The following is a 113,951-nucleotide window of genomic DNA, read 5'->3' on the forward strand; positions in this document are numbered from 1 at the left end:
AAGGGTGTGGGACTTTCAGGCATAACAAGAAAGGTATGTGAAAAGAGCAAAGTCTCCCAATTACAACTGAGGAAGTAGAAGAAATACCTGGTTACAGGCTGCCCCAGGATCCCTCGGATGGTAACAGTCATCCAGGACAGAAGATTAACACTGAGAAGGCTGTGCCAGTGTCTAGGAGGAAGTCAATTTCCTGGCCCTCAGTGGTTAAACTTACCTGGGGCTCAGTGAGAGTGATGACATGAGCTGGCACTTGCCTTGGGCACCCTCAGCCCCTGGTTGGGGGCTTCTGACCCGGAAAACCTTCATACTCTGGGGCAGTGCACCTTCCAGTGATTGCCTCAGCATAGTGGACATTGACGAGGGGGCAGCTTGTTTCTCATTGGACAATCTTTTTTAAAGTGTCCTAATAAACCACACTGATAACAAGCCCTACCGGGTGAATGGCCTGCTCCATTTTCTGTTCTCTCTGAACCACCAAGGTTTGTTTGTCTGAAGGCCACGTCTAAGGCTGTGACCTTTCTCTGATCTCGCTTTTTCTTTTGGGCCTATTCATCTTGGTCCCTATTATAGAACACCGAGGTTGCCAGGTTTAATAATGCCTCCAAATTTTGTTCAGGGCCCAGGGCTTGCTTTTGGAGCTTTCTCCTGATATCTGCGGCTGATTGGGTAATAAACTTATCTTTTAGAATCAATTGACCCTCGAGTGATTTGGGTGACAGGGGATTATATTTTCTTAAGGCCTCCCATAGCCACTCAAGGAAGGCAGAAGGATTTTCTTCCTTTCCTTGAGTTATGGTGGACATCATTGAATAATTCATGGGGTTTTTCCTAATTCTCCTTAGTCCTTCTAGAACACAGGTCAACAGATGTTTACAACTCCAGTCCCCATGATCTGAATCAAGGTCCCAGTGGGGATTGCTGCTAATATTGCTCCATATTAGGCTTGCTGACCAGTGGGGAATTTGTCCCTTCCTTCAGCTGTCATTCTATCATTTACTTGACCAAGATACCAGGCATCTCCAAACTCTCGGGCTGCAGCTAAAGCCGCATTCTTTTCATTAAAGGCCAGGGTTTGATCTAACAATAGCAAGACATCTCTCCAAGTGAGATTGAAGGTTTGCCCTAGACCCTGTAGGATATCTAGATACCTATCAGGAGCTTCTGAAAACTTCCCCAGGTCTGCCTTGATCTGCTTTAAATCACGGACAAGAGCACATATACGTGGGTTGGCCCAAATTCCCCTCCCCCTACAGCTTGAAGGGGACATAACCGATAGCCTAGGGGGTTTTGTGGTCCTTTGGAGATTTCTTTGCTTATTTCCTTGTGGGCAGGGGAGATTAGAGGAGGATTATCATTAATAGGAAGGAGAGCTATAGGGAGGCTAGGATATAGGAGTAAGGTGAGAGGTCCTCCTGTGGGATGTAAATTGCAAGCTTTGCATAGCTGTGTATTCTCCTTCAATGAAAAGAAGCTTGGACAAAAGATATTTCACTCCATTTGCCTTCCCTCTTACAGAAAACATCAAGCTGCTGGATAGTATTGTAATTTGTACTTCCCTCAGGTGGCCATTTTTCCTCCTCAGAGAGAGAATATTGGGGCCAGGCCATAGTGCAGAAAAAAATGAGCCACCTCTTTTTCAGGGTTTGCGGGTCAAATAGGACCCAATGGCTTAGGATGCGTTTCAAGGGTGAGCCTGTTGATGCCTGAGTGTTTCCCATCTGAAAGACAAAACCACCGGCGGTTTTGATTTGTTTGTTTCTACCCCTGCCCAAGAACCCACAATGGTCCCTGGACCATGCTGATCGGAATAGTTGTGCTCACCGACGCAGCAGCAGAAAGACTAGTTTTCCTCCCAGACCACAAGGAGGACTGGGAAGGTTGGATTTAGTGGCCCTTACTGACACATTCTCAAAAATCTGCACCCTTGCCTGTCCTCCCAGACCACAAAGAGGACTGAGAAAAATCGGATTTAGTGGCCCTTACCGATGCATTCTCGAAAACCTGTTAGAGTCCTAAGCATTCTCCTGTTAGTATTGGGACCTTATCCATCTCCTATAAAGATGTTATGCCCCAAAAATGAAGGGGAGGGCCATACCCTGAGGGCGGGAAGGGACCTCCAGGATTGGAAGAGTGACAACTTTTGTCCTCACTTGAATAGGAAGGACAGAATTTCTGAGGCTCCCCATATCCTAGCTTAAGTTAAACCTGCTTGTCTGAGGAGGGATCCTAAAATTCCAGATAGTCCCCTCTATGACAGGGCTTTGGGCAAAAATTATGTCTTTCTGATTGGTGAGCCCAGGTGCCTTAAGAAGGTAACAGAGTCCTGGAGTTTGTACTAGAAATCATTCTTATAGGATAAACTAGAAAAGCACCAGAGACAGGGAGTGGTTTTTAGAAGCAGGACTAGCCTTGGAGAAAAGAGGTGAGAGGAAGTTTGTCTGATAGTCATTAGGATCTAGGAGACAAGGGTCAGGATAGGTAGGATAGATGGGTGAGTCTCCCTTGGGCAACATGCCTTTGAGAGTTCCGCTCATGGCCGCAGGATCAACCAACTTGTTTTCAGGACCCCAGAGCTGAATGACTTTCCTCTCTGTCGATGCTTGGCTCAGCCCAGAAGTACAGGAAAAGTGGAAACTGGTTCCAGGAAAACCAACGCTCCAAACTCCAAAGAGTCGGGGGTTGTTAGAGAGCCCTTTCCCAGAAAGCCTGACACCGTGTCTTTAGTCTGGCAGCCGCACTAGTCGCTTTTAACTGGCCAGCAGGTGCCTAGTATTTAGCCTCCAAATTCTAAGGAAAAATAGGACAGAATAGCAAGTGAAAGGGTTCCAATGGTACTCACCACTTGGCGATAGGTGAAAGTCTCGCTGCTTGGCAATAGGTGAAAGGCTCACCACTTGGCAATAGGTGAAAGTCTCATTGCGTGGCGATAGGTGAAAGTCCCTTCATGGTCACCAAAATGTGTCTGGAATTGGTGGGTTCTTGGTCTCGCTGACTTCAAGAATGAAGCCGTGGAAACTCGCGGTGAGAGTAACAGTTCTTAAAGATGGTGTGTCTGGAGATTTTCCCTTCAGATGTTCAGATGTGTCCAGAGTTTCTTCCTTCTGGTAGGTTCATGGTCTCGCTGATGTCAGGAGTGAAGTTGCAGACCTTCGCGGTGAGTGTTACAGCTCTCAAAGGTGGCGCATCTGGAGTTGTTTGTTCCTTCTGGTGGGTTAGTGGTCTTGTTGGCCTCAGGAGTGAAGCTGCAGACCTTCGTGGTGAGTGTCACAGCTCATAAAGGCGGCATGGACCCAAAGAGTGAGCAGCAGCAAGATTTATCACAAAGAGCGAAACCACAAAGCTTCCACAGCATGGAAGGTGACCCAAGGGGGTTGCCACTCCTGGCTCCAGTAGCCTGCTTTTATTCCCTTATCTGACCTCACCCACATCCTGCTGATTGGTCCATTTTACAGAGAGCTGATTGGTCCGTTTTGACAGGGTGCTGATTGGTGTGTTTACAAACCTTTAGCTAGCCACAGAGTGCTGATTGGTGCATTTACAATCCTTTAGCTAGACACAGAAGTTCTCCAAGTCCCCACTAGATTAGCTAGACACAGAGTGCTGATTGGTGCATTTACAAACCCTGAGCTAGACACAGAGTGCTGATTGGTGCATATACAATTCTCCAGCGAGACATAAAAGTTCTCCAAGTCCCCACCGGACTCAGAAGTCCAGATGGCTTCGCCTAGTGGATCATGCACAGGGGACATGGGCAGAGCTGCCTGCCACTTCCCCGTGGGGCACCTGCACTCCCCAGCCCTTGGGTGGTCAGTGGGACTGGGCACCACATAGCAGGTGGCGGCACCGGTTGGGGAGGCTTGTGCCAGGCCAGAGTCCACGGGGTGGGGGTGGGGCTTGGGCATGGTGGGCTGCAGGTCCCGAGCCCTGCCCCAGGGGGAGGTGACTGAGGCCCTGTGAGAATTCGAGCCTGGTGCACGTGGGCCAGCAGTGCTGGGGGACCCAGTGTACCCTCCACAGCTGCTGGCCCAGGTGCTAAGCCCCTTGCTGCCTGGGGCTGGCAGTGCCAGCCTGCCACTCTGAGTGTAGGGCATGGTGAGCCTGCGCCCACCCAGAACTTGCGCTGGCCCGTGATTGCTGTGCAGCCCCGGTTCCCGCCTGCACCTCTCCCTCCACACCTCCCCACAAGCAGAGGGAGCCAGCTCCTCCCTCGGCCAGCCCAGAGGGGGGCTCCCACAGTGCAGCAGCAGGCTGAAGGGCTCCTCAAGCATGGCCAAAGTGGGCACCAAGGCCAAGAAGGCTCCGAGAGTGAGCAAGGGCTGCTAGCACATTGTCACCTCTCACTCCTGACCAGAATGTGACTTCCCTGCAGTGGGGGAGGAGCTGAGGAAGAACAAGGACAGGGCTGGGTCCAGCTCACGGGCATAGGGCTGGCCAGTGTCTTGGCCTTGAATCTGCAGTGTCCTGGGTCTCTTTGGCCCAGCCAATCGTGAGGACTGTGGCCTGGGATGCTGCCAAACAATGAGGGTGCCCATTGTGGACTGGAATCCAGCTAGCTATTCCTTATTTGAGACCCCATAGAAACCCCACAAACATGACTGGGGTTGACATGGATTTTGAACATTAAAGTTACATGAGATTTCTGAACTTGAGTGTCATGGAGCAAATTTCAAACGTGGTGTGTGTGTGTGTGTGTGTGTGTGTGTGTGTGTTTGCATCACACTTAAGAGATGAATTACAGGCTAGGCACGGTGGCTTACGTCTGTAATCCCAGCACTTTGGGAGGCCAAGGCAGGCGAATCACAAGGTCAGGAGATCAAGACCATCCTGGCTAACATGGTGAAACCCCATGTCTACTAAAAATATAAAAAATTAGCTGGGCATGGTGGTGGGCGCCTGTAGTCCCAGCTACTCAGGAGGCTGAGGCAGGAGAATGGCATGAACCTGGGAGGCAGAGCTGGCTGTGAGCCAAGATCACGCCACTGCACTCCAGTCTGGGTGACAGAGTGAGATTCCATCTCAAAAAAAAAAAGCCGAATTACAAGACAGGACACCAAGTCCTTCACCCACCTGCAGCCCAGCCTTGCAAGCTGTGGGGGCATGGCCTCCTGGCATGGGCGTGGCAGGGCAGAACAGCCTGGATGAGGAAAGTGCAAATCCTGCTCTGCAACTGCTGGCTCCTTGGCCTTGGGAAGTCAGCACCTACTCCCCAGGGTTTTTGAGAAGGTGGTGTGACTTAGTGACTGCAAATGCAAGATGTGCCTTGCCCTCCACTGAACATGTGCAGTGTTGGCACTGTTATACTGTTTTCTTCATTGCTTGCACTTTTGACTTTCACTTTCTGCTGTATCCATTCCTAGACCCAGGACTGGGTTCCTCCCCACCTCTTTTTTTTTTTTTTTTTTTGAGACGGAGTCTCGCTCTGTCTCCCAGGCTGGAGTGCAGTGGCCGGATCTCAGCTCACTGCAAGCTCCGCCTCCCAGGTCCACGCCATTCTCCTGCCTCAGCCTCCCGAGTGGCTGGGACTACAGGCGCCCGCCACCTCGCCCGGCTATTTTTTTGTATTTTTTAGTAGAGACGAGGTTTCACCGTGTTAGCCAGGATGGTCTCGATCTCCCGACCTCATGATCCACCCGTCTCGGCCTCCCAAAGTGCTGGGATTACAGGCTTGAGCCACCGCGCCCTCTCCACCTCTTTTGTTACTCCCTGAGGAACCAGCTCTGAACTGTGAATCCCTGGGGTCCCACATGGAGCCCTTCCTCAAGTGTGCCATGATGACCCCACCTCAGGACAGGCACACCCAGGTGGCTGAGAAACAGGGCAACATGCAGAGGGAAAACCAGGCACCAGGTTCTGGGATTCAAAGGCAAATTTGACCTAAGCAGTTCTTCATCCAGCAAGGCATTAGGTTGAAACCGCTGTCTGCTCCTCTGCAGCTAATCTCTGCAGGCTTCCCTGCTGATTTTGGGATCCAAACCTTCTCTCTTAAGGGCTCTCACCACTCCCCCAGTGACAGTGCCCTCTGTCACACCAGGTCCCCTCTCCTGGCCTTCCTTCCTGACATGGCCTTTCCCCTCTCCCAGGCAGCCCCTCATGCTCACCTGATGTGATTCACTGAATCACCCCAGGGCCTCACACACTGCCCACTCCATAAACATGTGACCTGAAGTGGGTTTATTACTTACAGACTGGCTGTGAGGGACAATAGAAGCCTAGGTTTCAGGACAAGCCAGTCCTCCAAGCCTCAGGAAAGCTGTCCAGAGTGAATGGACTTTCATCTGTTTGCTCCACTTGTACCACAACTAAGAGACCCTGCAGAGCAGCGGGTGCTGGGTGTTATGCTCCAAGGTAGTGGGAATTGCTGGGCTAAAACATTGAAGAACACTCTGATTCTAGGGGAAACAAGAACAGAGCCTGGGCTGTTTTGGTCAGTTCCTTCTTATCTCAGGATGTTGCATTTTCAGCACATCCTATAGTTATTCTAGAGAACTATAAGTAAAAAAGTGGGAGCCGAGCATAGTGGCTCACGCCTGTAATCCCAGCATTTTGGGAGGCCGAGGTGGGTGGATCACCTGAGGTCAGGAGTTTGAGACCAACCTGGCCAACATGGCTAAACCCCATCTTTACTACAAATACAAAAATAAATTAGCTGGGCGTGGTGGCAGGTGCCTGTAATCCCAGCTACTCCAGAGACTGAGGTAGGAGAATTGAGAGAACCCTGGGGGTGGAGGTTGCAGTGAACTGAGATCATACCACTGCACTCCAGTCTGGACAACAGAGTGAGATTCTGTTCAAAATGAAAAAAAAGGTGGGGAGAACTGCATTTGTCCAAGCCACCCAGAGAACTGTCCTGCAAGCAGCATTAAGCTGGTTTCTGTTACATACAAGGAGTGGCTCTTACTGGCTCTTGGTCATGATCTGTGTCATACAGAAGGATTTGGCAAGCCACAGTTATAGGCAAAAGCCATGTCTCCAGGATGAACCACATGGGTACTATGTTCATAGCAGCCAGGACCCTGGAAACCAGGATCCTGTATACCTCTTATTGATGGCAGTGGTGGCCCGTCTGAAGTGGCTGCTGCCATTACACTGGCTGTGGCAAGGAGGTGCAGCCAGGGCTGCACACTCTGTGGAGCCAGCAGGAGCTGGGGACAAGTGACCCTGCTCATTCAGAGTTGGTGATGCAGGAGTTCCCTGGATGCAGCTGCAGCCACCCAACTCTTGGCTATAGAGCCAAGCCTCCTGCTCCGTGGAGCGAGCAGAAGCCCCACCCACTCTGGGCACAGCTGTAGCTGCCCAAGCTGTGACTGCAGACCCAGGCATCCTTGCACCCTTGGGGGCCAGGGAAGGCCTCCCCTTGCAGGATTGAAAATGCCTGCTCCCACTACCTGGCTTCTCCTTGCTGTTGGCACCCCCTCCAATCTCAGAGCAAAGACCAGCTAAGCCTGGGTGCTGTCACAACCCAGCCGGGTGTGCACCTGCTTGAGGCAGTGCTGACACACCAGCCCCCTTCCACCTCAGCACCCTCCAGACTTTGGGCCCTGATGAGCATAGGAGGGAAGCTGATGGGGGCCTCAGGACAGCTTAGCACTGGCCTGCAGGCACCCCTTGGCATCTACAGCCTTGGCACCATGAGAGACAGCAGGAGGCAGACAGGTTATGGGGTAGAAGCGGGTGGGTCCCTGGTGAGGCCCCACCTTCAGGCCAGGGATGTCCTGAAGGCTGGTGGCCAGGATGGCAGTCCCGTGGACCATGGTGGGAACTTGTGATTCCTTTTCCAGCCCACCTGTGGCCGTCCATGGACCAATCAGGGTGGAACTTCCTCCCCTCTGAGGCCCATAAAAGCCCCAGGCTCAGCCAGAGCTGAGTAGACATCAGGATAACCAGCTACAGAGAAGAGCCACCCATTTCAGAGACTCCTCTCTGCTGAACACTCAACATGATGACCTGCTGCAGGGAGGAGCTACCCATTCTGGGGCTTCCCCTGAGCTATCCTGTCACTCAATAAAGCTCCTCTTCACCTTGCTCATTCTTCACTTGTCTGTGTACCTCATTCTTCCTGGATGTGGGACAAGAACTCAGTACTTGCTGAATGGCAGGGCTGAAAGAGTTGTAACACAAACAGGGCTGATACATGTCCCTTGCTCCCCATGTTGCAGATGAAGAGAAGGAGAGAAGAGCTTCAGCCGTTCAGGGATCCGAGACCTGGGAGCTCCCCAGGCCAGGGCTTTGACTCTCTCATTGGGGCCTTGTGGTTGCTGGAGTCTTCAAGCTTCTGGGCACCACTGTGTTCCCTGGTGGCAGCTGTGGAAGCTCCTTGTAGTGTCCCTAGTTCAGCCACAGCTTCACAGAGAGCTGGTGCCCATGCCTGCACTTAGAACTGCCCATCCTATTGCAGCATCTTGCATGCCTGACTGTGCAGTGGCCAGACCCCATGCTCACTTGCTCACACACCCCTCACTACTCCATGCCTGGCTCACCCTTGGCAGGCATGGAATCCAGGCTGGTGGCATGAGCTGAGTGCAGCCTGCCAGACCAAATGAGTGGAATGATTCGCTCAGTGAGTGGAACAAGCCCAGTGGTCCCAAACAAATCTTGGGCAATGGCTCCACCCTCCACAGAGGTATCTGGCCAGAAAAGTGACACCCCAAGGATCCTGCAACATTATTGGTTCTCAGTGAGGGATCCCAGCACCAGGAGCAACAGCCTCACTGGGGAACTTGTTGAAATATAAATTCCCAGCACCAAGTCAAGCACTCTGAATCAGAAACCTGAGTGGAGCTGGCAATCTATGCTTTTTTTTTTTTTTTTTGAGATGTAGTCTCGCTCGTTGCCCAGGCAGGAGTGCAGTGGTGCGATCTCAGCTCACTGCATGCTCCACCTCCCGGGTTCACACCATTCTCCTGCCTCAGCCTCCTGAGTAGCTGGGACTACAGGCGCCTGCCACCATGCCCAGCTAATTTTTTGTATTTTTGTAGAGATGGAGTTTCACCATGTTAGCCAGGATGGTCTCGATCTCCTGACCTCGTGATCCACCCACCTCGGCCTCCCAAAGTGCTGGGATTATAGGCGTGAGCCATCGTGCCTGGCCGGCAATCTGTGTTTTAATGAGACTTCCAGGAGAATTGATTCATACCAGCGTTTGAGACCTAAGGGGTGCCTAGACACCCTGGGCAGCTATCCTGAGCCTTGGGAGTACCATCCACTGATTGACTGGGGCCATCAGCCTCTCTACTCCAACCTCCTCATATCCACCTCCAGCCTGTTTCTGAAACTGTTTCCAAGAGGCTTGTCCTGAGTTTACAGCAAGGCTTGTCCTACCATCTTCTCCCATCCCTGGAACTGCTCCTCATCAGTTCTTTTCCTGCCATGGAAGCCCTGGGATATGGAGACACTCCTGCCCTTCATGCAGAGCATCTAGATGCCACTGCAGGGAGTGAGACCAAGCAGACTGCTGCACTCTGTTCTGGGTGCCCCTGACCGACTGCAGCTTCATCATCATAAGCTCAGGACAAGGTGGTCACACTGACCAGACCTGGTCCAGTATTCATCCTATTGAGCCATTTCCCACCCTGGTGGCTTCTCTGGTAGGTGAATGGCCTGCAGGTGACCTGACTGCATCCTGTTTCCCAGTGGCTGCCCCCCTGAGTCTGGAAAACAGGGAATGTGGAGGAAGCTGCCCATCCCACCCACAGGTCTGCTGGGTTGGACACCAGCTCCTTTCTCCACAGGAGCCTCCTGAAGACTTCAGAAGCAGACTCCGGAAAAGCATATGTAATCTTGGCCTTAGTGGGGTTTCCTGGGTCCAAAAATATGTGAAATTGAATCTGATATAGTTTGGCTGTGTCCCCACCCAAATCTCATCTTGAATTGTAGCTCCCAGAATTCCCATGTGTTGTGGGAGGGACCTGGTGGGAGATAATTGAATCATGGGGGTGGTTTCTCCCCATACAGTTCTCATGGTAGTGAATAAGTTTCACAAGATCTGATGGTTTTATAAGGGGAAACCTCTTTTCCTTGGCTCTCATTCTCTCTTCCCTGCCATCATGTAAGATGTGACTTGCTCCTCCTTGCCTTCTGCCATGATTATGAGGCTTCCCCAGCCATGTGGAACTGTTAGTCAATTAAGCCTCTTTCCTTTATAATTACCCAGTCTCAGGTATGTCTTTATTAACAGTGTGAGAACAGACTAATATTAATGTGTGTGAAAGCAAAAAAAATTCATTTTTCTGCACATGCATCAAATTATCCAAGAAATCTACAAGTTCAGATAGGCTACAAACCCTTTCTTGAAGGCAACCCTCAGTAACCTCTTGAAGTTTCCTGGATGTAAATGGGAGATCAAAATCCATAATTATTAAAGGGAAGGAGATGTGGGCAAAGAATGTAAAATGACAGCTCACTGACTACAAAATGCATACCTTAAAAACATGAAAACAATTTAACTTCATGAGGAAAGAAGTGCAAACTAAGGAAGGGCTGGGCCATCCTGGGTCAGAGCCAGCAGGTGGTAAATTGCAGAATCTTTTCACTTAAAATACAGTCTGTAAGTGACTTCATTTTGACCGAAAAAAATATATACATTTAGATACACATCCAGAGGCCAGATAAATAGCTTCTCAGCTCTCAGAGATGTTTAGACTCTGAGCCCTCTTTCATCCACGAAGTTCACTTCCACCCACTCAGCCTTCAGAGAAAAGCTGCCTCTCCCTCCTCTGAATAATTTCACTCTGTCTCCCACCTGTCACTCTTAGTCCTCTTTCTCCTAGGTCTGTCCCCATCGGAACCTAAGTTTCCAGCGTCAGTGCCACTTCCTCCTCAAAGCTGCCTCGCTCCTCAGTGCCTGGTCTGGCTCTGAGAACCGCTCGTCAAGTTTAATGAAATCCTTGTGTGCACACCTGAAATTTAGCCAGTGGCTGCACTGATGGCAGGTGTTTTGACTTTGACAACGTTACAACACACTGTTCCTCTCGGACCTCATTGTCAAACGGGCTACACAAAACTGACCTCACAGGTGGTTGTGAGAAATGGAAGAATGCATGTAGTAGTGGTCACTTGTATCATTATAGTCATTGCAAGGGTGGTTTCAAAGCTTCTATTTCCTGCCGCAGAGATATGCGCTGGCCCCTTTACCAATGGATTGCTATATGGCCTTGGGCCATTCTCTCTGCTCTCTTGGCATCAGGCTTTCTATCTATAATATGGGTGTTTCACTAACATGCGATATCCTTTGAAACAGACTCTGATTTCCCTTCATATTCCCTGCTTCACTCTCCAAGAGGAAGAGGGAAGGGGCCCTCCCACCCTGACTCTGGCCTTCAGGATGTCACAAGGTACTCTGGACTGTTTGTAAACCACCCCCAACCTATTCATATGCTAAAGCTTAATGAGATGGTATTAGGAGGTGGGACCTGTGGGAGGTGATTAGGTCATAAGGGTAGAGCCTTCATGAATGGGATTGGTACTCTCATAATGGGCTGAAGAGAAAAGGGCTTCCCTATCTACCACTAGAAGAAAAAGCTAGAAGCTGCCATCTATAAGGAAGCAGGCCTTAGGAGATGTGGAATCTGCCAGTGCCTTGATCTTGGACTTCCAGCCTCCAGAAATGTGAAAAATAAATTTCTGTTGTTTATAAGCCATAGAAATTTATGGTATTTTGTTAAAGCAGCCCCAGTGGAATAAGAGAAAAGGTGGGTGGAGTTTGGGTTCACCTACCTCCAGACACTGCCTTTGGATGAGGGCTCCTGCCCCTCCCACTTGAATCAATCCCTCCTTAAGGAGGACATTTTACCTGACATCTCCAATCAGCCCCCAAGTGAGGCTCCCATCCTGCAGAAATCCCTGACCTGGCTCTGATGAACCCTTTCCTTTCAAAACCAAACCGCAGGAGAGCAGGGCTTTTGACGAGTCTCGACAGAGCCCACTGACCAGTCTGCCAGTGTCACCCGTGCTATGCAGAGCTCCCACCTATTGTCAAAGGGCCCCACATTCACTCTCTAATCAAAGTTCCCTTTTGTAAGATCCCTTGGTCCTTTCTAACTCCCAGAGACTATGGGAACCCCTACACTTTGCCCAGCAGTCTCCCCTATTGATCTCTCACAAACCCCACCTGCTACCAAACTCCCCTTCTGGGACCGTTGTTCAGCCCTGGTTTCCATGGGCTACTTCTCCCTGATGCTCTGCCCCCTGCAACTTGCTGTCAGAAAAACCTCCCATCCTCTGCCTCCATTTCTGCCACCTCTGATTAATACCCTTGCCCCATCATTCTTTTTCTCAACACGAATGTCCACCCAATGCATGCTTCTCCTAAACATTCTGCCAATTTCTTGTTTCTGCCAGGCTGATTCCCATTCCAAGGATTTCCCTGGTTAGTTACATGATGCCCTAAGCTCCCACCAGCCCTCTCACCCAGACCCTGCCTCCCACCAGCTCACCCTGCTCCAGCTCAGCCACTGGGAGCTCATTAAGTTGGCTTCTGACCTTTTTGACACACCAACATCCTTCAGTTTGTAGCAATTTCCTTACTTTCTGGCACTACAAGATGCTTCAGGCTCCTCTTATGTATTTGCTACCCTAGCCCTAGACTCAGCCATTTCTCCAAGGAGCTCTGGTTCCTTTTATTGGAGAATGGTTTTAGAAACCAAGATCTGGGAGCTCAGTGTGCACACTAATGCTGGGATGTCATTGCTTTGGGGCATACTAGGCAGAGCTAAGACACACACATGCGTGCGCACACACACACATTTTGACTCTAATCCAGCACCACAGTGTTCATTCTAGCTTCCCCACCTTGCTCACTGTGACTTCTCTCTCCAACAGTGAGAAATCTGACTCTCACTATCCATGACTCATTTATTCAATCTTAATATGCAAGTAAAGCCATCTCTGACTTGTTAGTGCATACCCCTTGGAAAAACAAATTCACCAACTAGAGTACAATGTTTGTGAACAATTCCTTTCATCCTTAGTCTTTTCGTTTCTAGTCATAATATTACTTTCCAAAGTTACTTAGGCCAGTTTCTTTTTTCTTCACCTGCTCCAGTGATGTTATATCATACATTTATAGTTAAGTTAGGTCATTTGTTACAAGCTGCATTCCATCCTGGGATTCTCCAGACATCTTGGCTAATTTTTAAATTTTGCATACATTAAAGTTCCCACTTCATCACGTATGGTTCCATGGGTTTGATCAGGATATAGTCATGTAAGCACCTCCTCAGTATGATACAGAACAGTTCCATCCCCTTAAAATTCTCCTATGCATCCTCTATGTAGTTAATCTTTCCTTTTCCTCAGCCCCTGGAAACTGCCAATCTGTTTTCCATCCCTACAGTTTTTCATTTTCTGGAATGTAATATAAACAGAATCTTTTGGGGATGACTTTTCCCTTAGCAAAATGCATTTAAAATCCATCCATGTTATAGTGTGAATCAATAGCTCACTTCTTTTTATTGTCAAATGATTTTCATTGTATGGATACCACAGTGTGTTCATCCATTCATCTGTTGAAAGACACCTTGGTGACTTCACTTTGGGGTAGTTATGCATAAAGCTGCTATACATATTTTTGTGTGAACGTAAGTTTCAAATCAGTTGGCTAAATAGCTAGGAGCACAGTTTGCCATATTAAAGCTCAGTAAATAGTTACAAAGTAAACACACTCATCAGCTAGCACCAGCAACAGAACAGCCCTCACCCAGTTATACATTCCCTCCTCCACAAAAGTCACAATTATCTTCACTTCTGTTGCCACACATTAATTTTGCCTGGGTTCAAGCTTTGAATGGATCAACTGATATGTTCTTCTTTGTGTCTGGCTTCTTTAGCTAAGTATCCTCTATGTTGGTGCATGTGTTGGTTATTTTCATTGTTCTATATAGTTCCATTGCAAATATATATTACAGTTTTGTCTTTAGGTTTTTGCTGGTGGATGTCTGGGTTTTTCCCAGTTTGGATAATGCTATGAACATTTCTTTCTTTCTTTTTTTTTTTTTTTTTTTTTTTTTTTTTAGAAGGAGTCTCATTCTGTTGCCAGGCTGGAGTGCAGTGGCGCAATCTTGGCTCACTGCAACCTCCACCTCCCAGGTTCAAGTGATCCTCCTGCCTTGGCCTCCCAAGTAGCTGGGACTACAGGTGCGTGCCACCAAGCCCAGCTAATTTTTTGTATGTTTAGTAGGGATGGGGTTTCATCATGTTGGCCAGGATGATCTCCATCTCTTGACCTCGTGATCCATCCTCCTTGATCACCCAAAGTGCTGTGATTACAGGCATGAGCCACCACACCTGGCCAAACATTCTTATATGCCTTTCTGTATCTACTTCTGTTGCTGGCTCACTGGGTAAGTGCATGCTCAGTAATAATAGACATGCTGAATCATTTCCAAAGCATTTATACCAATTTAAATTACCAATAGTGCCTTATGTTTTAACAGGAGCCCTCTGGCTGCTTCATTGAGAACTGACTGTTCAAGGGCAAAGGTGGGAGCAGGGAGGCCAAGAGAAAGGTTTCACAGTCATCCATGTGTGATTGCATGGGGCACAGCCCAAAGGGGTAGCAGCGGAAGTAGTGACAAGTGGTTGGATTCTGGTTGTACTTCAAAGGTAGAGTCAACAGGAATTTTCTGATGGATTGGAAATGGAGGATAGAAAAAGTGAACAGACAAAGGTGTGTGGGAGGCATTTTGACTAATCATCTTTATGGATGGAATTGCCATCAACTGAGATCGTAAGACTGCTGAGCAGTTGGTTTGAGAGGGAAGATCCTGAGTTCTGTTTGGCATATCACTTTGGAAATGTCTATTAAATATCCAAATGGATATGTCATGGAGGCAGCTGGAGTTCAGGTTAGAGGTCTGAGTCATTGATAAAACTTTGGGAGTTGTTGGCAAATGATAGTGTATTGGTCAGAGTCTGATTAGGAAAGAGAAGCCCCACAGTCATTTGAACAGGAAACGTGTATATAAAGAAGTGTTCATTGCAACAGGGAAGTGGAGTAACCAGGCACAGACTAGTAGGAAGTATAGAAGGAGCAACCGCTAGTCTAGGGCTGAGGTAGAGAGCCCAGGAGAGTCCTCTCCTCTTAGTGCACCTCCCTTGCACCTCATCAGAGGAACCCAGTCATGGTCCTCTGCATGTCAGGAGAGTCACTGGTGCTATGTCACTGGAACTTACTAGAAATACTTCTTTAGGTGCTGGGGAAAGGAGCGGTGTCTCAGAAGAGTTACTCTATAACAAAACTGCCTGGAGCTGGTGGGAGGAGTGGGACCTGCTGGGCACTGGCCACTGGGTTTCTGGAGAAGACCCCCACCTGCAGGAGCCAGGCCAAGCAGCACAGGAGAACCAGGAACAAAGACTGCTTTCACCTGCAAGGTCTCTCCATTGCTCTCTACTGACAAAACCTAACATCATGTCTGAGGGAAATATTTAAACAGCCCAGTTCAGTTTTTGCAGAGCAGGCAATGAAGAATGAGTTTATAGCAGAGATGCAATAAATTGATAACTGTATTAGTCCATTCTCTCACTGCTATGAAGAAGTACCTGAGACTAGGCAATTTATAAGAAAAGAGGTTTAATTGGCTCACTATTCTGCAGGCTGCACAGGAAACATGACAGCTTCTACGGAGGCCTCAGGAAACTTTCAATCGTGGTGGAAGCTGAAGGAGAAGCAGGCATATCTCACGTGGCTGGAGCAGGAGGAAGTGGGGGGCGGGGAGGTGCTACACACTTTTGAACAACCAGATCTTGTGCGAACTCTATCACGAGAACAGCACTAGAGGAATGGTGCTAAACCATTCATGAAGACTCTGCTCCCATGATCCAATCGCCTCCCACCAGGCCCCACCTCTAACATTGGGGATTACAATTCCACATGAAATTTGGGCAGGGACAGACCCAATACATAACAATTACTGACACAGATGGAATATAAAACTGAGACAGAATGAGATCATCCAGGGAATAAGTATAGACACAGAAGAAAAGAAAACTGAAGCCCGAAACCTATGGCCTTGCTCTAATTTAAACAGGTGAGAGCAGGGGAACCAGCAAAGGCAGCTGAGAAAGAGCATCCAGGGCTGCAGGTGGAGTCCTGTGAGACAAGTGAATCAAAGAGAATAGGAGAGGGGCCAGAGTATGTATTGACCGTTCTTTTATGAAGTTTTGCTGCAAAAGGGAACGTAGAAAAGGTGCAGGTCCTGGTATAGGAAATAGGTCGAGTAATTTCTGTGTTTTGAAGATGACAGAAATAGCTGCATGTTGTGTGATGATGAGAAGAGTCCAGTAGAAAGGAAAATACTGCTGATGTTAGAGAAAGGATAGGCTGGCTGGAGTGACACCCTGGAGCAGTAAGAGATGATGGGATTTAGCAGTCCAGTGCAGGATTCTTTGGCTGGACATAGCGGTTGTTCATCCACAGTCACAGGCAGGCAATAGGAGGCAGATGGGTGGAGGTGGAGGTGGGAGTCTGTGGAAGACTTTGACCACTTCTATTCTCTTAGTAAAGCAGGAGGCAAGGAAGGGAGAGGCAGTGGGAAGGATTGAACAGAGAGAAGGAAGTGTGAAATATTCACTTGGAACAATGGGAGATTGAATAGACCAGGCAAAGAATGATTAAAGTGAGGACTGCTGGCATAGTCCTGTTTTCCTCCAGCCATGTTTAGTTGCATTGTTGTGGCATGGAATAGATGGAGAGCTGAGTTTATCCAGCGCCCCCATCTTACCAAGCAGATAGAAGGTGACAGGGAGGTGCATGAGTTAAGGAGGTGTGCAAGGGATTAATGAGAATGGTTGGCCATGGAGTTTAAGCTGGCTCACTAGAGAGGGCCATAAAGGAAGGAAGAAACAGTGAACAGGTAGTAAGATCTGGATTGGAGGTGCTGGTAAGGTTGCAGGAGTTTTGTTTCAGGGCGGTGTAGGGAGTGACCTGGATAGACAGGAGGTGGTGATCAGAGTGGGATACTCTGGGGGTTGCAGTCCTTGGACCTGACAAGGTCTAAGGTCTGATCATGGAGGGAGGGGGAAGCTAAGGTAGGGCAGAGGACTGGAGTGGGCTTCATGAGACCAAAATGACGTTGGAAGGATTATCTACCTGGATACTGAAATCTTCAAGAAGTAAGCGGTGTAGTGTGAAGAAGTTACAATATTCTAAGCTCTTCACGGATAAGGGAAGCATGTGCCACGTAGGTAGCCTCTCTAGTCCAGCACCCAGTATATAGCATATGCGGAGTGAATACCTGGGGGCTGCTGAAGGCCAGAACAAGGTGCCTGTGAGAGGACCTGATGCCTGGGGTTCTCGTGACAGGAGTGGGCCTAGTTTCTGGTGTAGAATTGAGCCTTGAATGCACCAGCGGGATCATATTGAAAAGAAACCTTCTAAGACTACAGGAAGATGCATCCTCTGACAATGTACGCTCTGTAGGCATCCCAAGTAGCTGGGCTGGGGATTAGATGGACTCCAAGGCATTTCCTCAGGTGGCAATGGGCGGATCCCTGGGAAGGCAAAGCTGTGCAGGAAAAAAATGGCAAGATGCTCTGTTCCCTCAGGGAAAGCCCTTTCCTGGGAGCAGGGAAGGCGAGGCAGTTTGGGCTTGGTCAGTTTGTCCCTGCCCTCAGGGTTTGTTGGTCCTGGCAAAAGAGGGCCTTATTTTATTTATTTTTCTTAGAGACAGTGTCTTGCTCTGTCACCCAGGCTGGAGTGCAGTGGCTCATCTCAGCTCACTGTAAACTCCACCTCCTGGGACCAAGCGATCCTCCCACCTCAGCCTCCAGAGTAACTGGGACCACAAGCACCACAGGCGCCCGGCACAACGCGGCTAATTTTTTTTTCTTTTTTTAGAAAGAGAGAGGTAGTCTCCCTATGTTGCCCAGCCTTGTCTTGAACTCCCGGGCTCAAGCGATCCTCCCGCCTCGGCCTCCCAAAGTGTAGGGATTACAGGCGTGAGACCCCGCGCCCTGCCAAAAGAGGGCTTTAGGGCACCCCAGAACGCGAGATCCCCCTCATCTCGCATCTTTAAAGAGGAGGAGGTGGACCCCAAATCGAGCGATAGTCCATTCGTCCCTGGTACGGTGACTGCCGGGAGGCCAAGACCAAATGTGTCTCCTTCCGGCTTTTGCACCACACTAACTAACCCGCGCCAGGCCGCAGAGCCGCCCTGGCCTTCGGCGAGGACTTAGGCGAGTGTGGTGCAGGCTGCTCCAGAGTCCCACCGCGGAAGTTGAGGCCACGGATTCCGAGGGCGGGGTGGAGCGGGTTCGGTAAGTACCCGGGCCGGATGAAACGCACTGCGTGGACTGCGCCTGCGTCCGCACTCAGCTTTTCAGCAGTCTTTCTTCAGGCCCTGAAAGCCGTCCCCACGCCGGTCTCTTTTTTCTGCCTTCTTGTTTCCCTCCGGCGAGTCGGCGCGACGGTCAATTTCCGTTTCCGGCGGTGTCCATGCTGAACTGAGGAGTCGCAGTTGCCAGGTTCAGTACAGCGGGCTGGGGTAGGCGGCGGGGGGGTCCCTGATTCTGGGGCACTGGGAGGATCGCGAGTCGTGCGCGTGGGAAGGTCCTTCCCCGGTCCTCCGTGTCATCTTTGCTCCCGAGGAGCGGCATATTTCTCATCTGCCGGAGGTGTCCTGTGGTAGTTGGGAGAGTGACCGGATGAATCCCTGCAGAGAGCCCGGACAGGGAGGGAAGGTGGCTGGGAGACGTAGTTTCCTGGCGACGTGGTCTCGGCAGGCGACTTAGACCTGAGCCGGATCTGTTGACCCGAAATTGTGCTTTTCCCACCAAAGAAGGACAGGGAGAGAAACATTAGTACAAGTTCCGAACTAAAATATAGCAGAGAAGAAACATAATCATTGAAATCACACAGCTCTTCAGTTTCAAAGCGTTCCTAGCGCCTAGCTCTTCTAACTCTCGGCCAGTGTTCTTGACATTATGGTGATATATAAAGACTTTCTGTTTCCGCTGGTGTGTGGGTCTGTGGGAAGCCTCTGACTCACCTCCGTGCTCCAGTAGCACCCTGTGCAGCCTTCCAATGTCGCCCTTATTGCATGGCGCGGAAGATACTAGTTTGGATTTCCTCTGCAAGTCAGACCATAGCTGTATCCATTTACTGGCACAGTGCCTAGCACATCATAGACAGACAAAATATTTATTAAACTGAATGAATACAGTACCTTAATTGAATGAAATAGTATCCTGCTCCCCCCCTTTTTTTTAAATCAAGCTGTCAGATTTTATGAAGCCCCATTTCCTAAAAAAAAACTCACTAATTTAGTGATTACCAATTTATTAGCCACAGATTCCCAGGTAACTCAGAAATCACTGGAAGGGTCTCTGTAAGTTCATGGGGTCTCCAGGTATCATCTAGAACCAGTCCTATCTCACAAGTTAATACTTGACAAGTTAATTATATATTGTCTGTTGTACTCTTTATAAAATGTGCTAAGATATATTGCTATTTCTCAAATGTATATAAGTAAGTTGTAATTTAGGAGTTTTACAGAGTCAACAGGTACTAAAAGTAATACTGCGATCATATTGGAAGTTCATAAAAACGTTTTACATTTTTTATTAAAATGTAAGTTTTAGTTTAAGTTGAGAAACCACTTCTTTACTCCAGTTGATACTTAGGTCTGAGCTGTCCGGTGTGGTAGCCACATGTGACTTTAGAGTTAGAATGAAATTAATTAAAAATTCATTTTTTCAGTTTCCCTAAGTATATTGTTAAGTAACCACATGTGGCTGATGGCTAAATGGCTGAAAAGTACAGATATAGAATATTTCTATCCTTGCAGAAATAGATACTGCTGATGTTGACACTTAAGATGAATAAAAAGTAACAGCAATAAAATGTAACTTTAGGAGAGGTAACTCATCTAATTTATAGCATAACAGAGAGAAATGAAATTGGCAATGGTTAAGCAATTTCTACCCTTGTTCAGTAAATAAATACATCATCTCTTCATAAAGAAATAAATGAAATGTACTGTTTTTCCCTGGGTATTGCCTGGATTGTAAAATGCTTCTCCCACCTCCTTACCCCAACCTTCTTCCTTGTAGGTTAGAGTTACTTGTTATTGGTAAATAGCTACAATGGAGACTAAAGACCAGAAGAAACACAGAAAGAAAAACAGTGGGCCCAAAGCTGAAAAGAAAAAGAAGCGGCATCTGCAGGATCTCCAGCTAGGAGACGAAGAAGATGCCCGGAAGAGAAATCCCAAAGCTTTTGCAGTTCAGTCTGCTGTGCGGATGGCTCGATCCTTTCACAGGTATGTTAGGGTACAGTCTGGTCGTTCTTCCATTGATTCTTTTTAAATAGTAGGAGCCTCTCACAGGTGACATTTGGATTCATGAGTCTAGTCCAGCTCCAAAGGACATGGAGATGCGTGGTGTGTGGCTTTCACTAAAACGTGAGAAGCTTTCCCATAGAAGCTGCCTTGCCTCCAGCATCTGCACACTGGTTGGTGTTTATTGCCCAAGATGCAAGAATTTATAGAATTTGTTTGTTCCTAAATTTTAAACTGTTTCTATGGTGATAAGTGTGCTTTTTTCCCCCTAGGTATGTTTTACATAGTTGTAATATAAAATAAAAAATTACAATATTTAATACTAACATAGCTTTATTTAGTGTGTCCTTGTGATATGCCTAGCGGTATACTTTAAACATTATTCAACTAAATGCTTCCAGCAGCCTTACCAGAGTAGGAATCATTCTTGCCCTCATTTTATGGGTAAGAAAACTGAGGTCAAGAGAACAAGTTACCTCCAATCATGTAACCAGTAAGTAGGAGAGCCAAATTTAACTCCAGAGCCTCTGCTCTGTTATGATGCACTGCCTCGGTATTTACCTTTTGGTTTTTTTAAAAACTATTAAAATCACTCTTAAAACAGTCAGATTTAAGGAGTGTTTAATTTTCAGCTCTCTATGCTATTGAAGTCGTCTTGTTACATCTTTATTGAACAGCAGTTATTTGGATGGGGCCAGAAGTTAACAAGTTAATAACTGACAAGTTAATTATATATTGTCTGTTGTCCTCTCAATAAAATGTGCTAAAGTACTCATATATATAAATGTACTAAAAAAGTTTACTTATAAAGTTGATACCTTTTACTCTATTTTGAAAGTGAGTTTACTATTTATTTATTTATTTATTTATTTTTAATGAATAGGACTCAGGATTTGAAGACAAAAAAGCATCATATTCCAGTGGTTGATCGAACTCCACTGGAGCCCCCACCAATAGTGGTAGTGGTGATGGGGCCTCCAAAAGTTGGAAAGAGCACTTTGATACAATGCCTCATTCGGAACTTCACCCGGCAGAAGCTGACCGAGATCAGAGGCCCTGTGACAATTGTGTCAGGTAGGAGATGCTGCAACAGACACAGAGTTGGCGTGGCTGTTGTCATCTGAGGGACATGCATGCATTTGTTGTTTTCTTGAGCGGAACATGTTAAATATTGTCATATCATGTTACCTGTCTTATACTTTTACTAAGTTGGCTATAGCTTCAGAAAAGGATAAGTTCCCGGAGATAACTTACCCGGAGATAAGTTCCCGGAGATAACATATGTGATAATGTTCACATTGAAAATGTGCACGTTTGCCTTATGAAGCCACATTCTGGTGGAAGTGCGAGTTTTCTCTTTTTCCTATAAGAATTGTCTGCTTTGGGAGATGGTGACCTTTCCAAGTTTGAGGGAAAATGAAACAAACTTCCAGTGGTAGAATGGGAATGTGCAGTCTGAAATCTCTTGTTATTGCAATAGTATAGTTGGATTGAGGCTTTTCTTTATCTTTGGAGCATCCATATTTTCTTTTCCCTTTTTTGAGACAGAGTCTTACTCTGTGGCACAGGCTGGAATGCAGTGGTGTGGTTACAGCTCACTGCAGCCTCAACCTCCCAAGTTTAAACAATCCTCCTACCTTAGCCTCCTGAGTAGTGTATGCCACCACACCTGGCTAAGTTTTCTTTTTTTCCCCTTTTTTTTTTTTTTTTTTTTGTAGAGATGGGGTTTCCCCATGTGGCTCAGGCTGGTCTCAAAACTCCTGGGCTCAAGGGATCTGCCTGCCTTGGCCTCCCACTGCACCCAGCCCATATTTTCTTGACCATTTTCTTTTTACCTTAATTTAGAAATAATTATTGTTATGAATATTCTGTTGCATTATGTTTGAGGATGTTTGTAGCTATAGTGGGAATACGGGAAGTTTTGATAGAGGTAAAGACTTTGGCCTGCAGCTGAACAGCAGGATCATGGTTATCATGGAGCCTGTGCAGTCCGAATTTTCCCTGTTTGAGCACTTTTATTCATCTGGGTAGACTTTTGATATTATTTAAATTTAGAACACAGCAAGAAAAACAGAATGGAATTTATTTTATTTTACCAGTTTTTGCCTATAAAAACGAACTTCTGGTACACTCCTGTAAACTTACATGATGTTTTACTGGATGCAGTTAAAAAATGAAAATTAGAGTTGATGGTTAGAATTTTTTCAGGATCTTTTTAAAGTAAAATTTTCATCTTTTCACGTATAGGTAAAAAGCGCAGACTCACCATTATTGAATGCGGGTGTGATATTAACATGATGATTGATCTGGCTAAAGTAGCAGATCTGGTAAGTCAGCAGGGGCAGCCTGGGGTGCTGATGGAGACTTAGAGCATCGTGATAGGTTATTTATCCCTTGATGAAAGGAAGAGAGTCCTATGATTATTAAAGGAATCATAGTCATCATCAGTGATACAGTAGATATGATTGAATTGATGATAATAATTATGGTAATAAATATTGTTATATTAATAATAAAAATGGAATGTGCACAATGAAATGTATTCCAAAATGTAAAAGCAAATCACGGGATGGAGAAAACCTTTAATGAACACAACTAATAAGAGCTCATTAATATGTATACATATATACATACAAATATATCATAGTAAGTACCATTTTTTCTTGGACTCTTCCTGGCACTGTGCTAACTGCTTTCTACAAATTTAGCTTACATAAATCCTTGATGCACCCTTGAGGTGAGTAGTTATTATCTGTAGTTTACATAAGATGAAATAGAGCCTCCCAGCAGTTAAATAACTTGTGTGAAGATGGGACCCTTGTTCCTGATGGTTCCAGAACCTTCATCCTTAATGATAATGCTAAAGTAAGTACATGAATTGCCCTGAAGAAGTGGTCAGAGTTTAGCAATAAAAAATCTAGACAGTACTCAGTATATGGAAAATGTACATACTCTTGCATTTATGGAAATGATAATGTTCACTGTTCTGGTATTCTATTAACTTACGTTTTAAATTAGAAAAAATAAAAACAAATTAGCAAAAAAGTAAGCCATATTGATGAGGAAGTGTGGGGTGAGAGATACCTTGGTTTTTTTTAGACAGCTGTTTGGTAACAAAGAGCTACAGATTTTATACTTTGGCCCAGGAATACTCCTAAAATATAAAATAAAAAGTAATACACATTTTAAAGTTGTGCCATTGTAATGTCAGAAAACTAAATAACATTCAAATTTTGAACATGTAATGCTACTATTAGTAAAAATAAGTGTTATTAATGTAGTGTAAGCTTACTAAATCTTATGTACTTGAAATGATCAAAATAGTTCATAGAAGTCATTTGTTTCTCTTTTATGTAAAATGTAGCAAGTTTCTAATATTAAAGACATACATATTAAGAGATGCCTTTAATTTTATTTTTAATGATTATGGATACATAATAGTTATACATATTTATGAGGTACATGTGGTATTTGATAGAAGCATACAATGTGTGATGATCAAATCAGGGTAATTAGGATATCCATCACCTCAAACATTTGTCATTTATTTGTGTTAGGAACATTTCAATTTCATTCTTGTAGTTATTCTGAGTTATATAATAAATTATAGTCCACCCTATTGTGCTGTTGGACACCAGAATTTATTCTGTCTAACTGTATTTTTGTACCTGTTAACCTTTCCCTCTTTGTCCCTCCCTCCCTGCTCCCCTTCCCAGCCTCTTAACCATCATTGAGAGAGATGCCTATTATGTAAATCTTTTAAAGATTTTTCAAAAGGAACACACACATTTGGTAAAGTACTCTAACTGTAATGCAGGATACGCACAATGTGCATTTTTCTTTTTCCTTGGTGTAACCGCTGGTCATTCAGATCCCTGCAGAGCAGTATCCTTCTAGATGCATATAAACACGCATACCACCCTTTAAAAACACAAATGGTAGCTTATTTTACACACTGTTCTATGCTTTGCTTCTTTCATATAATGTATCTTGGAGGTATATAATAAGTACTGTAACTCTGCCTCCTTTTTAATATAATATTCCATTTTATGGAGGCACCATGATTTATTTAGCGTAGCTTATGTTGATTGCTCTGCTGTGGGTTGTCAAAGCCTCCTGTGTACAGCAAAGGCACACACAATACATGAATTTGGGTGTGTACGTGCGTGTGTGGATTAGGGGAGTAACACTGGCTTAGATGACAAAGACTGGCAGCTGAGGGACTGTTTGTTCCCCGTTCTTCCTGACCTTACAACCAGCTGCTTGCCCCCTGGCACTCTGTGACATTAAATGTAGTGTGAGGATATTCTGCCTGTCCTTTGAGCTGGTCCAGTGTTGCTGGAACGCTGTGCTTGCTGCCTCAGTCTGCAGTGGCAGCTGTGCTTTCTCACAAGCCCACCTTCATATATTCTGTGGTTTCGGATTTTGAGTGTTGCCTAGTTTAATCAAAGATGGGCATTTCTGTTTCCATTTTTCTTTGTTGTTAATTTTAGTTATCTATGCAAAGATAAGAACAGAAATGTTTTTAATACTTAAACTAGAAGTTTCCAGGAATCAATTCTGAAATTATTTTGCATCTTTGAAGCATCTTAAAAGTTAAAAATTGGTCTCATCTGCTTATATTTTCTTACAGACTACCAATCATCATAATCTTACTGTTTTTTTTGACCTAATTCTAAAATGGCAGCTATTTAAAAAAAATTTCTTAACAATTGAGTTATCCAAATTAATATATAAGATAGAGGTTTCCACTGCATACTTCTCAGCAAAAAACAGATTTTTTTTTCTATGAGGAGATTGAAAGAAGAGATTGGTTTTCTGTACATATTTAATATATTTCATTGATTATCACTTTCTTCCCATTCTTTGGATGTCAGAGACCTGTTATTTGGCTTAACAATACCTTACAGAAAACTTGATTTCTTTAAATTAGAATTTCTTAGGTAAGGGCCAGGTGAGACCCAGCCTTTTCTGAGTTACTTCTCATACATTAAAATTCTTATAATGGAAGTTTGCATCCTAGTGGACATCGTCTTATGATTGGCTTTTAGAGCAAGTCAGAGGGTGATGGTTTCTCTGTCTGGGTGATACCTATGTAGTTATTTGATTTAGTCTGGAGTGCGACTTTTCTGTTGAGGGCCAGATAGTAAATATTTTTGGCTTTGTGGATCATATCTTTTACAGCTACTTAGCTCTGCAGTTGTAGTGCACAGGCAGCCATAGACAAAATGTAAATGAATTAATGTGGCTATGTTCCAATAAAACTTTAGTTACAAACACAGGTGATGGGCGGGATTTTGCCCGTGGCCAGTTGCCAACCCCTAGTGTAAGTGGTCTGTTTTGGTAGTTTCTTTGAAAAATGATGTGTTCTGTTTGTAGGTACTGATGCTTATAGATGCCAGCTTTGGGTTCGAAATGGAAACATTTGAATTTCTAAACATCTGTCAAGTACATGGCTTTCCTAAAATTATGGGAGTTCTCACCCACCTCGACTCCTTCAAGCATAATAAGCAACTGAAGAAAACAAAGAAGCGATTAAAACACAGGTTCTGGACAGAAGTTTACCCGGTAAGAGGAGAAATGATTGTTGGATACTAGCAGTATAATCCTTTTAAAATAGACTGAAGAGGCCGGGCGCAGTGGCTAACACTTGTAATCCCAGCACTTTGCAAGGCAGAGGCGGTCGGATCACTTGAGCCTGGAGTTTTGAGCTCAGGGCAACATGACCAAGCCCCATCTGTACTAAAAATGCAAAAATTAGCCGGGTGTGGTGGTGTGTGCCTGTAATCCCGGCTACTCAGGAGGCTGAGAAGTGAGAATTGCTTGAACCTAGGAGGCAGAGGGTGCAGTGAGCTGAGATCACGCCATTGCACTCCAGCCTGGGTGACAGAGTGAGACTCTTGTCTCAAAAAAATAAGTAAGTAAAAATACTGAAGAGACATTACTAAACGTCTCTCTAGGATTCGCCTCCTGAATTCCGTTTGTGTATGTTCACAGTCCCTGGCCTCCTGAATTCCTTTGTGTGTGTGTGTGTTCACACTCTATGGCCTGCTGAATTCCTTTGTGTGTGTGTTCAGCCTCTGGCCTGCTGAATTCTTTTGTGTGTGTGTGTTCACAGTCTATGGCCTGCTGAATTCCTTTGTGTATGTGTTCAGTCTCTGGCCTGCTGAATTCCTTTGTGTGTGTGTTCAGTCTTCTGGAAGGTTTCCCTCAAGAGTGTGCTTGTTCTGGGCCTCTTGGTGTATCTCATTTGTCTCTGTACCTGCTGCGCCAGGCAGTGTCTGGCTGTTTTGGGGTCGGGACTTTATATAATAGAGTACATCAGAAATTTCTCCTAGTTACAGGACCAGGCACTGCCCCTTCCTTTCTATACTGTTCTGGTCCATCGGCCACAGAACCGTTTCTGTGCTCAGACGCCTCACCTCCCTCTCCTCACCATACTTAGATGGATGCCCCGGCTCAACTGCAGAGCAGTCTGCCTCTGTGGGGTTCTAATAAGTCCTGAAAGAAGCCAGCAAGGCCCTAGAAGCCTCAGGACAGTGGCTTTGCTGGAAGTCTCCCTTCTTAGGATTGCTTCTTGTTTAGAACTTTTATTTTGTTGCAGTATTGATGAGAATTTAATTGAAATTTAATTTTTAATTTTGCTCTAATGTTTAGGGTGCCAAGCTGTTCTACCTTTCTGGAATGGTGCATGGAGAATATCAAAACCAAGAAATCCACAATCTGGGCCGTTTTATTACAGTTATGAAGTTTAGGCCTCTCACATGGCAAACTTCTCACCCTTATGTCCTGGCAGACAGGTAAAAAGTGATTGTACATTTTTCCTTCTTGGGCCATATATTTCAAAGCTAAAAAGGCTAGAAAAAGAACAGTGATAGGATTTATTTTGTGCCTGTTTGAATAGTGGGGATAGTAGTGTAGTTGATGGGAAATGTCTACTTATATCATTGCTCAAAGATGCTGTGCCTTTGGGAGTAAATTAATTATGAGATGTTTAGGAAAATGGGAGGACTTGGAAGCATTTAAGGCTACATCCTATGTTCAGCCTCAGTTTTGAGTGATGCTGCCTTCGTGCCCGGGTGCTTGAGTCCTTCGTGTGTGCCTTCACGGCCTTCAGTTTCCTTCCTTTGTCCTCTTCCTCATGTGGTTTTCTCAGCCTGGAATACCCTTTTTCCACCTGCCAGAATCCAAGCCACAGTAAAAATCCCAGAGCACAGGCTCACTCTCTTCCAGCAAGGGATTTTCTGAATATGTTCTTCACTCTTCCCCGACCCCAGGTGGATGTCATCTCCCTGTCTGGTGTCTTCTGGAATGAATGTCACTTTCAGCCTAGAGACACAGTTGTGTGCCTGCCCGTTTTCCTCTGGTGGATGGGGAATGGTGCTTCTTTATTTCTGCATTTTCTAGTTTTCTAAATGATGTGCTTAGTGGACAATAGTGTGATGAGTCATTGACACCTGAAAGGAGGTATAGGAACTTTGGCATTCATTTCTGCTGCATGATTGAGTTTATTTTTCTAGGATGGAAGATTTGACAAACCCAGAGGATATCCGAACAAACATCAAATGTGACCGGAAGGTGTCACTTTATGGTTATTTAAGAGGAGCACACTTGAAAAATAAAAGCCAAATTCACATGCCAGGTATTCTCTTGTAGTACATACTAGAATTACACATAGGATTCTTGGGATGACTTCATTTCTCAGGAAAACCGAAAAATGACCAAACAAGGGAAGATGGCCTCGCTGGAGGTTTTTAAAGTAACCCAGATATGTGTAGGCCTGCAAAGGTGTTATCAAATCCCCTCTTCTCTGACCTCTTGTCTTGTAGCTAGAGGGCCACTGTTCCAGTGTGGCACAATGCCCTTCTTTAGTGTCATGGGTTAAGCCCTTGGACTATGGCTCGTTTTTAACCCCCCAGTCAACAGTAGATACTTCTGACTTCTTGTCAGCTGAAGCTTGCTTTTGGATCCTGTCTTCCAGGGGTAGGAGATTTTGCTGTGAGTGACATCAGTTTCCTCCCAGACCCTTGTGCTCTTCCTGAACAACAAAAGAAGCGCTGTTTAAATGAGAAGGAGAAGCTGGTTTATGCGCCTCTTTCTGGAGTTGGGGGTGTGCTGTATGACAAAGACGCTGTCTATGTTGACCTTGGTGGCAGCCACGGTTTTCAGGTATCGGTGAGATGGGCGTCATTTCTCTGAACTCTCATTATTCTTTCTGAGTCTATTTTTTAATCACAAAAAATAATGTAGTCAGCTTTTATTTATTGAAGATTTTTCTCTTGTACTTATAATAAAGGCCCAAATGCATATTGTAAATATATAGGATAAAAAAAATACTTTTTTTTCATTGTACCAAGCAGAAGAGTCCTGTCCTCCATTCCTCCTTGATCCATGGCCCCAGCGCGGGCCCTGCTGCCATGTGGTGCCTGCATGGCCCATCCCCGTTTCTACAAAATCAGTGTGCTTGCCAGCTCTCATTGGTCTTTTTCTCATTCACAATGGTCTCCTCATTCTGTATTTTAAAGTGGATTTCAAGTATTAATTTCTTAGTTCTGAAGTGGAATTTTATTGGGTTAAAATTAGGGTTATTTTAAAATGTTAGAAGAGCTAGCATTGTTGTAGCATTGGAGCTGAGGTTTTTCTACCTAGGTGTATAGGTTATCAGGTTACATACTCCCTGAACTTTGGAAAAGTTTAATGGAGATGGGGATCCATTTTAAGCTTTGTTGTAAGGATTTTCTTCTCTGCTTTTTGAGGCATTAAGAAAGGTTCTTAGGAAATGTGTCTAAGATAATTTTGAGAAACTGAATGAAACCAGTGTCTCTCCAGGATCTTTGTGCTTTTCTCACATGCCCTTTCTTGGTGGTCTTGACAGGATGAGGTGGGGCCCACCCATGAGCTGGTCCAGAGTCTCATCTCCACCATCTCCACCATTGATGCCAAGATGGCTTCAAGTCGAGTGACACTGTTTTCTGATTCCAAGCCACTTGGGTCAGAGGATATAGATAATCAAGGGTAAGTCTGCTTTTTTTCTATTTTTAATAAAAAGATGTATTACAGAAGATCATATCACTCATAATTCAGCCATCATAACACATTTTGGTGGGATTCATTCTATGTTGTTTTGTTTTTCTTTGTGTGTGCATGTCTCTGAGGGCTCTTCACTTACCTGCCATTACAAGGGAGTCTTTTCTTGAAATAAAATACAGGATGCATTTTTCAACAGACCCCAAATATTCCTCAAATACCACGCCATCTTCCATAGGTTGCCTTTGGTTTTTTAAGAGACGTGAGGCCACTTGGCTTTCTTTTGGTGGCCAAAACACTAGAGCAGAGTCAAGGAGTTTGTGGCTGTCCAGAAGCCACATGCCTTGTCTCTGAAAGTTTTATTTAGATTATGCTGTATTATCTCCCATGGGTAGGTTTCCATGGACGTATGGCTTATGTGAATTATTTTTCAGTCTGGGTTGGGAATTTGTATACCTTTATACATAGTCGATGTTTGCAAAACATTGGTTTTGTTGTATTGATTTATGACTCCCAGTAAAATTTATCTGAAAATTTTGAGATTATCTAGTTTGTAATTTGTTACAATGTGCATAAACTACCTAGCAGAATGCCTGACAGATACGAAGTGTTCGCCGAAAGATCACTCCTTTATAATGAAGTTACTAGCGATTTTCATTTTTGTATATCCTTCTAGTCATCTTTATCTATAAGAATACTCTATTCTACTATAGTTACAGTTAAAATACATAATTTTATTTCTATATTCTGAGCATTTCCTTTTTCTGTACAGTCTTTATGTAGTCACCATTTTGTTATTATTGGTATATTCTTTTTTGTGTGTGTGACAAGATCTTGCTTTGTCTCCCAGGCTAGAGTGCAGTGGTATGATCTGGGCTCACTTCAGCCTTGAACTCCCAGGCTCAAGTGGTCCTCCCGCTTCAGCCCCCCAAGTAGCTGGGACTACAGGAGTGCGCCACCACTCCCAGCTAATTTTTTTTTTTTCTAGAGATTAGGTCTCACTGTGTTTCCCAGGCTGGTCTTGAACTCCTGGGCTCAAGCAATCCTCCTGCCTTAGCCTCCCAAAGTCTTGGGATTACAGATGTGAGGCACTATGCCTGGCCTATTATTGCTATATTCTAACTTATCCATCTCTTTTGGTGTGATTTTCAGTTTTTTCAAATTTATGTTTTCATAATTTTATATATCTTGCTACATTAAATAGCTTCATACAGTTTTCTTTTATACTGTGATTTTAGCCTCCTGATGATTCTTCTCTATCAGATATGACACTGGTGACTTAAAATGGATGTTCTTCCTCTGTCATTCCTCCTACATTTGTTAGCTGGCATTTTTAACAAAGAGCTTTCACTTCTCCCCTTTATTTCCGTATCACTGCTGACTAATGCACTTGCGTTTTGTTCCATGGGTTATTTTCCATCACTATCATTATTCTTCCTGATGCCTATGCTGTCCCAGATTTGGCCGCAGGAGCCTTCAGCCTGTCTCCTGTGTCCTTTCAACTGTCTCTGTTAGTCTTTGAGCATTTCTTACTTTCTGACAGAACAAGAGGATCCAGGCTCATTTTGCCCTCTTTCTGCCTTGGGCCTGGACTCAGCCATTTCTCTTAAGGATCATGTATTTTTAGCTTAGAAATTAATCAGCTTTCAAAAAAATCTGCAAAACACTAACTTCCCTTTTGAGCAATTTTTTTCTAAAATTAGATTTTTGTTTTTTAAGGGTTATTCCTTTATTCTCTCTCTAAGTTTTTTTGAAGTGTGGTGTTAGGGAACCATGTCCGAGTTTGCTTATTAATTCTTCCAATGTTTATCAGATCATTTTTTCCCTATGCTATGTCATCTTAAACAATTCCTTGACATTTTCTGTTTCTTTGTATTTTTCATTGACTGTATTGCCATTTGTAGATTAGCTGATTAATGTACAAATTGAATTATTTTGTATTTCCTTGGTAATACAGGCTATTGATGCCAAAGGAGGAAAAACAAATGGACTTAAAAACTGGGCGAATGCGTCGGAAAGCCATTTTTGGAGATGAAGATGAATCTGGAGATAGTGATGATGAAGAAAATGATGAAATATCCGAAGATGACGAGTTGGAAAACGGCTCTAGTGATGAGGAAGCAGAAGAGGAGGAAAATGCTGAGATGACTGATCAGTATATGGCTGGTAAGGGCGTCAAACGATGGAAACTTGAAGAGTTGGAAGAAGACAGTGAAATGGATTTGCCAGCATTTGCTGACAGTGATGATGACCTTGAGAGGAGCTCAGCGGAAGAAGGGGAAGCAGAGGAAGCTGATGAAAGCAGTGAAGAAGAGGACTGCACTGCAGGAGAGGGGGGCATTTCAGGATCAAAGGCTGTTGGAGAAGGTAGTAAAGCAGGGCTGTCGCCAGCTAATCGCCAGAGTGACCGTGTGAATCTGGAGAAGTCTTTGCTGATGAAGAAAGCAGCTCTCCCCACTTCCGATTCTGGGCATTGCACAGCTGAAGAGGCGTTTGCATCTGAAGATGAATCTGAAGAAAGCTCCTCACTCGGTGCAGAGGAAGAGGACTCAGAAAATGAAGAGGCTGTTAGAAAAAAGCTTTCAAAGCCTTCTCAAGTGAGCAGTGGTCAGAAACTGGGGCCAAGGAACTTAATTGATGAGACCAGTGATATAGAAGATTTACTCAAAGAGGAAGAAGATTACAAGGAAGAAAATAATGATTCCAAAGAAACCTCAGGTGAGCTTAAATTTAGTTGGTTGCTGCTATCAACTTGGCTCTCGAAATGGTACCCAATGGAATGTCTCCATTTGGGGGTCTGTTGATTCTGTGATTTTGTTAACTGTTGAAATGCTGCATTGTGGATGGATCTTGAGGGAGGGGAGACATGTAAACAAGCCTAACTGGAGGTTGGCTTTGGTCGTTTCAGGTGCCCTCAAGTGGAAGGAAGACTTTTCCAGAAAGGCAGCTGAGGCCTTTCTGAGGCAGCAGCAAGCAGCTCCAAACCTCCAAAAGCTTATTTATGGGACAGGTAAAGAATTCTGGCTCAGAGCTGGAAATGTTTTAGTTTCTCTGATTATTTAGATGAGGGAATTGGTTGGAGGATTGGGCTGGTATTGTTGACATCCATAATTGCTGTCCATCACATTTCATGTTTGACGGATGTCTCTAATCATCAGCTTATGAGGACTACAGATTGGTCTTATAACGTAGACTTAATGGGTTTGCTGTAAAACTTGATGCAAATGCTGTCCATTGCATTATGTTATGTTCCCTATTTAAAAGTCCTTCATGAGAATTTTTTTGTAGATTAGTGCCAAAAAAATATTTCTGCACATAAAAATATTTACTTTTTTGCTTTCTGAGAATTAGAACACTGTATAACACATTTTGTTCTCCCTTTTGCCCTTGTCCTCTGATTTTATGCTTTACTAAACTTACCTATATATTCTTTCTGGTAGAATTAATGCAAAAATAAATATATAGTGATGAACTTTACATTGTACTCCCTGGTTACTGCATGGGGAGATCAAGGCCACATGGTGAGACTTTTGGGCTCAGCCCAGTGAATTGGGAAGATTGTTGTATACTGTTTTTCATTCAGGTTTTGTCTAGGTACTCTTAGTGATGAGAAGCTCAATATTCTTTAGCGCTCTTCTTTAGTAATCTAAAGCTCAGCCTTTAAATGTCCCTTCCCTCCCTCCACCGCCAATATTCTCACTCCTTCTCAGCCTCTTAGCTGCTGCTGTGCAGGAGCGCAGGAGCCCCACACACGTACAGCAATAGCTTCCTGGCTCTCTTAATCTGTGACTGCCCTGCCCTCTCAGTGCCTAACTCATATGTGGCTATTGCCATACCCATCACAGACAGAGGCCCTCAGTTCCTGAGTTCGAAGACTCATGGCCTAACTGGTTAAAAATGATGGGCCTTCTAGGGCTGTAGTTTTTGTTCTCACTTTTCTACCATGGTGTCCTCTTTAGTGGCAGAAGATAATGAAGAAGAAGATGGTGATACCCAAGAAGAGCTTGGAGGGTTGTTTCGTGTCAACCAGCCTGACAGAGACTGTAAGCATAAGGCTGACTCTTTGGACTGTTCTAGATTTCTTGTGGAGGCCTCCCATGACTGGGATTTAGAGGAGGTAAGGCTGGGTAGTACATTTGATTTATTAGAGAATTAGAGAATTGTTCTAGAATAAGATTATCTGATGTCAATATTGCTTACCTGTTGTTGGCTTCTCATTTTTACAGGATTACAGGTCATTCTTCCAGATATTGCAGTGGGCACTTCATGCATCCTAAACAGTAACATGTTCTGAGTTTAGTTAGACCATGTACGTGGCCCACGGAGGACAGGTTCAGCTTCCAGTGTGGACAGTAGTGTGCATCTTTATTTTGAAGCATCACACATAGGTTTTTATACATCAGATGTATTTTGTGTCTTATCACTAGGATATACGTAGCACCCTTGAGTTAACATTTATAGTTCCTGCTGTTTGTAAGCATAGAGAAATCTGTGATACCTGTAAATGTTCTTCCTGCAGCTCACCACTTTGTAATCACACTGGAATTCATTCAGTACTCAAACTCACCACAGCTCACCCTCCTCTGAGACCTCTTCTCTTTCTCTCTCTCTCTTTTTGAGATATGGTCTTGTTCGGCAGCCCAGGCTGGAGTGTAGTGGCACAAGTGTATGACTCAATGCAGCCGCAGCCTCCTGGGCTCAAGAGATCTTCCCATCTCAGCCTCCAGAGTAGCTGGGACTATAGGCATGAGCCACCAGGCCTGATTAATTTTTGCATTTTTTGTAGAGATAATGTTTCACCATGTTGAGCTACTTTCGAACTCTGGGTTCGCGTGATCTTCCTGCCTTGGAACCTCCCAGAGTGCTGGGATTACAGGAGTGAACCATCGCGCCAGCCCCTTTCTCTGTATTCCCTTCTGGAATATTCTGATCTTCCAAAGGCTGCCTTCTCTTTTGTCAATTCAGTTTGGCTTAGATGTCACTTCTCACAGAGGCCCAATTGCTATCATACTGCCTATTGTAATTCACCAGATAACACTTAGTGCACTTTATGAGATTTTATTTAACCATTTTTTATGGTGAAATTTAATACAGATATAGAAAACCACGTAAAAACAATTGTTTAGCTTAATGGGTTGCCAGAAGGTGAATACCCCTGTACTCAACACTCAGGCTGGGAAATCAAGCTTTGCTGCTCAATTGTGACACCAGCCACAGTCCCCTTCCTCCCTGTAGAAGGAGGTGTGGTCCAGCCTTTTAAGGTGATGTGTTCCTTTTCTTCCTGGTTTCTTCCTCCATGCTTCTATAAGCATCACAGTTTACTTTTACCTGATTTTCCTTACTGTTTTTCAGTCTTATCTTTTAACATTTTTAGTGAACAGTCTTTCCTTCCCATTTCTTTTTTTGGTTACATTTTATTTAATAAACCAAGTCTTTGGTCTGTAGAGTTTCTTGTATTCTGGACTTTGTGGATTGCTTTGCATCCCTCTGCAGTTTCACAGGCCCTCCTGTATTTCCTGTGAGTGGGTACTGAGCAATACTTCTGTGATGAGCGGAATGTATATCTGAGCTGTGGGTTGTGGCTACTTGTGGCTACTAAGCTCTTTAAATGTGGCTAATGAGACTGGAGAACTAAATTTTAAATTTTATTTAATCTTTGTTAAGATTAATTTAAATAGCCACGTATTTGTAGTTACCCTGTAGACAAAACATCTAGTGGTTGGACAGGATTTAAATTTGATTTTTATTTTTCAGCAAAACTGCTTCCTAAGTGGTGGTGTTTTCTCATTAGGAGGCGCATAAAGACTGGTTGTGTCCTTTTAATGATGTTAGATGTTATCAGTTGTTGGTGCTCAATGCCTAGAACCATCAATTTTTTAAGAACGTAGAGTGGTGATGTTCTATTCAATCATTTCTCTTTATGTATTAGCTGTAATACTTTAAAGAGAAACTTTTCCTCTTCTACTATTTGGTTATTCACTTCCATGTATGTAGGGTAAATGCTTGATTTTTTTTTTTTTTGAGACGGAGTTTCGCTCTGTCACCCAGGCTGGAGTGCAGTGACACGATCTTGGCTCACTGCAAGCTCTGCCTCCCAGGTTCATGCCATTCTTCTGCCTCAGCCTCCCAAGTAGCTGGCCCTACAGGCTCCCGCCACCATGCCTGGCTAATTTTTTTTTGTATATTTAGTAGAGATGGCGTTTCACCATGTTGGTCAGGCTGGCCTCAAACTCCTGACTTTGTGATCCACCTGCCTTGGTCTCCCAAAGTGCTGGGATTACAGGAGTGAGCCACTGCTCCCAGCCCATGCTTGATTTTTTAATCAGTTTTTGGAGTGATTCTCCAAAGGATACTTGTTTGTGAGTATCACTGTGATGTCATGGATATAAATGTAGTTGATGTGCCTTGTGCTCCTGCACCTGTTATCCGTTATTGAAGCTCCTCTTTATCCCACCTGTGGCCTGTGAGCGTCTGTGCACACCAGCTCCTGAGTCCTTGTGTTACAATCGTAGTCGTTCTGGATCAATTCTTGCTCTGTGATATGAGAGAGCACTTGGAATCACCCATAAGAAGTCCTGATTTCTTTTAGTACAAAATGGTATTTCAACATGACAGCCTAGGCATAGGAATGCTTACTGCCATGAGTTGGTCATTACTTCTAGGCCTTCTCAGCTACCCGAACCAGGAGAGTTCTTATAGATATTTCCAGTTCACATTCAGGACTACATCCTATTCATTCTTCCACTGGAGAATTATTCCCTGGTTGAATCAGAACATGATGAAATTAGAGAATCGCATAATTATTCATTTGCTTTATACTCTCTCATTTCTCTTTTCAAAAGTGACTGTGCCATTTTACTTACTCACTGGCACTGTATGTGGGTTCCAGTTTCACCACTTCTTCACCAGCACTTGTTATTATCTGTCTTTTTGATTATAGCCATCCTAGAGAGGGTGAAATTGTGTCTCATTATAGTATTGACTTGCATTTCCCTGATAATGATGTTGAACATCTTTTCATGTGCTTATTGGCTATTTGTATATATTCTTCATATTGTTTGCCCATTTCAAAAATTAAATTACTTAGTTGTATGCGTTGTTTATATATTCTGGATATAAGTCCCTTATCAGATACATAATTTACAAATATCTTCTCCCATTTTATAGGAATTAAGTTTTCAAACAGACAGGTTTAGATTAACAAATAGCAAGACCAACTTTGTAAACTACTGTCTCATTGCATCGCCTTAGAAACCTTAATACAATTGAAAATTAGTTGAATTAGTAATTATCTGTTTGTTTACTTACGAGGTTAGTAGACTAGTAGTATTTAATACTTTCCCTATCTGCTGCTTAATGTGTTTTATCTCTGTGGTTATACTGTCTCCATCAAAGGTAAAGTTATTTCCTGGGCTCATTTGGAATGAGAATATTCATGAAGGTGGGAAATATTTAAAGGCAAGTCGTTGCCTACTGCCATTTCTTAGAGTTGTTTTGCTGAGTGATTGGAACATCTCACCTAAGTGCTGACTTTTCTGCGTAAGGTTATGAACAGTATCAGAGATTGCTTCGTGACTGGAAAGTGGGAAGATGATAAAGATGCAGCCAAGGTCTTAGCAGAAGATGGTAAGTGAAGAGCTGAGTTCTTCAGGAAGACTGGCTTCTCTAAACTTTATTTTCTTCTGTATCTTAGACAATAGTCAAATTGAAAATCATAGTCACTTGTGAAATGCTTTGGGGAATTCAGACAGGAGTAATGAGCCAGGTAATATTCCGGATTTTCCTTTTATAATGATCTTATTTTCTCAGTTGGCTAACTGATTTACTACATATGGACCTTAAAAGTGAGAAACTTTCCATAAATTTTAGTCATGTGTTTGTTAAAAATAGATTTTGTGTGATGTGAAAAATACATACAAATGGCATTTATGTTTTTCTTTTCATAATAAAGGTAGTATGCATTGTAGAAAATTTAGAATGAAAAGTACATAACATACCAGAATTCTACTAACCCTTAAAAAACGTTCGTTAACCTCTTCAGTAGTTTCCTTCTAGTCATTTAAAAATCATGTGTATAAACCTTTTTAGTTGTACTTTATATAATTTTTGGTAGGAGGATTGCTTAAGTGATGTACTTTATATAAATTTTGTCATTAAATTTTTTCAAAGATTTCATATTTATTATTTAAATATCATACCATTATTGAAGTCGTAGTTTTTTCAATATCTAAGTAGTTTTGTACTTTGCTCATTTTATAAAGAACTCCACACTGAACAACTTTGAAATAATTCTTGGCTCACGCTTTTTATTTTCATAAGATAGATTCATAAGTGTTATAATTGAGTCATTTTTATGGATTACAACTGCCACATGGTTTCTTGGAAGGTCATTCTTTTCGTTTTGTCTTGAGACAGGATCTCGCTCTGTTACCCAGGCTGGAGTGCTTTGGTGTGGTCATGGCCCACTGCAACCTCAGCGTCACGGACCCAAGCCTCCTGAGTAGCTAGGACTACAGGCTTGCATCACTACACCCAGCTAATTTTAAATTTTTTTGTATAGACAGTCTTTTTATGTTGCCCAGGCTGGTCTCAAACTCCTAGGCTTAAGAGATCCTCCTGCCTCAGCCTCCTAAGTAGCTTGAACCACAAATGTATACCACCATGCCTGGCTAATTTTTAAATAGTTCGTACAGATGGGGGTCTTGCCATGTTGCCTAGGCTGGCCTTGAATTCCTGGGCTTAAGCAATCCTCGCACCTTACCTCGCACCTTAGCCTTCCAAAGTGCTGGGATTATAGGCATGAGCCACTGTGACTAGTCTGTAGTATGTGAATGTATTCTTTTTATATATATATATATATATATATATATATATATTTTGTCTGGGCTTTCAGGTTAATATCATTGATCTCTGTTGGTTCATTTATTATTACTATAATTTAGTACTCTATGTAGCTTTATCATGTTATTAAGACCCCAGTTATTAAAACTGTGTCTCAACAGTTTCTTTCTCTTTTTATTCTGCTAGGGGCTTTTTTAAGCATTCTCCTGACTATTCTCACTTGCTTATTGTTTTTTCCACAGGAACTTGAGAATCGTCTTTTGTTTTCAAAAGAAAGTGTGGTGGGTTTCTTTTTTAATCACTTTAGTGAGGTATAATTGATGGTAAACTACAGTGTTTAAAGTGTACAATTTGATAAACTTTAATATGTGAGTATACCGGCCGGGCGCGGTGGCTCAAGCCTGTAATCCCAGCACTTTGGGAGGCCGAGTCGGGCGGATCACAAGGTCAGGAGATCGAGACCATCCTGGCTAACCCGGTGAAACCCCGTCTCCACTAAAAAATACAAAAAACTAGCCGGGCGAGGTGGCGGGCGCCTGTAGTCCCAGCTACTCCGGAGGCTGAGGCAGGAGAATGGCGTGAACCCGCGAGGCGGAGCTTGCAGTGAGCTGAAATCCGGCCACTGCACTCCAGCCTGGGTGACAGAGCGAGACTCCGTCTCAAAAAAAAAAAAAATAAATAAATAAATATGTGAGTATACCGTCGCCACAATCAAAATAATGAACACATTTATCACCCTCACAGTTTACACCACTGTGTAACCCTCCATCCTGTCCTCTTCCATCGCCAGGTACATTCAGCTGCCTTGTGTCACTATTCAGTAGGTTGTGCCCTTTAGAATTTAATCGAAATGGGATCCTACAATATGTGCTCTTTTCTGTCTGACTTCTTTTACTCAGCATGATTATTTCAAGATTCATCCATGCTGTTGCATCTTTATTTCTTTTTGTTGGCTAATGGGTAGTCCATTGTATGATGTATAGCAATTTATTTATCTGTTAACCTGTTAATAAACAATTATTTCCAGGTTTTGGCTATTATGAGTAAGGCTGCTGTGAACATTTTTGTAGAAGTCTTTATATGAACCACTTTTATTTCTTTTGGGTAAATAAGTAGTTCAGAATGGACTAAATGGGTCATATGATAGGTACACATTTAATTTTTTAAGAAATTACCCAACTGTTTTCTAAAGTGTTTACACCATTTTCCATTGCCACCATAACTTTATGTGACTTCTGGTTGCTTCACTCTACATCTTTGCCAGTACCTGGTAGTATCAGTCTTTTTAAATTGTAGGCTTTCTTTTAGGCATAGAGTGGTATCTTGAAGTTTTAGTGACTAATGGTTTCGGTCATTTTTCCATGTGCTTATTTGCCATCTGTGTCTTCTTTGATGAAATATCTGTCCAAATCTTTTGCACATTATTTTAATTGGGTTGAATTCTAAGAAATTTTGTGTATTTTTGATACAAATTCTGTATGACATGTGATATGCAATTATTTTTGCCTAGTGTGTGCCTTGTCTTTTCAATTTTTAATAGTGTTTTTCACAGAGCAAAGTATTTAATTTTGGTGTAGGTCAATTTATCAAAACAATTTTTTTCGGGGGGAATGGAGTCTTGCTCTGTCTCCCAGAGTGCGATGCGATCTCAGCTAACTGCAACCTCTGCCCACTGGGTTCAAGCTATCCTCCTGCCTCAGCCTCCCAAGTAGCTGGGATTACAGGCGCCCGCCATCATGCCTGCCTAATTTTTGTATTTTTAGTAGAGATGGGGTTTCGCCATATTGGTCAGGTTGGTCTTGAACTCCTGACCTCAGGTGATCCACCCGCCTCAGCCTCCCAAAGTGCTGGGATTACAGGCATGAGCCACTATGCCCTGCCCAAAATTTTCTCTTATGGACTGTGCTTTTGATAGTGTATGAAAGAAATCGTTGCCTCACCCAACGTCACAAATTGTCTCATATATCTATAAGTCTTATAGTTTCAGGTTTTACATTTAGGTCTATAATTCTTTTTGAGTTAATTTTTTATAGGGTGTTAGGTATGGATTTAGGTTCCTTTTGACATATTGATATCCACTTTTCCCAGCACCTTCTGCTGATAAACTATTTTTTTCCCTATTGAATTGCCCTGTATTAGTTGGCCATATTATGGGTGCATATTTCTGGGCTCTCTGTTCTGTTCCATTGATATATTTGTTTATTTTTATACCAATACCAACACTGTCTCTGTTACTTACAGCTTTATAATTAGTCTTGGAATTGGGTAGTTTTTAACTTTAGGTAGTTTTTCAAACTTTAGTCTCCTTTTCAAAATTGTTTTGGTTAATCTAGGTTCTTTGCATTTTCATATAAATTTTAAGATGAACATGTCAATTGCTATAAAAAGGCCCACTGCAATTTTGATTGGGATTTCATGGAACTTGTAAACAATTTGGGAAAATTGACATCTTAACCACATTGAGTTTTCTGATCTATGAACATAGTAACTCTCCATTTATCTTGTTCTTTACTTTCTCTCAGCAAGGTTTTCAGGATTCAGGTCTTATATCACTGTCAGCAATTTATTTTCATATCTACTTGTATTTATGTATGGCTAATATATAAGAAATGCAGTTGATTTTTTTATATTGGTCTTGTATCCTGCAATCTTGCTAAATTACTTGTTAGTTCTTTTTTTTTTTTTTTTTGAGACAGAGTCTCGTTCTGTCACCCAGGCTGGAGTGTAGTGGCATGATCTCAGCTCACCGCAGCCTCTGCCTTCCAGGTTCAAGCAATTCTCGTGCCCCAGCCTCGCGAGTAGCTGAGATTACAGGCAGCCACTACCACGCCTGGCTAGTTTTTTTATTTTTAGTAGAGACGGGGTTTTACCACGTTGGCCAGGCTAGTCTGAAACTCCTAACCTCAAGTGTGTGTTTGGAGGGGAGGGGTAAACTTTGACTAAACAGTATTCATGGTTTTCTAAGTAAATACTTCTTACTACCCCAAGGATTCTTTTCTTTTATGCTGCTTTTTCTCCTGTTCTGCCTGGGCTTCCAAGTTCTGCTTTGACCTTTCACCCTGGTCCAATCTCATATGGTTCCCCCAGTTTCTGTGCGGGATGGTTCTGGGAGCCAAGCAGGATTCTCTTTATCTACAGAAAGGCTGAGATAGATCCCAGTGGTTTTACTTTCTTTCTTTCCTATCTGGATGACTTAATTTTTCTTGCCTTACTGCCCTGGCCTAAACTTCCAGGACAGTGTGGGTTAGAAGTCAAAGTAAACATCCTTGCTTTGTCCTGATTTTGCTTATTTTCCACGTGAACTTAAGAATCGCCTTTTCTGGCTGGGCGCAGTGGCTCACGCCTATAATCCAATACTTTGGGAGGCCGAGGCAGGCAGATCACGAGGTCAGGAGTTTGAGATCAGCCTGGCCTGGTGAAAGCCTGTCTCTACTAAAAATACAAAAATTAGCTGAGCATGGTGGCACATGCCTATAATCCTAGCTACTCAGGAGGCTGAGGCAGGAGAATTCCTTGAACCCAGGAGGCGGAGGTTGCAGTGAGCTGAGATCGCACCACTGCAGTCCAGCCTGGGCAACAGTGCGAGACTCCGTCTCAGAAAAAAAAAAAAAAGAATCACCTTTTCTATTTCCAAAAGAAAAGTTTGTGGTACGTTTTTTCCTAATTAAACTTTTAAGTTTGAGGTAATTGTAGATTGACATGCACTTGTAAGAACGAATACAGAGAGATCTCCTGTATCTTATACTATAGCACTATCTATATATATGTACTGTGTATACTGTGTGTACTGTAATACAAGGTCACAGCCTGGATGCCAACATTGATACAATCTGCTGATCCTCTGTAGATTTTTCCAGTTTTGCCTGTGTGTGTGTGTGTTTTACGTTTGTGCGTATATACTTCTGTGCTCTTTTATCACATGTGTAGGTTTGTGTGTCTACCAACAGTTAAGATACAGAGCAGTTCCATCACAAGAATCGCTTGTATTGCTGTTTTATAAACACATCCACGCCCCTGCTGTTCCCCAGCCCCCAGTTCCTTCCCTTGTGAACCATAATGTGTTTTCTGTTTCTACAATTTTGTCATCTTCAAGAATGTTAAATAAACAGAATAATACACCCTATAACCTTTTGTGAGGGGCTTTTTTTCACTCAGCATAATTTCCTGGAGATCCATTCAAGTTGGTACATATACCACAGTTCATTCCTTTTTATTGCTGAGTAGTGCTGCATTATGTGGATGTACCGGTTTGTTTAACCATTCATCTAAGATCAAGCTGGATTGTTTTCAGTTTGTTTTGTTTTGTTTTCAGACAGGGTCTTGCTCTGATGCCCAGTCTGGGTGCAGTGGTGTGGTATTGGCTCACTGTAGCCTCAACCTCCTAGGCTCAAGTAATCTTCCCACATCAGCACCCCCAAGGAGCTGGGACTACAGGCATGCACCACCGTGCCTGGCTAATATTTTTTTATTTGTTTGTTTGTTTTATAGAGACAGGATCTTGCTGTGTTGCTCAGGCTGGTCTTGAACTCCTGGCCTATTTTCAATTTTTGCCTGTTAGAATTGAGCTACTATGAACATTTGTATACAGGTTTTTGTGTAAATATGCACTTCCCATTTTTCTGGGAAATAAATGCCCAATAATGCAATTGCTGGGTCATATGGTAATTGCACAGTTTCATAGGAGACTGCCAGAGTAGTTGGGCCATTTGATGTTTCTACCAGCAATTATGTGAGTGATCCAATTTCTTTACATCCTTGCCAATGTGTGGTGTTCTCGTTGTTTATTCTAGCTAGTCTAATAGGTATGTGATATTTCATTGTGGTTTTAAGTTACACTTCCCCAGTGGCTAATAATGGTGAGCATTTTTTCATGCGTTTATTTGCATTTTTATATCTTCTATACAGATAAAAAATGTCTGGGGATGTCTTTTTTTTTTGCACTTTTAAAAATTGGGTTGCATTGGGTACTGTGAGTTCATTATATATTTAACTCCATTGTCAGATGTGTGATTTGCAGATACTTTCTCCTAGTCTGTAGTTTTCATTTTCTTAACGGGGCCTTTCACAGAGCAAAAGTTTTTATTTTTGATGAAATCCAATTTGCCAGTTTTTTTGTTTTTTGTTTTAGGGAATATGAAACTTGTATCAAGTCTGGGAATTATTTCCTATTCTTTGATCCTGAAGTTTTTCTCCTATGTTGTTTTCTAAAAGTTTTACAGTATTTTTTGTTTTCTCTTTACACCCATGATCTATTTTGATTTTTTCATTTTATAAGATATGAGGCTTAGGTCAAGGTTTGTATTTTCGCCTGCGATTGAATAATTTTTCTAGCACCATTTATTTTATTGAATTGCTTTTGACTTTTGTAAAAAGTTAGTTGAGCATCTTTGTGTGAATCTGTTTCTGGGTTCTCTTGTATTCCACTGACTTCATGTATCAATCCTTTGGCCAGTACGACCCTTGCTGTCTAGGTTCCTGTAGCTTTATAGTGAGTGTTAATGTTGAGTAGAGTGACTCCTCTTACTTTATTCTTCTTTTTCAAGATTGGTTAAGCTATCCCAAGGCTTGTGACTTTCCATATAAATTTTAGAATAAACTTGTTTATGTCTACAACAACTTAGCTGGGATTTTGATAGGGATTGCATTAAACCATAGATCAGTTTGAGGGGAGAATCTTTTTCTATTTTGAGTATTAAAATATATGAACACAGTATATTTATTCATTTTAGTTTTTTATTTCTTTCATCAGTATTACAATTTTCAGCATACTGGTTGAGAATATGTTTTGATAAGTTTAGACTAAGTATTTCATTTTGATTGATTTTCATTTGTTTATCTTTTATCCTGCTAAACTCATTTATTAGTTGTAGAAGGATTTTGTTTTGTTTCGTCTTTGTAGATTGCCTGGTATTGTCTACACAGACAGTTGTGTAGAAAACATAGAGACAGTGTTATTTCTTTATTTTCAACCTGTATGGCTTTATGGCTTTTCCTTCTTTTTTTTTTTTTAATTAAATTTTTTGGGGGTAGTGATGGGGTCTCACTATGTTGCTCAGACTGCTCTCAAACTCCTGAACTCCAGTGATCTGCCTGCCTCAGCCTCCCAGAGTGCTGGGATTATAGGCGTGAGCAACCACACCCGGCCTTCTTTCTGTTTTAAATTTTTCTGCCTTAATTCAGTGACTGGACTTTTAGTACAATGTGGAGTAAGAGTGCTGGGAGTGGACTTCCTATGTTGTTCCCAATCTTTTCACTGTTATTTATTTATTGTCATGATTGGATGTTGAATTTTGTCTAATGCCTTTTGGTGTCAGTTGATATGATCATCTGGATATGGGTTTCATTCTTTACTCTTTTGATATAGATTACACTGATCCTTTTATTTTTTGAGACACAGTCTTCCTCTGTCACCCAGGCTGGAGTACAGTGGTGCGATCATGGCTCACTGCAGCCTTGACCTCCTGTGCTCCAGTGATCCTCCTTCCTCCACCACCCAAGTAGCTGGGACTACACTTGTGTGCTATCATGCCTGGCTAATTTTTTTTTTTTTTTTTTTGTAGAGCCGGGTCTTACTGTGTTGCCTAGGCTGGTCTTGGCTTCAAGGGAACTCTTGGCTTCAAGGGGTCCTGCCACTTCAGCCTCCCAAGCATTAGGTTTACAGGCAGGAGCCATCGCATCTGGCTTGATTAATTTTTTGAATGTCAAAGCAGTCTTGTATTCCTGGAATAACTCTCACTTGATCATGAATGAAAATGAAGATACAACATATGGAAATATGTGTGTTCTTTGTTTTTTCTTTTCATGTCAGATGGTTAATGTGCTAATGTTGTAACAAGGGTCAAGGGTGGCATATCCCACATATATGCATGAATACCCAGTCATCACACTTATGAACTATGAAAAGATCGCCATGTGAAAATTTTTAAACAAATCTTTTTATGTGTTGTTGGATTCCATTTGATAGTATTTTGTTGAGGACTTTTTCATTCATGAGCGATATTGGTCTGTGGGTTTTTTGTTTTGTTTTGTTTTTTCTTTTTGTGGGGGTACTGTCTTCATCTGATTTTGGCATTGGGATAATACTAGCCTCATAAAAAGAGTTGCAAAGTGTTCCCTATTCTGTTTTCTGGGGGAGTTTGCATAGAATTGGGATGAATTCTTTAAATATTTGGTGTAATTCTGCAGTGAAACCATCTGTGCCTGGAGATTTCTTGTTCCAGAAGCTCTTAATTACAAATTTTATGTCTTTAATGGTTATAAGACGATTCAGATTATCTATTTCATCTTGCCTGAATTTTGGTAGTTTATGATTTTCAAGGTATTTCAAGTCCTGTTAGGGAAGTGGAAGTTGCACTGAGTGCCTTGAAGAGACCAGCTTGAGTAGTCTGAGGGTGATGTTTAGAGTATTTGCTTAACACTCTTTAATGGCTGCGGGAGCCTTTTTGATAACCCCTGTTTTATTCGTGATGTTGTTGGTTTGTGTCTTCTCTGTTTTTATCTTTGTCGTAAAATTTATTAGTTTTGTTGATTCTATTCAAATAACCAGCTTTTTGTTTCATTGCTTTTCTCTGTTTTTCTGTTTTCAATTTTATTGATTTCTGCCCTTTATTTTTTATTTATTTAGTTTTTTTTTTTTTTTGAGACTGAGTTTCACTCTTGTTGCCCAGGCTGGAGTGCAATGGCACGATCTTGGCTCCCTGCAACCTCCGCCTCTGGGTTCAAGTGATTCTCCTGCCTCAGCTTCCCGAGTAGCTGGGATTACAAACATGCACCACCACGCACAGCTAATTTTTTGTTATTTTTTGTAGAGACGGGTTTCTCCATGTTGGTCAGGCTGGTCTCAAACTCCCTACCTCAGGTGATCCACCTGCCTTGGCCTCCCAAAGTGCTGGGATTACAGGCATGAGCCACCGCGCCCGGCCAATTTCTGCCCTTATTATTTCTATTCTTCTGTTTGGGGTTTGTTAATCTTGAAGTTTCTTAGGTTATTGGTTTATCTTTTCTCATTTCTAATGTGAGCATTTAGTGCTTAAGTTTCCTTCTCTGTACTGCTGTGCTGTACCCCACAAATGTTCATGTGTTGTATTTTCATTCATATTTCCTTTGGGACTTCTTTTTGGCCCATGCATTATTTATATATATGTTGTTTTAATTATCAAGTATTTAGAGAGTTTCCTGTCTTTCTGTTATAGATTTCTAGCTTGATTACATTATGTTCTGAGAACATATTCTTATGATTTGAATTCTTTTAGATTTGCTGTGATTTCTTTTATTGCCCCAAATGTATTTCATCTTGGTAGATTTCTGTTGGCTTTAAAAATGTGTGTATTTTACTGTTGGGGAGTGGGGTGTTGTACAGATGTCAGATTTTGCTGGTTGACTATTCAGATCTTTTGTAAATCCTTGCTCCTTTGCTGCCTAGTTTCACTCTGTCACTTATGCTAGAGTGCAGTGGCACGAACATGACTCACTGCAGCCTTGACCTCCTAGGCTCAAGCAGTTCCCCTGGCTTAACCTCCTGAGTAGCTGGTACTATAGGTGTGTGCCGCCATACCTGGCTAAATTTAAAATTTTTTGGAGAGACAGGGCCTTGCTATGTTTCCCACGCTCAAACTCCTGGCCACAAGCAATCCTTTGTCTTGGCCTCCCAGAGTGCTGGGATTACAGGCATGAGCCACTGCGCCCAACCTCTGCCTAGTTTTAACAGTTGCTGAGAGGAGGATGTTGAAGTAGATGTCTTCTTGGTGGGTTAATCCTTTTGTCATTAAGCAGTTGTTATGGTCACTTCCTTTTCACGCCATTGGTGAAGGAGGGGTCCCTGCCCTAAAGTGTAGGAGATGGCTGAACACAACACCTGGTGTGGATGGATGAGATTGACAGCAGTGTTTTAGTCACATATACCCACAGCTCAGAGGAGGACACTGAATGCCACACAGGGTCAGATGGGCACCGTACTCTGTAGCGGAGTGAGGGCTGGGGTCTGAGGAGGCAGGCAGGCTTGGTAGTAACAAGAGCGCACAATGACTAATGGTTCCTGAGGGGGAATGCAGTTGGCTTGTTTGAATAAATTCATGGGCTGGCAGACAGGTGAAGTGAAACTTCTTAGGCTGAGGTGCAGCTGCTCTGGCTGATAAAAGAACTAGCCAGGTGGGGAGCCTTTCCTGCTGGGTGGCAGGGTAGGAGCTGTCTGTCAGAAACAGGAAAACCCATGGCTAGGCCTTTGGGGCCCTGTAAGGCTCAAAGATGTCAAGGCAGCATAGGAAATTTTATTATCTTAAAATTCAGCAAAGACCCTCTCTCCAGCTCTGGTAAATTATTTTGCTTGAAGTCTACTTCATGAGATATTAATATATTCATTCCTGCTTCCTTAAAAAATTAATGATTATATAAGATATCTTTCTCCACTCTTTTACTTTCAGCCTACTTAGGTCCTTATGTGAGTTTGAAGTTTCTTATGAACAGTATCTAGTTGGGCCATGTGTTTATTATAGGCTCTTCATCACTCTGTCTTTTGGTTTATTTAGACCATTTACATTTAAGGTGCTTATTGTTACATAATTGCTTATATCTGATGTTTTTATTATTTGCTTTTTTGTTTCCTTTTTCTTTAGCTCCATCTTGATCTATTTCTGTATAATGTTGTTGCGTGTACCTCTTTGTATAGTCTTAAAGTGTTTGCTCTGGATGTTACAATATGCGTTGTAATATAGTAGTCCACTGGTACCAGTATTTACCACTTCAAAGTGTGGAAACCTGCCTTGCATTTATGTCTCTTTACCTTTTCCACTCTTATAAATCACTGGCTTGAGTATTAGGTGGTGGTATAGTTTTTGTTTGAGTCGTCAAATGTGATTTTAAGAACTATGGATTGTCTAGTGTGAGGTTTCCACATTTCTGGTCTTTCCTTTGTCCCTCCTCCCATAGTCCCATATTCATCCCTTCTGCATAAGAACTTTCTGTAGTCATTTTTTTATTTTGATTTTTTTTGTTTTAATTTTTTGTGTAGTGGAAATGACAGAATATATTTCTGTAGCCACTTTTTAGCATTTCTAAATTTACCAGTGACAAATTCCTATATTCTCTTCCTCTGAGAATATCTTTATTTCTCTCTTCATTTCTGAAGGGTAGTTTCATGGGATATATAATTTGTAGCCAACAGGTTTTTTTGTTTTTTTTGTTTGTTTGTTTTTAAGCACTTAAAAATGTTGTGCCACTTCCTTCTGGCCTCCATGATTTTAGAGGAGAAATACACTGGCATTTGAGTTGGCGTGTCCCTGCTGGCATTCTCCCTTTTTTGATCTTTGTTTTTAGTTTTGAAAGTTTAATCAGTGTTGCTTTCTTTTGGTATACTTCCAGGTTTGCTCAGCTTCTTGAATCTGTAAGTTTATATCTTTCACCAAATGTGGGAAGCATCAGGAATTAGTTATTTGCATGCTTTCGCAGCTCTGGTCTCCTATGGGACTCAGATAACATAAATGCGGGGTCTTTTGTTATTGTCCCACAGGTCCGTGCAGCTCTGTTCATTTGTTTTCAGGTTATTTTCTCTCTGTTTTTCAGACTGGGTGAATTCTGTTGATCAGGTTTCAGCTTCTCTGATTCTGTCCTCTGTCATCTCCACTTTTACTCAATAGAGCCCATCCAGATAGATTTTTTTTTTAAATTCTGTTACTGTATTTTATATTTCTGTAATTTCCATTTGATTCTTCTTCAGTTTCTTTGCTGACATTTTCAGTTCTTTGTTTGTTGCCATAGGATTTGTAGTTGCTTGTTGAAGCATTTTTATACTGACTGCTATAAGCGATGATGGTTCCAACATCTGCCTATGTAATTTTTTTATTTTTGCAGGCAGTCCTGTTTCGGTTTAGTCTATAGGTCCTGGTCTACTTTGTGGGCTGTAATTCCATTGACAATTTAATTTCAGAGCCTTCATGGTGTTATTTTGGTCTGTTTGGCGTATCTGGTATCACTGGGGTTCTCCCACCAGTCCCTGCTGATGCCCACCTGAGGGAACAGGGGAGCTGCCCCAGGCTGGGCCACCTGCTGCAGCTAGGTGGGTGGGGAATGGTGGTTGTCTTGGTGTGTGGAGCTGGTTTTCTTGTTGTGGGGAAGATCTCCTTTGATCTGGGAGGACTGAGTCTGCCTGGGTTGCCTTCTATTGCTACCTTGGGAGTTGGGAGACTCTGGGCCTCGGTCACCTTCCTGTTGGATGAGGTCCAAGGAGACACCTGGCCATTATACATTCCCTAGTCCTAGAGTGTGTCAGCAGCCTTTTTCTTTCCACCTTTCAGAATTCTCCACTGATCGTCTCCTGTCTAGGTAACCTAGAGTTTAGGTTACACTTTTTAGGAGGGAATAATGTGTTATCTTCTCTAGATCAGAAATCCTTAGTGGTGGTTTTGGGTTGTAACTGTGCTAAAAGGAGAATTGGCGTATTTGTGAAGTCGAGTCTTTCTTTTGAAATGAGAACATATCATTATTCCGTAGATAATATTTACAACACCTACTTCCTTGGGTTGAAGAATGTGGTTAAGCTTAGGAAAGTACTTAATGCAGTGCCTGGTGTGCAGAGCACATACGAGTGTTGGTGGTGATACTATTCCTTTCATCCTTTGGTAGCATATTAAAGCTTTTCTTCTTTTTTTTTTTTTTTTTTTTTTAAATAAAGTTCCGGTGCATTTCTTGTTAGGTTTATTCCTATTTTATCCTTTTTTGCTTTTATTACAATTAGGCACTTCCTATCTATTATAACTTCTACCTGGTTCTTTGGCCCTTAGTGAAAATGTTTTAATAGCCTTCTAAACATTGCTCTCCCAAATGAGTTTTAACTTGCCTGTTTCTTTTGTTTTCCTTTTTTTGAGACAGGGTCTCACTCTGTCACCCAGGCCAGAGTTCAGTGACGCAATTATGGCTCACTGCAACCTCTGCCTCCCAGGCCCCCAAAGTGCTGGGTTTACAGTCATGAGCCACTGCACGCAGCCTTACTTGTCTATTTCTTTTAAGAATGGGAACTGTAATTGAGCCCAGAGCTCCAAAAACAAATGAAGGAATGAATGAGTGAATAAGCTCTTCCCATGGGTTTGGTGTGGTTTGGGGCTCTACTCTTTTTTTTTTTTTTGGGGGGGGGGGTAGGCAGGGATTCTTTTTTTTTTTTTTTATTTTTATTATACTTTAAGTTCTAGGGTACATGTGGATAACGTGCAGGTTTGTTACATATGTATACTTGTGCCATGTTGGCGTGTTGCACCCATCAACTCGTCAGCACCCATCAACTTGTCATTTACATCAGGTATAACTCCCAATGCAATCCCTTCCCCCTCCCCACTCCCCGTGATAGGCCCTGGTGTGTGATGTTCCCCTTCCCGAGTCCAAGTGATCTCATTGTTCAGTTCCCACCTATGAGTGAGAACATGCGGTGTTTGGTTTTCTGTTCTTGCGATAGTTTGCTGAGAATGATGGTTTCCAGCTGCATCCATGTCCCTACAAAGGACACGAACTCATCCTTTTTTATGGCTGCATAGTATTCCATGGTGTATATGTGCCACATTTTCTTAATCCAGTCTGTCACTGATGGACATTTGGGTTGATTCCAAGTCTTTGCTATTGTGAATAGTGCCACAATAAACATACGTGTACATGTGTCTTTATAGCAGCATGATTTATAATCCTTTGGGTATATACCCAGTAATGGGATGGCTGGGTCATATGGTACTTCTAGTTCTAGATCCTTGAGGAATAGCCACACTGTTTTCCATAATGGTTGAACTAGTTTACAATCCCACCAACAGTGTAAAAGTGTTCCTATTTCTCCACATCCTCTCCAGCACCTGTTGTTTCCTGACTTTTTAATGATTGCCATTCTAACTGGTGTGAGATGGTATCTCATTGTGGTTTTGATTTGCATTTCTCTGATGGCCAGTGATGATGAGCATTTTTTCATGTGTCTATTGGCTGTATGAATGTCTTCTTTTGAGAACTGTCTGTTCATATCCTTTGCCCACTTTTTGATGGGGTTGTTTGTTTTTTTCTTGTAAATTTGTTTGAGTTCTTTGTAGGTTCTGGATATTAGCCCTTTGTCAGATGAGTAGATTGCAAAAAGTTTCTCCCATTCTGTAGGTTGCCTGTTCACTCTGATGGTAGTTTCTTTTGCTGTGCAGAAGCTCTTTAGTTTAATTAGATCCCATTTGTCAATTTTGGCTTTTGTTGCTGTTGCTTTTGGTGTTTTAGACATGAATTCCTTGCCCATGCCTATGTCCTGAATGGTATTACCTAGGTTTTCTTCTAGGGTTTTTATGGTATTAGGTCTAACATTTAAGTCTCTAATCCATCTTGATTAATTTTTGTATAAGGAGTAAGGAAAGGATCCAGTTTCAGCTTTGTACTTATGGCTAGCCAATTTTCCCAACACCATTTATTAAATAGGGAATCCTTTCCCCATTTCTTGTTTTTCTGAGGTTTGTCAAAGATCAGATGGCTGTAGATGTGTGGTATTATTTCTGAGGACTCTGTTCTGTTCCATTGGTCTATATCTCTATTTTGGTACCAGTACTATGCTGTTTTGGTTACTGTAGCCTCGTAGTATAGTTTGAAGTCAGGTAGCGTGATACCTCCAGCTTTGTTCTTTTGACTTAGGATTGTCTTGGCAATGCGGGGTCTTTTTTGGTTCCATATGAACTTTAAAGCAGTTTTTTCCAATTCTGTGAAGAAACTCATTGGGAGCTTGATGGGGATGGCATTGAATCTATAAATTACCTTGGGCAGTATGGCCATTTTCACGATATTGATTCTTCCTATCCATGAGCATGGTATGTTCTTCCATTTGTTTGTGTCCTCTTTTATTTCACTGATCAGTGGCTTGTAGTTCTCCTTGAAGAGGTCCTTTACATCCCTAGTAAGTTGGATTCCTAGGTATTTCATTCTCTTTGAAGCAATTGTGAATGGAAGTTCATTCATGATTTGGCTCTCTGTTTGTCTGTTAATGGTGTATAAGAATACTTGTGATTTTTGCACATTAATTTTGTATCCTGAGACTTTGCTGAAGTTTCTTATCAGCTTAAGGAGATTTTGGGCTGAGACAATGGGGTTTTCTAAATATACAATCATGTCATCTGCAAACAGGGACAATTTGACTTCTTCTTTTCCTAACTGAATACCCTTGATTTCTTTCTCTTGCCTGATTGCCCTAACCAGAACTTCCAACACTATGTTGAATACGAGTGGTGAGAGAGGGCATCCCTGTCTTGTGCCAGTTTTCAAAGGGAATTTTTCCAGTTTTTGCCTATTCAGTATGATATTGGCTGTGGGTTTGTCATAAATAGGTCTTATGATTTTGAGATACGTTCCATCAATACCCAATTTATTGAGCGTTTTTAGCATGAAGGGCTGTTGAATTTTGTCAAAGGCCTTTTCTGCATCTATTGAGATAATCATGTGGTTTTTGTCTTTGGTTCTGTTTATATGCTGGATTACGTTTATTGACTTGCCTATGTTGAACCAGCCTTGCATCCCAGGGATGAAGCCCACTTGATCATGGTGGATAAGCTTTTTGATGTGCTGCTGAATCCGGTTTGCCGGTATTTAATTGAGGATTTTTGCATCGATGTTCATCAGGGATGTTGGTCTAAAATTCTCTTTTTTTGTTGTGTCTCTGCCAGGCTTTGGTATCAGGATGATGTTGGCCTCATAAAATGAGTTAGGGAGGATTCCCTCTTTTTCTATTGATTGGAATAGTTTCAGAAGGAATGGTACCAGCTCCTCCTTGTACCTCTGGTAGAATTCAGCTGTGAATCCATCTGGTCCTGGTCTTTTTTCCGTTGGTAGGCTATTAATTATTGCCTCAGTTTCAGAGCCTGCTGTTGGTCTATTCAGGAATTCAGCTTCTTCCTGGTTTAGTCTTGGGAGAGTGTAAGTGTCCAGGAAATTATCCATTTCTTCTAGATTTTCTAGTTTATTTGCGTAGAAGTGTTTATAATATTCTCTGATGGTAGTTTGTATTTCTGTGGGGTCGGTGGTGATAACCCCTTTATCATTTTTTATTGTGTCTATTTGATTGTTCTCTCTTTTCTTCTTTATTAGTCTTGCTAGCGGTCTATCAATTTTGTTGATCTTTTCCAAAAACCAACTTCTGGATTCATTGATTTTTTTGGAGGGTTTTTTGTGTCTCTATCTCCTTCAGTTCTGCTCTGATCTTAGTTATTTCTTGCCTTCTGCTAGCTTTTGAATGTGTTTGCTCTTGCTTCTCTAGTTCTTTTAATTGTGATGTTAGGGTGTCAATTTTAGATCTTTCCAACTGTCTCTTGTGTGCATTTGGTGCTATAAATTTCCCTCTACACACTGCTTTAAATGTGTCCCAGAGATTCTGGTATGTTGTATCTTTGTTCTCATTGGTTTCAAAGAACATCTTTATTTCTGCCTTCATTTCGTTATGTACCCAGTAGTCATTCAGGAGCAGGTTATTCAGTTTCCATGTAGTTGAGTGGTTTTGATTGAGTTTCTTAGTCCTGAGTTCTAGTTAGATTACAGTGTGGTCTGAGAGACAGTTTGTTATAATTTCTGTTCTTGTACATTTGCTGAGGAGTGCTTTACTTCCAATTATGTGGTCAATTTTGGAATAAGTGTGATGTGGTGCTGAGAAGAATGTATATTCTGTTGATTTGGGGTGGAGAGTTCTGTAGATATCTATTAGGTCTGCTTGCTGCAGAGATGAGTTCAATTCCTGGATATCCTTGTTAACTTTCTGTCTCGTTGACCTGTCTAATGTTGACAGTGGGATGTTGAAGTCTCCCATTATTATTGTATGGGAGTCTAAGTCTCTTTGTAAGTCTCTAGGACTTGCCTTATGAATCTGGGTGCTCCTGTATTGGGTGCATATATATTTAGGATAGTTAGCTCTTCCTGTTGAATTGATCCCTTTACCATTATGTAATGGCCTTCTTTGTCTCTTTTGATCTTTGATGGTTTAAAGTCTGTTTTATCAGAGACTAGTATTGCAACCCCTGCTTTTTTTTGTTCTCCATTTGCTTAGTAGACCTTCCTCCATCCCTTTATTTTGAGTCTATGTATGTCTCTGCATGTGAGATGGGTCTCCTGAATACAGCAAACTGATGGGTCTTGACTCTTTATCCAGTTTGCCAGTCTGTGTCTTTTAATTGGAGCATTTAGTCCATTTACATTTAAGGTTAATATTGTTATGTGTGAACTTGATCCTGCCATTATGATATTAACTGGTTATTTTGCTCGTTAGTTGATGCAGTTTATTCCTAGCCTCGATGGTCTTTACATTTTGGCATGTTTTTGCAATGGCTGGTACCGGTTGTTCCTTTCCATGTTTAGTGCTTCCTTCAGGGTCTCTTGTAAGGCAGGCCTGGTGGTGACAAAATCTCTAAGCATTTGCTTATCTGTAAAGGATTTTATTTCTCCTTCACTTATGAAACTTAGTTTGGCTGGATATGAAATTCTGGGTTGAAAATTCTTTTCTTTAAGAATGTTGAATATTGGCCCCCACTCTCTTCTGGCTTGTAGAGTTTCTGCCGAGAGATCTGCTGTTAGTCTGATGGGCTTCCCTTTGTGGGTAACCCGACCTTTCTCTCTGGCTGCCCTTAAGATTTTTTCCTTCATTTCAACTTTGGTGAATCTGGCAATTATGTGTCTTGGAGTTGCTCTTCTCGAGGAGTATCTTTGTGGCGTTCTCTGTATTTCCTGAATTTGAATGTTGGCCTGCCCTAGTAGGTTGGGGAAGTTCTCCTGGATGATATCCTGAAGAGTGTTTTCCAACTTGGTTCCATTTTCCCCCTCACTTTCAGGCACCCCAGTCAGACATAGATTTGGTCTTTTTACATAATCCCATACTTCTTGCAGGCTTTGTTCATTTCTTTTTCTTCTTTTTTCTTTAGGTTTCTCTTCTCGCTTCATTTCATTCATTTGATCCTCAATCGCTGATACTCTTTTCTTCCAGTTGATCGAGTCAGTTACTAAAGCTTGTGCATTTGTCACGTATTTCTCGTGTCATGGTTTTCATCTCTGTCCATTCGTTTATGGCCTTCTCTGCATTCATTATTCTAGTTATCAATTCTTCCACATTTTTTTCAAGATTTTTAGTTTCTTTGCACTGGGTACATAATTCCTCCTTTAGCTCTGAGAAGTTTGATGGACTGGAGCCTTCTTCTCTCATCTCGTCAAAGTCATTCTCCGTCCAGCTTTGATCCGTTGCTGGCGATGAGCTGCGTTCCTTTGCAGGGGGCGATGCGCTCTTATTTTTTGAATTTCCAGCTTTTCTGCCCTGCTTTTTCCCCATGTTTGTGGTTTTACCTGCCTCTGGTCTTTGATGATGGTGACGCACTGATGGGGTTTTGGTGTGGGTGTCCTTCCTGTTTGTTACTTTTCCTTCTAACAGTCAGGACCCTCAGCTGTAGGTCTGTTGGAGATTGCTTGAGGTCCACTCCAGACCCTGTTTGCCTGGTTATCAGCAGCAGAGGCTGCAGAAGATAGAATATTGCTGAACAGCGAGTGTACCTGTCTGATTCTTGCTATGGAAGCTTCCTCTCAGGGGTGTACTCCACCGTGTGAGATGTGGGGTGTCGGTCTGCCCCTAGTGGTGGATGTCTCCCAGTTAGGCTACTCAGGGGTCAGGGACCCACTTGAGCAGGTAGTCTGTCCGTTCTCAGATCTCAACCTCCGTGTTGGGAGATCCACTGCTCACTTCAAAGCTGTCAGACAGAGTCGTTTGTGTCTGCAGAGGTTTCAGCTGCTTTTTGTTGTTGTTGTTGTTGTTGTTGTTGTTTAGCTGTGCCCTGTCCCCAGAGGTGGAGTCTACAGAGACAGGCAGGACCTCTTGAGCTGCTGTGAGCTCCACCCAGTTGGAGCTTCCCAGCAGCTTTGTTTATCTACTTAAGCCTCAGCAATGGTGGGCGCCCCTCCCCCAGCCTCGCTGCTGCCTTGAGGGGGGACTGCTGTGCTAGCAATGAGGGAGGCTCCGTGGGCGTGGGACCCTCCCGGCCAGGTGTGGGATTTAGTCTCCTAGTGTGCTCGTTTGCTAAGATCCTTGGTAGAGTGCAGTATTGGGGTGGGAGTTACCCGATTTTCCAGGTGTTGTATGTCTCAGTTCCCCTGGCTAGGAAAAGGGATCTGGGCCTCTACTCTTAATCTAAATGCTATGTTTTATATAATCTAAGGTTTCCCCTAGGTGTGTTACACGATTGTGTTGTGTTGAACTTACATTGAGACTCCTTTTCACATGTGCTGGTATCAGCGTGGGGCTTTTCTATTCACTCTTTGAACTATTCGTTTGGGGGACACAGATAGACCTCTGTGTCTTTTGAGTGTCCATTGGTTGGGTGCAGTGGCTCAGGCCTGTAATCCCAGCACTTTGGAAGGCTGAGGAGGGCAGATCATGAGGTCAGGAGTTTGAGACCAGCCTGGCCAATATGGTGAAATCCTATCTCTACTAAAAATACAAAAATTAGCCAGGCCTGGTGGCGGGTGCCTATAATCCCAGCTACTCGGGAGACTGAGGCAGTAGAATTGCTTGAACCCGGGAAGCGGAGGTTAAAGTGAGCCAAGATCATGTCACTACACTCCAGCTTGGGTGACAGAGCAAGACTCCATCTCCAGGAAAAAAAAAAAAGAAAAACAGTATCCATTATCTATACTGGAAAAATTGAAATTGGGATTTTGACTAAGTGTGGAAATGTGGATTGGGTCCATTTAGTTTACCTAAACAGATGATGAAATACTAATTGTTTTACGAAACATTCCCTAGTGCAGTTTTGCCTGTGTGTGTAGTGACGGGAACAGTGAAAATGAGGCTTGGAGCGTGGAGTGCGCTGTGGGCCTGTGGTGGGTGGGGCCAGCAGCACCTGCATGCCTGGCTCACGGAGTAGCCTTTGGGTGTTCTTTTCCCAGAGGAGCTCTACGGTGACTTTGAAGACTTGGAAACAGGGGATGTGCACAAGGGAAAATCAGGTCCCGATACTCAGGTATGACTTTGCTGTGGCTGGCTGTTCTTGGTCATTGTGTTCTGAGAGAGGCCCACATTGAGAAATGCAAATCTTACTTGTGATGTGTGAAGATTGCAGACTGGATGGATAGATTCCTTCCTAAAGGGTGGGGATGTGGGGACCAAAGAGAAGCTTTCTTGTTTACTTGTTAAGTTTTGGATAACAATTACTACCGCTTCTTGCCATAGTCATTTGCCAAGTCCACTGTGATTTTTCACTCACAGAAGTCTTAGTTTCTTGGACTTACATTCGACCATTGCCATCATTCTCCTTTTCTTAAATTTAAGTGTCATTTAAAAGAACGAAGCCCCTGTTCTCCCTAATATTTCTTTGGAACAGGGTCTGGGAGCATCTCCGTGAGGGACACATCTGTTATTTTTATTCTAGTTTGTGTTCCCAGCCAGCTTAAGGAATGGCAGCTAATTGTAATGCAGATGTAACCATTTCCTGTAGCAGTACCATGTTATTCAGAGACAAAGGTTGTGTTGTGTTTTGTTTTGTTTTATTGATAGTGATAAGAGATTTTGCTAAGATTTTTGTTTAAATCGAACTTTAAAAAATCTAATGTTTAAAGAAAAGACCTTCGTAAACATACACAAAATTTTTTCTTCTGGAAATTTAAGAATGAAGAGGTAGAGAAAGAAGTTAAGGAAGAAATTGACTCCAACGAAGAAGAAAGTGCCAAGAAAAAGCATTTGGATAAGAAGAGAAAATTGAAGGAGATGTTTGATGCAGAATATGATGAAGGAGAAAGCACATATTTTGATGATCTTAAAGGAGAAATGCAGAAACAAGCACAGGTGAGAAGCCTCAGTTCCTCTCAGCCCCTTGTCAAGACTATCATAGCACAGGAATCCCTGATTTTGTTTGGGTCCCTGCTTCCTATCCTGCTTCTGTGCCTTTCATTTGGACTCCTGGGTAGAGATGCATATGAGTGTGTTTATTCATGCAGTGAGCTCATTGTGTCTGCAGTCAGAAGGTCACCAGAAAAAGATCCATACCTATTTTGTAACAAGAATTAGGAAACAGAAATGACTGAGGCATGGTCTCTACTTTTGAGACTTTTACAACTTTTACAGTGATCTGAGACAGTGTATTCATTTCAGTGCAAGCATTGGCTGCCTATTCTGATTGCTGCTTCCTGATTTGAATGGCAGGTGATCAGTGGCCCATGTGGCTTATGGACACACCAGAGCTCATAGGAGGAGTGCTCTGAAAACTCATCCTGGTCAGAGTTCAGAAGGACATGTGGAATGTAAGGTCTGATGCAGAGATAAAGGGATATGGTGTGGCCCTCCTGCCTGGGGGTGCTGAGCAGGTTGCTGGAGGCGGTGATCTCACTCTGAAGGAGACAGACACAGAAACATGTGTACAGTTGATGGGAGCATCTGAGTTGCGCCTTGTTAGTGAGGCCAGGAGTGCCTGTGTAAGCTGGGACAGATCTAGGTCTTCATTTAGTCAAAGAACTATCTCCTGATTAGGCATTAGCTTTGTGGTTGCAAGTCTGTGTTGACCTTTGATTGGCATGACTAGGCTAACTCTGAAGTTTTTGCTTCACACCATTTACAATTTAAAATTACCTAGAGCCTTGTGGGCCGTTGGAAAAGACTGAATGTTTCACTCTGAAATGGGAGTCCTTGGAGGGTTTTGAGCAGAGGAGAGACATTAAGGTAATCGGATCACTCTGCCAAAAGATCAGGCAGGTGGCACAAACCAGAGAGCTGGCAGTGGAAATGAGACAAAGAGTCAAACCCGGATAGACTTTATTTAGAAGCTGGGTCAGTAGGATTTCCTGGTGGACTGAATGTGGGGTGTGTAAGAGGAAATGAGGATGGTGACTGGAAGTTCCTGGAAGGATGGGTTGTTGTAAGTTAGACAGGAAACCCTCTGCAGATGCAGCTTTGGGAAGATGGTGTTTGTTTCGGTTGGGTGTCATGCAGACAAGTGGAGTGTCAGGTCTGGAGAGAGGTCTCGCCAGGGACTTAGATGTACAGCCCTCAGCATGTAGATGCCACTTAACGTTGTCAGGTGGCCAGGGAGTGAGTGCAGAGTGAGTGGGAGGAGCAAGACTGGCATGGGCAAGATGGGGCGACTGTGGCCGTGAGGCCTGAGCAGTGCCCAGGCAGGAGAAGCAGTGTGAGCATGCAGGCACACGGGAAGCCAGTTGTACACGGAGGCGAAGCGTTGTTCAGACCCTGCTGCCATGTTAACTATGGTGAAGGCACAGTTGACCACTGGAAGAGTCCTTCAGTGTGGGGGCCTTCATCAGTCTTGGCAAGCACCAATTTTCATGGAGGTAGGAGAATGGGAGCAGAGGAACTGGAAGCTGTGACTGCAGAAAACTTTTGTGGGGTTTTGCTGCAGAGAGAAGCAGAGAAATGGAGCAGTTGTTGGTGGAAAAAGTGGAATCAAAAGGTTTTGAGATAAGAGAGAGAACAGAGGGAACAGCTGTTGGAGTAAAGTCCAGGAAGAGTGGATGGTGTCTAGTGAGCAAGTGATGTGTGGCCCTGAGTAGAAGCCTGGACAAATCATCTGTTCCTGAGCTGCCCGTAGAACTTTCTGTGATCATGGAGATGCACGTCTTTGCTTCCCAGTATTGTAACCCTGGCCGCAGGTTGATATGGACCACTTCCAGTGTGGCTAGTATGATTGAGGAACTGCATTTTAAATATTACCTAATTGTAATTAATTTTAATTTAAATAGCCACACATAGCTCCCCTATGGGCCAGGTCAGAACTCTGATAAGGCTGGATATGGGAGGAAACCCTGGTAGAGGGTTGACCAGGGAGGTTCTTTTGGTTTTGGAGTGAATCAGGAAACAGCCATCAGCTGAGTGGGTTGGTGTTGGGTGTTTGAAGACGGGAAAAGTGTGAAAGAATTGTTTGGAGAGGAAGGAAAGAAGTTGTGGACTGGAGACATTTCCAGTGCTCAGGCACGCAGGGCTCCACAGAGTTATCTACATTTGCTGTCCCTTGGAGCAGCAGAGAAGAAAACGGTTGGGACATATTCTGAACAGACTGTAGAGGTAAAATGTGTAGGTTTTTTTTGTTTGTTTGTTTCTTGCTTTTTGTTTTTTGAGACGGAATCTCACTCTATTGCCCAGGCTGGAGTGCAGTGGCACGATCGCAACTCACTGCAACCTCCGTCTCCCGGGTTCAAGCAGTTCTCTCACCTCTGCCTCCTGAGTAGCTGGGACTACAGGCACACACCACCACACCCAGCTAATTTTGGTATTTTTAGTAGAGACGGGGTTTCACCATATTGAAGACTGGTTTCAAACTCCTGATCTCATGTGATCCACCTGCCTCGGCCTCCCAAAGTGCTGGGACTACAGGCGTGAGCCTCTGTGCCTGGCCAAATGTGTAGTATTTTTAATAGGATAAAGCCTACATAATTCTGTCCATAGTTCCTTTATTTAGAAATTGCGCCTTTGTTCATGTTACTCTTATGTTTATTACAGATAACGGCATATGGGTTTGTTTTTTTTTTTTCCTGTCATGTGTAGCTGAATCGCGCAGAATTTGAAGATCAAGATGATGAAGCCAGAGTTCAGTATGAGGGTTTTCGACCTGGGATGTACGTCCGCGTTGAGATTGAAAATGTTCCCTGTGAATTTGTGCAGAACTTTGACCCCCATTACCCCATTATCCTGGGTGGCTTGGGCAACAGTGAGGGAAATGTTGGATACGTGCAGGTGGGTCCCTTTGCTGAGTATTTGGTGCCTGAGGCTCTGTGGATTTTCCCTCCATCAATCATCTTACCCTCTCGTCCCCTCAGATGCGTCTGAAGAAACATTGCTGGTATAAGAAAATCCTCAAGTCCCGAGATCCAATCATATTTTCTGTAGGGTGGAGGAGGTTTCAGACCATCCCACTCTATTATATCGGAGACCACAATGGAAGACAAAGGCTTCTAAAGTATACGCCACAGCACATGCATTGCGGAGCAGCCTTTTGGGGTAAAATATGATTACAATAACTTGCCTATTGCAGAGATTAAACCTTACAGGCTGCATTATTATAGCTTTTTGCTTTTCCTTTCATAAAATTTCACTCCTAAGATTTTTCTCTTTTCTGGGAGCGGGGAGGTGGTTTGGAGTATATATGTAAATCTATATCCAAATCCAAATGTCCATATCCAGTATGTTAAACTAGAATCTAAAATTTGTGGTTTGCTATATTTCTTTTTTTGCTTTTCCTTTAAGGCCCTATCACTCCACAGGGAACTGGTTTCTTGGCAATACAGTCTGTCAGTGGCATAATGGTAACTATCTTGGATGATTTCTTTTACAGATTGGTTTGAGAAATATATCCTGAATGTGGGTTATATACATGAGACTTTTAAGTTGAAAATTACTCATTTTTATTAATATAAAGTAAATTTCCCTTTGCTTTTACTCTTCCTACATCCTTTTCAGTAGGGTGTGGGATTAAAGGAGGGGAAGTGGAAGAATTATAATGGTACATTTCCTATTTTTGTGCATCTTTTGGATTTATTTATCTAAGCAAGTACTTAAGAAGTGCTCACCATGTGCCAAGCACTATATGAGGTTGTGAGGAGCCATCAGAGACCAGCCAGACACGAGACTCCCTGCAGCCGTGCTGGGGTAGCAGTCTGTTCACACCATTTTCATTTGACCAGTCAGGCAGGGCGGGGTTTATCGGTCCCATTTAACAGAGAAGAAAGCAGAATAATGAGCAGATGGAATCTGCCCTGGAGGTCCAAATTTTAATTTCCTAAACATTGCAACTGTATTTTCTTTTCCATTTCATTCCAAATAAATCATTAGAGTGAAATAACATTCCTCTGAAATCACTCTCAGGAAAGTACTCAAGTAGCCCTTGTTTTTTGTTTGTTTGTTTTGTTTTGTTTTGTTTTTTGAGACAGAGTCTCAGTCTGTCATCCAGACTGGAGTGCAGTGGAGATCTTTGCTCACTGCAACCTCTGCCTCCTGGGTTTAAGCGGTTCTCCTGCCTCTGCCTCCCAAGTAGCTGGGATTACAGGTGTGCATGGTGGCATGCCAAGCTAATTTTTGTGTTTTTAGTAGAGACGGGATTTTGCCATATTGGCCAGACTGGTCTTGAACTTCTGACCTCAGGTGATCTGCCCACCTCAGCATCCCAAAGTGCTGGGATTACAGGTATGAGCCACGGTGCTCAGCCTCATGTCACCCTTGTTATTTTGGCTTACTAACTTTAGTTTTGGATTGCTTTTGTCAGACCACTGGGTTGCAAGTTCAGATAGTCTCTCGTTTTTCTTAGCTAATTGTAAGTAAAATTCACTTTGGTAATGTATTGTGTCACATAGAATTGAAGTTTTTCTCTTGCTGATATTATTCCTATTTTCAAATTTTGGGGTTCCTGTTAGCCTGATTTTCGGATAGCTGCCACAGGAGTTGTCCTTGATCTGGATAAATCCATAAAAATTGTGAAGAAATTAAAGCTAACTGGTTTTCCATATAAAATTTTCAAGAATACTTCATTTATTAAGGTCTGTATATCTATATATTCTCATATTTATAAATGTCCATATTGTTTGAGAAAAGGAATGAAATACCTCTAAAATATGGGCCTCATGTTTTTAGAAAAATATTTGAAATCTTTTATAAACTTCATATTTTGTTTGTTCCTTTATATTCTGTTACTTAACTGTGCCGAAGAAAGCAGTAGTAAAACAGCTATTTTTGAGGCTGTTACTCATGACTTCCATGTGAGACTGCCACAGAAGTCATATTGAAAATATGTCATTTTATCCACTAGGTTTTGTTTCCTACTTTTTAAATTTGTGTTAACAAAGGAAAAAAAAATCACAAGTTTGTCTAACCATTCAGCAGAAAAATCGACAAAGCATTTGCAGACAACTTGGCAAGGGTACAGAGAAACAGATGTACTGTTTTTCAGTATTTGGGGAGGGTGGTTTGAGCAGCATTTATTGACAATTTCATTAGTGGGGATGTTTCCATTAGAAACACAGAGTTAGGAAGATCATAAAATTGTTCTTGCAATATAAGGTAATAATACCACCGGCGTTTATCTTACTGTTTTCATGTTCTAAGTGTATGCACCTGAGTAAAAGGATCTGAGCGGCAGTCCAGTCTGAGAGACGCCAGCAAAGGCTGCCTAGGCCAGTTCAGTCCAGTAAATCCCTCTTCGATCTTCTCTTCCACACAGACAGCGGTGATGAGCATGCCCATGAACCCACATGATTATTTTGGGGGAAATGAAAGGGTTGTATTTTTGAGGTAGTAATTCTACTTTCAGGGGCAAATACATTTTGATTATTGTATCACCCTTCAGTGAGTTGTTTTTTTTCTTTAACCAAGGATATATGTTTGAGGGAAGAAGTAAAGCATAAAGTATATGATTTTGTGTGTGTTTTTATCTTGCTATACCTGTAGGGAATGTTTAATTCTGCCTTGGAAGTAGCCAAATTTGAAGGTGCTGTGATTCGAACTGTCAGTGGGATAAGGGGGCAGATCAAGAAAGCGCTCTGAGCTCCAGAAGGAGCTTTCCGGGCCAGCTTTCAGGATAAGCTGCTGATGAGTGGTGAGTGTCCTGAGTAGTGTTCAGGGCAGGGTGTTACCATTCATGCTTGACTTCTAGCCAGTGTGACGAGAGGCTGGAGTCAGGTCTCTAGAGAGTTGATCAGCTTCAGCCTTAGATCTCCCAGTCTTATGCGGTGTGCCCATTCGCCTTGTGTCTGCAGTCTCCTGGCCACACCCAGTAACAGTTCTGTGATCTATGAGAATATTTTCTTAGCGAGCTTTCCCTTCAAATACTTTGCAACCAGGTAGAGAAGTTTGGAGTGAAGGTTTTGTTCTTTGTTTCTTCACAATATGGATATGAATCTCCTTTTGAAAACGTTAAAGTAAATTACCTCTCTTTTCAGATATTGTCTTCATGCAAACTTGGTATCCTGTTTCCATCCCAGCCTTCTATAACCCAGTAGCATCTTTGTTGAAACCCAGTGGGTGAGAAAGACACCTGGTCAGGAATGTGGACCACCAGCCAACTCGGGCTTACCCATGACGTCAGACTAAAGGCGAACAAGGACTCTCTGTGTAAGGTACCGGTCGCGTGTGTGTTAGTGGAGATGCAGTCTGTGCCCTGCAGACAGGGAGTCACACAGACACTTTTCTATAATTTCTTACATGCTTTGAATGTTCAAGTATAAAGTCTAATGTTAAATTTGATTGAACAGTTGTATATTCACGGAATATTTTGTAACGGAACACCAAAAAATGGTAATAGTGGTTCTTTCTGGATTGAAGACAAACTTTTCTTTTTTAAAATAAAATTTATTTTATATATTTGAGGTTGACCACATGATCTTAAAGGATACATATAGTAAACTGGTTACTACAGTGAAGCAAATTAATGTATCTACCATCTCACATAGTTTCATTTTTTTGTGTTTGACAGGAACAGCTAAAATCTTATTTAACAAAAATCCCAAAGACAACACATTTTTATTAACTATAGCCCTCATGTTGTACATTAGATCTTTAAGTTTTTCATCCTGCATGTCTGCTAGTTTGTATTATTTTAATGTATGTCTCCCCATTTACTATTGGTCATTTCCTATTTGGCCCATTTTTCAACTGGGTTGTTTTTCTGCTCGTAAGTTGTAAGAGTTCTTTACTGATTTTTGGATATTAACACTTTATCAGATATGTGATTTGCAAATATTTCTTCCAGTCTGTAGGTTCCCTTTTCATTTTATTGGTTGTTTCTTTCGCTGTGCAGAAGCTTTTTAGCTTGATGCAGTCCTCCTTGTTTATGTTTGCGTTAGCCTGGCTTCTGGTGCAATATCCAAAAAATTATTGCTAAGGCCAATATCAAGAGGCTTTCCCCCTATGTTTTCTTCTAGGAGTTTTATGGTTTCAGGTCTTCTTTAGGTCTTGCATCTGTTTTGAGTTAAGTTTTGTGTGTGGTGTATGATCAGGGTCCAATTTTATTCTTTTGCATGTGAAAATCCAGTTTTCCCAGCACTATTATTGAAGAGAATATCTTTTTTTCCATTGTGTTGTCTTATTTGCCCTTGTCAAAAATTAGTTGGCAGTATATGACCTTTATTTCAAAAGTCTCTGTTCTGTTCTATTGGTCTATTTTTTGTTTGTTTGTTTTTATGCCAGTACCATACTGTTTTGATTACTATAGTTTTGTAATACAATTTTAAATCAGGAGATGTGATGTCTCCAACTTTTTCTCTAACAGTAATCTGTTGGCTGTTTGGGATTTGTTATGGTTCCATATGAGTTTCAGGATTGTTTTTTCTGTTTTTTTGAGATGAAGTCTCACTCTGTCACCCAAGCTGGAGTGCAGTGGCACGATCTTGGCTCACTGCAACCTCCACCTCCTGGATTCAAGCAATTCTCCTGCCTCAGTCCCCCAGGTAGCTGAGACTACAGGCACGTGCCACCATGTCTGGCTAATTTTTGTGGTTTTAGTAGAGACAGGGTTTCACTGTGTTGGCCAGGCTGGTCTCCAACTCCTGACCTCATGATTCACTGCCTCGGCCTCCCACAGTGCTGGGATTACAGGTGTGAACCACCACTTCCGGCCAGAATTGTGTTTTTCTGTTCTGTGAAGAATGCCATCAGAACTTTGATGAGAATTGTTTTAAATCTGTATATTTGCTTTGGGCAGTGTGAACATTTTAACAATATTAATTCTTCTGACCATGAACATAGGATATCTTTCCATTTGTTCATGTCTAAATTTCTTTCATCAATGTTTTATGGTTTTCAAGTGTACACATCTTTCACCTTCTTGGTTAAATTTATTCCTAAGTTTTTGTTTTTCTTTGATGCTGTTGTAAATGAGATTATTTTCTTGATTTCTTTGTCAACTAGGTTATTTGTATATGGAAATGCGACTGATTTTTATATGTTGAGTTTATACCTTGCAGCTTAACTGAATCAATTTAGTAGTTCTTACAGTTTTTTTGTGGAATCCTTGGGGTTTTTTAGATAAAGGATCTTGTCATCTGCAAATAGAGATAATTTTACTTCTTTAATTTAGTTGCCTTTTTTTTTTTTTTCTCATCTGATTGCTCTTGCTAGTACTATGTTGAATACAAGTGACAAGACTGGGCATCTCTATCTTGTACTCAATCTTAGTGGAAAAGCTTTCAGTTGTTCCCCACTAACTATGATGTAGACTGTGGGTTTTTTATAAATGGTCTTTATTATGTTGAGAAACTTTCCTTCTATACATAAACTATTAAGAGGTTTTATGAAGAAATGTTGCTAAACTTTGTTAAATGCTTTTTTTTGCATCAATTGAGGTGACCATGTGGTTTTACATTTTATTTTGTTAATGTGATATATCACATTGATTTGCATATGTTAAACCAGGCTTGCACACCAGGGAATAATCCCACTTAATCATTATGTATAATCTTTTTGATGTGTTGTTGAATTCTATTTGCTAAAATTTTTTTAGGATTTTTGCATCAGTGTTTAATTTATTGGAGAAGTTGACTTGTAGTTTTTCTTGTGTGTGTATGTGTGTGTTTTGGTTTGGCTTAGGTATTAAGGTGGCACTGGTCTGGTGAAATGTGTTTGGAATTATTTCCTCTCACTCTATTTTTGGGAGAAGTTTAAGAAGTAAACCCCCAGGGGATGGGAGTGACTCTGGACATGGGAGTTACGTGGTAGTGACTCTGGACCCTGGAGTGGTGGAACACAGCAGCATCCCAGTCTCCATGAGGCCAAGTACAGCACCAGCAAGGACCCCAGAATGGTGGAGCACTGCTGTGGCTTGGGCCCTTGGGGGCAGGGACCAGCGCAACAACTACTTCTCTCCCTGGAGAGGCAGGTGCCTGGGCAACTCAGATTCTCCAGGGATAGTCCAGTTTCAAGAAAGCAGGGTTCCACAGTTGTTTGTCCTGAAGGCAAGATATCCCAGTTCAGCCAATGCTATTTTCCTGGGATGTGGGGGTGCCATGTTGTCTCATCCCTGTCAGGTGTGGCTGCTCAGCTCAGCCAAGACTGATTCCCTGTGAAGCGGGGCAGTGCTGCAGCTCTCATGCAATGAGAGGTTGTCTGCTCTGGGTAGCCAAGGCACTGATTCCCTGGAAAGCAGGGCACCAAGTCAGCTCAGGGCCCAAGGGGCAGGGCGCAATTGCAGCTGGGAGGGGAGGGGCACAGCAGCCTGGCCCCACAGGGTAGGGTGTATGCTGTGATGTGGACTTCGTTTGTTCCCACCAGCACTCATGTTGAAATTTGATTCCAAATGTGGTGGTGTGGAGGTGGGGCCTAGTGGGAGGTATTTAGGTCACTGGGGCAGATCCTTTATGAATAGGTTAGGCCTTTTCATGGGACTGGATTAGTTACCAGGAGTGGATTATCAGAGTCAGTTCAGCTTCCTAGACTCTCGTGTTTCCTCTCTTGCCATGTGAGCCCTTTGCATACACCTGTTTCCCCTTCCACTTTCCCCATGAGATGAAGCAGCACAAGACCCTCACCAGATGTGCTGCCCTATCTCAGACTTTTCAGACACAAGCAGGGTGAGCCAAATAAACCTTTTTTATAAAATAAGTTACCGAGTCTCAGGTATTCTGTTACAGCCATACTAAATGGCCTGACAGTGTAACAGCAGCTCAGGGGTGGTGGGCCACTAGGCGGGGGTGATACAGAGCAACAAACCCTGAGGATGGTAGAAAGGTGCGGTGGCTGCTCACCCTGGGCGGGACATGCTCCCGAAGTGGTTCCGGGTCCAGGAGGTCACGTTGCAGCAGCAGCTGGTCCATAGGGGTGGGGCGCTCTGAGGGGAGTGCTGGGGCTGCTGGGCCCCTTTTGCTTCCTTATCTCCGCAGGGAGACATCCCCTCTGCTTCAGGCTGATCCCTCTGGGGATGGGTGGTGAGGGACAGATATTTCCTTCCCTCCTTTATGTGACCGTCCTGGTTTTCTGTGCTCTACTGGATTTCTGCTACTCCTTGATGCACTCTGGGGCTCTCCTTTAGAACCTTCATCAAAATATAGTTGTTTGCTGCTTTGGCTGTCTTTGTCAGAGGACAAACGCAGGGGACTATTGATTGGCCCCTTGCTGGTGTCCCTCCCTCTTAAACTTTTCACTGGGTACTCTTTTGAACCACTTTTTCCCCCACCATATACATGTATTTTTAAAGCATCAATGTGCTAATTTCTATTGAAGCAATGTGGAATTTTCTGAAAGTTTTAATGTTTTAATAAGCTTTTTATTAAAATGTTAACGTACATACAGAAGAGTGCCCAAATTGCAGGTGTGCAGCTAGATAAACTGTAGCACACCAGGCTGCCACACCCTGGACCAAGCAGTAGCCTCACCCTGAAGCCTATCCCAGGCACTGCTGCCCCACCCCGCCCCCCAAAATAGCCACTTTCCCAGTTCCTGACATAGATTTGTTCTGCCTGGTTTTGAATTTTATAAAATACAACACATTCTATTTAGCCTGGCTTCTTTGCTTCAGTATTATAGGACACAACCATGTTCTTGTCTATGGCAGACATTGATTTATTGTCATTGTTGAGTTCCATTATATGACTGTGTCACCATTTATCCACTGATGAGTAAAATGATTTCCTATTTTTGGCCGTTATCCCATGGCCCTGAACGCTAGGTCTGTATATGGGACTTGCGGGTATGCAGGGGCACACACACTTCTGCTGGAGGATCCCTGGGTGGGGTGGAGACTCCAGGGCACCTGTGCTCTGCCTCAGTGTGGAGGCTTCTGTGTCGTGTTCTGGGAGCACAGTGGCTTGGCCTCCACCAGCAGCAGCAGCTTAAAGAGTTCCTGCTGTTCCACATGCTTGAAGACAATTCAAGTTTTGTTTTGTTTTGTTTTTCTTTTTTTTTTTTAGGTGTTCAGTGCCTGTCTGGACTTCTATTTTCATTTAGATTTTTGGTTTCTTAGAAATTTCGTTATTCTCTTCATAGCTTAACAACGTATTTGAAAAGATTTGTTTTCATGTGGAGTATTCAGTTTTGTAAGAAGAGGGTTGTTCAAGGCATCAGTCTGCCACTCTGCTAGAAACAGAAGTCTCCCAGGCATTTTTTTTTATATAAAGTAGTTAATGAAATTTTGAACCGTCTTACATGAATTTTTATTAAAATACACTTCAGGATGTGGTGCCCATTATCCATTCTACTCTTCTGTGAGAAGCAGATTTCTCTGAATTCTTGAATTCGAAAACAATTGGGGTTCCTAAACAGAGAATATGGAATATTATTGGGGATGATGTCTTTAATACTACATTTCAAGACATAGGAGAAACTTTTTCTTTAATAAAAGCCTAGGGCAAAACTTTCAATTTATTAATAGTATTTATGAGGCCATTAAGAATTTGTGCCATCTTGATTGAACATAGAATTTAAGATTACCTTGAAAATTCAGTACAGAGTATTTTGCCTTCATCTGTTTTTGAGTCTCCCTTCTTTCAGCCAGCCTTCCATCAGAAATAGAATAAAGTTAAACTTCTTAATTAGAATCAGGAATCAGGACTCTTTGGCTGCTGACTGAAGGAAGAACTGTCCTTAAATCCAGAGTGGGGAGGCGTGGTGGCTCATGCCTGTAATCCGAGCACTTTGGGAGGCCAAGGCAGGTGGATCACCTGAGGTCAGGAGTTCTAGACCAGCATGACCAACATGGTGAAACCCCATCTCTACTGAAAATAGAAAAATTAGCTGGGCATGGTGGTGTGTGCCTGTAGTCCCAGATACTTGCGAGACTGAGACAGGAGAATTGCTTGAACTCGGGAGGTGGAGGCTGTGTGAGCTGAGATTGTGCCACTGCACTCTAGCCTGGGCGACAGGGCGAGACTCTATCTCAAACAAGCAAGCAAACAAACAAACAAACAAATGAAAAACCCAATATCTAGAGTGGTTGATAGTCAAGATGAAAAACTAAATTATTTTTGTTAGGCTGGGAAATAACCACCTCAGTGGCCTAAAGACAAGGCCTAAAATTTCCATGAAAAGAAACTGGGATCTATTCATCTGCTCTGTTGAGACCCCATAGTTCCATACCATAGAAATGGGCACAGAGGGTTTTGGGGGGAGAGTTGTAAGTATAAGCTCTCTGTTCCTCTGTTTACCAAGAATTATGGGGGTCCACTGAGGCAGTTCATATTTGGCGGATGATTGAGACCTGATTTCTCAGGGCCAGTGTACTCTGGTGTTGCTGATCTTGTGGAAAAGTCAACCCAATGAGAAGATTTTATACAGAAGTTTTAAATACACATTGGTCATAATTTGAATATGTCACGGTCTTTATTTTTCTTTTTAGCCAGTCCTAAGGCAATCCTGAGGCAAAAATTCACTGCAGATTCCAAAAGCCTCGCAGAAGGCCCTGCCATTTTAGAACAAGCCCAAGACCCAAGCAAAGGCAGGCAAGGTGCCGAAGAATAGGTGGAGACCGGCCGTCATACGCGAGCCTCATGAAAGACAGGTACTGTTGCCCATGCTGTACTGCATGCTGCGTTTAAATAGGAAAAGAACGCTCTCAGCAGCACACTTCCTGTTTCTACTGCAGTCTCAGTTATTCAGGGCACTGGAACTAAAGTCAGAGGAAGAGCCAGAGTCCATTTCCCTTCCTTTGCCTGGTCCTGCTCTGCCCTGTGCTTTTGATGGGGATAACAGGCACATGGCTGGGGAACTCCTCTGTCTTGGTTAGCTGCACACAGTGTCCACAGAATGATGAACACAGGTGGTAAAGGTAAAATGCGATCACACCTGTGTCTCAATGCCAACAATGACTTCCTAGCGCAGGATGCATTTTCATGCAGTTAATATTCATTTGGATCATGGGTTGCCTCTAGTCTTAGTGTTTAGGATGCGAGTGTGTCAGGTGGCTGAGAGCATTCTGATACTCACTGGCTTTTGTCCTGGTCAGATCCTCGCACTGCTGGATGCTCTGAGTACGGTGCACAGTCAGAAGATGAAGAAGGCCAAGGAGCAGCAGCACCTGCACAATAAGGAGCACTTCAGAGCCAAGCAGAAGGAGGAGGAGGAGAAGCTGAAGCGGCAGAAGGACCTCAGGAAGAAGCTCTTCCGAATACAGGGGGAGAAGGAAAGAAGCAACCAGAAGTCCAGTTTGAAGGGGGCTGAGGGCCAGTTGCAGTAAGCCTTTGGACTGGAGGGACTGTCCCTGGATCTGCGGAGGTGGACAGTTTCAAACATCACAGTTTGAATGCCTGTGAATGACAAGTCAGTGGGCAAGAGCCCAAGAGATGTCTCTACCCAAACTGTGCCTGCAAGAGGAGGAACGGAGAAGCCTGGACTGCTGGGACTGGGTTCGTTCTCACCACCTGGGGCTGTCGAGATTTAAAGTGATATAAGCTGTGGCTATGTGGATTCTCTTACTTTCCTCTGCCTGCCTCAGTTTAATTATTTTGTGCTACAAAACTATCATTACAATTTTTTTTTGTTAGTTTTGGCTTAGTAGTTTTCATGAGGGATGAATGCCTGACAATCCTTTGTGGATAATTATTTATGCTACCACCTTCATGAGGAGTCTTCCAGAAGAGAAAGAAATATTCACTTGAACCCTCAGCTCTCATGGAAAATTTCAGAGAAGGGTGTGTAGTGTTTTTGTTGTCTGTTATTTCCTTTGATCACTGGCCCTTGTGGACATTTTCTATCTTATTTCATATGTTTGCACATTAGTATAGTGACAAGGTAACAGTAAGTACATTTTTAAAGCTTTAGACCAGGAGATTGTCAGGTGCAGAGACCAAGTAAATCGTATATATCAATGAGATAGGCTTCCCATGTTATGCTCATATGTTATGCCCATATTATGCTCATGCATTATACCTGCCTAACTGCATTGACTTTTTTTTTTTTTTTCCCAGACAGAATCTCACTCTGTCACCAGGCTGGAGTGCAGTGGTGCAATCTGGGCTCAGTGCAATCTCCGCCTCCCAGGTTTAAGCAATTCTCCTGCCTCAGCCTCCTGAATAGCTGAAATTACAAGCACACGCCACCACATCCAGCTAATTTTTGTATTTTTTGTAGAGACGGGGTTTCACCATGTTGGCCAGGATGGTCTCAAACTCCTGACCTTGTGATCCACCCGCCTCAGCCTCCCAAAGTGCTGGGATTACAGGTGTGAGCCACGGCACCCAGCTCATTGCCTTTTTAAAAAATTAAACATTATATTGATATAATCATACTATTATAAAGGCAATGAATGTATTTTATGATTATATGTTGATATAATTATATGCAATCTAATCCTATACAATGTAATCATAGAGTCACACATAGTTGTATACTTTGCCCAATTTCTTTCAGCGGTAACATTTCACACATATCACAATCAGGATATTGATATCAATACAACCCACTGATTTTATTCACATTTCCCCAGCTTTACTTTCCCCAACGTATACTCCTCCATGTGTGCATGTGTGTGTAGAAATGTGGAATGCAGCTGGGCACAGTGACTCACGCCTGTAATCCCAGCACTTTGGGATGCTAAGGCAGGAGGATCACTTGAGCTCAGGAATTTGAGACCAGCTTGGGCAACATGGTGAAACCTCATCTCTACAAAAAATACAAACATTTGCCAGATGTGGTGGTGCACACCTGCAGTTCCAGCTGCTTGGGAGGCTGAAGCAGGAGGATCACTTGAGCTCAAGAGGTCGAGGCTGCAGTAAGCCGTGATAGCACCACTGCACTCCAGCCTGGATGACAGAGCAAGACCCAGTTTCAAAAAAAAAAATGTGTATTTATATATACCTATATAAAAATATATATACACATATATATATGGAGAACATATATATACACACATATATATGTAGAACATATATATACACATATATATATGTAGAACACTTCATGAATTTATATGTCATCTGTGCACGGGGCCCATGCTGACCTCTGTGTTGTGCCAGTTATAGTATGTGTGCTGCTGACATGAGTACCGCATTGCCTTTACAACATCATAGGGGCCAAAGAGGGTCAGCAGGATTGTGAGCAGTTGGCCTAGTCTGAGAGGCTGTCTAAAAGCCGAAAGCTGTCAATAGACAGGTGCTCAGCTTTGTGTCTCCATAAGAAGGGAAGGGGATGTGAGGATCCCATCAGGGCTGGGTCCATCTGGGATGTGATAGTTAGAACATGCCCAGACCTTTCTGAGCAACTCTGGGTGTAAATTTTCCTCTATTTCTCAAGAGCTATTATGAATTTCATCATCCAGCATGCTGACAGATCTGGGGACTGACACATAGTAAGTCCATAACAATTATAAAACAATTTAAAACTAATATGTTATATAGCATAATCTGTACATTTTAAAATGCAAAACTATAATTCAATTAAACTATACAAGACACTCTGTCATACCATGTTTTATAATTAAGTAGCTTATAAAGTGATCAGCAAGTGGCTTATACAACAAGCAAATTTGTTCAAAGAGAAGCCTTGCAAATAAGTATTTATAATTGTATAGTTTTATATTTCAGCCAGAAGAGTGAACTCCTTTAAGCAATGGGAGAAATAAAAGAATGTTTAATTACAGTTGCAGATAATTGTCTTTTCCAAAGGCAATATATGTAGGTAGAAGTCGTACCTGTTAATATGAAAAATCTTGGTTTACCATATTTGGAGAACAAGGGAAATAAAAAGTTTGTATATCAAGATTATTTAAAACTAAAGTTAAGGAATCTCTAATGTCTGAAAGAAATAATAAATAGCATTTTCTATGTAGAATTTTTATTGGTGAAGGTCCCACCTGGCCAGATTAGTAAAATACAGTCACACATCAATTAAGGATGGGGATACATTCTGAGATATGTATCATTAGGCAATTTTGTCATTGTGCAAACATCATAGAGTGACACGCAAGCCTAGATGGTACAGCCTACTGTGCACCTGGGCTCTATGGTATGGCCTATTGCTTCTAGGCTACAAACCTGGACAGCATGTGACTGTACTGACTACTGTAGCCAGTTGTAACACAGTGGTAAACATTTATGTATCGAAACATAGAAGAGGCATAGCAAAAATAGGATATGGTGGAACCACCGCCATATATGTGGTCCGTCATCGACTGAAAGTCATGCGGCATGTGGCTGTATGTATACACATAGTTTTTGCTGTGAGTTTGCATCCATCTCATAGGAAGACATATGTCACAATGAGGACCACACTGGAGAGTGTGTAAATTACTTTTCAATACTAATAGCTTATTCATTTGATATTGTCAGCAAGTATGTTGCAAAAATAAATTCCACCAGAATGTGAGTTCCCTGAGAGCAGGAACTGGGTTGTTCACCTTGCTGGCACTTGGAGTAAGAGCCACTGAGCTTAGCACTGCATAAAATTGCTTGGAAGAAAGAAGGGAGGGCATTCCAGGTAACTGAAGCATTGCTATGCAAAGTAAGCATTTGCCCTCTAAAATATTTTAACAATTTTTATAGAAACCTTTCTCAATTGCATTGAACTTTATTAATTGTAAAAATTACTCTGTTATACCTTTCTATGCTTTCACTATGCACAGGCAGCCATAGGTGCTGGGTATGTTTTGAAAACATATTGAACCTACAGTGTACATATCATTCCATGCTATTAAATATTCTTATTTAATCATAGATGTGTTCAGGTGTGTTTGGTTTCCTATTTGTGGATGTACTAGATTGTTTCTTTTTTTTTAACAAAACCTGTGAACTTGCTTTAAGTATTATCATTTGGTGACATGCTTGCCATTTCACACCTGGCTGACCCCATGTCTATTTAAGCAGATTTAATTAAAAAATTTAAAAAAAAAATTTTAAGGCCGGGTGTGGTGGCTCACTCCTGTAATCCCAGCACTTTGGGAGGCCAAGGCGGGTGGATCACAAGGTCAGGAGATCGAGACCATCCTGGCTAACATGGTGAAACCCCGTCTCTACTAAAAAATACAAAAAATTAGCTGGGCGTCGTGGCGGGTGCCTGTAGTCCCAGCTACTCGGGAGGCTGAGGCAGGAGAATGGCGTGAACCGGGGAGGTGGAGCTTGCAGTAAGCCGAGATCACGCCACTGCACTCCAGCCTAGGCGATAGAGAGAGACTCCGTCTCAAAAAAAAAAAAATTTTTTTTAAGAAAAAAATCTGTATGTAGGTAGACCCATGTAGTTTGGACACTTGTTGTTCAAAGGTCACAACTGTACCTGTGGTGACTGATATAAAACAGATGACCAAAAATGTTAGTTTTATTTCCCCATCTGGTCCCATTTAAAAGAGCTGTTTAGGTCTGAGAATTTTCACATGTACAAAGTTCCACTCAAGGATGCCGAGGAACTGCACCCCTCTTGCTGGAGTCCAGCCCTCCCCACCCAACCCTGCTGAGTGCTGATGCACCTTCCATCCCTGTCACACTGTTGTCTCGGGAAGGTCACGTGAGTGGAGGCACGCAGCATGGGATCTCTGTAACTGGCTGCTTTTGCTAAGCATCATGTTTTTGAGATCCACCCCAGTGCTCTGTGTGTCAGTGGCATGTTCCTTTCTATTGTGGAATGGTGTTTGCCTGCACAGGGAGACACGGGTGGTTACCCCTTCATCCATGGGAGGACATGTAGTTGTGTCCAGATTTGGGCGATTATGGACAGAGTTGCTATAAATATTTGTGCAGAGGTTTTCATGTGAACACAATTTTTCCTTATTGCAGGGAAAATCGTTGTGGGACTGCTGGGCTATGTGGTTTAACAGAACTGTCAAAGTGCTTTCCAGTGTCACCTCACTGTGGTTTTGATTTGCATTTCCCTAATGACTAGTGTTGATGGTCTCTCATAGGCTTGCTGTCTTCCACATAGAGCGTCCTCTTCAGTGAGGATCCAAGTCTTTTACCCACTTTTGTTTGGATGGTTTTCTAACTGTTGATTTTGAGAGTTCTTTATATATGCCAGACTACTTTCTTTGTTGGATATGTGGTTTGCAAATATTCTCTCCCAGCCTTTAGCTGTCTTTTCAGTGTTTTTTAATAGTGTCTTTTTCCAAGCTATGTTTTTTATTTTGATTACGTCTAATTGATGGATTTTTGCTTTTACATGCATTTGGTGTCATGTCTAAGAACAATTTCCCTAACCTCAAGTGATGAAGATTTCTTCCTGTGTTTTCTTCCAAAACTTTAAACACACACTCTCTCCCTCTCTCTCTCTCTCTGGTACCAAATAAAGAGGAAACACTCATGACAATTGCAGTCCTGGTTTCTGTAGCTGGTCACATGGTCCTATAACTACGTTCTTCCACTCCCCAGTATGTATTCCCTTTGCCTTCAGGAAGCCTCTGCTGGTTGTGGTTTTTAACCTGGTGGGGAACCCTCATTCCCAAAGGTTCTGGACTATTACTAATCCTGCCTAGATTGGGTTGTTGTGCTTTTCCATTGATCTTAATCACAGCACATTCCCCAAGAGCCCTCCTATACCCCAGACATGCTCTTCCCCAGTCCGTTGTGAAGCAGCAGGGCAGTTTCTCCTTGGTGGTCTGGACCAGCCACCCCCACCAGCGCAGGAACTCCTTCTTTACCTGTTGATCCAGAGGCATGAGGAGCTTGGCGCTGCCGGGTGGCAGCCTAAACTTCCAGTGCAATGGATCATCGCTGTGTCTCCTGGCGGCAGCATTCCTCCCTCTGGAACTAAGACCTCTAGGCCAGCAGAGCATAAGGTATTGGGGACGAGGAGCAAAACTTTTGCTAGTAATTTTGTTATTTCACAAATGTTATATACATGGAATCATATAGTATGTACCTTTTAAAGATTGACTTACTTTTTAAAATTGATAATTTATTTGAGTTTCATTCAAGTTGTTTCATGTGTCAGTAGATTGTTCTTTGTAATGCTGGGTAGTATTCTATAATATGGATGTACCGCAATGTATCCAACCATTCACCATTAAAGGACATCTGGGTAGTTTTCTGTTTGGGGTTATTACAAATAAAGCTGCTATGAACATTTGTATATAAAATTCTGTCTAAAAACAAGTTTTTGTTTGTGTCCTGGAAATGCCCATGGTTGCATTTTCTTGGTCCTATGATAAGTACATTTTCAGTTTTATAAGGAACTGCCAAATTTTTTCCAGAGTGGCTGTACCATTTTACATTTTCACCAGCAAGTGTGGGTGCTCTGGTGTCTCTGCATCCTTGCCAGGATTTGCTGTTATTCACTATTTTTTTAAAAATATTATTTAAAGTTTTTTAGCTGGAGTCTCCATCTCCCAGGCTGGAGTTCATTGGTGTGATCTCGACTCACTGCAACCTCCACCTCCTGGGTTCAAGCAATTCTCCTGCCTCAGCCTCCCGAGTAGCTGGTTACAGGCATGTACCACCACGCCTGGCTAATTTGGAATTTTTAGTAGAGATGATCTACTATTCTTTTTATGCATTGCTAAATTTGATTTGCTAACACTGTCTTGAGGATTTTTCCATCTAGGCTTATGAGCAAAATCAGCCTGCAGTGTTCTTTCTTCTGTACCTTCCTCCTCTCTCCCTCCCTCCCTCCCTCCCTCCCTCCCTTCTTTCCTTTGTGCTGTCTTTGCTTTGTTTTGATATCAGGATAATGATATCATGTTCCTTTCTATTCTATTTTCTGGAAGAGATTGTGTAAAACTCTCGTTGATTCTTCTTTAAATATTTGGTAAATTCTCCAGTGAAACCATTTGGGTCTGGATATATTGTGTTCAGGAGATTTTTAGTTACAAATCCAATTTATATAACGGTTATAGGACTATTCAGGTTATATATTTCATCTTTTCTGAGTTACGGTAATTTGTGATTTTCACGGCATTGATCCATTTTTTCCTAGGCTGTCAAATTTGTCAGCATATAATTTTTATAGCATTTTTCCTGGATGCAGGCTCTTTTGTGATATTTGTTTCATTCCTGATATTGGTGATTTGTGTGTTATCTCCTTTTATCTTTGTTCATCATGCTAGAGGATTATCAGTTTTATTAATTTTTTGAAGAACCTGTTTTGCTTCTTTAATGTTCTGCATTGCTTTCCTGTTTTTAATTTCATTAATTTCTGCTCTTAACTTTCCATCCTATTTGCCTTAACTTTATTTTACTATTCTTCTTTTAGTTTCTTTTCTTTGACTATTGGTTTGAGAACTTTCCCTATTATTAATATAAGGATTTATAAAGTGCTATAAATTTCTCTCTCAGGTCTGCTATAGCTGAATCCCACTTTTTTTTTTTTTTTTTTTTTAAGACAGGGTCTCATTCTGTCACTGAGGCTGGAGTGCAGTGGCACAATCTCCACTCACTGCATCCTCAACCTCCTGGGCTCAAGCAGTCCTCCCACCACAGCCTCCCAAGTACCTGGGACTACAGGTGCATGCCACCACACCTGGTTAGTTTTTTGTAGAGATAGGGGTTTCACCATGTTGCCCATGCTAGTCTTGAACTCCTGGGCTCAAGCGATCCACCCGCCTCAGCCTCCCAAAGTCCTGGGATGACAGGCGTAAGCCACTGCACGCAGCTGCATCCACAAATTTTGATATGCTGTATTTTCATTTTGCTATTTGCTTTTTAAAAATTCTCTTTAAGACTTCTTCTTGTCCACATTTTATATAAATGTTTACTGCTTCATTTCCAAGTGTTTGCAGATTTTCCTGTTGTCTTTCTGCAATTTATTTCTAGTTTGATTCCACTGTGGTCAGAGGGCATACTTCGTATGATTTCAGTTTCTAAAAATTTGTTAAGGTTTGTTTTAAGATCTAGGAACCTCACCCAAGCTTTGGTGTCCAGAGTGTTTCCTGGAGCTGCACTGTGCAGCCATAATTGACTGATCTGTTGCAGACTGGTTGGAACTCTGTGGTCACCGCTCCCTTTCCCGGAATCTGGGGCTGACAGCACATTCCTGGGAGGGCCCACCATGGGCCAGCTGGTGGCAGAAACTTCAGTATGGTCTGAGGGGCCCACCATGAATAACAGAGACCCTCCTGTCACATGGCTTCAGGACTACTTACCAGGAGCCAGGACAAAGGCTAGACCTCTCTTTGGGCTAGGCCGAATTCTTTACCACACAGAAATTACATTTAGGACTCAAATGTGCCATTTGTATTTGCTTTCTGCGTGTTTCTTATGTTTCCTTTAACCTGTTTCGTTTCACTTGTCATGGATTAGTTGAACCGTTTTTAGCATTTCATTTTGAATTATTTATACTTTTGGGTGCATTGCTTTGTATCGTTTTCTAAGTGGCTGCTCTAGGATTGATTATAATACACACATGTAACTTATCACAGCCTGCTGCCATCAGTGTTTCACCACTTCATGAGAAATATCAAAAAGCTTTCTTTTATTTACCTCCCCTTTGCCTCCCCCACTTAAACATGTAATTATCATAAATATTTCCTCTTCAGATGTAGAGTGCCACAGCAGATGATGTTATTATTTTTTGCTTCAACCATAAAATAAAATTTAAGAAACTCATCGTAGTCAATTATATTTATCATATGATTACCCCTTCTGTTGTTGCTATTTCTGATTTCCTTATTTCCTTTTTGTTAGGAGAGCTTCCTTTAGCCATTTATTAAGGGTAGGTTTTCTGGTAACAAATTATCCTAGTTTTCCTTCCTCTTAGAATATCTTTATTTTCCCCTCATCCCTGAAGGATATGTTCACTGAATAGGGTTCTGGGCAGACAGTTTTTCTCAGCACGTGGCGATCGTGTGCCGCCCCCTCTGCCTCGTGGTTTTAGAGAAGCCCACCATCCTCAGAACCAGTGTCCCTTAATGCATCGTTTTTCTCTGGTGGTTCAAAAGATTTTTTTCTTTGTTTTTCCTTTCCTGAAGTCCGTTATGATGTGTTTATCCTATTTGGGGTTTGCTCAGATTCTTGAATCTGCAAGTTTATTTCTTTCACCAAATTTGGGAAGTCTTCAACCATTGTGCCTTTGAATACTTTTTCACTACACATTCCTTCCTCTCCTCCTGGGACTCTGGTGACAGGAACGCTGGGCCTTTTGTCACTGCCCGCCCGTCCGCAAGGAGATGTTTATTTCTCAGTATCCTATCTCTCCATCGTTCCTATGGGTCCGCTCTATTAATCGTCCTTGAATCAACAGACTCTGTTCTCTGTCATCCCCACTCTGCTACTGAACCCAACTGCACATTTTTTCATTTAGTTATTGCATTTTTCAGTCGTATGATTTTCATTTTGTTCTTGTTTCAAGAAAATTCGCCATTGTTTTCTGAAGCATTTTTATGATGGCTGCTTTAAAGTTCCAACATCTGATTTATCTTGGTTAATCTTATTTTGCTATTTAAGTTGTTTTTTGTTTGTTCTGTTATGTTTTTGAGACAGAGTCTTACTCTGTTGCTCAGACTGGAGTACAGTAGCATGATCTCGGCTCACTGCAGCCTCAAACTGCCGGGCTCAAGCGATCCTCCTGCTTCAGCCTCCTAAGTAGCCGGCACCACAGGTGTGTGCCACCACAGCTGGCTAATTTTTAAATTTTTTGTAGAGACAGGGTCATGCTGTGTTGCCCAGGCTGATCTCAAACTCCTGGGCTCAAGTCATCCTCCTGATTGACCTTCCGAAGTGCTGGGATTACAGGTGTGAGCCCCCTCACCTGGCTTCAAGTTGCTTTTTATGTTTCCTGATATGACAAATAATTTCAAATATATTCTGGAGATTTTGGTTATTATGTAAGGAAACTTTTGATCGTATGTGAACATTCCAGTTCAGTTCATGGTACCCTTAATTTGGTTTACCATATAGGCCCCAGCCTGCTTTGGGGAAATGTAGAGTCAATGACAGTGAGGAGATTCCCACTGATCCATGTCACAGGTGAAACAGAACCTGCTGGAATGCAGCTGGCCTTCCGTGGAATGAAGCTGGTCTCCTGTCTCCTTGATTTGAAGCAGCTTCTCCACATCGGTTATTATGCCATTTTTCTACCTCTAATGTTGTAAAATTTGTGCCTTTTCTTTCTCTTTTGCTTGACTTCCCAGAGGTTTTTTTATTTTAACGGTCTTTTCAAAGAAGTAGTTTTGGGTTTTATTTATCAAGTCTACTTTTATTATGGCTGCTTTAAAATTAAATACATTGATTTCTTGTTTCCCTTTAAAGAGCTTCTTGTATCTTTACTTAGTTTATATAATTTTATATATCCTTTGTTCAAGCCTATTAATAAACACTTGCAGCTATAACGTTTCCCCTGGGAACTGCTTTGGACATATCCAAAGATTCTGATAGGTCACACACTTACTGTAGTTTGCTTCTGAAGTTTTTCATTTTAGTTTTTTTTCTCTTTTACTCAAATTATCATCAGCTTTCTCCTTTTATCCTGTTTATCACAAATTAATCTGAGGATATAAATTTCTCCCTAAGTGTCAATTTTGTTGAGTTCATAATTTTAATATGTAATACCCTTTTGCTATTGAGTTACAGGCATTTTATAATTTTCATTGTGAAAACTAACTTTGTTTCCAAAACACACATTTTCCTTTTTTTTTTTTTTTTTTTTTTTTTGAGACAGAGTCTCATTCTGTCGCTCAGGCTGGAGTGCAGTGGCACAATCTCAGCTCACTGTAACCTCTGCCTCCTAAGTTTAGGTGATTTTGTTGTTTCAGCCTCCCCAGTAGCTGGGTTTACAGGTACGTGCCACTATGCCTGGCTAATTTTGTGTATTTTTAGTAGAGACAGGTTTCATTATATTGCCCAGGCTGGTCTTGATCTCCTGACCTTGGGTCATCCACCCGCTTCAGCCTCTCAAAGTGCTGGGATTACAGGCATGAGCCACGACGCCCAGCCCCAAAATGCACTTTTAACATGGTCTTTGTTATTGCAGGTTTCTAATTTTGTGGCTCCCTGGTGAGAGAATGTGATTTGTGTAACAGCAGTTCCGGGAAAGGGACTGAGGCTTCCTGCTCCTTTAGCACAGCTAATTTTTCCAAATGCTGTCCATGAGCTTGGAAACAGCATTGTACTCTGTTGGGATGGGCTCAAATCTCTCTGTAAAAATGAGTGTTCTTCTGTTGGTGTTTTTTTTGTTTGTTTGTTTTTTGTCTTACTTGTTTTGTTTGCTCAGATCTTTCGATGATCCGGTTAATCTTTTAATTTATGCAGGATGTTTCTCTGCTTGCGCAGGCTGGTGGATGGGGGACTGGAGAGAGGACAGGTGTCTGCTTGCCCAGGACTGGCAAACTGTCACTTGCCCTGGTTGTGCCTTGCCGGGAGCTCCCATGCCTGTCTCTGAGAGTGTCATGAGCGCAGTGGTGGTAGTTGTGTGGTGGATGCATTTCCTCTGGGTTGGAGGGTGGGTGGCTGGTCCTACCTCTGTTTGTTGTTGCAGCCGAGACACCGCCCACTTCTGTTTCCTGATGGATCTTGTGGGTCATTTGGCTTCTTTGTGGCCTGGGCTCCTGAGCTGGCCCTCCACAGTTCAAGCAGGAATGGAGCTGGCTGCTGCAAGAGTTCCTTCACTGGAGGGTATTTCTCCTCTCTCCTCCCACACATAGGAACACGCGGGTGAGTTTTGGAACACGCGGGTGAGTTTTCCTCTGCCCAGTGTGGTCCGCAGCCCGGCTTTCCCCTCCTCACCCTCTGCTTTCAGACAGACCTGCTTTTCCCTGGTGTCTGTGAGAGGTGATTCTTCGTGGTGCCAAGAATGTGGATTTTTTTTAGAGCAGGGACTCTCACAGGTATTTGCACACCCATGTTCAAAGCAGCATGATTCACAAGAGTCAAAAGGTAGAAGCATTCTGGGGGTCTATGGGTGAGTGGATGGGCAAGCAAAATGTGGTTATGCATACAGTAGACTGTTACTGAACCTTTACCAGGAAGGAAATTCTTTTTCTCTCTCTCTTTTTTTTTTCTTACTTTTTGTGGAGAATGGGGTCTCACTATATTGCCCAGGCAGGTCTCGAACTCCTGGGTTCAAGCTATCCTCCCGCCTCTGCCTCCCTAAGAGCTGGGATTATAGGCGTGAGCCACAGTGCCCCGCCAGAAAGGAAATTCTGAGAGGCCCACCAACATGCATGAGCCTTGAGGACATTGTGCTAGGTGGAATAAGCCAGCCACAAAAGGGCAAATACGTTGCGATTCCACTTACATGAGGGGCCCAGAATGGACAAATTCACAGAGACAGAAACTGCAATGGTTACCAAAAGGAGGGAGTTGGTGTTCAACGGGTTCAGTGTTCAATAGGTATGGTTTCCTATCGGGAAGATGAAAAAGTTCTTGAGATGGACAGTGATAGGGGATATGCGACAATGTGAGTACACTTAAATGCCAGTTAACCTTACACTAAAAGATGGTACAACTGTGCATTTTATGTTAAGTATATTTTCACCACAATCAAAACATTTGAAAAGATCCTGCCACGAAGTCCTGCGAGCTTGAGCCGGTTCCTGGGCCTCCTGGTGCCTCAGCCCTGCGTATAACACGGGGAGCGCCTGTGCCTTGGCACACGGCCCTTTGAGTTCTCGTGTAGCACTCAGAGCTCAGCGTGGGCGAGGGCGTCACCTTTCTAGGGGCATCCATGGGGCTTGGAGAACGGAGGCTCTGGGGCGCCAGAGCAGTCCACAGGGAGAGGCCAGGCGGAGCGCTTGATCACCCCCAGCCCTCTTGGGGGGTTTCACATGCTTCTCCCACTAGGCAGGGGCAACCCTCCCCACCCTCCCTTCCCTCCTGGTTCCCTGATCCTCAGTGACCTCGTCCTTAAAGACTCAACTGCAGAGTCCCCACCCGAGGACCCGCAGTGCCCTGCCCCGCGCCCCGAAGCTTCACAGCTCCTGTGTGCCAGGAAGCCTGGCTCCAAGGGACCCTCAAGCGCTGGGTGCGGCTACCGGGGACTCCTGAGGCAGCGGCTCCAGGCCCCGGGGCTGGCCAGGCGTGCGGTGGGCCCGCTGCCCTCACTCCCGCCCAGGTCGCACACAGGAGGCGCGGTCAGCAGACACGTTGGACAGGGTTGGAAACCTGCTGTCTCTTTCCGGCCTCGGTTTTCGCGTTTGAAATAAACGCGCGTCTGAAATCCTGGTCCTGGCGCCGCCTCTCTGCCGCGGTAATGGTTTCCACCTCTCATGAGCCCAGAGCTTCTTCCAGGCTTGAGGCAGAGGGAGTGTGCGTGCGTGTGAACGGGTCACACTCTTGTGTGAACGCGTCATACGCTTGTGAAAGACGGTGCGTGTGCACACGTGTGTGCGTGCGTGTGAACGCGTCTGGTTGCCCGAGGATGCACACATGCACATGTGAGTGTGCGCATGTGTGTGCTCAGAGGACAGCTCTCAGCAGGCTGGGGACCTCCTTCCGCTCACCCCTGGGGGTTTCGGAGACCAGCCCCCAGTCTCCGGGTGCTGTGGGATGCCCTGGGCCGAGTGCGCACCGCTGTGCTCCAGCTCCGGCTCTGGGGGGACCCGGCCTTCCCAGCCCGCACCACGGGGAGTTCCACGCAGTGGCCACGCGGTGGCGCCGCAGACACGCGACTGAGGAGCGTGGCGGCTCCTGGCTCCCCGCAGCCTCGCCTCGGGCTGTGGCCAGGGCGGTCAGTCTCAGGCCCAGGTCGCTGCTGCCAGGAAGAGCAGGAACAATCGCTAGTCATGCCTGCTGGTGCCCCTGTAGTGCTTATGCTCCCAGGCATAAACTGACCGCAACATGCATTATCTCCTTTTATGTCCCTACTATTTGGAACCCTGTATTTTTTTTTTTTTTCGTAAATCTGTCACTTAAAAATATCCAGGGTGGAGCTAAAAGTACAGACGCTGCTCAACTTACCCCTGGCTGCGGCCCCATGAGGCCACTGCGAGTGGAAAACGACAGTCCACCTGACTACCGAATAGCACAGTGTGGGGGCCCACGTTGGCCCGCTGGGAACACTGCCCTGAGCCTGCAGTGGGGAGAAGTATCAATACCAAGCCTGTTTTGTAGTCAAGTGTCAGATACCTCATGTAATCATTGACTACTGTACTGAAAGCGAAAAACTGAGTGGCCGTGTGGGACTTAAACGAGGGTGTCTGCTGACTGTGGATGACTTTTGCATCACTGTAAAGTTGAAAACTGTTAAGTGGAACTGCGGTAAGTCAGGGGCTGTGTGCACTAGAGACCTGAGTTCTGCCACTCCGTAGCTGTGTGACTTTGGACACGTATTTGAGCCTGAGTGTCTTCTACACAAAATAGATTTCTTAGCATAACATACACATGTGTACGTGCCCGTGAGTGTGCACGTGTGAGTTTGCATGAACACATCTGTGTATGCATATGTGTGCGCATCTGTATGTGTCTGTGTAAGTCTGTATGTGCATTTTTGTGTATGTCTGTGTGTGCATACAGACATATTTTGTACGTGTGTGTGCTGTGCATGTGTGTGTTAAGTCCCTGAGGTGGAGCTGAGGAGTTGAGGGGAGATGCTGGGAAGGGAGCCAGCACCATGCCTTTGTTGGCCAGGAGAGAAACTGCCATCCAGATGCAACCTGGGGCTCCTGCTTCAAGGCCACAAGGCTTTGGGAGTGAGGAAGCTGGGGGCTGGAGCAGGGCAGTCCTCCACCTCAGGGGAGGTGCCCAGCCAGGCCAGGAGGATGGAGAGAGTGCTGGAGAATGGGGGGAATCCGAGGCATCAGGAAAGGAAGGCACAGGCCACGGAGAGGGCAGCTGGGCCCTGGGTGAGGCCAGCCCTCGGGAAGGGGGTGCCACAGGCAGGGGAGTGCCCAGATGGACAGCCCAGGGGTACAGACCCATGGGTGCATGCCAGTGGGGGTGCTCCTGAAACAGAGCAGCGTTATCCAGCAAGCAAGATTGGGACAACTAGTTATTCCATTTAAAAAACAGGTCAATGTCAGTCCTCATACTATGCTTTAAAATAAGCTCCAGATGGACTCATGCTTTAAATGTAAAGAAAAAAAGGCAAAAAGAAAATAAAGAAAAGGCTTGTGAGCAGGTGGTTATTTGGGAGCAATCATAGGATGCAGGAGAGAGGGGATGGAGCTGCGGCAGGTCTGGGGAAGGGAGAGAAGCCAGCCTGAGACCAGGGCCCGAGGACCCATTCCAGCCAGCAGTGCCTTCTGTGCACTTCCGCAAGCTCACACGTTCTTCCAAAGTTGCCATCATGGAGAGGTAGGCTTCCATGTAGTCTTGACTCCATTCAATTTGAATCCTTGGGTCGCTTTTCCTGTGATCATACTCAACCCTGATACAGCCATTGCTGGGGCCTCCCCTGGCTGGACGTTCTGCTTTTGATCCACATTCTTTCCTCCTACCCCGAGGCCGGCCATGGGCCTCCTGAAGGCTGACTGGGAGGACCTCCCTGCCACAGCCGTGCTCTTAATCTGCCCACGCTGTCACCTCCATCTCCACCTCCCTCTCCATCCTTACCACCAGTGCTCACGTCAATGGGAGCTTTCCACTCAACAAGCCCAGGCAGGTGTGTCACATGAATTTCTCTTGGGCCTCACACTAGAGGTAGTGGTGCTGTTGTCACCCCACCTGCTGAGGATATGCTGGGGCTGGCAGCAGCTACTCAAGAGCAAGGGTGTCGCCATCTCCATCCTGTGCCCACCCAGCCCTGCCCCCTGGGCTCCCTTCAAGTCTTTTTTTTTTTTTTTTGAAATGGAGTCTTGCTCTCTCTCCCAGGCTGGAGTGCAGTGGTGCAGTCTCAGCTCACTGCAACTTCCACTTCCCCGGTTCAAGCGATTCTCCTGCCTCAGCCTCCCAAGTAGCTGAGACTACAGGCGCCTGCCATCACGCCCAGCTAATTTATTTTGTATTTTTAGTAGACACGGGGTTTCACTATGTTGGCCAGGCTGGTCTTGAACTCCTGACCTCGTGATCTCCCTACTGCAGCCACCCAAAATGCTAGGATTACAGGCATGAGCCACGGCACCCCACCCCTTTCAAATCTTAACAGAGAAGTCCCCGAAGTTTCCTTGGGTCCATTGGATGGATGGGCCTCTTGGACCCCTCAGCCTCTGGGCTTCCCTTGAGGTCCTGGAGCTATGTGGGCTCCAGCTCTGGGAAGGTGGACCCCCATGCATGTGTCCTGCCATCACTGTCTCTATGGAGTCTGGCTCACACTCAGTGAGCCATAAGGGCTTGTTCAAGGTCATCTGTCCCACTGATTTCAGACTCAGGGTGGAGTCTGAAATCATCTGTCCCCCACAGTGCACTCAGAGCCCTGTCTGGACTAGGGCACACATACATGCATGCTCATATGAACACACATATGCATATGCACACACCCATGCAAGGCTGCAAGGCGCATGCACACACACATGTACATGCACACACATGCACGTTCACATGCACAGGCACTCATGCACCTAGAGCCTTCTCATCTCTGCACTTTGAGTCCTCCCTCCCCTTGCCCATCCTTGCCCATCCTTCAAGGCCTCAGTCAAAACCATCTTTTACAAATCGTCTCTGGTTGACTTTCCTTTTTGTTTTCCCTCTTAGAAGAAGCGATGCTGTCCTCAGTCATCCAGCATTCACTGGGCGCTTGGTGTGTGCCAGGCCCCAACGTGGGTCTTGGGCATGTTCCAGTCCTCATGTCCTTAGGGCTCCTCGGTGAGTCGAGGGTGAGGAGGACATGGAGGCAGAGGAGGACACCGAGGCACAGGAGGCCATGGGGCAGGTCTGGGTCCACTCAGGCTCCAGAGCTCAGCCCTCCCTGCCGAGTCAGGGTGAGCAGAACAGACGCCTGCTCCTGGAACTCGGAGGGCGAGATGGACACGCAGGCAGGGAGGCTCCAGGCTCAGGGTCTATGGAGCAGAGAAAGGAAGCTTCCAGGACAGCAAATAATTCCTGGAGTGCCAGGGCAAGAGGGGAACCTGGGTGGAGGAAAGCGTGAACAGGGCAGAGGTTGGAGGTGGATGTGGCCTCCGAGCATGTCGGAGGCGACTGAGCTGCTCCGTGACTTTGGGCGTCTTCGTTCATCCCTGCATTTGCACATTTGTTAAACAAACCTACTGAGGCACTTGTTTTCTTTCCATGGTCCATGGACCTCTATATTAGGAATATAGAGTTAGCTTCCTGGGGAACTTTTAAAGAAGTATTCTTAGAGAAGAAACCAGGAGGCATCGTTGTGGGATGTTAGTCCAGGGTCTTGGGTGTATCCTTTGGTATTTTGCGGGTCAGATTAGCACGAATTGTGTCCCCAGGTGTTGAGACTGCAAAGTGCAGGTTCCCTCCTGCCTGCACTGATGCCTTCGGGGGATGGCCTGTCTGCTCTTCTAAGAACAGTTAACTCAGTCTCAGCTGACCTCAGCTACCTGTGCTTTCTCCAGCCAGGCTCTGTGTTTTGTGCTTTCACTCTCAAAACAACCCTGTTATTATCCCTGTCCCACAGACGAGGATACTGAGCCCCTGAGAGGCTCAGTAGGTGCCTGAAGGTCTTCCAGCCAGGAGGTGGCAGAGCCAGGGCCGGCCTGGCTTGAGGACTCCGAAGCTCCCACGGGCACAGCTCCTTCGTGCCAGCTCTGTGTCGGAGTTTTCTGTGGTCCTCACAGCCATCTTCCTGGTCGGCTGAGGTACAGACAGGGTGGAACTAGGACCGCCAAGCTAGAACCAGAGCTCGTTCCTAAGCAGGGCACCCGGGCCCTGCCTACGGTGCTGGGCAGGTTCTTGGTGAGGAGGGTGGGCTCAGATCCTGCTGTCACTGTGACCATGGGGCTTTTCTAGGCACCCTCCTGACTGCTAACACCAGGAGGGCCTATGATGGGGGACCACCGCCCCATGACGTGTGCCAGGTTTCTGCACATTACCACTGGGAAAGGCTGGCTCTGGGCTGGGTGGACCCGCACTGCCCGCTGGCCCCTGCACCCAGATGGTGCAGCCCACACCCCTCTGATGCCCACCTATGCTCAACCCTGGGACTTCCCTCCTTCTGCCGTGTCTGACCCTGGTTGCCCTGGTTCTGCCACCGGCTCGTAGCAACCCTTCCGGAAGCCACGTCCTCCTGGGAGATTTGATTATGTCCTGGTGGTGCGACCTCGCTAATGCAATCAGGAAGTTTTCTCAAGACTTCAGCTGCTTTGTTGGCGGCCAGACCTGGCTCTCAGCAGCTCTGCAGGCTGGAAGGGCCCAAGAGACCCTCCACCCACCCGTTGTCTCTGGCAGCAGGGAGGGCTCCGGGGCGCAGTCCGTTGCTGCTCTGCTCTCCTCCCTTCTTTGGGTAAGCTCCTTGGCTCTGATTTTATTTGGAATCATCGAGAGCCTGTATCTGTCTAGAAAAAGCAGATGAAGAATCAGCACCACGGAGAATACTCCAGAAAGCAGTCATTTTCTATCAAGGTTAGGCTCTTAATTGAAAATTTTAAGAGGAGAGGAAATTAGGGGAGAATCCAGATATTCTCTCCATTATGGTAATCAGCTGTAATCAGAGCCCGAGAGCTGCGCTCACTCCCGGGGTTTCTCCCAGGATTACCAGAGCTGTCACGGTCACCTTCACCGACCTGCACTGTTGTCAGTGGGAGGGGCTGGTGGGGTCAGGGGGTGCTCTGGGAAGTGGATCCAGGAGGGCTGGGCTGGATCCGGGGGTCCTGAGTTCAGAGGTGACTCTGCTTAGCAAGTGTGAAATACCGGACAGGGCCTTCCAGGCAGAGGGAAGATTGAGAACTGCGGCCGAGCAAGTGCGTCTGGGAGCCTTAGTTGAGGGTCTAAGTTTTCCCAGCAGGGCAAGGTTGAGGGTGAGGATGCTGCAGGCCAATTTTCTATGGCCTCATAGTGAGGACAAGAAGCGGGAGACGGGCCACAGGGATGAGGGTGCCTGCTCCCTGCAGCAGGGTGCACACCACGGCCGTGCAGAGGCACCCGGCGGCAGGTATTGGGAAAATGCCCTTCCTGTGTGTGTCCTAGGGGCTGGGCACGGCCTGATGGGCCCCCTTTGCTCACAGTTGCAGGAGCCCATCCATGTGGGGTCCTGCTGAGCTGACTTCCATAGGGCCAGGAAGGACTGACCCGGCCTCCTTGCTCACTTCGCCTTTTGGACAGTGTCCTGTAGGTTTCTGTGAGCAGAGCACACAGAAAGGAGATGCCCAGTAATTTCACTTAAGAACATTTTTTTAGATAACAGCAAAGGTTCTTCAAAGCTCATACTGTTAGATATTTCTGAGGCAACAGCAGAAGGAAATTAATAGCTAGAGAAAGGAGGTCCACACTCATTAATTCCAGTCAATAACATAGTGTGATTTTATAAGAAGGACAAAAGAAATTCATACTTTCTCATGAGTTGTAAACATGTTAAAAAATAAACAAATTTCTTTGTTATGTTGAAGAAGATAGTAAGAAAATTTCAGTCCACTATCACATTATCTTTCTCTCATATTGGAAATGGTTAAAAAAATGGCGCTTCATCTATTCATTTATTCATTAAATCAATCAACAAGTGTGTATTGAGAACTGTGGTGGTAGTAAAATATGCCCAAAGATCCTCTGACACTTCCCCCATGAAAGAGGTTAATTCCCCTGCCTTTGGATAGGGACTGGCATATGACATTGTGAATGAACACGACGCAGTGGAGTCGTTGCTGCTTGACTCCCAGATGCGTTAGAAAGGGGGTGCAGTTCTACAGGGCTCTCTGGGGCATGTGTCTTGGGAGTCCTAAGCTGTCATGCAAAAGCCCAGCTACCTTGAAACTGACATGTTAGAGGGACCACATGGAGAGCCCAAATACCGATAGAGAGGCATACCTGAGGAACATCAGCTTTTGCAGCTGTTCAAGTCTTCCCAGCCCAGGAAATAGCCATGGGAGGCCTTTGAGATGAACCCAACCCAGTCACCTTCTGACTGCAATCACATGAGACGTCCCAAGCCAGAACCACCCAGCTGAGCCAACTCAATCCCCAGGACCAAGAGACATAATAATAAAAAATCACTGTTGGTATTGCATACCATTAAATTTTAGTGACTGGTTACACAGCAGTAAATAACTGGGGAAAGCCCCTAAGGTATGTCAGGCACTGTGTTAGGTATTAGAGACATCCTCCCCTAATGGAGTTTAAAACTTGATGAGTCTAGCCAGGCATGGTGGCTCATGCCTATATTTTCAGTGCTTTGGTAGGCTGAAGTGGGAGGATTGCTTGAGCCCAGGTTCAAGGCTGCAGTGAGTCATGATCACACCACAGTACTCCAGCCTGGGTGACAGAATGAGATCCCAAGTCTAAAAAAATTAAATTTTCCCACAAAGTACTCCACATGAATACAAGAAACAATGCCCTTGCTTCCCTGATTTTGCAGTCCAAATAGCAAATAGGGAAATATTCATATTAACAGATACATACCAATATAACAAAATGTAGACAAGTGCTAAGTAAATGAACAGCAAACAGAACTGACTAACAGGAGGGTACTCTTGGGAGCTGCAGAATCAGGGAAAGAATCAGCAGGGACAAAGGAGCTGGGCTAAAGTCAAGGATTCATGTGGGAAAAGGTGCAGGGTGGGAAAGGCATGTCATCCTGAATATGACGGGGCAGCGTGAGCTGCTTGGGAAGACAACTCCCATGCAGGGAAGAGCGTGAAGGAAAATCAACAAGAGGCAGAAAATCAAGAGTCACAGCAAGGCCATAGCACAGCTTTAAAATAACTAGACTTTATTTTCTAGGCAAGAGGAAGGCCCTGAAGGTTGACAAGTCATGGACTTGCCATGATGGAAGTACAGGCAGGTAGCCTGGCAGTGGAAAGAACATGGACTGATGTGTCGAAGTCAGTCTACAGGGAGGGAAACCCATCAGGCGGCTCTTGAAATAATTTTCCAATACTGTAAGAAATGTCTTTCACTCTGCTACCCTCCTCTCCCATGACCTGCCCCAGCTCCTCCAAAATGTCACATAGTGCCTCTCTTGTCTGTTCCAGCACTTTCTGGTCTCTGGAGCCCTGACATTCTCTTAATGACCCACATTGTCTCACGCTGGGGATACAGTTAAGGGGCAAACTTCCCAGCAGCTCTCTGCTGAATGGATGGGCTCGTTTCATCTCCAAGCCCACTGACAGCTGCTTCCTGGTGATCCAAGGAGTTCTGAGTACTTGTTTGTTTGGACTCTTGGATCCCCCATGTGCTACACAGTATCATTAGTTCACTGATACCTGACAAGTTTTATCCTAAAGTGAACCATACAAGTGGAGACACATTCAAGTGTTCCCTGAAGTAGAAGCATTCCTGGTTTCTGGAAGCGATGATATATAATAACAATGACATGATGCTTTCATCTTCAAAGCCCTATGCAAACATCACCTAATTAACCCTAACTCCATACCTGAAAGGCAGGGAAGCATCATCAAACCTGGGTTTCAGGAGAGGAGACTGGAAACTACACATTAATCAGCCTTGGTGCCAAAACCAGCAAGGAAGAACTCCTGACCCTTACTGCTAAGCTGAGGCTGAGAAGAAAAATCAACTCTGAAATTTTAAAATTTATCACAAAGCTCATATATGATAGCTCCTTGTAAAGCTTATCAGAGAATAGGAAAATAAATGGTGTTCATACAGGGAGGCAGGATTCTAGGGTGCTGGCTCTGGATGTTTTACTGCCTAACAGTGTGACCTAGCCATACTTTGAATTCCTCATCCGTCAAAGAAGCCCTATTAGTCTGATTCCCAACACATAACAGCCTTAAAACAATTCATGAAAAAAGTGCTCCAAGAATGAACTCTAACCAGGTCCCACACGATACAGATCATTTTAACAGCTGGGAAAAGGCGTAAGATAGACGAGTCCTCATCCTCCCTTTCTACATAATTTCCACCTCATTCTGCCACATTTCCACCAGCAGAACTGTCCCTCATTACCACTCCAAGCAATACGGTCAGGTTCTCTCTCTCTCCCCTCCATCAAACTTCCCCCCAACACAGCCTTAGAGCTCACTGATGCCTTGGCTTCCAAGCAAGTTCAGGTTTCATGGAAGCCTTTCCAGAGGGACTTTGCATCTTAACAGGGGACAAAAGTCCTGTTCAGCCAAACTGAAGTCTTGATTGTGGTGTTCTGGCCACTGGGAACTAACTTGCAGAGGAAGTGTCTTGGGATAGTGGGGCCCATGTATCATACCACCCGACATCGACAACGGCCCCAGTAGCAGTCAATGTTTTTTGCAGGTTTTTGTTTGTTTGTTTGTTTTTGAGACAGAGTCTCACTCTGTCACCCAGGCTGGAGTGCAGTGGTACCATCTCGGCTCACTGCAACCTCCGCCTCCCAGGTTCAAGCGATTCTCCTGCCTCAGCCTCCCGAGTGGCTGGGATTACAGGTGCCCACCACCATGCCTGGTTAATTTTTGTATTTTTAGTAGAGACAGGGTTTCACCACTTTGGCCAGGCTGGTCTTGAACTCCTAACCTCAGCTGATCTGCCTGCCTCGGCTTCCCAACCTGCTGGGATTACAGGCATGAGCCACAATGCCTGGCTGCAGCCAACATTTTTTAAGTATTTACCGGGAGCCAACCTCTGTTTTAAAAGAAGACTGGTGTTATGATCAAGAGAGCATGGTCCCTGGTCTTCCTGATGCTATGAAATGACTTCATCTCTCTGTGCTTCAGTCTCTTCATCTCTGAAATGGGAAAATAAGGTGTATCTATCCCCTAAGGTTACTGTGATGATTAAATGAATGAATCCCATAAAGTGCAAAGCACAGTGCCAGGTATGTAATAAGCACCAAAAGAGAGTTGCTATCATTATAGACACTGATATGTACTAACAAGCATGTATTAATGCAACCTTGTGACGTGGGTGCTAGTCCCATTTTATGCAGAGGCTGAGGCATGGAGGTGAACATGTTTGCCTCAGATGAATGGCCAGTCGGTGGTGGGCAGCCTGGCTGCAGAGCCTAGACCTTACCACCGTGTTGAACTGTGGGGCCCCATGGCTTCCAGGCCCTTCTGGGGCAGCGGCACAGGGCTGGCACTTGCCAGCCTGGGTTCAAGTCATAACTTGTCCACATCAAACACACGAATGAAGTTCTCTCTTTTCTCTCTGACTTGGTATCTTCATCTTTATTATAATATCCCCCATAAAAGCTGGCCATGAAGATCAAATGACTTGTGCAAAAAGATTTTGAAAATTCTGAAATGCTCTCCTTTCAAAGGTAAGGGACTATTATTATCTATTGCAGCATAAACTGAAATGAGAGCTATAGGCAAGAGCTAGAAGAACCCAGGCTCTGAAGGCCTTAGAAGACCACCTGTGCTTCTATGGATCCTCAGGTCATGGAGACAATTGGCCTCCATGATCTATCATCTATTGGCTCCTCCTTGGAGAAACTTGGTCAGATCTTGGTTCAGTGGGCCCAGGAACTGGGTACCAGCACGGCAGGAACCCAGGGGCAGACCCCATGCTGCAAACTCTACTGCAGGCCCTGCCAGGCACCCCTCCCCACCACATCATGAGGTGGTAAACCTCCATCCACCCCACAAACCAGGAAGCCCATCACCAATCAGGTGTTGTGCATGGCTGTCATTCACTCCCTCACTGAAGTTCCTCCTAGGCCAGGCAGCCACAGGAAGGGGCCCTGAGGACTGTGAAATCCAGAGGTCTCTGAGGAAGGTAGGATGAAAGGCGGCTTTGCCAGGCACTGCAGGGTTCCAGTGTCCTTGGCTCCCATGACAGGAGCTGTGTCCGCCCTCCTGTTTTTTCCATTATTGCCTGAGCCATGCTGGGGTGCCCAGAGCACTGTAGGCCATCTGGGGTCAGTACCCTGCTGATTGGCCTGGGGAGAACAAACACATACACACACACACACACACACACACACACACACACACAGGCCTTTGGAGAAATTCACCCCAACTCCCTGGGGACTGGCATTCTCAGTGTGTGGCCTTTTAAATCCCCGAGGGCAATGACTCAAACTACTATGCTGGGGATGTTAGAGGATGCAAATATGCATTTTTGAATGACAAACTATTTTCTAATGATGGCAAGTCTGCTTTCACAGCTAATCAGTGTGATCTATTTTAAAAGTTATTATTTTCCATAGTACAAGACACAATAGCCAAGATTTGGAAGCAAACTAACTGTCCATGAACAGATGAATGGATAAAGAAAATGTGGTTCGTGTACACAGTGGAGTATATTCAGCCATCAAAAAGAATGAGATCCTGTCATTTGCAACAACGTGGACAGAACTGGAGGTCACTATGTTCGGTGAAATAAACCAGGCACAGAAAGACAAATTTTGCATGTTCTCACTCTTTTGTGTGAACTAAAAATTATAAACAACTGAATTCGTGGAGACAGAGAATAGAAAGATGGTTACCAGAGCCTAGGAAGGGTAGTGGGGTGGGGGCAGGAGGAATGGCTAATGGGTACAAAATATAGTTTGACATGAGTAAAATCTTTGATAGCAAAACAAGGTGACTACAGTCAACAATTTTTTGTATTTTTAAAAGTAACTAAAAGAGTATAACTGGAATGTTTGTAACATAAAGAGATGATAAATGCTTGAGATGGATACCCCATTTACCCTGATGTGATTATTATGCATTGTGTGCCTGTATCAAAATATCTCACATACCCCATAAATATACGCTCCTACTGTTGTGGGAAGTCAAAGACTCTGAATGGAGGGACCGGCTGGAGCCGTGGCAGAGGAACAGAAATTGTGATTTCATGTACATTTATCAGTTCCCAAAATTAATACTTTTATAATTTCTTACACCTGTCTTTACTTTAATCTCTTAATCCTGTTATCTTCGTAAGCTGAGAATGTATGTCACCTCAGGACCACTATTGCACAAATTGATTATAAAACATGTGTGTTTGAACATTATGAAATCAGTGCACCTTGACAAAGAACAGAATAACAGTGATTTTCAGGGAACAAGGGAAGACAACCATAAGGTCTGACTGCCTGTGGGATTGGGCAGAATAGAGCCATATTTTTCTTCTTGCAAATGGATGTGCAAGTAGGAGAGATATCACTGAATTATTTTCCCAGCAAGGAATATTAATAATTAATAACCTGGGGAAGGAATGCATTCCTTGGGAGAGGTCTATAAATGGTGGCTCTGGGAGAGTCTGTGTTATGTGGTTGAGATAAGGACTGAAACACACTCTGGTCTCCTGCAGTACCCTCAGGCTTATTAGGGTGGGGAAAAAATCCTGCCCTGGTAAATTTGAGGTCAAACCGGTTCTCTGCTCTCAAACCCTGTTTCCTGTTGTTTAAGATATTTATCAAGACAATACGTGCAAGGCTGAACATAGGCCCTCATCAATAATTCCAATTTTGCCCTTTGCCTTGTGATCCTTGCTTTTGTCCTTGCTCTGTTTCCTCAGAAGCATGTGATCTTGTTCTCCTTTTTTTGCCCTTTAAAGCATGTGATCTTTGTGACCTACTCCCTGTTCGTACACCTCCTCCTCTTTTAAAATCCTTAATAAAACTTGCTGGTTTTGCAGCTCAGGTGGGCATGAGGGACCTACTGATATGTGATGCCACCCCTGGTGGCCCAGCTGTAAAACTCCTCTCTTTGTACTCTTTCTCTTTATTTCTCAGACTGGCCAACACTTAGGCAAAATAGAAAAAACCTACATTGAAATATTGGGGGTGAGTTCCCCCAATAACCTACTGTGTACCCATAAAAATTAAACATTTTAAAAAATATGATTTACCTATCTTGTGTTTTGGTTCACAAGAACCACTGTCTCTCATTCCAGGATGAGAGCAAAGGAAGCACTCAGGATAGCCCTGGAAAGGTAGTATCCAGTTGGCCAGCTGCATTCCATCCTCCACCTGCAGCCACGGCCCAGGTGCCAAACTGGCTAAGGTGATGAGGTCCAGAGATAATTACGCTGGCAGTGTCTACGCTGCCCCTGGACTCTATCACTCCCTTAGCCTGCTCATCCGCTGCCACTCTGTCCGCTCGTCTGCATGTGATTTCCTGTCCTTGCAGCTTGATCTCAGTACAATTTGCACATACTTTCCCACTCAGGAAGAATGTCTCCATTCAAATCCCTCGCAGGATACAGTCTATTTTGGAAGCCACTTAGTGGCAAAGGTGAGTGATGTGCCCAAGCTTGTAGATATTTACAGACCCCTCCTTCCCACTGGTTTCTCCAAATGCCACCCATGGCTCCAGGGCTTTGCCTGATCATCATGGCACTAGCGTTGAACACTATCAAGGCTGCTCTGTGGGTCCAGCACTCCAGCAAATGAATAGAAACATAATGTTCCGGCCAAGCTGATTTGTCTGTCGCTTAACCAGAGTAAGCGAGAGAAGAAACAAACAGTGGGAGAAGATGTCTCACGCACACTAAGTTTAGACCACCCCAAAACTGAGTCAGACGGCGGCTTTCTGATGCCTCCCGGGGACAGCTGCTTCTCGGAGGAAGAGTATTGCATGGTGAGTTTTAAGGATTTTTTTTTCCCTAAAATAATGCTACTACTCAATTTGGGACATTCCCCTAAACACAGTCCTGGTCCTGCTCCCAACAGCCTAGCCACCTGCCACGACCATGACCCACAGCTTCTCCACTGCCACCTAATCCTGTCATTTAACTGGGACAGAAGGCAGGTTTGGCCAGGCACGGTGGCTCATGCCTGTAATCCCAACACTTTGGGAGGCCAAGGCAGGCAGATAATCTGAGGTCAAGAGTTCAAGACCAGCCTGACCAACATGGAGAAACCCTGTCTCTACTAAAAATACAAAATTAGCCAGACGTGGTAGTGCGCATCTGTATCCCAGCTATTAGGGAGGCTGAGGCAGGAGAATCACTTTAACCCAGGAAGTGGAGGCTGCAGTGAGCCGAGATCATGCCACTGTACTCTAGCCTGGGCAACAAGAGCAAAACTCCGTCTCAAAAAAAAAAGAAGAAGAAGAAGAAGGCAGGTTTGAGAAGAAGAAGGCAGGTTTGAGAGCTCTGTAGACCCCAATAGGAGTATTCATCACACCTTTGTTGTGAGAGCAGACTTTCTGAGTGTCTGGGTTCCTACACCCTAAAGTAAGGCAGTGCTGCCGTCTGGCATTGCTTCACAATCGGGAGTCATTCGCACTCTTAGCTGCACTAACTTTTATTCTAAAGTAAGTAAAGATTACAATTTTGAAATAAATCTAAGAATGTGGGGGTGGAGGAAGTAAGAAGAGTTTATATCAGGCAACATCACACAAGAATAAGGTCTAAGATAAGCCAGGTTTCAAGATCAGTGTCAGGCAGGAGGATCCCCTAAGGGGTGGAGAGGGGATCCTCCCCAGGAACAGGAGGGGCCGACAGGCACTTCATGCCCCAAAGCCACAAAGAAGAGTGTCATCCACAGCATTTTCCCCCGAAAGCAGAGCCAGCTACCGATGTTAGAACAGGAGCCTCAGGACATTTAATAAGATATTTTATTTATTTTTTATTTTTTAAAGTCAGGTATATTGATATGTAATTTACATAGAGTCAGATTTACCCCTTTTAGGACTACAATTCCATGAGTTTTGAAAATATAAAGTTCTGTATCCACCACAAGTACATAGAAGGATTCCATTAGTTCAGAACATTCTCTTAAAGACAGACTTTGATATACCACATGTTATCAGTTCTCCTGTGCCTCACTATAGTCAATCCCCCTTCCCTACCTCCAGCCCAAGGCAATCAATGATCTGTTTCCTGATTCTGTATTATCCAGAATGTCACATAAATGGAATAAAAAAAATACATAGCAATCTGATGTGGCTTGACTTTGTAAATTTTTTTTTAATCTTTTATTTTAGGTTCACGGGTACATGTGCAGGTGTGTTATACAGGTAAATTCATGTTATGGGGGTTTGGTGCACAGATTATTTCATCACCCACGTACTAAGCATAGTTCCCAATAGGCATTTTTTCTGATCCTCTCTCTCCTCCCAACCTCCACCCTCAAGAAGGCCCCAGTGTCTGTTGTTCCTGTCTCCATTTCCATGTGTTCTCATCATTTAGCTCTCATTTATAAGTAAGAACATGTCGTATTTGGTTTTCTGTTCCCACATTAGTTTGCTTAGGATAATGGCCTCCAGTTCCGTACATATTCCTGCAAAGGACATGATCTCATTCTTTTCATAGCTGCATAGTATTCCATGGTGTACATGCACCATGTCTTATTTATCCAATGTGCTATTGATCGGCATTTAGCTTGATTCCATGTCTTGTGAATAGTGCTGTAATGAACATTTGTATACATGTGTCTTTATGGTAGAATGATTTATGTTCCTTTGGGTATATACCCAGTAATGGGATTGCTGGGTTGAATGGTGGTTCTGCTTTTAGTTCTTTGAGGATTTGCTACACTGTCTTACACAATGGTTGAACTAATTTATACTCCCACCAGTGTATATAAGTTTTCCCTTTTCTCCACAACCTCACCAGCATCTGTTATTTTTTGCCTGTTTAGTAATAGCCATTCTAACTGGTTTGAGATAACATCTCATTGTGCTCTTGATTTGCATTTCTCTAACGAGCTTTTTATCATATGCTTGCTGGCTGTGTGTATACCTTCTTTTGAAAAGTGTCTGTTCATGTCCTTTGCCCACTTCTTAATGGGGTTATTTGTTTTTATCTCATAAGTTTGTTTAAATTCCTTATAGATGCTAGATATTAAGCCTTGGTCAGATGCATAATTTCCAAATATTTTCTCGCATTCTGTACGTTTTCTGTTTACTCTGTTGATAGTTTCTTTTGCTGTGCAGAAGCTCTTACGTCTAATTAGATCCATTTGTCAATTTTTGCTTTTGTTGTAATTCCTTTTGGCATAAAAAGACATTTTAAAGAGTATTCTCCATATAAAAGTCAAAGTCTGCTTTTGAATAACTCAGAAGTCTTGAGTATGATTACATGTAGACTTTTTAAAAATGTGTGCCCCGTAGTTTCTTTCTCTCTTGTCTGGTACCTGGTGTCCTACAACAGCTAAATCCTTGGGATAGAAAGGGTGACATGGCTTTTCTCTTTTTTTTTTCTTTTTCTTTCTTTCTTTTTCTTTTTTTTTTTTTTTTTTTTTTTTTTGAGATGCAGTTTTGCTCTTGTTGCCCAGGCTGGAGTGCAGTGGCGCGATCTCTGCTCACCACAACCTCCGCCTCCCAGATTCAAGTGATTCTCCTGCCTCAGCCTCCTGAGTAGCTGGGATTGTAGGCATGTGCCACCATGCCTGGCTAATTTTGTATTTTTAGTAGAGACAGGGTTTCTCCATGTTGGTCAGGCTGGTCTTGAATTCCTGACCTCAGGTGATCCACCCACCTTGGCAACCCAAAGTGCTTTTACGGGTGTGAGCCACCATGCCTGGCCTGACGTGGCTTTTCAAGTGTCTCTGTCTTGCTCTTCTTCACTTGCGGTGTAGTGGAGGTAAAACAGAAACCAACCTGACCTGAATATTCTTGCCACTGGTTCCAAGCGATCCCTTCCCAGAAGGAATGGGAAGGAGGGAGTGGGAGAGGAAGGTGGCAACACTGTTTCCAAGCAAGGAATGTGCTTCCAGAATCCTCTTTTACCTGGCTGTTTCCAAAGCAGAGTCTGGTTAATGAGTCAGTTTGGGGTTTGAATGTAACTTTGTTTTATAAGACTTGACATCTCAGTTCAGATAATATTTCATTTTTGAAAACAAGTAAAAGGATGACCACTTATTTGTAGGTTCACATTTCTTCTCTGGAATATATATACATACATATAATTTTTTTAAAAAGACATGCTTCTTAGTTGTGGCTGTAAGTAACTGCTCATTAACTTTATCATCAGCAAGTGCTCATTAATTCCTAATTGGGCCAGGTGTCTCAATTAGGAAATGGCACCACTGGATTTGGAGTTATAGAAAACTTCTCATTGTACTTGTAATGGAAAGACGTGTGTGTCTGAGAAGAGTTTAACTTCGCATACCTGAAAGTAAGTGCAATCCCAAGGGATTTGTTTTGTGGGAGTCTCTAGATAGCAAGATGTAAGATGAGAGGAGAAAGAAGGGGATGGTATATTGTCTTGCTTGCAAACAGACTCTGGTGTCCATCACTAACATGTAGATATGCACATATCTACATTCCCCTGAAACAAGTCCTGTAATGAAGGCATCTTTCCCTGGAGAGTGGCATATTTAATTAGAATGGATTTATGTGCAGTTGGCTTTCCAGGATAGACTCCAGAGATGAACATCTTGTTATGGGAAAGCCCAAGAGGTGTAGCCGCCAATCTTCCTCCAGCAGACTTGGCATAATATGAACAGTATAGTATAGAATGTTCTGCCTCTTATGAAGATACAAAGCCAGACTCACTGGCTTCTGCTCATTTTTTTAAGAGTTGGCTCTTAGAACCCAAGTGTACCATGTTTTGCTGAAATAAGCAAACTGACCTCTGTGGTCAAAGTTGAAACCCTAAAAACCTATTTCTTGGCCTCATAGCTGCTCTCATTTAACAAGAAGGAAGGGTCTCCCTCCTATCCAAATTCCTATTATATTGGATTTCTAAATATAAGGCATATGCATCCTTTAAATGCAAATAAATATTACATTCTTACCTCAATAACCAAAAAGGTACTCTTTACAATGCACCAACTAGGTCCATTTTTTTCGTTAATCTGTTCTAGAAGACAGTTTGCTTTAAAGATTTGACATGGTAGCTTATTGCATAAAGGGAAAACCATAATGATTTTAAAGAGATAGTATTTTATGTAGTTTCAATTTTTAAAACTAAAACACAAAAGATGAGTAAACATGTTATTAGAATATTAAATAATTGAATGTCAAGTTAGCTTATATTTGCACAACTCCTTTCAGTTGACAACAAATATTGTATAAATCTTTACAACAATTCTTTGGATAAGGCAGGGAAGGTATCACACACAGCCCACCAGCAAATCTTATCATCCTCTGCTGAGTTCAGAAACCATAAGATAATTAGAGACTGCAGATTCAAATACTGTAATAAAAATTTCAAATTGAATTGGAGATTGTGTTAAACTCAAATGTGACTGAAACTGCTATTGATATATGTATCTATCATCCTAACTGCTCTGGTCACTTTTATTGACTAATTAGAAATTTCTAATCCAAAATTTATCTAATCCTTAGTAGTGTTCATTTATAAGCAACCACAGAGCCATGTGAGAAGTCTGGGGTCACCTCTGTTATCCAGCATGTGCAATCCATAATAACCCAACAATTTAATACAAACATTTTCTGTCAAAGAAAGTTTACCAGAATGATTTCTGTCTTATATTGTGCACATATACCAGGCCATGCTGGTGACCCTTAGCAATTCTGGTAAGGCTTTAGAAAATTGCTTTATCAGGAGGCTTGCCAAATAAACTACAGATTACTTTGCAGGACAGCATCAGAAAGAAACTTTCCAGGGTTTAACAAAAAGATACAGTCAAGGAACACAGGCTGAAATAAGGAATCGGCAGCTCCAGAAGAAGAGAGAGGCAGAGAAGCACACGCCCTGCCAGGGTTCGTCCTGCCTCTTGAACTGCTGGTAGTAAAGTTAATCTGTAAATACTTTGAGGCGATTAAGAAGCTGGGCATCACTCTAAATGTAAATAAGTCCTGTTTCCTTTCCTAGAAGCTGGCTCTGATTGGGGCAGTCACTAGCTACTTAGCCTGCTGATAAATTTAAGATCCACAGTCTAGTTCCTAATTAGCCCTGTCTTCTTATGAAGTCAAAGCTTAGCAAACTCATTTGTAAATACAAGCACACTCAGAGACCTCGTTCTCCACAGATTCATGGAGGAGAAGTTGGTTTGTCATACACAGAAAGCCATATTAAAGTCTGAAAGCCTTGCATTGATGATGGATTGCTTACCAAATATTTGGTAGAAGGTGGTGTCATTTCCTTCAACCAACAAATCTGAAAAGTAATTTGAAAGAACATCCTAACAATTGAATTTTGGTCCTTTTTCTGATAATGAGATTTCTGTCCCTTCAACTTATAGCTTCTGGAAGGAGCACAATGAATTATTTATTTCCCACTCACTTGCTCCCTCTCTCTGCATAGGCTCTGTTCATTCCTCTATCTTATAGTAATAAGCCAGGTCATCACTGAACTGAGTTTAAATCACAACGGTTCGGTGTTGCCTGCTTTATGGGTCTGGATGGCCTACTTTATATTGTTTGTTCTTCACTGAAGCTGGTGTGTTGGTGTAAGATTGTATAACTGCTTCACCCTGGGAACCCTCATAAAAATGAGAGGGTTGGCTCATAAAACTATCCCACTGTGCAAAAGTGTAAATAACTTCCTTAGAGGCAGGACAAATTCAAGGCTGCGGAAAGCACATACTTTCAGGGCCAGAGAATGGAACCACCCCCTCTAGAGTTGGTGCCTCTGCAAGCCGGTGGGGTCCTGCTCATCCTGGGAATCACAATGCCAATTGTTCTCTCCATGTTTTGCAACGCAACACCATTTCCTCACTTCTGTTTCCTTTCTGTTTCCGCTTTGCCACTGTTTGCAGACAGAGGAAGAGGTCAGTGGGCTCAGATGAGGACAAGACTCCTGCTGGAGCACAGCCATGTTTACGGGCCGAGTGATGATCCATCACCCTCGCTGTGTTTACATGAGGGATTCCATAAACAAAGAGTTCCTGTACAGCTGCTGTTCTTGCTATCTGTTTTCAGGATTCAGAATGGTGTTCTAGAGCAACTGAAGTCTGATGCTGGTGTTTTGAGCAGAAGTGAATGTGCGGATTCTTTACCAGCCGGTATTGTGTTCCACACTTTCATTCCCAGCACCCTGAAACACGCGGAGTAGCTTCTTCTGCCAGTCGCTAAGAGCAACCAGCACCTTGAATCAAAGCGGTTTTCTCCCCATAGTATTTTCTTAGAACGCTCAAAGGAAGAAGTAGAATCCAAGGTGACTTCTCAATTGCGGATACAGGGCAGGAAAAGGGTAGCATGTGGAGTTCGGGTGGGGAAAGCGGGCTCTTCTGTCTACAGGTCGCATGAATTTGAGCTGCAAATTAATTGCAGGGTACATTTCACCTTCCCTCAAGCAGATGCACCTGAGGGAGACTGCGTGAGAGGCAGGATAGCATAGAGCAGCGGTCCTCAAAGTCGGGTCCCCATTAACAATATCTGGGAACTTGTTGGAAATGAGAATTTTCAAACTTATAAATCACAGACTTTGAGAGCAGGGCCTAGAAATGCATGTTCTTAAAAGTCCCCCAAGCGTTTTGATGCAGCTAAAGTTGGAGAACCAGTCCTGGAAAGAGCACAGCATACAGCAAGGTTAGAGTCCATCCTCAAACTGCTGTGTGCCTGGCTCTGCTGACCTTGACCAAGTGATTTAATTCTTGAAACCTCAGTCTTCATCTGGAAAACAGGCAGTAACAATTAAGTTGTTGGGACCATTTTGTGAATGTATTTTGCCGGTTACACACTTAATATAGTGTCTACTGATGGAAAATACTCCACAAACAAAAGTTGTCATTGCTTTTATTCTTTTGGAAACACTAGGACTGGAACAAAGTATACACTCAATAAATGAAATGAACAAAGAAAATAATGAATGAATGTCAGGACTCTAGGTGGTTAGCTTGTGTTGAGAAGGAAGATGCTAATGGCACTATATAACTAGACCTCTGCATTTTAGGGAATGATTTATTCTCTGAGATCTTATGAACAGCAAATGCATTTAGCAAATAGAAAAGGTAGGAAGAGAGGGAGGAAAGAGAAAAGAAAAGAGAAGGAATTGAAAGGGTAATTTTTCTGCATCTCATGTTACATGCAGACTGTGGCTCAGAGCATTTATTTCTCCAAGTATCTACCCTAGGACTGTGAAATCCATGATGCCTTTAGGGACTTCTTTCTCTTTTCCTCTACCCTTCTCCCTTCAGCTGAGGGCAACTTGTTCCTGATGAAGCATTACTTTTTGTTCCCCCTAATTCTGATACTTGTTGGGGTGGAGTGCTCAAATGGGGAAATTGGCGAGGTGTTCTGAGAGTGTCAGATAATAGGATGAAGGAGGTGGGGCCCAGGGGCTCTTGAGGGAGCTCCGAGGACACCTGACTGTGTCACAGGAAGCATCTGCTCATGGGATTATAGGGGTGTCTGCTTATGGGATCATAGAGGGTGTTTGACCATGAAATCACATGGAGTGGGTGTCTGATTATGACTTCAGAAAACAAAGTCACAACAGCCATCCCAGGTATGAAGTTAGATGAGAAGAGGCAAGGAGATTGCTAGTTGGGACTCTCTGCAAAACCCAGCTGAATCTGATAGTTCTACTGCCTGCACTTTGCCGGGAGAAAAATCTGCAGTGGCTTTGACAAGTTAAGACAGGACTTTTTGCCTTGATATGAAGCCATGAATCAACTACCAAACACAAAATAAGAGTAAGGGAGACTATGTGTTCAGCCTTCACGCCAACACTGAATTTTCTCTGCTGGACGTGACTTTATTTTGAGAGCAGAAGACAGCGATAGTGACAGGAGGCAGTCAAATGCCTGGGCAAATAGGGGCGGGTCCTAGTGAAACCCCCAGCCGAAGACCGTTACAAAGTCTGAAAGCCAAACTACCAGTTAAATCCTCAGACTAGATTGAGAACTTGTCTTCCCATTTGATGTGCTTTCCTCTGACTGGTCCTCACCCTTCACCTATTTTACATATACCTACTCTTCCCTAATTGGTTTTTCTACACTGTCATGCCCACATTTAAGTGGTGTCTTCACTTTAACCTTTTTTGCATACTCACAAAACAATCAGCACACACCCCGCTTCTGAGTCCATAAAATGCCCTGGACCCAGTCACATGTGGAACTTTCTTACCTTTGGATTGGGGTACTACCCCCATGTCCCCTCTCAGCTGAAAACTGTTTTATCACTCAATAAAATTCTTTACCACCCTCCTCAACCTCCAATGTCCAGCCTTCAATATCCTCATTCTTCTTGGATGTGATACAAGAACTCCAGAACCACTGAACGCAGGTACAAGCTGTAACACAGGTGAGCTGGGGCATGCCAGCATAGCCAAGCAGGGCTCATGTCGGGCATTGCCAGCCAGAAGTCCCTGGCTTGCAAAGTGACCGAGAAGAAAAATCCTACATCAAAAGCAGTGGCAGCTGCAGAATGTTAAAAGGTGCATGTCAAAACAAGTTTAGATGAGCATTTCTTCATTTTTCTTACCATATCAGGCCCACAGGAGAAGTCAGAAAACAAAAGAAAAGAATCTATATGTATTGTGAGAGAAAGACATTTCTCAAAAGTCAGAAGCATAGTGCTCTGAAGGAAGACCCCAGGCTCACCCCAAGACTTGAGGCAACAGAGCCCCCTGCTTTTAATGACATATTTGCACCTGGTTCTTTGTGGCTATGACCCATAACTGCCATTCCACCTTCCCCAGCCCTGCCCTGAGTCCAGTTTCTGCAAATAAAGCACCCCAAAAGCCACGGCCTCTTCTAATGAGACTTCCTTCATAAAAAATGCAACTGTGAGTCAAGACATAAACTCCCTCCAAGTTAGGTTAATTGTAAGCCCACATAGTAGACACAGGATGTTGTTTATCCTCAGTAGAAGGATGTCTTAACTAAATTCCACCCCTCTGGTCACCACAAATTTTGAGCATCTGAAACTATTTGATCAAACAACTCTTCTCCATGAAAGAGATTTCTGCTCTTCTTCCCTGAAAGTTATTTGTCCTCACCTGGCCCCTGTGAGCAATTTCCATCCTTTTGCCCCTACCCCCACCCCTATCCAAGACCACCTTCCCGCTAGAAATGGAGCTCCAACCAACAGCGTTTGCATCCCTAGTGCTGAGAATGTTGACAGTGCTCAGCCAGTGGCTGGTCGGGTGGCTGATCCTTAGAGCATAAATCACTTCTACGGAATGAAAACCCTTTTCTTCTTTCTGAAGTCATTTTCATTCTTGCCACCAACCCTCCTAATTCTGGTCTTTACTAGTCTCTATGCAGAATCATCAGGTGTGGGCTATATAGAAAATCACTCCTTGCTAACCCACCAATGCTATCAGACACAGAGTAAGTGCAGGGGGCCCAGAAGGGGGAGTGACAAATTTCTCTTCTAACAGTTATTATCCAACAACAAGGAAGTGAATACTCTGAAGCCAACATAAATAAATGAATAAATACATAAATAAGTAACAAGTACCATGCTTAGCTTAGAAAAATTAAGCCCTTTATGACAAAAATCCTTTACCAGAAAGCCTTGCATAATATATTTGTGTTTCCCTTTGCTCTTCTTCTCATTTTCTTAATATAAATGACCAAAGGCAGCAGAGAGGAGATATCATTCACTGTACTAAAGTAGGAATCTAGTGAGAAATTCATTTCCAAAAGCTCTTAACTTATATCCAGAACATATTCACAGGCCAGGCCTGATGGCTCATGCCTCTAATCCCAGCACCTTAGGGAGTTGAGAAGGGAGGATCCCTTGAGGCCAGGAATTTGAGACGAGCCTGGGCTACATTAGAGAGACACCATCTCTACAAAAAAATTTTAAAAATTAGCTGAGCATGGTGGCATGTGCCTGTAATCTCAGCTACTTAGGAGGCTGAGGTGGGAGGATCTTTTGAGCCCAGGAGTTCAAGGCTACAGTGAGCTGTGATTGTGCCACTGCACTCCAGCCCAGGCAACAAAGCAAGACCCTGTCTCTTAAAAAAATTATATTTGATTATCTGACAAGGATGACTCAATAATTGTACTCAAGCAGTAGGGCTAACTTGTGAGGGATGGGATCAATGTCGCCAAGGTCTTCTCCCTTCTCACAGTCTTCTAGGGAGTTACTATTTAACATCTCTTGTGGAAATGCAGTTATAACTGAGGAATACATAGGAGCTCTGTAAATGGAATGTTACCAGGTCAACCATAAGAACTCCCATCTCTGAGAAAATAAAATCCTCTGTGCCCTCATTGTGTCACTGTTATTGGCTGAAACAATAAAAGTAAAATAGTAATCGTGGCTGTGTGGACAGTGATTAAAAAAAGGCTCATCAGTGAAACAAATATGTGATTGAATGTTGGCTCCACTTATCAGAGCCTCAGTTTTCTGAGCTGGAAACTGGGATAATACATTATTTTCCTCAAAGGGTCACTGTGATGATAAAAGAACACATTGTGGCCCAGTGTGGTGGTGCACATCTGCAACGGCAGCTACTCAGGAGGCTGAGGCAGGAGGATCACTTGAGCCCAGGGGTTCGAGACCAACCTGGGAAACATAGCAAGAGCCTGTCTCTTGAAACAAAAAACATACACATAGACACAACAATGGGAAAAACAAACACTGGGGATTCTAAAAAGAGGAAAGAAAAGAGAGGGGCAAGGGTTGAAAAACTACCTATCGGGTATTATGTTCACTGTGTGGGTGATGGGATCAATAGAAGCCCAAACCTCACATTGTACAATATACCCATGTAACAAACCTGCACACATACCCTGTGAATCTAAAATAGAAAATAAAATAATAAAGGTTTTTCAAATAATAACAATAAATATTGTAAATAATAAAGAATACACTGTACACCTAGCACAAGTCCTGACACCTAGTGAGTATTTATACGTGATTTACTACTTTTGCAGTTTTACAAAGAACTTGCACTTACACTGTTCTAGTTGGGAGACAAATGAGGAAATTATTTTACAAATTAAAATAAAAATGAGATCAGATAGAAGAGCTGACCTACATTTGATCGCACAGGTATCACATGAAACAGGTGAGGTAGACATTATATTTTTGCAATTTGACAAATGAGAAACCAAGTTAGGAAGGGAGGTTTGCTAAGGGAGACACAGCTGGTTAGGGAGCAGCGCAGCACTTTCAGCCAGGCCTGCAGGCTCTTAATCTCATTCTCCTTCCACTAAACCAGCCAACACCTCTGAAAGAAGAAACAAACTCTTCGTTAAACCACATGGAATCAAATATTTTCATTAGTTACCCATGCTCTAAAAATGTTAAAAAATTAACTGTTTTCAATCTGCAAAAGGGTGCTTCCAGCAAATCATTTCAAGGGCAGTCAACCTTCCACAACTTTTTAAAGGACAATTTATAAACAAAGGCAAGGAAAGATAAGCTATCTCATAAAAATGTGTTACGCAAGGTTTCACCTAATCTCTGGCTATCACTTTGCAGACCCTGAAGTTGTGTTGGAGGCGTGGGAGAGGTGTGCACAGACGGTGGTGTGCATTCAGGTGACCACTTGCTCAGGAGCCACCTGGGTTGGAGGAGCAGCCTGTCCCCAGGCAGGACCCCTGGGGACAGACTACCCACTCAGGTGCCCCCGATAACCATTATCAGAGGTGCGTGATTCAGTGGTGGGTTTTCACTCTGGCTATCAATTTGACTCAGACTGATTCCTTTCCAATATGTGCCTTTAAATATTCTTCCCTGTTTCTACCCTCTTTCTGCCTTTTATTTTCCTTCCTAGATGAAAAAAAATCAGAATTATTTGTAAACACAATGAAGGGAGATACAAGTCACTTTAAGAAAAATAATTATTATCTCTCTTAGGGAAAAATGCACAACAGTATAGAATCTCTCAAAATCATTTTTCCATGCTGGTGCTAATCATTATTCTCTTCATATTCCCTTGTCTCCTGTTGCAGCCTGTGGTGGTGTGTTCTGTTTCTTTTCTGGAATCATCAAGAGTCCTGCCTATTCGTACTCAGACTACCCAAACAATATGCACTGTCTGTATACCATCACCATTAGTGACGACAAAGTTATCAAGCTCAAGTACGTAAGACAAATTGGCTTTCTTAAGAAAATCCTCTCAGCATTATTTACAGAAGAGCCATTCCTTTATTGTTGGAGAGCACTGATTCTCATTGGCAGTCTGGACGGAAATCTACACAGAGGAGTGAGGTTCCTAGATGATAGTTCAGCCTGGGAAATGACACTCCCCCTCTCCACACAAGCCTGTAGTAACTAAGGGTGAAAAACAAGCACTCACCAGTTAAAACAGTCATTGTAGTTTCCCAGCACTTGTGAAGGAGCATCATAGAATGGATTGTCAAGGTATAAACCCCTCTTGAAATCAAAGCAGAGAGGAAGGGCAAGAGAAAGCGGTTGCCATTTGTTGAATATTTATCATACACAAAGAACTTTGATTCACACTTGCAATAATTGTCTCATTTTATTCTTAAAACAGTCATATGAGGTATATATAGATTATAGATTGGGAATTGTATAGATTATTCCGATTTCACTGATGAGGAAACTAAGGCTCAGAAGGGTCCAATTGCTTTCCGAAAGTAACACACACATAAAGAGTCAAAATCTGAATTCCTGCCAGGCTTCCTCCGAACACCAGGTCCTCAGTGTTTACCGAAACTGTCCTCAAATGACACATTTTCTTCTTTTTTATTATTTATTTATTTATTTATTTATTTTGAGACAAAGTCTCACTTTGTGACCCAGGCTGGAGTGCATGTTAGTCAGGCTAACATGTCAAGTGATCTTGACTTCAAGTGATCCGCCCGCCTCAGCCTCCCAAAGTGCTAGGATTATAAGCGTGAGCCACCACGCCAGGCCTCCAAGGATACATTTTCTAACTACTTAAGATATCTATTTTTATTCCTGTATCAGACCACCTCTAAACTGATGCTATAAGAGATGGCTTGCGTCCTTGGTCAATTTTCTCCCCAGTCTTACCTATTCCCAACAAGACTGATGAGGGTAATGCAACCTCCCATTCTCCAGAATGATAAAGTTCAAGACTGTTTTCTCCCGACAGCCTGTTTCAGTGGTGTACGGCATGTGGTGGGAAACTCTGAAAGGTAATATAGTTCATGGCCATATAGGACTTTGCATATAGAAGCCTGATGGGCTAAGACCACACCTACCTACCTCCCCTCTATTTGTCTGTTATCATTTTCTGCCCTAAAGATCCTGTACTCCCTGCAGTTTACTTCCAAAGACCTCATGTATCAGTTGGCTCTCAAACTGAAAGACATCTCTCATCAAGCCTGATTTGGTTCCTGTATCAGGCAGTAAGTGTTCTATAGGCTGGACCTCAAAGAAAACTGCAGCTCCCACCAGGACTATTTGTAGGAAAACAGAGCGTCCTTTAGGTCCTGGGGACAAAAGAACAAAAACTGTCAGATGGCCAGGAGCAGGAGGCCTGTGAAGTACACCTGCCCAGGCGTGGAAGCGTAAGGGTGAGGTGTTTGCTGCTGTGACTCACTATCTGTTTCTTATATGTGTAGGATTATTGCCTCGTTCTGTTCAGATTGCTTTAACAAAATACCATAAACTGGGTGGCTTATAAACAACAGAAAGCTGCAAAAGTCCAAGGTCAAGACAGATTCGATGCCTGGTGAGCTCCTGTTTTCTGGCTCATAGAAGGCAATTTCTTGCTGTGTCTTCATGAGATGGAAGGGATAAGGGCTCTCTCTCGGGCCTCTTTTGTAAAGTTCTAATCCCATTTGTGAGGGCTCCTCCCCCATGACCTAATCACCTCCCAAAGGCCCCACCTCTTAATACCATTAGCTTAGGGAACATATAAATTTAGGGGAACACAAACATTCCCACCATGGTATACACACCAACTCATACAGGTATGTTATATATTCTCTCTCTTTCTGTCTCTCTCTCTCTCTATATGTGTGTGTGTGTATATATATATAATCTAAATATATTTTTTCAGTTTTCAGCCTGGATCCTAGAGCTCACCATAATCAAATTTATGTCTGCATGTTTATTTTATTTTATTTTACTGATTTATTTATTTGAGACAAGGTCTCACTCTGTCACCCAGGCTGGAGTTCAGTGGCGTGATCTTGCCTCATTGCAACCTCCGCCTCTCGGGTTCAAGCGATCCTCCCACCTTAGCCTCCCGAGTAGCTGGGACTACAGGTGTGTGCCACCAGCCTGGCTGATTTTTTTTGTATACGTATGTTTGGTAGAGATGGGGCTTTGCCGTGTTGGCCAGGCTGGTCTTGGACGCCTGACCTCAAGTGATCCACCTGCCTTGGCCTCCCAAAGTGCTGGGATTACGGGTGTGAGCCACTGCACCCAGCCTACATCTGCAGGTTTAGAGAATTATTTATTGTGAACTAAGAGCCTACATTCTATGAAACAAATAAGATTCCAGGTGTGGTAGAAGATGCAGATATTAATAAAAGGCTCTCAAAGATTCTGGCTACACAAATTTTTCTGTCAATGGGCTTTTTCAGATCTCTTCTGTGCTCTCCTAGGAAAATTATGTAAAATAAAAAGCCAAAGCAGATTTAAGTCCTCTCAGAAACTGAGATTTTATCTTTCTTTGTGGATTCTTATTGTGGAAAATAAATATGTTTTCTGTTGAGAATTAAAATGAATGCAGTGTTGTTGGAAATTATCTAGCTATTGTTCTTCTCTAATCTTTTACAATAACATTAAATATTACATGTGGTAAAAGAAAATCAATAATTTTTTCACCTCCTTCCTTATCATCAGTTTGAAAACCTTCAACCAACCAAAACCTTTTAGAAAAAAAATTAACATTTTTTTTTCTCAAGGCTATTAAAAGGAAGCATTTATTATATATTTTCTTTTTAGTGTGTGCTGTTGGTGTGTTTATATGCATTGTGAAAATCCAAGAGGGAATACAGTAGGCTACATTTCTTAAATGTATTTCATTACAGTACTTATGCTTGATCTTATGGACCTAGTGTTTCAAGGAGCACACTTTAGTAATAAACGTAATTGAATGAAACTAAACCAGAAGATGATATGAAGAGAACATATCTGAGAAATAGGCCATCACAAATGAATTTAATCATTATCAATACACAATATTCTATGGTTTACAAAAAGACCCCGCATGGGGGCGATGATTTAGGAAGTTACTGTCCATCTTGTTAAATTTATAAAATGATGAATATTACAAAATAATATGACTAGTTTTTAACTAACATATGAAAACTTCTATATCCAAAAGAGTACTGCCTTTTTTGAAGTTGTCCCTTGTGATGGCTAAATACTCATCATCACTGGTCATCAGAGAAATGCAAATCAAAACCACAATGAGATACTATCTCACATCAGTTAGAATGATGATCATTAAAAAGTCAGGAAACAACAGATACTGGAGAGGATGTGGAGAAATAGGAATACTTTTACACTGTTGGTGGGAGTGTAAACTAGTTCAACCATTGTGGAAGACAGTGTAGCGATTCCTCAAGGATCTAGAACTATTTGACCCAGCGATCCCATTATTGGGTATATACCCAAAGGATTATAAACCATGCTACTATAAAGACACATGCACACGTATGTTTATTGTGGCACTATTCACAATAGCAAAGACTTGGAAACAACCAAATGTCCATCAATAATAGACTGGATTAAGAAAATGTGGCACATATACACCATGGAATACTATGCAGCCATAAAAATGGATGAGTTCATGTCCTTTGCAGCGACGTGGATTAAGCTGGAAACCATCATTCTGAGCAAACTATCACAAGGAGAGAAAACCAGACACTACATATTCTCACTCATAGGTGGGAATTGAACAATGAGATCACTTGGACACAGGCTGGGGAACATCACACACTGGGGCCTGTCATGGGGTGGGGGGATGGGGAAGGAGAGCATTAGGAGAAATACCTAATGCAAATGACGAGTTAATGGGTGCAGCAAACCAACACGGCACATGTATACATATGTAACAATTCTGCATGCCGTGCATATGTACCCTAGAACTTAAAGTATACTACTAATAATAAAAAGTCCAGATACTATTTCCAAGCATATTTTGACCAATCGTAGTATCATTACAATGAGTATTTAGCTATCTCAAGGGACAGCTTATTATATATTTTCAAAATTATTCCATATTATGGAATATTTATTAGAGCTACTGGCAAAAATAAATTGAAAAAGCAGGCTAGGCCTATTGACCCATGCCTGTAATCCCAGCACTTTGGAAGGCAGAGGCAGGCGGATCACCTGAGGTCAGGAGTTCAAGACCAGCCTAGCCAACATGGTGGAAAACCCATCTCTAACAAAAAAAAAATACAAAAACTAGCTGAGCGTAGTGGTACACACCTGTCATCCCAGCTGTTTTGGAGGCTGAGGCAAGAGAATT

The 113,951-nt window shown here is 43.3% G+C and overlaps 1 protein-coding gene, 1 long non-coding RNA gene and 2 other non-coding genes across 9 annotated transcripts; 2 read left to right on the plus strand and 2 right to left on the minus strand.

The window, feature by feature from the left end:
* Positions 1 to 18,411: 18,411 nt before the first annotated feature.
* On the plus strand, positions 18,412 to 71,545 carry LOC106996417 (ribosome biogenesis protein BMS1 homolog). Of its 6 annotated transcripts, none has more exons than XM_077946296.1 (23): positions 18,412 to 18,476; positions 20,044 to 20,252; positions 21,154 to 21,344; positions 22,518 to 22,597; positions 25,650 to 25,838; positions 26,928 to 27,070; positions 27,791 to 27,912; positions 28,252 to 28,439; positions 29,146 to 29,285; positions 31,255 to 32,015; positions 32,206 to 32,307; positions 33,257 to 33,414; positions 36,842 to 36,923; positions 57,036 to 57,109; positions 57,754 to 57,930; positions 60,637 to 60,825; positions 60,909 to 61,089; positions 61,336 to 61,394; positions 62,499 to 62,621; positions 63,529 to 63,676; positions 64,020 to 64,196; positions 70,403 to 70,564; positions 71,009 to 71,545. In XM_077946296.1, exons 2-20 carry the CDS (start codon positions 20,077 to 20,079, stop codon positions 63,622 to 63,624), a joined length of 3,231 nt encoding a protein of 1,076 aa, XP_077802422.1. In that variant the 5' UTR covers positions 18,412 to 18,476; positions 20,044 to 20,076; the 3' UTR covers positions 63,625 to 63,676; positions 64,020 to 64,196; positions 70,403 to 70,564; positions 71,009 to 71,545. The 6 variants fall into 6 exon arrangements, with proteins under 6 accessions (XP_077802422.1, XP_077802423.1, XP_077802424.1 ...); XM_077946297.1 differs by having other exon boundaries at positions 64,020 to 64,191; XM_077946298.1 differs by having other exon boundaries at positions 18,412 to 18,456.
* LOC114675463 (small nucleolar RNA U13) lies at positions 44,941 to 45,044 on the minus strand. Its single transcript, XR_003726468.2, has one exon. It is a non-coding gene; the product is annotated as a small nucleolar RNA U13 (small nucleolar RNA).
* A 1,397-nt stretch (positions 71,546 to 72,942) lies between the features above and the next one.
* LOC114675873 (U6 spliceosomal RNA) lies at positions 72,943 to 73,046 on the minus strand. The gene has a single exon (XR_003726465.2). It is a non-coding gene; the product is annotated as a U6 spliceosomal RNA (small nuclear RNA).
* A 9,319-nt stretch (positions 73,047 to 82,365) lies between these two features.
* On the plus strand, positions 82,366 to 105,776 carry LOC144331109 (uncharacterized). Its single transcript, XR_013398024.1, has 2 exons — positions 82,366 to 82,565; positions 103,384 to 105,776. It is a non-coding gene; the product is annotated as an uncharacterized LOC144331109 (long non-coding RNA).
* The last annotated feature ends 8,175 nt before the right edge of the window (positions 105,777 to 113,951 follow it).

Source organism: Macaca mulatta, chromosome 9, assembly GCF_049350105.2.
Source record: "Macaca mulatta isolate MMU2019108-1 chromosome 9, T2T-MMU8v2.0, whole genome shotgun sequence".
NCBI classification, from domain to species: Eukaryota; Metazoa; Chordata; class Mammalia; order Primates; family Cercopithecidae; genus Macaca; species Macaca mulatta.

Coding starts and splice junctions, on each gene's coding strand:
- LOC106996417 (XM_077946296.1), top strand. CDS start 20,077: ATGGAGACTAAAGACCAGAAGAAACACAGAAAGAAAAACAGTGGGCCC. Junction 57,110..57,753: donor AATCAGGTCCCGATACTCAG/GTATGACTTTGC, acceptor TGGAAATTTAAG/AATGAAGAGGTAGAGAAAGA. Junction 60,826..60,908: donor GAAATGTTGGATACGTGCAG/GTGGGTCCCTTT, acceptor TCGTCCCCTCAG/ATGCGTCTGAAGAAACATTG.